Below are 144,179 nucleotides of genomic sequence, written 5' to 3'. Positions count from 1 at the left end.
ACTCTCTGTTTTCTGTCACTTAGCTAATTCCGTATCCATGCTGCCACTGTCTCTTTTATTCCATGGGCTTCAACTTTGCTGGAAGCCTATTATGTGGCTCTTTGTTGAACGCCTTTTAGAAATACATGTACGCCACGTCAACCGCATTGCCCTCATCAACACTCTGTTACCTCAACAAAAAACTCGATCAAGTTAGTTAAACATGATTTGCCTTTAACAAATCCGTGCTGGCTTTCCTTAATTAATCCACACTTGTCCAAGTAACTGTTAATTATGTCCCTGATTATTGTTTCTAAAAGCTTCCCCACTACCGAGGTTAAACTGACTGGCCTGTAGTTGCTGGGTTTATCTTTACACCTTTTTTTGAACAATGGTGTAACATTTGCAATTCTCCAGTCCTCTGGCACCACCCCCGTATCTAAGGAGGATTGGAATATTATGGCCAGTACCTCCATGATTTCCTCCTTAACCTCCCTCATCATCCTAGGATGCATCCCATCCGGCCCTGATGACTTATCAACTTTAAATACAGACAGCCTTTCTAGTACCTCCTGTTTATCAATTTTTATCCCATCCAGTATCTCCACTACCTCCTCTTTGGCAGCATCTTCTTCCTTGGTGAAGACAGATGCAAAGTATTCATTTAGTACCTCAGCCATTCCCTCTGCCTCCATGCGTAGGTTGCCTTTATGGTCCCTAATCAGTCCCACCCCTCCTCTTACTACCTGTTTATTATTTATATGCCTGTAGAAGACTTTGAATTCCCTTTATGTTAGTTGCCAGTCTATTCTCATAGGCCTAGAAATTCAGTATAGCCACGTTTGGAGCGCTACCACTGGGCGTTCGCTAAATTTAGCGCCCGGCGCAACTTAACGCCACCTTCGCCGATATTCAGTTGCATCGCCCCAAGAGGTTGCTGCTGCGCTAAAGCAGGCGATGCACAACTATCATAAGGCGCTAAGCCGGCATGCCGAGGTGCTAACACTGAGGGCGGGCGCAGCGCAGGTGCGGCGAGTTACTGATTGAAGGCAGACACGCTGGCGCCGGTCAGCTCTTAAAGGGGGAGGGTCGATTTGTTTGGGTGGCACGCCAGCACACTGCAGCCCTGAAGCAAGGCCTGACCATTGCTCGTTCTTCAGTTCTACGCCCAGGACCATGCAGAAGCCCGCTATTCTTCCAAATCCCATTGCACGCTCTTGCTGCTTGTCCAGGGTCATGGGGAAGGAGATGTACTGACGTCTCATTCTGAAAAGGGCATTGGTCACCTGGCGGATGCAGCAATGTACCGCGAACTGGGAGATGTTGGCAATGTTCCCAGTAGCGGATTGGAAGGAGCTGGTGGCATAGAAGTTGAGAACCACCGTCACCTTCACTGCCACCGACAGAGATGTCCTGCTCCTCAGCTGTGGCTGCAGATCTCTGCGAAGCAGGTGGCAGATCTCAGAGACAACCTCCCTTCTGAATCGCAGCCTCCGAACACACTGCTCCTCAGACATGTTCAGATTTGAGAACTGCTGGCGGTATACCCTGGGTGGGTAAGGCCTCCTGTGCCGACGCCTGTGGGCCCTTCTCCATCTGGCCATGACTGGCACTCTCTCACGGCGTCTCTGAGCCCTTTGAATGCAATGGAGAAGCCCAACGTTTCCACCCATTGCAGCCCCCATTATATGTGGCAACTCAAGGCTATGGCACTGAAAGTTAAAGACAAGTGCAAAGCTCTGGCCTGAAGCCAGAAGTACCTGTGCAAGGGCTGAGTCAAAGCAGAAAGCTCTCTCCCTTTGTCTCTCTCCAAATATCTGTCTCTCACACAGAAGGATTGGCACAAAATGGCTGCCACTTATAATGCAGGAGGAGTCCCCTTTAAATAGCGCCCCCCCCGCGACTGGAAACCGTTCCCCTCTACCAGTCGTTGGGGGCGCCATTGAAGTTCTGGTTCGGGGCGCACCAAGGGCGTTGCACCATGAAATGACGTCAGGATCTGCGCGCGCAGCTGAGCGGATGCTGCAGTTTAGCGCCGCCGCTAAATCTTGAGTGAAGTTCGCGAGAGGCGCAGATCGCGCCGCGCCCGGGCGCTAGCCGCTTAGCACCCCACTTCTCCTCCTCCTCCTAAGGCGCTAGCGGCTGGCACTAACAACTGAATTTCTAGGCCATACTCTTATTTCCTTTTTCACTTCCCATATTCAGCCTGATTCTCACCCTGACATCTGTCATACACCCCCTTTTTCTGCTTCATCTTACTCTCTATCTCTTTCATCATCCACGGAGCTCTGGCTTTAGTTGCCCTACCTTTCCCCCTTGTGGGAATGTACCTCGACTGTACCCAAACCATCTCCTCTTTAAAGGCAGCCCATTGTTCGATTACAGTTTTGCCTGCCAATCTTTGATTCCAATTTACCATGGTCAGATCCGTTCTCAACCCACTGAAATTTGCCTTCCTCCAATTAAGTATTTTTACTCTAGATTGCTCCCTGACCTTTTCAATAGCTAATCTAAACCTTATGATACTATGATCACTGTTCCCTAAATGTTCACCTACTGACACTTGCTCCATTTGACCAACCTCATTCCCCAGAACCAGATTCAGCAATGCCTCCTTCCTTGTTGGGCCGGAAACACACTGATCAAGAAAGTTCTCCTTAAACACACTTCAGAATTTCTTCCTCCTCTCTGCCCTTTACACTATTACATTCCCAGTCTATATTAGGATAATTGAAGTCCCTCATTATCACTACTCTATAGTTCTTGCACCTCTCTGTAATTTCCATGCAAATTTGCTCCTCTATATCTTTCCCACTAGTTGGTGGCCTATAGAATGCACCTAGTAATGTAATGGCATCGCTATTATTTCTTAACTCTAATCAAATAGGAGATGCAACACATGCCCTTTTACCTCCTCCCTTCCCACTGCCCAGGACCCCAAACACCCCTTCCAGGTGAAACAGCAATTTACTTGTACTTCTTGCAATTTAGCATACTGTATTCGCTGCTCACGATGCAGTCTCCTCTACATTGGGGAGACCAAACGCAGATTGGGTGACCGCTTTGCGGAACACCTCCGTTCAGTCCGTTAGGGTGACCCTGAGCTTCCAGTTGCCTGTCACTTTAATTCTCCGCTTCACTCCCACACTGATCTCTCTGACCTCAGCCTCTTACATTGTTCCAATGAAGCTCAATGTAAGCTCGAGGAACAACATCCCATCTTTCGATTAGGCACTTTACAGCCTTCTGGACTGAATATTGAGTTCAACAATTTCAGACTATAACCCCTGCTCCCATTTTTCATGCTGTATGATTTTGTCATCCCCATTTGCAACATTTTATCTTTCCTGTCTCTTACCTTAGCACAGACTATTCCTTCAATTCCTTCCTCCCCTCACACCACCCCCCACCACCTCTCCCGTCTCTGCACCTGCTTAATATCCGTTACATCTCCAGCTTTTTCCAGTTCTGATGAAGGGTCCCAGACCTGAAACGTTAACTCTGTTTCTCTCTCCACGGATGCTGTCTGGCCTGCTGAGTGTTTCCAAGAAAGACTGGAACATGTGGCCAGAGAGAGGAGGAGGGCCATCAGGGCTCTCGACAGGAGGCCTTACCCTCCAAGCATATTCCGAGAGCACTTCTCCTACCTCCAATTAAGTGAGGAGCTGTGTATTAGGAGACTTCGCTTCAGCAAGGAGGTAGTCACAGAACGCTGCCACCTCCTGCAACCAGACCTCCAGCCTCAGATCAGGGTGACCACAGCTCTCCCAGTGGCAGTCTAGGTAACCATCACCCTCAATTTCTTCGCCTGCAGATCATTCCAGTCTGCAACAGGAGACATAGCGAACATCTTGCAGTCACCTTCCATCGCTGCATCCGGGATGTCACAGGGATCTCTACAATAGGAGAAGGGACTACATTTCCTTCCCCATCACCAGAGAGAAGCAGGACGAGCGTGCATGTGGCTTTGCCAGGATAGTGGGATTCCACATGGTGCAGGGCACCATTGACTGCACCCACATGGCTTTACGAGCACCGCATAACAATCGTGAGATCTTCCGTAACCACAAAGGCTACCACTCACTTAATGTGCAGTTGGTGTGCGACCACAGACAGCTAATCCTCAATGTCAGTGCCCGTTATCCTGGCAGCAGCCACGGTGCCTCCATCCTGTGCCAGACCGGTGTTCCAGCACTCTGCCAGCCACCATGTCAAGCTCACGGCTGGCTGGTCGGAGACAAGGGCTATCCACTCTCCACCTGGTGCACGACTCCCCTCCGCAATCTCAACACTCGTGCCCAGCACTCATATAATGAGAGCCATACTGCCACCAGGAACATCATCGAGCAGACCATCGGGGTATTCAAGCAACAGTTCTGCTGCCTTGACTGCTTGGGAGGAGCCCTCCAGAACTCGGCTGAGCAGGTGTCTCATTTCGTGGTGGTCTACTGCATGCTCCACAATCTGGCCATCTTAGGAGGAGGAAGAGGGAGAGGAGGAGGAGAAGGAAGAGGAGGAGGAAGAGGAAGACGAGGAGGATGACAAGGTGGAGGAGGAACAGGCGCGAGGGAGGAAGCAGCCACTAAATCGGCCTTCCGGAAGGGCAGTCCGTGATCGTCTCATCAGACTGTGGTTCGAATGAATTAAACCCCAGATTCCAGTTGCTCACCACATCCCCATCATTCCATCCCTGTTGCAGGCCATATCACAGCGCAAAGCTGAAATGAGACACAACACAAAAGAATCCAAACTGAATTAATAAATTTATCAAAAATCAGTGAACACATATTTGCAACAACAATATTACCTATTCACCCTTGTGCAATCCCTTAGTGCCTCTCATTACTGTGCCTTTGCCTACTCTAATGCTCTCACAAAATGTTGGCCCAGTGGCTGCAGCAGGGCGGGTGGAAGGCTGCTGAGTGTCTGTGCGGGAGATTTCAGATGGCCTTGCAGGATGCCCTCGACCAGCTCTGGGCCTGGAAGTGCCGGCTGGGGGAGCAGGAATGCTGTCATCCTGAGAGAGAACAGCAGCTTTCTGCTCCATTGACCCACTGCCACTCCCCCGGGGTAGCACCTCAGCATCCCTAGCAATCTGTTGGAGCACAGATTCCTGGCCTGTTGTGACACCATGAAAGCCGTGGTTGACGGTGGTAGACCCAGCCATGATGGCAGCACTCAGAACCTGCGTGGCATCCAGTTGAGACTGCATTGCAGCACAAAGACATTTCGTCGCTTCCGCCTGTGCTGCAATGGAAGCTGCCAGATCGCCCATCACACATCAGGTCTGAACATAAGAACATAATAAATAGGAGCAGGAATCGGCCATTTGGCCCTTCAAGCCTGCTCTGCCATTCAATAAGATCATGGCTGATCTTCTACCTCATCTCCATTTTCCTGCATTATCCCCATATCCCTTGATTCACTTAATATTCAAAAATCTATCAATCTCTGTCTTGAATATACTCAACGACTGAGCCTCCACAGCCCTCTGAGGTAGAGAATTCCAAAGATTCACCGCCCTCTGAGTGAAGAAATTTCTCTTCATCTCAGTCCTAAATGGCTGACCCCTTATTCTGAGACTGTGACCCCTGGTTCTAGACTCCCCAGCCAGGGGAAACATTCTCCCTGCATCTACCCTGTCAAGCCCTGTAAGAATTTTGTATGTTTCAGTGAGATCACCTCTCATTCTTCTAAACTCAAGAGAATATAGGCCTAGTCTACTCAATCTCTCCTCATAGGACAATCCCCCCATCCCAGGAACCAGTCTGGTGAACCTTTGTTGCACTCCCTCAATCCATGCTAGTATATTACCCTCAATCCCATGAGCCCTAATGTTGTTTAATAACCTTTTGTGTGGCACCTTATTGAATGCCTTCTGAAAATCCAAATACACCACATCCATTGGTTCCCCTTACCTATTCTACTCGTTACAACATCAAAAAACTCTAACAGATTTGTCAAAGATGATTTCCCTTTCATAAATTCGTGTTGACTCTGCCCAATCCTATTATTATTTTCTAAGTGCCCTGTTACCACGCCCTTAATAATAGATTCTACCATTTTCCCTACTAATGATGTCAGGCTAACTGGTCTGTAGTTCCCTGTTTTCTCTCTCCCTCCTTTCTTAAATTTTGAAGTTACATTTGCTACCTTCCAATCCACGGGAACCGTTCTGGAATCTATGGAATTTTGGAAAATGACAAACCAATACATCCACTATCTCTATAGCCACCTCTTTCAAAACCCTAGGATGTAGACCATCAGGTCCAGGGGATTTATTGGCTTTCAATCCCATTAATTTCTCCAGTACTATTTTTTTTCTAATACTAGGATGTGATTGCTTTGGAGAGGGTGCAGAGAAGATTCACCAGGATGTTACCTGGGATGGAGCGCCTCAGCTATGAAGAAAGACTAAACAGGCTGGGGTTGTTTTCCTTGGAGCAAAGAAGGCTGAGGGGGGACCTGATTGAAGTGTACAAAATGATGAGGGGCATAGATAGGGTAGATAAAGAGGAACTTTTCCCCTTAGTAGGGGGGTCAATAACAAGGGGGCATAGATTCAGGGTAAGGGGCAGGAGATTTAGAGGGGATTTGAGGAGGAACCTTTTCACCCAGAGGGTGGTTGGAATCTGGAACTCACTGCCTGAAAGCGTGGTAGAGACAGGAACCCTCACAACATTCAAGAAGCATTTGGATGAGCACTTGAAATGCCATTGCATACAAGGCTATGGACCAAATGCTGGAAAATGGGATTAGACTGGACAGGGATGGATGGGCGGCGCAGACACGATGGGCCGAAGGGCCTCTTTCTGTGCTGTAAAACTCTATGACTCTATGACTCTATGACTAATTTCTTTCAGTTCCTCATTCTCACTCAACCCTTGGTTCTCCACTATTTCCAGGAAGTTTTTTGCGCCTTCTTCTGTGAAGACAGACACAGAGGCTGCAAATTTAATGGAGAAGGCGGGTTGGAGTCGGGTTGCCTGGTGGGCGGGTTCCAGTCCCGCTGCCATTTTCAGCTGCTCCCGATTTACGATTTTAGTTTAAGTGGCCTCTTTAGGCCCATCGTGCTGCCCGGCCCAATGAATGGGGCGGGTCAGTTGCTGTCCACTGATGACGTCATTGCTGCAGTTGTTTTTAAGGGGCCCATGTAGCCTCAGCTTCTCATTTCCTTTCTGATGCTGTGTGAATGGGCCCAGGTTACAATAACTGCTGCAAAAGCCAAGGCTGCTCCACGGTTCGATGAGGACTCCCTCCAAGCTCTTGTGGAGGGAGTAAGAGGGTGCAGGGAGATTCTGTTCCCTCCCGATGGCCGGAGGAAGCCTCCTCACCAAACAAAGGCAGCCTGGCTACACATTGCTGAGGAGGTAAGAGCTAGGTCCTTATGTTCATGCACCTGGGTCCAGTGCCAGGAACAGTTTAATGATCTTCTGCGCTCATCAAAAGTGAGTATCTCACACTTCTCTTCTCATCGCCAGCACTCTGCTTTGTCAGCCTCCTCCTCCACATCCCACCTTACCCTTACTTTCCTTGCAAGCTTACCTATCCATCTCTCTCTCTGTACTGAATCACTTCACCATCCTACAATGCACCCCTCACACTCGCTCTCACTGTTATGCAATGACAACAACCAAACGCACAGGGAGGCAGCTTCCTCTTGGCACCTCACTCCATCATGGTCTCCCTCTAAGTTTCTATGTTATGGATTCTTCACAGTCACTCCATCAATCTTGCTGAGACTCCATTGTGTCCCTCCTTGCAGGAAAAGATAGCCCACAATAAGAGGGAGAGAGCGTCGACAGGAGGAGGCGCACCAACCCATGCAACATTGACAAGTGCTGAGGAGGCTGCTCATGAGATCGTGGGAGGTGGCGAGGAGCTGGAAATGGGGGACGGAGAGACAGACGCAGCAGAGGAAGCTGGTGACAGAATAGATGTTCAACCCTCGCATTTAGATTTCATGATTGACTGCAATGGCATATGATGTTCATAGAGATTGACTTTTGATCATCTGCACAATAGGATGTGTCCGCTACCTAAAAATCACATCTCTAACTCATGCCTTTACTCTCCCACAGGACCATCGAGAGCCCCCCTCCCCACGGGGAAGAGTCGGACGACTCCTAAGAGGAACCTGCAGCCTCTGAAGGAGCAGTGTCACCAGGATTCAGCGCACCCAGCACCAGCGCAGAAACGCCCACCTCGGTGGGTCCTTCGCGATACAGAGTAGTGTTGTCACCTGGTGTATCACAGCTCACAAGTGAGCATCAGCAGATGGTAGAGGCAACGGCAGCAGTGGAGAGTCCTTATCGGAGGCCACAGGGCGCTCCTAGCTCTGCTCAGCTGCATGTAGATGCTGTGCCTCTGGGGCCATCCAGAAAGAGAGTGGTGCTGGAACTCCAGGAACAAGTGCAGGAGTCTCTGACAGGATTTGCATCCACGGTAAGTGCGAGTGAGCAGAGAATGGAGGAGTCCATCTCTAATGTGAGCACTGCCTTTGTGGAGGCAATGGCGTATGAATGTGCCGTCATGGAGAGGGTGGCAACCTCCATGGAGGAGATAAGTTGCCAGACTCAGGAGAAAATGGTGACTCTTCTAAATAGATGGTCTTCTATGGAGGATAGATGGGCATCTATTGGGGAGAGACACCAGAGGTACATGGACGTCCCCATTATGAGGATTGTCAGTACAGAGACAGGTCCTCATGGCCCCACTGATGTGCAGCAAGGTTCTCTTCAGCCATTTGCTTGCACTGAAGTGCAGGTGACCCATGAGAGGGATGTTGGTGGCCTCTCCAAGCGCTCATACAACCATGCTACTACGGAGCCCTCGGTCAGAGCCCCAGATTCCTCACCCAACTGAGATGGCCGTCTCAGCCCTTGCACAGCCGCAGGAGGAGCCGACTGTTGCGGAGCCCTCCCAGGCTCTCCAACCCAGAGGACACCCGCCAAAGGCGTCTAAGCAGGCGCAGCATCAAAGTGAGCAAGCTGCCTCTACCTCTGCTGAAGCCACAGGGGAAGCACGCGTAAGAGGAAGTTAACACACAAATAGTCACAAGGGTAGTCACTTGGGTGTTTTGTTATGTAGGAAACTATGGATTGTCATCCTTATAGTGATGTGATTAAACAAAAGTGATGGCAAAGAGTTGACGTTTTGGCCTATGTGTTCTGAGAAATGCAAGTTGCACAGTGAGGCTCAGGGTGACTTGCATTTGTAATGATGGTGGTGAGAGTGATAGGAAAGCACCGTTTATTGGAGAGATGATGTATGGCATGTTAAGAAGGTTAGCCATCTGCCAGCCACCTGTGGTTGAAGCGTAAGCTTACGCGAATCTGGCATGGATGAGTGCATCCCTTGCCTGACGGCTAGCAGTGTGGTCGCATGCTGCTGCATTGGCCACATCCGGCCCCCCAAGACATGCTTCCTCCTCCTCATCCTCCTCCTCTTCTTCCGAGGAGGATGTGTGCTGAGCCATTTGTTCCTCAGGCAGTGCTAAGCCACGCTGCTGTACGATGTTGTGCCGGGTACAGCAGACAACGATGATTCTGGACACCCTGGCTGGTGCATTCTGCAGGGCTCCACCAGATCTGTCCAGGCAGCGGAATCGCTTTTTGAGCAAGCCGATGGTTTGCTCTATGATGTTTTTGGTGGAAATGTGGCTCAGATTGTATTGCTCCTCAGCCTCATTTGATGGCTTCCTCATCTGTGTCATGAGCCACTTTTTCAGGGGATAGCCCTTGTCGCCAAATAGCCACCCAGAAAGTTGGATTGGCGGATGGACGAGCTGAGGCACAGTAGACTGCCGCAAGATGAAGGAGTCATGGCAACTGCCAGGGACTTGGCACAAACATGCATGATGATCTTCCTGTGGTTACACACCAGCTGGACGTTAAGGGAGGGGAATCCCTTGCGGTTGACAAATACAGCTGGGTTGTGATGGGGTGCCCTAATGGCCACATGTGTGCAGTCTACGATGCCCTGCACCATTGGCAAGCCTGCCATATTTGCAAAGACAACTGCACACGCGGTCACACTTGCTTCATCTGTGGAGGTGGATGTAATTGTGCGACTTTGCAAAGAGGGCATCGGTGACCTGCGTGATGCAGGCGTGTGCGGCCGACTGGGACATGCCGCTGATGTCTGCAGCTGATCCCTGGAAGGAGCCGGAAGCAAAGAACTTGAGTGTGGTGGTGACTTTGACAGCCACTGGCAAGGAGTGTCCACACGCTCCTCTGGGCTCCAGGTGTTGGTGCAGTATTGCGCAGATGTCAGCGACTATGTCTCGCGATAGTCTCAGCCTCCTTTGGCACTGCTGCTCACTGATGTTGAGGAAGCTCATCCTCAGCGTAAACCCTATGTTGGGGGTTTCTCCTGTGGCGAGGTGCAGGCCTGCGCTGACGTCCTCTGCCCTGTGCATCATCAGGTGGCTGAGGAGAAGGTTGGCGCGCCTGCTGTTGGTGCTGCTGCAGTGCCTGGTTGCACTGCTGCTGCAGCTGCTCTTCCTCCGAATCTGACAACCAGGATGAGAGGATATAAATGGTTCCCATACTGCTGGTATATATCTCAGTCGAGGAATAGAAGTTGTTTGCGCTCAGTCAAAGTGGCCAGAGGGTATTCCAAGGAGTTCACACAGCAGATGGATTTCAGCCTCAACATTCACAAGATTAGTAGAGCTGCAAAATGTGTCCCAAACCTCAAAGCACTAAGTTGTGTCATCTGAAAGTATGAGATATTGCAGGACTGCTTTTAAGCTGTTCGAGCAGCTGCCAACAATTCAGGCCCTCACTAAACCCGGCACAATGCAGCTGGCGTGGCAGGCAGCGCGCAGAAAAAGTTGCAAAATCCAAACAGGCAGTTAAAATAAGATTATCAAGGCAGTTAACAAGCTCTTAAGTGCCTCTCCCGCCGTTTGGTATCGGGTCAGTTCGGGTTCCGCTGACCTGACACTTGCCAAAGTAGTGTGAAGGCGGGATGGAGGTGGGTTCGCAGCCCATCGTCAATTTTTCCGATTTTTGCTACTGACCTGCCTCCAAACCCACCCTCTGAGCTCTATTAAATTTGTGGCCAAAGTATTTGTTTAATTTCTCTGCCATTTCCTTATTTCCCATTATAATTTCTCCTGTCTCAGCCTGTAAGGGACCCACATTTACTTTTGCTAATCTTTTCCTTTTTACAGCCCTATAGAAGCTTTAACAGTCTGTTTTTATGTCTCTCGCTAGTTTACTCTCATATTCTATTTTCCCTTTCTTAATCAATTTCTTGGCCCTCCTTTGCTGAATTCTAAAATCCTCCCAATCCTCAGGCATACTACTCCTTTTGGCAACATTATAAGCCTCTTCCTTTGATCTAATATTATCTTTAACTTCTCTTGTTAGCCACGGTTGGACCACTTTTCCTGTGGGGTTTTTGTGTCTTAAAGGAATGTAAATGATGTATTAATTCTTTAAATGCTAGCCATTGCTTGTCTACCATCATACCTTTTAATGTAGTTTCCCAATCTACCTTAGCCAACTCGCCCCTCATACCTACGTAGTTTGCTTTGTTTAGATTTAAGACCCTAGTTTCGGATTTAACTAAATCACTTTCAAACTCAATATAAAATTCTATCGTATTATGGTCACTCTTCCCTAAAGGCCCCTTTACTACAAGGTTATTAATTAACTATTTCAGGGGGAAAGGGTAGCTTGGGGGCCAGCTCCCCGAGAGCAAGTTCTGAGTCGCCACAGTCTCTCTGGAAGTCTAAAATCATTTGCAGACTGGAAATGAAGGGCTCCATGGCGTGCGCAGAGCCTTGTGCAATGCTGGAGGCAGACTCCTCCATGCTCCTTATCATTGCCGAGAGTCTCTCGGGCACCATTGCCATTGCACCTATGATCTCCATGTGCATGCCCATCACCCGTCTTCTAAATGCCTCCCCATCGAGGTCCTCATTTGGGTCCTATGCAGCAGAACTTGTGCGCGAACTCGCCTTGCGGGGAGCTGTCCCCCGAGCTACCCTTTCCCCCTGACCATGCTGTAGTCCACTCATCCCCTGTGCAGATCCCACTACTATATGAGCCTCTAAAGAATGTGTAGTGCCAGTATCTGATCTGGTACCTGCAGGTGAGACATGCAGTGACGCGGTGTGTTCTTCCTCCTCTTCTCCCGCCTCGCTCTCTACGGTCTCCTCAGGGACAGGCTGCTCAGGTGCTTGCTCATTATCTGAAAGCATAAAGGCACAAGAGTCGGGTTAAGGTGAGGGGAGGGGGGCAGGAAGGGAGAAATGCAAGCATACATAAGAACATAAGAAATAGGAGCAGGAGTAAGCCAATCGGCCCCTCGAGCCTGCTCCGCCATTCAATAAGATCATGGCTGATCTGATCCTAACCACCAATCTACTATCACAGAACCATCTCCTGAATCTAACAGAATTAGACACACGAAATAGGAGCAGGATCAGGTGATTTATCCGCCTTGAGTCCCATTATTTTACCAAGTACCACTTCCTTAGTGATTTTGATCGTGTTTAGCTCCTCCCCCCCCTTTAGCCCCCTGTTTGTCCAGTGTTGGGATATTCTTAGTGTCCTCTACTGTAAAGACTGATACAAAATATTCATTCAGTGTTTTTGCCATCTCCATATTTCCCACCATTAATTTCCCGGTCTCATCCTCTAAGGGACCAACACTTACTTTAGCCACCCTTTTTCTTTTTATATAACTATAAAAACTCTTACTATCTGTTTTTATATTTTTTGCTAATTTACTTTCATAATCTATCTTCCCTTTCTTAATCAATCTTTTTGTTATTTTTTGCTGTCTTTTAAAGTTTTCCCAATCCTCTATCCTCCCACTAGATTTGGCTACCTTATATGCCCTTGTTTTTAGTCGAATACTATCCTTAATTTCTTTACTTAGCCACGGATGGCTGTCTTTTCTTTTACACCCTTTTCTTCTCAGTAGAATATATATTTTTTGGAAGTTGTAAAATAACTCCTTAAATGTACACCACTGATCATGTATCGTCTTACCCTTTAATCTATTTTCCCGATCCACTCTACTCAATTCTGCTCTCATACCTTCATAGTCTCCTTTATTCAAGCTTAGCATGCTTGTTTGAGATCCAACCTTCTCACCCTCTAATTGAATATGGAATTCAACCATGTTATGGTCACTCATTCCAAGGGGATCCTTTACTAGGACATTTTTAATTAATCCTGTCTCGTTACACAGGACCAGATCTAAGGTTGCTTGCTCCCTGGTCGGTTCAGTTACATACTGCTCAAGAAACCCATCCCTAATACACTCAATTAACTCATCCTCAAGGCAGCCCTGCCCAATTTGATTTGTCCAATTAATATGATAGTTAAAATCCCCCATAATTATAGATGTTCCCTTATTACAAGCCTCAACTATTTCCTGATTGATACTCCGTCCAACAGAGTTGCCACTGTTCGGAGGCCTACAGACTACGCCCACTAGTGCTTTTTTCCCCTTATTATTCCTTATCTCCACCCAAACTGTTTCATTATCCTGATCTTTTGACCCAATATCATTTCTCTGTATTACAGTGATTCCTTCCTTTATTAACATAGCCACCCCACCTCCCCTTCCTTCCTGCCTGTCCTTCCTGATCGTTAAATAACCTGGTATGTTTAATTCCCAGGCATTGTCACCCTGCAGCCATGTTTCTGTAATGGCCACAAGATCATACCCATATGTAGTGATTAGCTGGAAAGTGCAAAACGGTTGTGGGGTGAGGGGGAAGTGGGATGTGGAAAGAAGGAGTAGGGATGAACATACCATTGTTGTCCCCAAGGGTGTCCACGGCACCCACCACCTAGTGCCCAATAATCTGTAGCACTCGATTTTCCAGCGCAGATAGTTGGTGTCAGCTTTTCCCCTGCTTGTGCACTGCTGCTCCCTCCTGTTGTGAGCCACCTTGGCCTGCAAGAGAAAGGAAAGTGTGTGTGAGTGTGGAGCAATGTGTTTGCATGATGTGCCTGCCATAGTTGAACAGCTGTCATTGTGTGCAAGGTGTCAGATGTGAGTGTGAGTGTGTTGCTAGATAGAGAATGTTAGTGGGTGAAGCTTGTGGTGCAGATGGTGGTATGTAGCATTTGTTTCAATGTAGCATTCACTCACCCTGACCACCTGAGTGAGGTCATTAAATATCTTCCTGCACTGTGATGGGGCCTGGGGACCACGGTGCTGCCCGAGGCGTGCAGCCCAAGACGTGCTGCGCTACCTCCCTCCACATGGTGTGGAAGACTTGCGGCGAGGGCCACCTGCCTCTTGCCGGGTAGAGCACCGCCTTCCGCCTCTCCACAGCGAACACCAACGCCTCCAATGCATGATCGCTGAATCTGCGGGCTCGCTCCCTGGGGCGTGGATCACAGAATCTGCGGGCTCGCTCCCTGGGGCGTGGATCACAGAATCTGCGGGCTCTCTCCCTGGGGCGTGGATCACAGAATCTGCGGGCTCTCTCCCTGGGGCGTGGATCACAGAATCTGCGGGCTCTCTCCCCGGGGCGTGGATCACAGAATCTGCGGGCTCTCTCCCTGGGGCGTGGATCACAGAATCTGCGGGCTCGCTCCCTGGGGCGTGGATCACAAAATCTGCGGGCTCGCTCCCCGGGGCGTGGATCACAGAATCTGCGGGCTCTCTCCCCGGGGCGTGGATCACAGAATCTGCGGGCTCTCTCCCCGGGGCGTGGATCACAGAATCTGCGGGCTCTCTCCCCGGGGCGTGGATCACAGAATCTGCGGGCTCTCTCCCCGGGGCGTGGATCACAGAATCTGCGGGCTCTCTCCCCGGGGCGTGGATCACAGAATCTGCGGGCTCTCTCCCCGGGGCGTGGATCACAGAATCTGCGGGCTCTCTCCCCGGGGCGTGGATCACAGAATCTGCGGGCTCTCTCCCTGGGGCGTGGATCACAGAATCTGCGGGCTCGCTCCCTGGGGCGTGGATCACAGAATCTGCGGGCTCGCTCCCTGGGGCGTGGATCACAGAATCTGCGGGCTCTCTCCCTGGGGCGTGGATCTGCCATGAATACAGCTGCTTCAGTCCTCCAGCTCCTTCTCCTTGACCTGCTGCTGCTGCTGCTTGCTGAGGCAGCTGCACAGCCAGCAATGCTGAGAATGAGGTTCTTTAAGAACTGGAAAAAGCCTGTGGCAATCATGACTTGTGATTAGACTGCACCTGATATTGGTCCACCCTTTGCGTGTAACGCCAATGAGCTTTGGCATAAAGACATGAATTAGCACTCCAATCATTTCTTTGAGCAATGAGCATGAATTTTGCATGCTGTCTAAAGCAATAGTGCCTGCTGCAAATTCTCCAGTTTTTCTAATGATACCACCTGTTCCTGGGCTATAATGAATTTCTAGCCCTAAGAGTCTTAAAATTCGGGCTTACCTTTATCTCCGGCGCTTCTCTCACTATCTTTGTTAAAGTCTTTATTCACACAATTATTTATAGTTATATTAATTAGTTTATCTAGTTAAGTTAGAGAGAACCTAAGAAGGCAAATGGTATGTTGGCCTTCATAGCGAGAGGGTTTGAGTACAGGAACAAGGATGTCTTGCTGCAGTTGTACAGGGCCTTGGTGAGACCACATCTTGAGTATTGTGTGCAGTATTGGTCGCCTTATCTGAGGAAGGATGTTCTTGCCATGGAGGGAGTTCAGCAAAGATTCACCAGACTGATACCTGGGATGGCAGGAATGACGTATGAGGAGAGATTGGGTCAATTGGTTTTAGGAGTTGCTGGAGTTTAGAAGAATGAGAGGGGATCTCATTGAAACTTATAAAATTCTGACGGGACTGGACAGACAAGATGCAGGAAGGATGTTCCTGATGGTCGGGGAGTCCAGAACCAGGGGTCACAGTCTAAGGATAAGGGGCAAGCCATTTAGGACAGAAATGAGGAGGAATTTCTTCACCCAGAGAGTGGTGAACCTATGGAATTCTCTACCACAGAAGGCAGTAGAGGCCAATTCATTAAATATATTCAAGAAGGAGTTGGATATATTTCTTAAGGCTAAAGGGATCAAGGGGTATGGGAAGAAAGCAGGGACCGGGTACTGAATTTGGATGATCAGCCATGATCGCATTGAATGGCGGAGCAGGCTCGAGGGGCCGAATGGCCTACTCCTGCTCCTATCTTCTTTGTTTCTACATTAACCTCCCAGAAATACGAGAAAACCAAGGGTGTGGTGAGAATGAGGAACTTAAAGAAATTACTATTAGTAAAAAAACAGTACTAGCAAACTTAATGGGACTAAAAGTCGATAAATCCCAAGGACCGGATGAACTACATCTTAGGGTTTTGAAAGAGGTGGCCATTGGGATAGTGTACGCATTGGTTGTCATCTTCCAAATTTCTATAGACTCTGGAACGGTTCCTGCAGATTGGAAGATAGCAAATGTAACCCTGCTATTTAACAAAGGAGGGTGGCTTTGTTGGTAAAAGTGCAGTGGTGAGAATTGGTATTGGCTCAGAAGATCAAGATGTAGAATCGGTTTGGATGGAGATAAAAAATAATAAGGGGAAAAAGTCTCTGGTGGGCGTAGTCTACAGGCCCCCGAACAGAAGTAATACTGTTGGACAGAGTATAATAATGGAGGCCTGTAAAAAAGGTACGGTAATAATCATGGGTGATTTTAATCTCCATATTGATTGGACAAATCAAATTGGCCATGGTAGCCTGGAGGAGGAGTTCATAGAGTGCATCCGGGATGTTTTCCTAAAACAGTATGTAATGGAACCAACCAGGGAGCAGGCTATGTTGGATCTGGTACTATGTAATGAGACAAAATTAATAAATGATCTCAAAGTAAAGGATCCTCTAGGAAAGAGTGATCATAGCATGGTTGAATTTCAAATCCAGTTGGAGGGTGAGAAAGTTGTATCTCAAACCAGTGTCCTGATCTTAAACAAAGGCAATTATAATGGCATAAGGGCAGAACTGGCTGAAGTGGACTGGAAAAACAAATTAAAGGGTAAGAAAGTTGAAATGCAATGGCGGACATTTAAGGAGATATTTCAAAACTCTCAACAAAAATATATTCCAGTGAGAAAGAAAGAGTTTAAGAGAAGGGAGCACCATCCGTGGCTAACTAAAGAAGTAAAGGATGGTATCAAATTGAAAACAAAGGCATACAATGTTGCCAAGATTGGTGGGGGACCAGAGGATTGGGAAATTTTTCAAAAACCAGCAAAAGGATGACAAATAATAATAAAGAGAGAGAAGATGAATTATGAGAGTAAGCTGGCAAGAAACATTAAAACAGATAGTAAGAGCTTCTACAGGTATATAAAAAGGAAGAGGGTAGCTAAAGCAAACGTTGGTCCCTTAGAGGATGAGACTGGGGAATTAATAATGGGGAACGGGGAAATGGCAGAGACTCTGAACAAATATTTTGCATCTGTCTTCACTGCAGAAGACACTAACAACATCCTATTAATGGATAATCAAGGGGCCACAGGGAGCGGGGAATTAAAGACAATCACTTTCACGAATGAAATAGTACTCGGTAAAATAATGGGACTAAAAGACAACAATCCCCTGGACCAGATGGCCTGCATCCCAGGGTCTTAAAAGAAGTGGCTGCAGAGATAGTGGAAACATTGGTTGCAATATACCAAAATTCCCTGGACTCTGGAGAGGTCCCAGCGGATTGGAAAACCGCTAATGTAACACCCCTATTTAAGAAAGGAGGGAGACAGAAAGCAGGAAACTATAGACCAGTTAGCCTAACATCTGTCATTGGGAAAATGCTGGAGTCCTTCATTAAGGAAGCAGTAGCAGGGCATTTAGAAAAACATACTGCAGTCAAACAGAGTCAGCATGGTTTTAGGAAAGGGAAATCATGTTTAACAAATTTGCTGGAGTTCTTTGAGGATGTAACAAGCAGGGTGGACAAAGGTGAGCCAGTGGATGTGGTGTATTTGGATTTCCAGAAGGCATTCGATAAGGTGCCACATAAAAGGTTACTGCATAATATAAGAGCTCACGGAGTTGGGGGTAATATATTAGCATGGATAGAGAATTGGCTAACTAACAGAAAGCAGAGAGTCGGGATAAATGGGTCATTTTCTGGTTGGCAAACAGTAACTAGTGGAGTGCCACAAGGATCGGTGCTGGGGCCCCAACTATTTACAATCTACATTAATGACTTGGATGAAGGGATCAAGTGTAATGTAGCCAAGTTTGCAGATGATACAAAGATGGGTGGGAAAGCAAGTTGTACAGAGGACTCAAAGAACCTGCAAAGGGATATAGACAGGCTAGGTGAGTGGGCAAACATTTGGCAGATGGAGTATAATGTGGGAAAGTGTGAGGTTATCCACTTTGGCAGGAAAAATAAAAAAGCAAGCTATTATTTAAATAGAGAGAGATTACAAAATGCTACAGTTCAGAGGGACCTGGGGGTCCCTGTGCATGAAACACAATAAGTTAGCATGCAGGTACAGCAAGTAATTAAAAAGGCAAATGGAATGTTGGCCTTTATTTCAAGGGGGTTGGAGTATAAAAGCAGGGAAGTCCTGCTACAACTGTACAGGGTATTGGTGAGACCACACCTTGAGTACTGCGTACAGTTTGGTCTCCTTATTTAAGGAAGGATATACAGGTACACTATCCCTTATCCGAAAGCCTTGGGACCAGCTGAGTTTCGGTTTTCGGAATTTTTCGGATTTCTGAAGGTATTATTATAAGACTGGGAAATTTGTATTTAATATAAATTTTAAAAGTTCAGGCTACCTCTTGCGACTGTTCCGTGTCTCATTCCCCTTCCTGCTTCTCTGGAAAGCCGGATATCGGCTGACTCCTACTAAGCTGGCCCGCAAATCATGTCGGGAGTCGGGTGCGGGGGGGGGGAGAAAAGAATATCGGACGGGCCGCGGTTCAGGTCGGGGGGGGTGTCGGAGGTCGGGGGGTCGGAGGTCGGGGGGGAGAAAAGAATATTGGACGGGCCGCAGTTCAGGGGGGGGGGAGTCGGGTCGGGTGGGGGGGGAGAAAAGAATATCGGACGGGCCGCGGTTCGGGTCGGGAGAAAAGAATTTCGGACGGGTCGGGGGTTGGGTCGGGTCGGGTCGGGTGGGGGGGAGAAAAGAATATCGGATGGGCCGCGGTTCGGTTCGGGTCGGGTCGGGGGGAGAAAAGAATATCGGACGGGCCACTACAGCTATCGGACGGGCCACTGTATTGTTGGGTTCACTCTCCCGGTACCTCCTTCACACTGCCCAGCTCGGCCTGCAATCTCCTACCCAGGAGGGAACTCTGTGACCCTCTGCCCTGCTCAGCGTAAGTCGTGCGCCACTCTGGTCATGTTGTGCGCACGACTTACGCTGAACGAAAAAACTTTCGGTTTTTAGAGGTTTTCAGTTTTCGGAAGTTCGGATAAAGGATACTCTACCTGTACTTGCATTGGAGGCAGTTCAGAGACGATTCACTAGGTTAATTCCAGAGATGAGGGGGTTGACTTATGAGGAAATATTGAGCATGCTGGGCCTATACTCATTGGAATTTAGAAGAATGAGAGGTGATCTTATCGAAACACATAAGATACTGACGGGGCTCGACAGGGTAAATGCAGAAAGGATGTTTCCCCTTGTGGGGAAATCTAGAACTCGGGGGCACAGTCTCAGAATAAAGGGTCGCCCTTTTAGAACAGAGATGAGGAGGAATTTCTTCTCTCAGAGGGTCGTAAATCTGTGGAATTCTCTGCCCCAGAGAGCTGTGGAGGCTGGGTCATTAAATACATTTAAAGTGGAGATAGACAGATTTTTGCAAGATAAGGGAGTGAAGGGTTATGGGGAGCGGGCGGGGAAGTGGCTTTGAGCCATAGATCAGCCATGATCTTATTGAATGGCAGTGCAGGCTCGAGGGGCCAGGTGGCCTATTCCTGCTCCTATTTCTCATGTTCTTATGTTCTTAAAACAGAGAACTACAGACCTGTTAGCCTCACATCAGAAGTTGGGAAAATGCTGGAATCTATTATAAAGGATGCAATAACTGGGCACTTAGAAACTAATAGAAGGTTGGGCAGAGTCAACATGGATTTATGAAAGGGAGTTCTTTGAGGATGTAACTAATGGAGTAGACAAAGGGGAACCGGTAGTTGTGGTGTATTTGGATTTTCAGAAGGCCTTCGATAAGGTCCCACACAAGAGGTTGGTGAACAAAATTAGGCCACATGGAATTGGGGGTAATATACTAGCATGGATTGAGAATTGGTTAACAGACAGAAAACAAAGAGTAGGGATAAACGGGTCTTTTTCAGGATGGCAGGCTGTGACTAGTGGGGTACCGCAAGGATCGGTGCTTGGGCCCCAGCTATTCACAATCTATATCAATGATTTGGATGAGGGGACTAAATGTAACATTTCCAAATTTGCTGATGATGCAAAACTAGGTGGCAGTGTCAGGTGTGAAGAGGATGTGAAGAGGCTTCAAGGGGATCTCGACAGGCTCAGTGAGTGGGCAAGAACATGGCAGATGGAATATAATGTGGATAAATGTGAAGTTATCCACTTTGGTAGAAAAAACAGAAAGGAAGAGTATTTCCTAAATGGTGAAAGATTGGGGGTTGCAGATGCTCAAAGGGACCTGGGTGTCTTTATACATGAGTCACTGAAAGTGAATGTGCAGGTGCAGCAAGCCATTAGGAAGGCAAATGTTATAATGGCCTTCATTACAAGAGGATTTGAGTACAGGAATAAAGAAGTCTTACTCCAATTATATAGGGCCTTGGTGAGACCACACCTGGAGTACTGTGTACAATTTTGGTCTCCTTACCTAAGGAAGCGTATACTTGCCATAGAGGGAGTGCAACGAAGGTTCACAAGATTGATGGCGGGACTGTCGTATGAGAAGAGATTGAGTAAACTAGGCCTGTATTCTCTTGAATTCAGAAGAATGAGAGGGGATCTCATTGAAGCATACAAAATTATTACAGGGCTTGATAGGGTGGATGCTGGGAGAATGTTTCCATTGGCTGGGGAGTCTAGAACCAGGGGCCACAGCCTCAGGATAAAGGGTAGGCCATTCAGGACTGAGATGAGAAGAAATTTCTTCACACAGAGGGTGGTGAATCTTTGGATTTCTCTACCCCAGAGGGCGGTGGAGGCTCAGTCATTGGGTATATTCAAAACAGAAGTCGATAGATTTCTGACTAGTAAAGGCATCAAGGGATATGGTGATAGCGCCGGTGAATGGAGTTGAGGCAGAAGATCAGCCATGATCTTATTGAATGGCGGAGCAGGCTCGAAGGGCCGAAGGGCCGAATGGTCTACTCCTGCTCCTATTCCTTATGTTCTTAATAAAACGCTAATACTCAACCACCAATCACCTACTTGCTGTCCTATGACATCACTCCTTGATTTTGCTGTTCTTTCGGAATTCGCCGGATTTGTATCTGCCTCCTCTGCTGCTGCTGCCGACTCCTCACAGCTCCGCGCTGTCCTCGGCCTCCCGTTGTGTTTATGCCTCTTCCATTGCTGCTGCCAACTCCTCGCAGGTCCAGGATAAAAAAGGATAACATCCCACCCAATCTAATTGCAAACACCCTGGTCCACTCCTCAATCACCCCCAACAGCCCTGCTCCTTCACCTGGCATCTTCCCATGCAAGAGCAGGAGATGCAACACCTGCCCTTTTACCTCCTCCCTTCCCACTGTCCAGGGCCCCAAACACCCCTTCCAGGTGAAACAGCGATTTACTTGTACTTCTTGCAATTTAATATACTGTATTCACTGCTCACGATGTGGTCTCCTCTACATTGGGGAGACTAAACGCAGATTGGGCGACCGCTTTGCGGAACACCTCCGTTCAGTCCGTACGGGTGACCCTGAGCTTCCGGTCGCCTGTCACTTTAATTCACCGCTTCATTCCCGCTCTGATCTCTCTGTCCTCGGGCTAGTGCATTGTTCCAATGAAGCTCAACGTAAGCTCGAGGAACAGCACCTCATCTTTCGATTGGGCACGTTACAGCCTGCCGGACTCAACATTGAGTTCAACAATTTCAGATAATTATCCCTGCCCCCATTTTTCATGCAGTATGATTTTTGCCATTCCCATTTGCAACATTTTATCTTTCCTGCCTCTTACAAAAGTACAGGATTTTCTTTCTATTTCTTCCTCCCCTCCTAAACCCCCCACCCCCTGTCTCTGCACCTGCTTAATATCTGTTACATCTCCAGCTTTTTCCAGTTCTGATGAAGGGTCCCAGACCTGAAACGTTAACTCTGTTTCTCTCTCCACGGATGCTGCCTGGCCTGCTGAGTGTTTCCAGCATTTTCTGTTGTTATTTCAGATTTCCAGCATCCGCAGTATTTTGCAATTATAATAGTGGTGAACAGTTGTTTTTCGGACTAGAGGAAGCTATACAGTGGTGTTCCCCAGGGGTCGGTACTAAAACCACTGCTTTTCTTGATATATATTAATGACTTGGTGTCCAGGGCACAGTTTCAAAATTTGCAGATGACACAAAACTTGGAGGTATAGTGAACAGTGAGGAGGATAGTGATAGACTTCAGGAAGACATAGACAGCCTGGTGAAATGGACGGACACACGGCAGAAATATGCAACCCGATACATTTTGGTAGGAAGAATGAGGAGAGGCAATATAAATTAAAGGATACAATTCTAAAGTGGGTGTATGAACAGAGAGACATGGGCCTAGAAATTCAGTTTGGGCCCGCCAGCTCGCTTGCGCCCAGAAGTTACCGCTGCGCGCGGAGCCACTTGCGCCCGCCGGAAATTCAGTTTCAGCGCCCCACGTCGAAGCCGGCCGCTATTCAAGGGTTTCGGCGCCCCCGCTTGGGGCGCTGAAACTGAATATCGGCGCGCTAGGTGCCGCAGCGCCACCCGCTGCGGTACTGCAGGCCTTCCTCCCTCTCTTAAGGGGGAGGTGCCTGCAACAGCGAGATCGTCGCTCGCTAGTGCCGGCAAATGAGCCCGGCACCACGGAGAAGTGTCGGGCTCCCGGAAAACAGCCGGCAATGCCGCGGGGGGGGGGGGGGGGGGGGGGTGTGGAGGAGGCGCGGGCAGGCGGCCGCCGAAAAAGCGGCCGGCCGCACATCCGCTTTAACTCGCCCCACTAACGCTACAGTACGGCCCCGTTTTCTGATCGCTGTTTGCGGCCGCTGCGGAAGAGGCGGCCGCAACTCAATATGGCGGTCGGGCCGGTAGCGGGGCGGTAGTGGGGCACTGCGCACACCGATGACGTCATCGGTGGCGGCGCAGCGCTACTGGCTAACGCCGCCATTACCGCAGCGCTGAATATCGGCGAAAGCTCAGCAAGTGGCGCAAAAGCCCTCTTTGGGCGAAAACTGGGCGCAAAGCCTACTGAATTTCTAGCCCATGGGGTTTTTGTGCACAAATCATTGAAGATGGCGGGGCAGGTTGAGAAAACGATTAAGAAAAATTCAGGATCCTGGGCTTCATAAATAGAGGCATAGAGTACAAAAGCAAGGAAGTTATGATGAACCTTTATAAAACACTGGTTTGGCCTCAGCTGGAGTATTGTGTCCAATTCTGGGCACCACACTTTAGGAAGGATGTGAAGGCCTTAGAGAGGGTGCAGAAAAGATTTATGAGAATGATTCTAGGAATGAGGGACTTCAGTTATGCGGATAGACTGGGGTTGTTCTCTTTGGAGCAGAGAAGATTGAGAGGAGATTTGATAGAGGTGTTCAAAATCAGGAGGGGTCTGGACAGAGTCGATAGAGGGAAACTGTTCCCATTGGCGGAGGGTCGAGAGCCAGAGGACACAGATTTAAGGTGATTGGCAAAAGAACCAAAGGTGACATGAGGAAAAACTTTTTTACGTGGGTATTAAGGGATATGGGGATAGTGCAGGAAGGTGGAGTTGAGATAGAAGATCAGCCATGATCTTGTTGAATGGCGGAGCAGGCTTGAAGGGCCAAATGGCCGACTCCAGCTCCTAATTCTTATGTTCTTATGTTATGAGTGGTTAGAATCTGGAATGCACTGTCTGAAAGGGTGGTGGAAGCAGATTCAATCATGGCTTTCAATAGGGAATTTCATAAGTACCTGAAGGAAAAATATTTGCAGGGCTATGGGGAAAGGGCGGGGGAGTGGGACTAGCTGAAGTGCTCTTGCAGAGAGCCGGCACAGGCTCAACGGGCCGAATGGCCGCCTTCTGTGCTGTAACCATTCTATGATTCTACGATAATCCCACTCTCTCGGTCACTCCTCGTATTCCACCCTTTCAAAGGAAGTATTTAAATCCCTTTTAAAATAAATTTTTGAGCAGCCCAGCACCCAATCCTCCATGGCTGGGTCCTATGCAAGGCTAAAGCTGCAGATCAGAATAGTCACACCCTGTTTGTCACTTTAAGAGACTCTTCCCTTACAGCAGGGCAGCAGCACAGAAAGGGAAGCATGCCACAAATACACTTACAGGCCACCCTCCAAAACCATTGCTTTGACTTCTCTTGTCCTTTAGATCTTTACTTACACATTGAACTTCTACTCGTCAGTCCTGGCCGCCTGTTGTACGTGGGGCCAGTTTAGATGTAACACCACTAAATAGTGGGAAGTTCTATATGACATCATCCCTTCCTTTGCAATGCATATAATGGGTAGAGATTGATCGATTGGCCAAGAGCCTAGAATCAGAAAAATAAATGGTGTCCTAACATTGGGACAGTAGAACACACCAAGATCATGGGTCTCGAAGCACGGTGGCATAGTGGTTAGCACTGTTGCCTCACAGCGCCAGGGACCCGGGTTCGAATCCGGCCTCGGGTGACTGTCTGTGTGGAGTTTGCACATTCTCCCCATGTTTGCGTGGGTTTCCTCCGGGTGCTCTGGTTTCCTCCCACAGTCCAAAGATGTGCGGGTTAGGTTGATTGGCCATGATAAATTGACCATTAGTGTTAGGGGGATTAAAATATATGTGGGGTTACGGGGATAGGGTGGGATATGTGTTGGTGCAGGGGTTACGGGGATCGGGTGGGATATGTGTCGGTGCAGGCTCGATGGGCCGAAATGGCCTCTATCTGCATTGTGGGGTTTCTGTGATTCTGTGAAGCCACTCAGGCCTATGTTTGGCAATGGGATAAAATGGTTGGGCTGAGAACCTGCACACTACACATGTGCTAAATAAAGCAACACCTTGCTCTGGAATGCACTGAAGCTTCGTGTTCCTGTAAAACAGGCAGCCCAATCAACCATGTTGCTTATTCATTGTTTAAGGGAAGTCTACAAGGTAGCTGCAGCAAGGAGCTGCATATGGGGCCAATCATTTCATCACAGCCTTACTGCAGCTCTCTTGTAGCTCTGGGTGTTAGCTCAGGGAATGCAGGGCCCATAGATCTCCCAGTGTACCCGCCGGGACCCCATCTACCCGCTGAGCCTAGAGAGGGTCAAAGGTGTCCACCCGCGGTAGTCATGATGGTCGCAAGCTGATGTATCTTTGACAACCTCATCCTGCAGAGAGCCGTTAACATAGTGAAGGTGGAAAGAGGAACAAGGGACAGAAACAGCCTCCAGTGATCGGTCACTTTAAGTCTGTGAATAAGCAATTGCTTGGTGTTGGCTCCTTGCCACATTTTATTGACCTCAGGGCAAACACATGGAGCCGGCCCGTATAGAGACGGAAGTGTGAGAACAATAGCTTCAGAAGTGAAGGTAAACAGTTGCCAGAGTTCTGTGAATCCTCCTCTCTGCTGCTCCACAAAGTTCTCAGTGCAACGCTGTTAAGATGCATCGTAAAATTAAGTGCAGTGTGAACACACTTACCACAGTAACTTTGGGAAAACCAATAAAATTCTTCAGCTTCTAAAATCTGGCGACAGGTGGGAGATTTTCCTGCTCCTGCTTTATTCCAGGGAGGGATTCCCCCTGCTCCACAAAGGGTCAGCTTCTCACAGGCAGTCTCTAGCTGATCTGTGCTGTTCGCCATCCTGGTCTTTCATTGAATTATCGAATGGTTACAGCACAGAAGGAGGCCATTCGGCCCATGCCGGCTCTCTGCAAAAGCACTTCAGCTAGTCCCACTACCCCACCCTTTCACCATAGCCCTGCAAAAAAATTTCCTTCAGGTATTTATCCAATTCCCTTTTGAAAGCAGTGATCGAGTCTGCCTCCACCATCCTTTCAGGCGGTGCATTCCAGATCCTAACCACTCGCTGCGTAAAAATGTTTTTCCTCATGTCGCCATTGGTTCTTCTGCTAATGGAACAATTTCCCTCTATCTACTCTGTCCAGACCCCTCATGACTTTGAACACTTCTATCAAATCTCCTCTCAACCTTCTCTGCTCTAAGGAGAACAACCCCAGTTTCTCTAGTATATCCACGTAACTGAAGTCCCTCATCCCTGGAACCATTCTCATAAATCTTTTCTGCACCCTCTCTAAGGCCTTCACATCCTTCTTAAAGTGTGGTGCCCAGAATTGGACACAATACTCCAGTTGTGGCCAAACCAGTGTTTCATAAAAGTTCAGCATAACTTCCACACTTTTGTACACTATGCCTCTATTTATGAAGCCCAGGATGTAGTGTCCGTGTGTAGATAAAGACACTGAAGACAGGAGTTGGTTCATAGGTATTTACTAAGCAAGTCTGGGGGGGGGGGGGGGGGGGGGTTTCTAAAGGATATACACAATACACAGGCTTATATAGCCCAAGTGGCAATTACCGGCATTACGCACACCTGGGGCTCTTAAAGGCACATACACCATAATTGCTCTTAAAGGCACATACACCACACAGGATCCTTTTTTTTAAAACTACTTTCTCAACCTGCCCTGCCACCTTCAATGATTTGTGCACATATACCCCCAGGTCTCTCTGTTCATGCACCCCCTTTAGGACTGTACCTATTAAATCCGTGAATCCTAAGGTATGGTGTTCTTCAATAAATAGACGGAGACTGCAGATCAACAATCAACAGGTGTTTACTAGATGAGGGTAGTCTAAAAACTAACAGTACAGATGCCTGCTCAGGGCTTATATACAGGTGTGGTCACTGCCGGTACTACAGTATACAGGAGCTGTAAAAGTAGTTCTCTCTTAAAAGGCACATACACTACAATTCCTCCCCTTTTAGATTAACAGTACCATAACATTCAAATAACAGTTAACACTTTTAACATGCACAGTAACTGAAATAGTCCATTTATAGATTCAGTCTTTGGGGCGGCTTCCTGATCCTTTCTGGATAGCACCTTTCCGGAGTGTCTTGTTCTTGGTGCGGAGGCGATTCTGGCCCCCTGTCGTCGGTTAGTTCATCAGTTTCCGATGCTACTGTTTCTGGGGTAGATGCTACCGGTATGTCGGGTTCATCACCAGGTACGCTAGACATGGGGTTGACTCGTTCCTGTGACGCTAGGATCTGGTCGACATGGCGTCTCACAATGTTCTCCCCGACATCCACTGTGTACATTAGTGGCCCCTGCCGTGTGCATATCATTCCGGGTTGCCATTTCTCTGTTCGGTAGTCGCGGGCCATGACTGGTTGTTCTACATTGAAGCTCCTTGTCGGCTTCTCATTGATGTGCTGGAATTGCTTATTCTCAACATTTCTTCGCACATTTGGTCTGAGCAAATCCAGACGAGATCTCAACCTTCGGTTAAAGAACATCATGGCAGGGTCTGGTTGGTAACTGCATGTGTCGCATTTCTGTAGGCTAACAGGAAATTGTCCACCTTATGCTGCAGTGGAATGTCGTCATCGCACATGGCCCTTACTGCCTTTTTAAAGGTTTGTACGAACCTCTCAGCCAATCCATTTGTGGCTGGATGATACGGGGCGGATGTGTAATGCCTTACCCCATTCCTTCTCATAAATTTCCGAAACTCTTCAGACACAAACTGTGGTCCGTTATCAGAGCAAATCTGCTCTGGCAAGCCGTTCCTGGCAAATATGGTCCGTAGGACTGCAATCGTTTTCTCCGTAGTGGTGGAGGACATTTTGATCACCTCAGGCCATTTCGAGTGCACATCCACTGCTATTAAGAACATTGAGTCCATGAATGGACCAGCAAAATCAATATGCACCCGTTGCCATGGAGAGGAGGGCCACTCCCATGGGTGTAGAGGAGCATGTGGTGGTGCATTTTGTACCTTCTGGCATCCTGAGCAGCTCTTTGTTAGGTCCTCAATTTGTTGATCGATTCCCGGCCACCACACAAAAGCCCTAGCAAGGCTTTTCATTTTCACCCCTCCCAGATGGCCTTCGTGAAGCTCAATGAGCACTCTCTCCCTTAACTTGGGTGGAATTACCACTCGGGATCCACACATCACTGTCCCCTGGCATACTGACAGCTGTTCTCTTCTGGATGAGAATGCTGGCAACAGTGAGTCGCCATGTGTTGGCCATCCCTTCACCGTCAAATCATATACCCGAGACAGTGTCGGATCATTTCGGGTCTCCTTCTCTATATCCGCGTTAGTTACTGGCAAGCGTTCAATTATCGACGAATAAAATATTTCAACAGGGTCCACTGCTGGTGCTTCCTCCGCAGTAGGCAGTGGCAGGCGTGATAGCCCATCAGCGTTTCCATGCTGTTTCGTGCCCTTATACTCTATTTCATATTGGTTCGCCCCTAGAAAAAGGGACCATCTTTGTAGCCGTTGCGCAGTCATCACCGGAATGCCCTTCTTTGGATTAAAGATGCAGACAAGTGGTTGGTGGTCAGTCAGCAAGGCTCGGCTGAGGTTAGTGACCGAGACGCAAAGGCTACTGGCCTCTCCAACCCGTCTGGTAATTTGTGCGACAGCACCGCTCCAATACCATAGGGTGATGCATCACACGCCAACCGAATTGGTAGTGCTGGGTTGAAATGGGCCAACACCTCTTTTGATGTGATCAATTCTTTGCACTTCTGGAAAGCTCATTTACATTCGTCATTCCACTTCCATGGTACCCCCGTCTGCAGTAGGGTGTTCAGTGGGTGTAATACTGTAGACAAATTTGGTAAGAACTTATGGTAGTAGTTCACCAGCCCGAGGAACGACCTCAGTTGTAACACATTTTCCGGTGCTGGAGCTTTGACTACTGCCTCAATCTTCTCAGGGGACTTATGTAACCCCTCTTCATCAATAATGTGGCCACAATACGAGATCTGCTTATGGAAAAACTCACATTTGTGGTGATTAGCTCGTAGCCCATATTCCTTCAATCTAGTGAGCACCTGCTCCAGGTTGGCGAGGTGATCACTGTCATTTTTGCCCGTGACCAGGATGTCATCCAAATAACACTGGGTCCCTGGAATCCCTTGCAGGACTTGATCCATTGCCCTTTGCCAAATAGCCGGAGCCGATGATACCCCGAACACCAGCCGGTTGTATTGGTAGAGACCTTTGTGAGTGTTGATCGTGAGGTATTGTTTCGAGGCTTCTTCTACCTCCATTTGCAGGTACGCCTGGGCCAGATCAATCTTAGTGAAGCGTTTTCCTCCAGATAGCGAGGCGAAAATATCTTCAATCCGCGGAAGCACAGATGCGAACCTTCTTTGGTTCCCCAGGCGTATTACTCAACGACCTCTTTATTACAGGAACAATGGGTGTAGCCCACTCGCTCCAATCCACTTTGGACAGTACTCCTGAACGTTCCAAACCTTCCAGCTCTGCTTCGACGGCTGGGCGGGTCGCATAAGGCACTGGTCTGGCCTTAAAAAACTTTGGGCTTGCATTTTCCTCTATTTTAATCGTCGCTGTTATGCCTTTTAGTGTTCCGAGTCCCTCCTGGAACACTTCTTGTGCGTCAGTTAGCATTTTTGACAGTCGTCCAGGTGTGACGTCGTCATCCTTTTTGGCCTCTACCGTCAGTGCCTGTATGGAATGCCAATCTAATTGTATCTTCCGGATCCATTCACGTCCTAGTAGTGGTGGTCCTCCATCTGGCAATACATATAGGTCCATTTTTGGTATTTCCTGGCCGTTGTATATCACGTTCACCCTTATTTTTCCTTTGGGGTAGACTTTTTGCCCCGTGTACGTCTTCAAGACAATCTCTGTAGCTCTCAAGGGTATATGTGAGAATAGCCGCTTGTAGTCCCTTCGGTTTATGACTGTTAGAGCTGATCCTGTGTCCAATTGCATTTTCACTTGGACTCCGTCTATCTTGAGCGTGACCCAGATAGTCTGGTGATCCTCCATTTTGATTACATTATGTAATTTCAGACAACCCAGCTCCTTGCTTCCGGAGTCTGTATCACTTTTCTGTTCGGCTGAACTACTCTCCGTCACCTTATGTACCTTTTTGTACTTCTCTTCTGGAGATTTCTTGCTGCTGGTTTTCTTCCCCGACCTGCAGACTCTTGCTATGTGTCCTGCTTTTCCATACTGTCTGCACACTTGGTCCTTGAACCAACAATCCTTCTGGTCGTGTGTTGTTCTGCCGCAGCGATAACACTTCCCTGCTCCATATGACATTTCATTGGTGCCATATTCTTGTGGTCTCCGTTGTATCTCTGTAGCACCCCGTGCAGCTGCTTCGTGTGATACTGCTATGCTGAAAGCCTTGTCCAGCGTAAGATCCTTTTCTGATAGAAGCCGTTTCTGGGTTCCTTCACTTTGAAGCCCACACACAAACTTGTCCCTTAACGTATCTGCTAGTCCCATTCCAAACTGGCAGTGTTTCGATAGCTTGCGCAGTTCCGTTAAATACTCAGCGTTACTTTCGTCTTTATGCTGGTTCCTTTTGTGAAACTTAAATCTTTCTGCTATCAGCAGCGGTGTGGGGTTTAAGTGGTCCTGTAGGATTTTCACTATGTTTTCGAAATCCTTATCCACTGGCTTCTCTGGGGTTATTAGGTTTTCGCAGTAAGCCATACATTTTTGCACCCATGGAATTCAACAAAACCAGTGCTTTCCTGGCATCTGGCACTTCATTCGCCTTGCAGTATACTTCTATACGTTCTACATATGTTGCCCAATCTTCGAATTCATTGTCGAACGCTGTGACACTGCCACTCTTCGGCATCCCTGGGTGTGGTTAGACTGGTTAAAATGGCGTCTCCCGCACTTCCCTTTCTTCCCGCGCTCGCCCTTCTTCTCCGCTGCGGCTTCAAAAATGGCATCTCCCGCGCTCTCCCTTCTTCTCCGCGGCTCAAATGGCGTCTCCCATGCTTCCTTTTTTCCCCCGCGGACGCTGCTCAGCCCTAGAGCCCTGGCTGCGCTCTGCGCATTTTCCTGTGCACCTCTCGTTGCCGCCGCTCGGTCCTGAACCCCAGCTGTGCTTTACCCTCTCTCTCTTTTTGTTTTCCGTCGACGCCGCTCAGTCTTCAACCCCCGGCTGCACCCTGTGCGCTTTACCCTCTCTCTTACCCCGTCGACGCTGCTCGGCCTTTTCTGTGCCGTCGGTCAGCTCCAGCCGCCGCTGTCCGGGAAGGGTCTGCGCTGTACCTGTTGCCAGCCTGTTGCTGGATCGTCGTGGCTGGAGAACCAAGCCCAGCTCTCAACAGCCTCCCCTGCGATGCTCACTCTCTGCCGGATGACTGGGCGGTTGCTCGTGGTCGACGCCTATGCTTCTGGCCTCGACTTTCTTCCACTGTCCTCCAGGAGCGAATCCTTGGGAGGAAATGCAGAGTTGCAGGTAGGTTCGAATCGACCTCGTCGCCACTATTAAATCCGTGAATCCTAAGGTATGGTGTTCTTCAATAAATAGACGGAGACTGCAGATCAACAATCAACAGGGGTTTACTGGATGAGGGTAGTCTAAAAACTAACAGTATAGATGCCTGCTCAGGGCTTATATACAGGTGTGGTCACTGCCGGTACTACAGTATACAGGAGCTGTAAAAGTAGTTCTCTCTTAAAGGTACATACACTACAGTACCCTTTAGTTTATATTGTTTCTCCTCGTTCTTCCGACCAAAATGTATCACTTTCTGGAGCCATTTCTACCCCTTGGTATTGGCGTAGCCACAAGACAACCCGCAGCTGCAACGGATGAAGCAGCCCTTTGCTTCGCATGGTGTAAGCAGTGACAGGATCAGACAAAGTCAACATGGATTTACAAAAGGAATTTTTTGAGGATGTAACTGTTAAAATAGATAAGGGAGAACCAGTGGATGTGGTGTATTTGGACTTTCAGAAGGCTTTCGATAAGGTCCCACATAAGAGATTAGCGTGCAAAATTAAGGCACATGGGATTGGGGGCAAGGTATTGACTTGGATAGAGAACTGGTTGGTGGACAGAAAGCAAAGAGTTGGAATAAACGGGTCGTTTTCCGAGTGGCAGGCAGTGACTAGTGGGGTACCGCAAGGATCGGTCCTAGGACCCCCAGCTGTTCACAATATATATTAATGATCTGGACGAGGGAATTGGATGTAATATCTCCAAATTTGCAGACGACACAAAGCTGGGTGAGAGGGTAAGCTGTGAGGAGGATGTCGTGAAACTCCAGTATGGTTTGGACAGGTTGGGTGATTGGGCAGAAACATGGCAAATGCACTATAATGTGGATAAATGTGAGGTTATCCACTTTGGTGGCAAAAACAGGAAGGCAGATTATTATTTGAATGGCAATAGATTGAGAGAAGGGGAAGTGCAAAGAGACCTGGGTGTTCTTGTGCACCAGTCGCTGAAAGTAAGCATGCAGGTGCAGCAGGCGGTTAAGGCGGCAAATGGTATGTTGGCCTTCGTAACAAGAGGGTTCGAGTACAGGAACAAGGATGTCTTGCTACAGTTGTACAGGGCTTTGGTGAGACCGCACCTTGAGTATTGTGTGCAGTTTTGGTCACCTTACCTGAGGAAGGACATTCTTGCCATGGAGGGAGTGCAGCGAAGATTCACCAGGCTGATACCTGGGATGGCAAGAATGACGTATGAGGAGAGATTGTGTTGATTGGGCTTATACTCACTGGAGTTTAGAAGATTGAGAGGGGATCCCATCGAAACCTATAAAATTCTGTCAGGTCTGGACAGACTAGATGCAGGAAGGATGTTTCTGATGGCCGGGGAGTCCAGAACCAGGGGTCATAGTCTAAGGATAAGGGTTAAGCCATTTAGAACTGAAATGAGGAGGAATTTCTTCACCCAGAGAGTGGTGAACCTATGGAATTCTCTGCCAGAGAGGGGGGTGGAGGCCAGTTCATTAAATATATTCAAGAAAGAGTTGGATATATTTCTTGAGGCTAAAGGGATCAAGGGATATGGGGAGAAGGCAGGGACAGGGTACTGAAATTGGATGATCAGCCAAATGGCCTACTCCTGCTCCTATCTTCTATGTTTCTATGTTAGGTGACAGAACAACACCATATGACTACCAACATCAGTGCTTCTGTTGCTGCAGGACAGGAGAGAGAATTGTTTAAATGTTGCCCAACCAACACATCACGAATGGAGATGCAGCGTGAGTGTGAGGCCTGCAGGTGAAGGTGGGCGTGAGTTGTAGTGTCCCTGGGCTGCATCATCAGCACCACTGGTGTTCAGTGAGAGATCACATTCTGGATGGCTCTCCCTACATTTACATTAATTCAATCATATAAATGACAACACAGGAGGCCATTCAGCCCATTGTGCCTCTGCCATTGTTAGCCCTTCAACTGGAGTCCTTTAATCTCATTTCTGGAGAGCTTGCACCAGCAAAGGCATGATGGGCCAAATGGCCTCCTTCTATGCAATGAGTTTGATCAATGCTCTCCAGTCCAATGGTTTTCCAACTTCTCTCTGTGGAAATCATTTCCCCAACTTACATTGACCCACTTAAATATAGGGCCATCACTACAGAAAACATTTTTATTGCTAGACAGTAACAGACATAACATACTAGTGTCTCGACAAATACAGAAAGACACAGAAATCAGATGACTTTTGGAACCCCAGTATTCCCTCCAGCATTCAGACCCAGTTTCAAAAGCTGGTCTCAAGTGCTTCCAGCTCAGGCACAGCACGATTTAAACCACATTTAGCCAATCTTTTCATCCCGTACAGTCATCCCTCACCTCAGTGCAACAGTCCGGCCACCGTGCAGCCCTGCCCCCTGCAGCAACAAGCAAGTCTCTATTTAGCTTTGTGTTTGCCTCAAGTTAGCCAAGACCCTATAACTGACAGCCACGGGAAACACTAGTGTTAAGCTCATGAGTCCAGGGCAGGTGTGTCACTGGATACTGATACACCTTCAGATATCGCGATAAAAAGATAGATCTGGACTTTTGTATTAATCTGCACCAAGCCTGTGGGACTGGCTGGAACACATCATCTCATTGAAACAAATCTGGTATTGTAATTGGGAAGATGTAAAACATGGACAGGAACTAGAAATGAAAACAGAAAATGTTGAAAATAAACAGGCAGTTAATCTTCAGGGTGCAGGCACTTCAACAGAATCAGCAATAAACACGTAAAAGGTTAACAAAAATCAATATCCTGCAGGTTCTGGGAATCTGAATGGTGCGAATTCTCAGATCAGTGTCTGGAGACAACGACAAGCTGAGAGTTGGGTCCTTTGTAAACCGATCTGTTCCCTCCACAGAGACCGACTAAGCCACTCAGTGCGTCCACTATTTTCTGTGTTGTACCAGAAATGTTCACCCTTTTTTTTTTTTGGATACAAAGTGGTCAAATGTCGACTGGGGTCAGTCAGTGCACCAGAACCGGAGCTGGGTGGGAGTGAAAGGTGGGCTGGAGTCAGTGTACAGGAACCGGAGTGAAAGGTGGGCTGGAGTCAGTGTACAGGAACCGGAGTGAAAGGTGGGCTGGAGTCAGTGTACAGGAACCGGAGTGAAAGGTGGACTGGAGTCAGTGTACAGGAACCGGAGTGAAAGGTGGGCTGGAGTCAGTGTACAGGAACCGGAGTGAAAGGTGGGCTGGAGTCAGGGTACAGGAACCAGAGCTGGGCAGGTGTGAAAGGTGGACTGAGGTTGGAATGCTTTGAATGATGACTCTGCCGATTTTAAAGGATATTAAAATGAACCTGCGATTTGTGTACATTCTGAAATAAGTCCCTTATCTTTGAACCTCCATTTCAGCATGTGACAAGAGACTAATACGCAAAATGGATATTCCTCTTATTGTCCTTGTTGAAAGTGTCCAGGAGCTCTCGTTGTGAAGCACTGAAGAGCCAGTGATGCATCCCTAATTCTGTGAGTGAGGGAAGTCTAGCCAGGCTGTCCAGAAGAACGGTAATCCATGGGCCGCACTCTCGGCAAGTCAAAGGTCGCAGGCCAATGTCTAACTCAGAGAGCTCCTTCAGGCCATTTATTTTCTGGAAAAATATTGCCCAAGATTGGTCATCAGTGATATTGTTGTACGTTAATTCCAGCTTCTCGAGGCTTGCTAAGACTCCAGCACATGAGAGAGACGCTGGAAAGAAAGCAGAGATTGTGATGAGTTCGGAAGCTAGTGAGAGTTACAAATGTATTATTCTTCCTGCACACCAACAGGTGATGGACAGGACAACATATCCCATTCCTCCCCTCCTTTAAGCAGATGCTATAGTCTCTGCAACATGAATGCAGCTTAGATCAGCAAATGAACAAAGCAAAGCAATGAGTCCCCGATTCCCCACTGTGTTACACCGATACTGGTCATGGCCCTTGTGGAATTAGTACTCCATTGCAGCTGATGGAAGCCTCCACTTCCGAGGCTGCAAAAAGGTTCTTTCGAGCCTCAAGGTGGGGAAATGCAAGTAGAGGTTTATCAGGTAGAATATCAGAAGTGCTATCCAATTAGTTCCACTCCCCTGCCCTTTCATAAGAAATAGAAGCAGGAGGTGGTCATTTGGCCCTTCGAGCCTGCTCCGCCATTCAATAAGATCATGGCTGATCTTCGACCTCAACTCCACTTTCCTGCACTATCCCCATATCCCTTTATTCCCTTAATATACAAAAATCTATCGATCTGTCTTGAATATACTCAACGACCGAGTCTTCACAGCCCTCTGGGGTAGAGAATTCCAAAGATTCACCACCCTCTGAGTGAAGAAATTTCTCATCTCAGTCATAAAGGGCGGATTCCTTATTCTGAGACTGTGACCCCTGGTTCTAGACTCCCCAGCCAGGGGAAACATCCTCCCTTCATCTACCCTGTCAAGCCCTGTAAGAATTTTGTATGTTTCAATGAGATCACCTCTCATTCTTCTAAATTCTAGAGAATATAGGTCTAGTCTACTCAACACCTCCTCATAGAACAATCACCCCATCCCAGGAATCAGTCTGGTGAACCTTCGTTGCACTCCCTCTATGGCAAGTATATCCTTCCTTAGGTAGGGAGACCAAAACTGTACACAATACTCCAGGTCTGGTCTCACCAGGGCCCTATATAATTGCAGTAAGACGTCTTTACTGTTATACTCAAATCCTCTTGTAATAAAGGTCAACATACCATTTGCTTTCCTAATTGCTTGCTGTACCTGCATGTTAACTTTCAGTGATTCGTGTACAAGGACACCCAGGTTCCTCTGAACACTAACATTTCCCAATCTACCACCATTTCAAAAATACTCTGCTTTTCTATTTTTCCTACCAAAGTGGATAGCTTCACATTTCTCCACATTATATTCCATTTGCCATGTTCTTGCCCACTCACTTAGCCTGTCTATATTCCCTTAAAGCCTCTTTGCATCCTCCTCACTACTTACATTCCCACCCAGCTTTGTATCATCAGCAAACTTGGATATATTACCTTTGGCCCCGGAGCAGCAGCAGTGCGGACCTGTGTGGGAAGCGGCGGCGGCATTTAAAGCGACCCCAAGGTGGCAGAGGAGCAGGTTGGTTTACCAATCTCCAATCTCAGCTCCGAGAGCGGGAGAGAGAAGTAAAAAGTAATCGAACTGTGATGTCACCAGAAAGCAGGTAAGTGATTGGTTGGCGAGTATTTCTCTCTCCTTTTTTACAAGCTTAATTTTTGTGTTTTATAGTTTCTAGGGTCTCTGTGGTGTAGTGGGGACAGTTGGTAAACGAGGGCCATTGAGTATATCATTTAATTGGTGGTATTGATTTGAATTAATTTAAATTGAATTAATTTAAGGGCAAGTCATGGCAGAACAGCCTGGCCACGTGGTATACACCTCCTGCACTATGTGGGAACTCAGGGACACTTTTAGTGTCCCTGACAACTATGTGTGCGGGAAATGTATCCAACTGCAGCTACTGGCAGACCACATTGTGGTGCTGGAGCTGCGATTGGATTCATACTGGAGCATTCGCGAGGCTGAGGACGTCGTGGATAGCATGTTTAACCAGTTGGTCACACCGCAGGTAAAGGTTACAAAGGCAGAAAGGCAATGGGTGACCGCCAGGCAGAGTAATAGGTGCAGGCAGGTAGTGCAGGAGTCACCTGGGGTCATCCCCCTCTCAAACAGATATACCGCTTTGAATACTGTTTGGGGGGGGGGGGGTGGCTTATCAGGAGAAGGCAGCAGCAGCCAACTTCCTGGCACCAGGGGTGGTTCTGCTGCACAGGACGGGAGGAAACAGAGGGGTAGAGCTATAGTAATAGAGGATTCTATTGTAAGGGGAATAGATAAGCGTTTCTGCGGCCGCAAACAAGACTCCAGGATGGTGTGTTGCCTCCCTGGTGCAAGGGTCAAGGATGTCTCAGAGCGGCTGCAGAACATTTTGGAAGGGGAGAGTGAACAGTCAGTTGTCGTGGTGCATATAGGTACCAACGATATAGGTAAAAACTCGGATGAGGTCCTAAAAGCTGAATATAGGGAGTTAGGAGGTAAATTAAAAAATAGGACCTCAAAGGTAGTAATCTCAGGATTGCTACCAGTGCCACGTGCTAGTCAGAGTAGAAATAGAAGGATATTTCAGCTGAATACGTGGCTAGAGGAATGGTAATTCCTGGGACATTGGAACCGGTTCTGGGGGAGGTGGGACCAGTTTAAACCGGATGGTTTGCACCTGGGCAGGGCCGGGACCGATGTCCTAGGGGGAGTGTTGCTAGTGCTCTGGGGGAGGGTTTACACTAAAATGGCAGGGGGTTGGGAACCTGAGCAGGGAGACAGAGGAAAGGGAAACAAGGATAAAAGCAAAAGATAGGAAGGAGAAAGTGGCAGTCAAAGAAATCAACGGTTTAAATCAAACATGGCCACAGTAAATAATAATTCAAAGAGGTCTAAGAGCGTTAAAAAAACAAGCCAGAAGGCCTCGTGTCTTAAGGCGAGGAGCATCCGTAATAAGGTGGATGAATTAGCTGCGCAAATAGAGGTAAATGAATATGATTTAATTGGGTTTACGGAAACATGGCTCCAGGGTGGCCAAGGCTGGGAACTTAACATCCAGGGGTATTCAATATTCAGGAAAGATAGGCAAAAAGGAAGGGGAGGTGGGGTAGCATTGCTGGTTAAAGAAGGGATTAACACAATTGTAAGGAAGGTTATTAGCTCTGATGATGTGGAATCTGTATGGGTAGAACTGAGAAATACCAAGGGGCAGAAAACATTAGTGGGAGTGGTATATAGACCTCCAAACAGTAATGCAGAGGTGGGGGATGGCATTAAAAGGGAAATTAGAGAAGCGTGCAATAAGGGCACAGCAGTCATCTTGGGTGACTTTAATCTACATATAGATTGGGCTAACCAAATTAGTAACAATACTGTGGAGGAGGAATTCCTGGAGTGTATACGGGATGGTTTCCTGGACCAATATGTCAAGGAACCAACCAGAGATCAGGCCATCTTAGACTGGGTGTTATGTAACGAGAAAGGATTAAATAGCAATCTTGTTGTACGAGGCCCCTTGGGTTGGAGCGATCATAATATGATAGAATTATTCATTAAGATGGAGAATGAAGTAGTTGACTCAAGAGACTAGGGTCCTGAATTTAAATAAAGGAAACTACGATGGTCTGAGGCGTGAGTTGGGTAGGATTGATTGGGGAATGTCACTCAAAGGGTTGACGGTGGATAGGCAATGGCAAACATTCAAAGACTGCATGGATGAACTGCAGCATTTGTTCATCCCAGTTTGGCATAAAAATAAAACAAAAAAGGTGACTCAACCGTGGCTAACAAGGGAAATTAGGGATAGCATAAGATCCAAGGAGAGGACATATAAATTGGCCAGAAAAAGCAGTAAACCTGAGAATTGGGAGCAGTTTAGGATTCAACAAAGGAGGACAAAGGGATTAACTAAGAAGGGGAAAATTGAATATGAGAGTAAGCTTGCAGGGAACATAAAAACTGACTGTAAAAGCTTTTATAGATATGTGAAGAGAAAAAGATTGGTGAAGTCAAGCGTAGGTCCCTTGCAGTCAGAATCAGGGGAATTTATAATGGGGAACAAAGAAATGGCTGACCAATTAAATACATATTTTGGTTCTGTCTTCAGAAAGGAGGACACAAATAACCTCCCAGAGATGTCAGGGATCATAGGATCTGATGAAAGGGAGGAACTGAAAGAAATCAGTATTTGTAGGGAAATGGTGTTAGGGAAATTGATGGGATTGAAGGTGGATAAATCCCCAGGGCCTGATAATCTACATCCTAGGGTACTTAAGGAAGTGGCCCTAGAAATAGTAGATGCATTGCTGATCATCTTCCAACATTTGATAGAATCTGGAACAGTACCCATGGATTGGAGGGTAGCTAATGTTACCCCACTATTCAAAAAAGGTGGTAGAGAGAAAATGGGGAATTACAGACCGGTAAGCCTGACATTGGGAGTGGGGAAAATGCTAGAGTCCATTGTAAAAGATGTAATAGCAGAGCACTTGGAAAACAGCGACAGGATTGGACAAAGTCAACATGGATTTACAAAAGGTAAATCGTGCTTGACTAATCTACTGGAATTTTTTGAGGATGCAACTGGTAAAATAGATAAGGGAGAACCTGTGGATGTGGTGTATTTGGACTTTCAGAAGGCTTTCGATAAGGTCCGCATAAGAGATTAGTGTGTAAAGTTAAGGCACGTGGGATTGGGGGCAAGGTATTGACTTGGATAGAGAACTGGTTGGCAGACAGAAAGCAAAGAGTTGGAATAAACGGGTCTTTTTCCGAATGGCAGGCAGTGACTAGTGGGGTACCGCAGGGATCGGTCCTTGGACCCCAGCTATTCACAATATATATTAATGATCTAGACAAGGGAACTAGATGTAATATCTCCAAATTTGCAGACGACACAAAGCTGGGTGGGCGTGTGTGCTATGAAGAGGATGCCAAGAAACTCCAGGATGATTTGGACAGGTTGGGTGATTGGGCAAAAGCATGCCAGATGCAATATAACATGGATAAATGTGAGGTTATCCACTTTGGTGGCAAAAACAGGAAGGCAGATTATCTGAATGGCAATAGATTGGGAGAAGGAGAAGTGCAATGAGACCTGGGTGTCCTTGTGCACCAGTCGCTGAAGGTAAGCATGCAGGTGCAGCAGGTGGTTAAGGCGGCGAATGGTATGTTGGTCTTCGTAGCGAGGGGGTTTGAGTACAAGAACATGAATGTCTTGCTGCAGTTGTACAGGGCCTTGGTGAGACCACATCTTGAGTATTGTGTGCAGTATTGGTCACCTTATCTGAGGAAGGATGTTCTTGCCATGGAAGGAGTGCAGCGAAGATTCACCAGGCTGATACCTGGGATGGCAGGAATGACGCATGAGGAGAGATTGGGAAGATTGGGCTTGTACTCGCTGGAGTTTAGAAGAATGAGAGGGGATCTCATTGAAACTTATAAAATTCTGACAGGATTGGACAGACTAGATGCAGGAAGGATGTTCCCGATGGTCGGGGAGTCCAGAACCAGGGGTCACAGTCGAAGGATAGGGGGTAGGCCATTTAGGACAGAAGTGAAGAGGAATTTCTTCACCCAGAGAGTGGTGAACCTGTGGAAGTCTCTACCACAGAAGGCAGCAGAAGCCAATTCATTAAATATATTCAAGAAGGAGTTGGATATATTTCTTAAGGCTAAAGGGATCCAGGGGTATGGGGAGAAAGCAGGGACCGGGTACTGAAATTGGATGATCAGCCATGATCGCATTTAATGGCGGAGCAGGCTCAAAAGGGACAAATGGCCTACTCCTGCTCCTATCTAATATGTTTCTATGTTTCATCCAAATTATTGATATAGATTGTGAGTAGCTGAGGCCCAAGCACTGATCCTTGCGGTAGCCCACTTGTTGTGCGAGGCCCCTTGAGTCGGAGCGATCATAATATGATCGAATACGTCATGAAGATGGAGAGTGAAGTAGTTGACTCAGAGACTAGGGTCCTGAATTTAAATAAAGGAAACTACGATGGTATGATTTGGGTAGGATTGATTGGGGAATGTAACTCAAAGGGTTGACGGTGGATAGGCAATGGCAAACATTCAAAGATCGCATGGATGAACTACAGAATTTGTTCATCCCAGTTTGGCATAAAAATAAAACAAAAAAGGTGACTCAACCATGGCTAACAAGGGAAATTAGGTATAGCATAAGATCCAAGGATTAGACATCTAAATTGGCCAGAAAAAGCAGTAAACTTGAGGATTGGGAGCAGTTTAGGATTCAACAAAGGAGGACAAAGGGATTAATTAAGAGGGGGAAAATAGAGTATGAGAGTAAGCTTGCAGGGAACATAAAAACGGACTATAAAAGCTTCTATAGATATGTGAAGAGAAAAAGATTGGTGAAGTCATGCGTAGGTCCCTTGCAGTCAGAATCAGGGGAATTTATAATGGGGAACAAAGAAATGGCAACCAATTAAATACATACTTTGGTTCTGGCTTCACAAAGGAGGACACAAATAACGTCCCACAGATGTCGGGAACATAGGGTCTAATGAAACATAGAAGAAAGGAGCAGGAGTAGGCCATTCGTCCCCTCGAGCCTGCTCCGCCATTCAATGCGATCATGGCTGATCATCCAAATTCAGTACCTGGTCCCTGCTTTCTCCCCATACCTCTTGATCCCTTTAGCCTTAAGAAATATATCCAACTCCTTCTTGAATATATTTAATGAATTGGCCTCTACTGCCTTCTGTGGTAGAGAATTCCACAGGTTCACCACTCTCTGGGTGAAGAAATTCCTCCTCATTTCTGTCCTAAATGGCCTACCCCTTATCCTTAGACTGTGACCCCTGGTTCTGGACACCCCGACCATCGGGAACATCCTTCCTGCAACTAGTCTGTCCAGTCCTGTCAGAATTTTATAAGTTTCAATGAGATCACCTCTCATTCTTCTAAACTCCAGCGAGTACAGGCCCAATCGACCCAATCTCTCCTCATACGTCATTCCTGCCATTCCAGGTATCAGCCTGGTGAATCTTCGCTGCACTCCTTCCATGGCAAGAACATCCTTCCTCAGATAAGGCGACCAAAACTGCACACAATACTCCAGATGTGGTCTCACCAAGGCCCTGTATAACTGCAGCAAGACATCCTTGTTCCTGTACTCAAACCCCCTCGCTACGAAGACCAACATACCATTTGCCTTCTTAACCGCCTGCTGCACCTGCATGCTTACCTTCAGCGACTGGTGCACAAGGACACCCAGGTCTCGATGCACTTCCCCTTCTTCCAATCTATTGCCATTCAGATAATAATCTGCCTTCCTGTTTTTGCCACCAAAGTGGATAACCTCACATTTATCCACGTTATTGCATCTGCTATGCTTTTGCCCAATCACCCAACCTGTCCAAATCATCCTGGAGTTTCTCGGCATCCTCCTCACAGCACACACGCCCACCCAGCTTTGTGTCGTCTGCAAATTTGGAGATATTACATCTAGTTCCCTTGTCTAGATCATTAATACATATTGTGAATAGCTGGGGTCCAAGGACCGATCCCTGCGGTACCCCACTAGTCACTGCCTGCCACTCGGAAAAAGAGCCGTTTATTCCAACTCGGCTTTCTATCTGCCAACCAGTTCTCTATGCAAGTCAATACCTTGCCCCCAATCCCATGTGCTTTAACTTTATATGCTAATCTCTTATGCGGGACCTTATCGAAAGCCTTCTGAAAGTCCAAATACACCACATCCACTGGTTCCCCCTTATCTATTTTACCAGTTACATCCTCAAAAAATTCCAGTAGATTAGTCAAGCATGATTTACCTTTTCTAAATCCATGTTGACTTTGTCCGATCCTGTCACTGTTTTCCAAGTGCTCTGCTATTACACCTTTTATAATGGACTCTAGCATTTTCCCCACTACCGATGTCTAGCTTACCGGTCTGTAATTCCCTGTTATCTCTCTACCACCTTTTTTGAACAGTGGGGTACATTAGCTACCTGCCAATCCATGGGTACTGTTGATTAGCCATGATCTCATTGAATGGCGGAGCAGGCTCGAGGGGCCGAATGGCCTACTCCTGCTCCTATCTTCTATGTTTCTATGTTTTATAGCCTGCCAACCTGAAAATGATCTGTTTATTCCTACTCTGTTTTCTGTCCATTAACCAATGCTCAATCCATACTAGTATATTACCCCCAATCCCATGTGTTAAATCCGTGGTTCAGTGGATAAAGAATTACATGGATGCTGTACATAAACAAACAACAGGTCTTTACTGGAGGAGGGTCATCTCTAGACTGGAGTACAGAGGCATGCGCACAGCTTATATACCGGTGTGGTTACTGCCGGTACTACAGTATACAGGAGCTGTAAAAAGTAGTTGTGACTTAAAGCACATACACTACAATTCCTCCCTTTTTAGATTAATACCCCCTTAATATTCAATTAACAAAAAGTTCATTTTCCGGAGGTTCTTGTTCTTGGTGCAGAGGTGATTCTGACCCCTTTTCATCGGGTAGTTCATCGGGTTCCACTGCTACTGGGTCTGCAGAAGATGCTATCGGTATGTCGGGTTCATCCCCAGGTACTCGAGACATGGGGTTGACTGTGATGCTAAGATCTGATTGACGTGGCGTCTCACAATGTTCTCCCCGACATCCACTGTGTACATTAATGGCCCCTGCCTTGTACATATCGTTCCAGGTTGCCACTTCTCTGTTCGATAGTCACGGGCCAAGACTGGTTGCCCTACATTGAAGCTCCTTGTCGGCTTCTCGTTGATGCGCTGGAATTGTTTGTCCTCAACATTTCTTCGCACATTTGGTCTGAGCAAATCCAGACGAGATCTCAACCTTCGGTTAAAGAACATCATGGCCGGGGTCTGGTTGGTAACTGCATGTGTCGCGTTTCGGTAGGCTAAGAAATTGTCCATCTTATGCTGTAGTGGAATTTCCTCGTCGCACATGGCCTTTATCGCCTTCTTAAAGGTTTGTACGAACCTCTCAGCAAATCCATTGGTGGCTGGATGATACGGGGCGGATGTGTAATGCCTTACCCCATTCCTTTTCATGAATTTTTTGGAACTCGTCGGACACAAACCGTGGTCCATTATCAGAGCAGATCTGCTCTGGCAAACATGGTCCGTAGGACTGCAATCGTTTTCTCTGTAGTGGTTGAAGACATCTTTATCACCTCAGGCCACTTTGAACGAGCATCCACTGCTATTAAGAACATTGAGTCCATGAATGGACCAGCTAAATCAATGTGCACCCATTGCCATGGAGAGGAGGGCCACTCCCATGGGTGTAGAGGGGCATGTGGTGGTGCATTTTGGACCTTCTGGCATCCTAAGCAGCTCTTAGTTAGGTCTTCGATTTGTTGATCGATTCCTGGTCACCACACATAAGCCCTAGCAAGGCTTTTCATTTTCACTCCCCCCAGATGACCTTCATGTAGCTCCTTTAGCACTCTCTCCCTTAACTTGGGTGGAATCACCACTCTGGATCCACACATCACTGTCCCCTGGCATACTGACAGCTGTTCTCTTCTGGATGAGAATGCTGGCAACAGTGAGTCGCCATGTGTTGGCCATCCCCTCACCGTCAATTCATATACCCGTGACAGCGTCGGATCATTGCGGGTCTCCTTCTCTATATCCGCGTTTGTTATTGGCAAGCGTTCAATTATCGACGAATAAAATATCTCGATAGGGTCCACTGCTGGTGCTTGCTCCACCGTAGGCAGTGGCAGGCGCGATAGCCCATCAGCGTTCCCATGCTGTTTCGTGCCTTTATATTCTATTTCATATTGATTCGCCCCTAGAAACAGGGACCATCTTTGTAACCGCTGTGCAGTCATTACTGGCACGCCCTTCTTAGGATTAAAGATGGAGACAAGTGGTTGGTGGTCAGTCAGCAAGGTGAACTTCTGCCAATGCAGATAATGGTTGAATTTTCTTACTCCCCATACTAGGCTGAGGGCCTCCCTGTCAATCTGGGCGTAGTTGCGCTCGGCTGAGGTTAGTGACCGAGACGCAAAGGCCACTGGCCTCTCCAACCTGTCTGGGAATTTGTGCGACAGGACCGCTCCAATGCCATAGGGTGATGCATCACATGCCAAACGAATTGGTAGTGCTTGGTTGAAATGGGCCAACACCTCTTTTGATGTGATCAATTCTTTACACTTCTGGAAAGCTCGTCTACGTTAGTCATCCCACTTCCATGGTACCCGTTTGCAGTAGGGTGTTCAGCGGGTGTAGTACCGTAGACAAATTTGGTAAGAACTTGTGGTAATAGTTTACCAGCCCGAGGAACGACCTCAGTTGTGACACATTTTCCGGTGCTGGAGCCTTGACGACTGCCTCAATCTTGTCAGGGGACTTATGTAACACCTCTTCATCGATGACGTGGCCGCAATATGAGATCTGTTTCTGGAAAAACTCGCACTTGTGGCGATTAGCTCGTAGCCCATATTCCTTTAATCTGGCGAGCACCTTCTCCAAGTTAGCGAGGTGATCACCGTCATTTTCACCCGTGACCAAGATGTCGTCCAAATAACACTGGGTCCCTGGAATCCCTTGCAGGACCTGATCCATCGCCCTTTGCCAGATAGCCGGAGCCGAGGCTACTCCAAACACCAGCCGGTTGTATTGATAGAGACCTTTATGGGTGTTGATTGTAAGGTAATGTTTCGAAGCTTCTTCTACCTCCATTTGCAAGTACGTCTGGGCTAGATCAATTTTGGTGAAGCATTTAACATAGAGATAGGAACAGGAGTAGGCCATTCGGCCCTTCGAGCCTGCTCCGCCATTCAATGAGATCATGGCTGATCCTCGTCTGAGATCATAGCTGATCTTACCAGTTCAGTACCCCGTCCCCGCCTTTTCTCCGTAACCCTTAATCCCCTTAGCCTTCAGAAATATATCCAATTCTCTCTTGAAAATATTTATTGAATTAGCCTTCACAGCCCTCTGTGGCAGGGAATTCCACAGGCTCACCACTCTGAGTGAAGAAATTCTTCCTCATCTCTGTTTTAAATGATTTGCCCGCTATTTTTAGACTGTGGCCCCTGGTTCTGTGCTCCCTGGCCATTGGAAACATTCTCTCTGAATTCAGCCTGTCCAGGCCTGCCATAATTTTATATGTTTCGATGAGATCCCCTCTCAATCTTCTAAACTCCAGTGAGTACAAGCCCAAACTATTTAATCTCTCTTCGTAGGTCATTCCCGCCATTCCAGGTATCAGCCTGGTGAATCGCCGTTGCACTCTTTCCATGGCAAGAACATCCTTCCGCAGATGGGGCGACCAAAACTGTACACAATACTCCAGATGCGGTCTCACCAGCACCTTGTACAGCTGTAGTAAGGTATCCCTATTCCTATACTCGAACCCCCTTGATATGAAGGCCAACATACCATTTGCCTTCTTAATCGCCTGTTGCACCTGCATGCTCTCCTTCAGTGACTGGTGCACAAGAACACCCAGGTCCCTCTGCACTTCCCCATCTCCCAATCTATTGCCATTTAGATAATCTACCCTCCTGTTTTTACCCCCAAAGTGGATAACCTCGCATTTATCCACAGATAGTGAGGCGAAAATATCCTCAATTCATGGAAGCGGATATTGCACCGTGTGAAGGACTGGGTTCACTGTCACCTTAAAATCCCCACAGATGCAGATCTTCTTTGGTTCCCCAGGCGTATTACTCAACGACCTCTTCATTACAGGGATGATGGGTGTAGCCCACTCGCTCCTGTCCACTTTGGACAGTACTCCTGAACATTCCAACCCTTCCAGCTCTGCTTCAACCGCTGGTCTGATCGCATAAGGCACTGGTCTGGCCTTCAGAAACTTTGGGCTTGCATTATCCTCTATTTTAATTGTTGCTGTTATTCCTTTTAATGTTCCTAGTCCCTCCTGGAACACTTCTTTTGCGTCAGTTAGCATTTTTGACAGTTGTCCAGGTGTGACGTCGTCATCCTTTTTGGCCTCCACCTTCAGTGCCTGTATGGAATGCCAATCTAAATGTATCTTCCGGATCCACTCACGTCCTAGCAGTGGTGGTCCTCCATTTGGCAATACATATATATCCATTTTAGGTATTTCCTGACCTTTATATGTCACTTTCACCCTTATTTTTCCTTTGGGGTAGACTTTTTGCCCCGTATACGTCTTCAAGACAATCTCTGTAGCTTTCAAGGGTATGTGTGAAAATAGCCGCTTGTAGTCTCTTTGATTTATGACTGTTAGAGCTGACCCTGTGTCCAATTCCATTTCCACTTGGACTCCGTCTATCTTGAGTGTAACCCAGATAGTCTGGTGATCCTCTATTTCGGTTACATTATGTAGTTTCAGACAACCCAGCTCCTTGCTTCCGGAGTCTGTGTCACTTTTCTGTTCGTCTGAACCACTGTCCATCACCTGGTGTACCTTTTTGTACTTCTCCTGTGGAGATTTCTTACTGTTGGTTTTCTTCCCAGACCTGCAGACTCTTGCTATGTGTCCTGCTTTCCCACACTGTCTGCACACTTGGTCCTTGAACCAACAATCTTTCTGGTCATGTGTTGTTCTGCCACAGCGATAGCACTTCCCTGTTCCATAGGTCATTTCGTTGGTGCCGTATTCTTGCGGTCTCCATTGTATCTCTGCAGCGCCCCTTGCGGCTGCTTCGTGTGATACTGCCATATTGAAAGCTTTGTCCAGCGTAAGGTCCTTTTCTGATAGAAGCCGTTTCTGGGTTCCTTCACTTTGTAGCCCACACACAAACTTGTCCCTTAACGTGTCTGCTAGTCCCGCTCCAAACTGGCAGTATTTCGATAGCTTGCGCAGTTCCGTTCGGTACTCAGCATTGCTTTCGTCTTTGTGTTGGTTCCTTTTATGGAACTTAAATCGTTCTGCTATCAGCAGCGGTGTGGGGCTTAAGTGGTCCTGTAGGATTTCTACTATGCTTCCAAAATCCTTGTTTACCGGCTTCTCTGGGGTTATTAGATTTCGCAGTAACCCATACGTTTTTGCACCCATGGAATTTAACAGAACCAGTGCTTTATTAGGATCTGGCACTTCATTCGCCCTGCAGTACACCTCAATACGTTCCACATATGTCGCCCAATCTTCGACTTCATTGTCGAACGTAGAGATACTGCCACTCTTCGGCATCCTTGGTTGTGCGTTAACTATCCCCAATGGCGCCTCCCGTGCTTCCCCTTCTTCTCTGCTGGCACAAAATGGCGTCTCCCGCGCTTTCCTTCATTCCCGCGCTCGCCCGTCTTCTCCGCTGCGGCTTCGCAAAATGGCGTCTCCCGCGCTCTTCCTTCTTCTCCGCGGCTCAATGGCGCCTCCCGCGCTCTCCCTGCTTCTCAATGGCGCCTCCCGCGCTCTCCCTGCTTCTCCGCGGCTCAATGGCGTCTCTCCTTGCTTCGCCCCGCGGACCCTGATCAGCCCGTGATCCCTGGCTGTGCTCTGCGCGTTCTTCTCTTGATATTTGTCGACGCCGCTCAGTCTAGAACCCGGCTGTTTCTTACCCTCTCTCCGGTTTGCAGTATTTTCCCTCGACGCCGCTCGGTGATCAATCCCCGGCTGCGCCCTGCTCCCTTCACCCTCTTCTTACCCCGTCGACGCTGCCCGGCTCTCTCTCTCTCTCTGCCGTCGGTCGGCTCCAACTGCCGCTGCTCGGGAAGGGTCTGCTCAGGACCTGTCGTCGGTCTCTTACTGCTCGTTGTGGCTGGGGAACCAAGCCCGGCTCTCCACAGCCTCCCCAGCGAAGTTGGATCTCTGCCTGATTGCTGGGCGGTTGCTCGCAGTCGACGCCCGTGTTCCTGGACTCGATTATTATTTTTTGTTTTTTTTTGTTTAATGTTGCAGGTAGATTCACATCAACACTCGTCGCCACTGTTAGATCCGTGGTTCAGTGGATAAAGAATTACACGGATGCTGTACATAAACAAACAACAGGTCTTTACTGGAGGAGGGTCATCTCTAGACTGGAGTACAGAGGCATGCGCACAGCTTATATACCGGTGTGGTTACTGCCGGTACTACAGTATACAGGAGCTGTAAAAAGTAGTTCTGACTTAAAGCACATACACTACACCATGAGCCCTAATTTTGTTTAATAACCTCTTGTGTGGCACCTTATCAAATGACTTCTGAAAATCCAAATACACCACATCCACTGGTTCCCCTTGATCTATTATGCTAGTTACAATCTCAAAAACCTCTTCACAGATTCGTTGAACACGATTTCCCTTTTATAAATCCGTGTTGACTCTACACAATCCTATTATTATTTTCTAAGCGCTTTGTAACCACGTCCTTAATAATAGATTCCAGCTTTTTCCCTACCACTGATGTCAGGCTAACTGGTCTGTAGTTCCTCGTTTTCTCTCTCCCTCCTTTCTTAAATAGTGGGGTTACATTTGCTACCTTCCAATCCACAGGAACCGTTCTAGAATCTGTGGAATTTGGGAAAATGACAACCAATGCATCCACTATCTCTATAGCCACCTCTTTCAAAACCCTAGGATGTAGACCATCAGGTCCAGGGGATTTACTGGCTTTCAGTCCCATTAATTTCTCCAGTACTATTTGTTTTTACTAAGACTAATTTCTTTCATTTCCTCATTCTCGCTAGACCCTTGGTTCCCCACTATTTCTGGGAAGTTTTTTGCATCTTCTTCTGTGAAGACAAACACAAAGTATTTGTTTAATTTCTCTGCCATTTCCTTATTCCCCATTATATTTTCTCCTGTCTCCACCTGTAAGGGACCCACATTTACTTGTCACTAAACTTTTCCTTTTTACATCCCTATAGAAGCTTTTACAGTCTGTTTTTATGACTCTTGCTAGTTTACTCTCATTCTATTTTCCCTTTCTTTATCCTCTTTTGCTGAATTCTAAAATCCTCCCAATCCTCAGGCTTACTACTCTTTTTGGCAACATTATAAGCCTCTTCCTTTAATCTAATACTATCTTTAACTTCTTGTTAACCACGATTGGACCCCTTTTCCTGTGGGTTTTTGTGCCTGAAAGGAATGTACATTTGTTGTAAATTATGTATTAATTTTTTAAATGCCGTTATTGCTTCTCTACCATCATACCTTTTAATGTAGTTTTCCAATCTACCTTAGCCCCTCATACCTACATAGTTTGCTTTGTTTAGATTCAAGACCCTAGTTTTGGATTTAACTAAATCACTTACAAACTCAATATAAAATTCCATCATATTATGGTCACTCTTCCCTGTGTTGCAAGGAACCAGACTTAGTAGGGATTACTGAGACATGGCTACAGAAAAATCAGGACTGGGAATTAAACATTGCAGTGTATAACATATTTAGAAAAGACAGAGGGGACAAGGGGAGGTGGAGCAGCTGTACTTATTAGGGATAACAATGGCAGTAGAAAAAAGTGACAGCTATCAGCAAGACAGAAATAGAATCCTTGTGGATAGAGATTAAAGATAATAAAGGATTAATCACACTAATAAGGATAGTCTATAGGTCACCTAATAGTGGAAGGGAGGTGGAGGAAGAAATATGCAAATAAATGAGAGAAATTAGTTAAAAAAAATAGAATAATCATCATGGGGGATTTCAACTACCCCAATATTGATTGGACAGAAGAAGTAGGTAAAGGGGATAAGGGAATGGAGTTCCTACAATGTGTACAAGACTCCTTTCTAACCCAATATGTAAAAAGCCCAATGAGGGAGGATTCGCTATTGGATCTAGTAATGGGGAATGATCCAGAGCAGATAAGAGAAGTAAAAGTAGGGGTATATCTAGGCAATAGTGACCATAATATAATACGCTTTAAAATAATATGAGAAGGACATAAGTATGACAAAGACCAGGGTAATAGATTGGAGAAAAGCTGATTTTGGAGGGGCTGAGAATAGAACTTGGGAAAATAAAATGGACAACAATATTGGCAAATAGTGATGTAGAATAGCAATGGGAAACATTTAAAATGGTGTCCAACAGAGTCCGGGAAAAATATATTCTGCTAAAAAAACAAGCTAAACACTAATGAGACACCATGGATGAATAAAGGCATAAGGGAGAAATTGAGGGTAAGGGCAGAGGCATACATTAAGTACACGGACAGCAGGGGAGAGCACAATAAGGGAAAATACAAAGAGATTAGGAGAGACATCAAATAGGAAGGCAAAGAGGAACTATGAAATTAAATATCAAGGAACATAAAACAAAATAGTAAAATATTTTACAAACACATCAATAAAAAAAGGAAGTTGGGATGGGAATAGGGCCACTAAGGGATGGTGAGGATAATACCATAGGCAGTGATAGAGAGAGATGGCAGAAATATTAAATAATTACTTTGCTTCAGTATTTACCAGGGAGATAGAACAGGTGGACATGACATTGGATCATGAGATTAGTAATGAAATAACTGCATTTAAAATAAAAAGGAGGATATATATTAAATAAACAAATCAAACTCAGAGGCAAAACCCCTGGTCCAGATGGATTACATCCGTGCATTTTAAAAGAATCTAGGGAAGAGATAGCAGAGGCATTACTACACATATTTAACAATTAATTAGAAAAAGGTGTAGTGCTAGAGGACTGGCAGATAGCTAACATAATACCTATATTTAAGAAGGAAGGGAGATAGAACATGTCCAGGGAACTATAGACCGGTCAGCTTACCATCGGTGGTCGCAAAAATAACAGAATCCCTAATAAAAGGAGAAAATAGAAGAACATCTAGAAGCCAAAAATATAATGAATAGTCAGCATGGATTTCAAAAGGGAAAATCTTGCTTGATCAAACTCATTGAATTTTTTGAAGAGATAACAGAGAGAGTAGACAAGGATAATGTAGATGTAATTTATCTAGATTTTCAAAAGGCCTTCGATAAGGTACCCCATAATAGACTAACGAATAAGGTCAGAGAATGCGGAGTCAGGGGGCAAGTAGCAGGATGGATAGCTAGCTGGCTTCAAGACAGAAAGCAGAGAGTGGGGTAAAGGGTAGCTATTCACAGTGGCAGAAAGTAGGTAGTGGTGTTCCACAAGGACCAGTGCTGGGACCACTGTTGTTCACAATTTACATTAATGATTTAGACTTTGGAATCAAAAACAGAATTTCTAAATTTGCAGAGGACACCAAATTGGAGGGGATAGTCGATACTGAGGAGGACTGCAACAAATTACAGGAGGACATTAATAAACTTATAGAATGGGCATATAATTGGCAAATGAAATTCAACACAGATAAATGTGAGGTATTACATTTTGGTAGGAAGAATAGGGAGATCACTTATTAGTTGGAGGGTGTGAGTCTGGGTGGGGTAAAGGAACAAAGGGATTTCAGAGTACAAATGCACAAATCACAAAGTTCCAACACAATTCACTAAAAGTTGCGACATAGGTTAACAAGGCCATAAAAAAAGCAAACCAGCCACTAGGGTTTATTTTTAGAGGGATAGAATTGAAAAATAGTGAAGTTATGCTAAACTTGTATTGAACCTTGGTTAGACCACACTTGGAGTACTGCGTACAATTCTGGTCGTCCTATTATAAAAAGGATATAGAGGCACTGGAGAGAGAGTGCAGAGAAGATTTACAAGGATGATACCAGAAATGCAAGGGTATACCTATCAGGAAAGGATGAACAGGCTGGGTCTCTTCGCTTGAAAAAGCTGAGGGGTGACCTAATAGAGATCTTTAAATTATGAAAGGTTTTGATAGAGTAGGTACAGAGTGTTCGAGTGTTTCCACTTGTGGGGAAGAGCAAAACTAGAGGCCATCAATATAAGATAGTCACCAAGAAATCAAATCGGGAATTCAGAAGAAACTTCTTTACCCAGAGAGTGGCGAGACTGTGGAACTCGCTACCACAGGGAGTGGTTGAGGCGAATAGTATAAATGCATTTAAGGGGAGGTTAGATAAGCATATGAGGGAGAAGGGAATAGAGGGTTATGCTGATAGAGAGTTAGATGAGGAAAGACAGGAGAAGGCTTGAGTGGAGCATAAACGCCGGCATAGAAACATAGAAGAAACATAGAAGATAGGAGCAGGAGTAGGACATTCGGCCCCTCGAGCCTGCTCCGCCATTCAATGAGATCATGGCTGATCATCCAAATTCAGTACCCTGTCCCTGCTTTCTCCTCATATCCCTTGATCCCCTTAGCCTTAAGGCATGGACTAGTTGGGCTGAATGGTCTGTTTTTGTGCTGTATATCCTATGCAAACCATCTACCTGCCTTATCTCTTCAATACCCTTACCCAACAAAATTCTATCTATCTCGGTCTGGAACATTTCAATTGATCCAGGGTGAGCAAAGACGTGATTACCGAGAGACGCCAAATCCTGGCCAGTCAGATTGCAGCTACACAGCTTCAGAACACGGAGATTGGTCTTATTTTGCAACATTCGGACGAATATCCCCAGATTTCCACCAAGGCATTTATTCCAGGACAGGTCCAAGGTCTCCAGCTCAGTCAGGTTCGGGATGGTGTCAGCTAGAAGATTTAAGACATTTAATTTGCATCTTCATAAAGTTGCCCAACAACTTAAAAGACAAATAGCAAAATACTGCAGATGCTGGAAATCTGAAATAACAACAGAAAACACTGGAAAAACTCAGCAGGCCAGGCAGCATCCATGGAGAAAGAAAGAGAGTTAACGTTTCAGGTCGAAGACCTTTCGTCAGAACTGGAAAAAAAGCAGGAAATGGAAAGCAAGTTTAGGGGCTGGGAAAAGGGGGTAGGGGATGAAAGAACAAAAGGGAAGGTCAGTGATAGGATAGAAAGCAGGAGAGATTAAGAGACATCAAGAGATATTCAAGGCGAGAGGAGATGGTAATGGGACAGGTTAAGGAATAAAGGATGGCTCTAGATGAAGTGTGAATTGCACAGGCAGAATGAAGAACAGCTGCCATGTGGGAGGGAAGAAAAAAGGCCAAACAAAAAATGTGAATTAAAAAAAATATTTATGTGATAGGAGCCGAGATTATGATCTGAAATTGTTGAACTCTATGTCGAGTCTAGAGGGCTGTAGAGTGCCTAATCGAAAGATGAGGTGCTGTTCCTCGAGATTACGCTGAGCTTCCATGGAACAATGCAAGAGGCCGAGGACGGTGAGGTCCGAGTGGGAATGGAGCAGTGAATTAAAGTGACAGGCCACCGGGAGCTCGAGGTCCCTCTTACGGACTGAACGGAGGTGTTCCGCAAAGCGGTCACCCAATCTGCATTTGGTCTCCCCAATGTAGAGGAGACCACATCGTGAGCAGCGAATACAGTATACTAAATTGCAAGAAGTACAAGTAAATTGCTGTTTCACCTGGAAGGGGTGTTTGGGGCCCTGGACAGTGGGAAGGGGGGAGGTATAAGGGCAGGTGTTACATCTCCTGCGCTTGCACGGGAAGGTGCCAGGCGAAGGGGAAGAGGTGCTGGGGGTGGTAGAGGAGTGGACTAGGGTGTTGCGGAGGGAGCGGTCCCTACGGCATGCTGAAAGGGGAGGTGAGGGGAAGATGCGTTTGGTGGTGGGATCACACTGGAGGTGGCGGAAATGGCGGAGGGTGATCCGTTGAATGTGGAGGCTGGTGGGGTGAAAGGTGAGGACAAGGGGAACTCTATCGTGGTTCCGGGAGGGAGGGGCAGGGGTGAGGGCAGAAGTGCGGGAGATAGAATGGACACAGTTGAGGGCCGTGTCAACCACAGTAGAGGGGAATCCTCGGTTGAGGAAAAAGGAAGGCATGTCGGAAGCACTGGTATGGAAGGTGGCATCGTCTGAGCAGATGCGACGGAGAAAGGAAGAGAGTCTATACAGGAGGCTGGGTGGGAGAAAGTGTAGTCCAGGTAGCTGTGGGTGTCAGTGGGCTTGTAGTGAATGTTCGTCAATAATCTATCCCCAGAGATGGAGGCGGAGAAGTCGAGGAAGGGAAGGGAAGAGTCGGAGATGGACCACGTGAAGAGGGAACGGTGGAAATTGGAAGCAAAGTGAAAGAAATTTTCTAGTTCAGGGTGAGAGCAGGAGACGGCACCGATACAGTCATCAATGTACCGGAAAAAGAGATGAGGGAGGGGACCCGAGTAGGACTGGAACAAAGTGTTCCACATATCCCACGAAAAAGGCATAGCTAGGACCCATGCGGGTACCCATAGCAACACCTTTGATTTGGAGGAAATGAGTGGAGTCAAAGGAGAAGTTGTTCAATGTGAGAACAAGTTCAGCCAGGCGGAGGAGGGTGGTGGTGGATGGGGACTGGTTGGGCTTATGTTCAAGGAAGAAGCGGAGTGCCCTCAGGCCATCTTGGTGGGGGATGGAGGTGTAGAGGGATTGTATGTCCATAGTGAAAAGAAGGTGGTTGGGGCCGGGAAACTGGAAACTGTTAAAGTGATGTTGGGCGTCGGAAGAGTTGCGGATGTAGGTGGGAAGAGACTGGACAAGGGGAGAATAAAAAGAGTCGAGATAGGAAGAGATAAGTTCCGTGGGGCAAGAACAGGCTAAAGCGATGGGTCTACCAGGGCAGTCCTGTTTGTGGATCTTGGGAAGGAGGTAGAAGCGGGCTGTGCAGGGTTGGGGAACTATGAGGTTGGCGGCTGTGGGGGACAAGATCTCCAGAGGAGATGAGGTCAGTGATAGTCTTGGAAATGGTGGCTTGATGTTCGGTAGTGGGGTCATGGTCCAGGTGGAGATAGGAGGTGGTGTCGGAGAGTTGGCGTTCAGCTTCCGCTAGGTAGAGGTCGGTTCGCCAAACAACAGCACCACCCTTGTCAGCAGGTTTAATGACAATGTCGGGGTTGGATCTGAGAGAATGGAGTGCTGCAAGTTCAGAGGCAGGTAGGTTGGAGTGAGTGAGGGGAGCAGAGAAATGGAGACGGCCAATGTTACGGCAGCAGTTTGCAATGAACTTAAAAGACAAGTTGAATTGAGCTACAGAAAATAGCTGAAAAACTCAACAATTTAAGAACTGAAGTTGAATCTTCAAAGTAAACTGGCCCATTTAGGAATGTGATTGAAGATTATAATTGTGTACTGACACAAATCAAATATTCCACAGAAGATATGGAACAAATTGCTGGGACTTTGGAAAACAACTTGATCAGTTTGAATTGTCGAGATGTGAGTGTAGATAGATTCTCTTATTGTTCTTGAAATGTGGGTGACATTAAAACATCATTTATTGTTCACCCCTTGAGCACCAAGGGCATTAGGAGGCAACGACATGGTGTCGGACTGCAGTTGCATGTAGGCCAGGCATGTTTCATACGGAAAATAACATACAGCAAAAGACCAGTGGCCCATTGAATCTGTCCCATGCAGTCAAGGTGCAATTGAACATGATTCACAATTATGTAATCACGTAAAATCGCAGAAAAATCTTAAGCCAATTCAGGAAAATATCTGGTAATTTGGGGGTAGATTTCTTTGTAGAACAGATCAGAAGTCATCCTTAGAAGGAGTTGGCTTGATGGGCTCAATGAACTTTCTGACTTTAAGCATTCTTATGAATCAATTTCACAGAATCTTGTATGAATCTAAATCTACAGAAACATAGAAGATAGGAGCAGGAGTAGGCCATTCGAGCCTGCTCCGCCATTCAATGAGATCATGGCTGATCATCCAAATTCAGTACCCTGTCCCTGCCTTCTCCCCATATCCCTTGATCCCTTTAGCCTCAAGAAATATATCCAACAAGACTTCCCTAAAGCTGGTGCATTACAACCGTAGTTATTGGAAACTCTCGAACGTACAGAGGACTCCGCCTTCACCAAGGCCATGTTTCATGATACCATTTGCATATTTGACATTTTTAGAAAACTGGGAAGTGCAGTGGATTGGATGCTATTCTTTGTGACACGGATTACAATCCAGCAAAGACCAATGGAATAAATGCTGTGGATTTCCCTGATGACATGAGTATTATATGACATTGTAATCTATAAAGACCACCTACTTCAACCTCTAACATCAAGGGATATGGAGATCGGGCAGCAAAGTGGAGTTGAGGTCGATGATCAGCCATGATCTTATTGAATGGCGGAGCAGGCTCGAGGGGCCGTATGGCCGACTCCTGCTCTTATGTTCTTATGTCTCTGCCCCTGCCTCAGTCCATCAGTCACTGAAACCCTCATCCATTCCATTGTTATCTCCCGACTTGACTATTCCAACGCTCTCTTGGCCGGCCTCCTACCCTCTGTAAACTTGAGCTCATCCAAAACTCTGCTGCCCGTGTTCGAACTCACACCAAGCCCTGTTCACCAATCACCCCTGTGCTCGCTGACCTACATTGGCTCTGGTTCGGGGATACCTCAAATTTAAAATTCTTATCCTTGTGTTTAAATGCTTCCATGGCTTTTCCCCCTCCCCATCGCTCTGCAACCTCTTCCAGTGTTACAACCACCCCCACCCCCCAACTCTCCATTGCTCAGATTCCTGTCTCATGCTGCCTATAATTGGCAGCTGTGCCTTCAGCCTTAATAGACCCCACACTCTGAAATTTCCTCCACATCTTCTGCTTTTCTACATTAAATGCACTCTATAAATCATTGCTTGGCCATGAGCTTGGCTAGGTTGCAACCCTGCTCCTGCTGCTCACTACACTTCCGTTAATTTTGCAACTCCTCAGATTGGCCACTATAACAGTTTTAATGAGAATAAGGAACGGAACCCTAAGGAGTGTTCTTCTAAAGTAGGGTCAGAGGTTGGGAACAAAAATAGATGAGAAAAAGTTATTTGGCCCATTAAGCTCATCACTCTAGAATTTCAGCCCAGTATCCAACTGCATCACAAACTCGTTTGGTAGTATCGACTCAGGCAGCACATAATATTCAGCTGCCTGATCGTTTTAATCTCACAGGTGTGCAGCCAGTGCTACCCACACTACTCATTGGCTGCATTGGATCTCTGACTTCAAGGCAGCCAGCACCTCTTAAAGGAGGTGCATTTTGGCTGCTGACTCCAGGGGATGACTTGCAAGCAGAGATATGAGCACTGAGAGGTTCCCTGATGCTGCACTAGAGACTCTGGTGCAGGAGGAGGAGAGACATCCACCGCACAACTGACCCCCACCCCCGTGAGGCAGTAAGCCCTTCAGGTAACACCTCCATCACAGTTGGAAGATGTCTTGCTCTCAGCCCTCCCCCACCCCATCTGACACCATGCCTCTCAACCACTCTGTCTCCTATTTTTTGTTAAACACCGCATAAATATTGGAAATGGCAGTGCAGGTTGTGCGTCGGGGTTTGTAGACAGCGAGACTGTCCCGGATTACCATATCTGCAGTAAATGTCCCTGCCTTGAGACACACTGACTCAGCCTTTGAGCGGGAGGGCGAGGAATTTTTGGACAGTTTCTCCAGATCTCACCTCAGAGGAAAACAGAGGAAGGGGAGAATGTAACTGTTAGTCAGCAGGGTAGGGGGAACCAAGGGGAGATAGAGAAGGAGGTCCTGCAGACACTGGTCCTTTTATATATATTCGTTCATGGGATGTGGGAGTCGCTGGCAAAGCCAGCAATTATTGCCCATTCCTAGTTGCCCTTGAGAAGGTGGTGGTGAGCTGCCTTCTTGAACCACTGCAGTCCGTATGGTGAAGGTACTCCCACAGTGCTGTTAGGGAGGGAGTTCCAGGATTTTGACCTAGCGACGAAGGAGGAACGGCAATATACTTCCAAGTCAGGGTGGTGTGAGACTTGGAGGGGAACTTGGAGGTGGTGGTGGTGTTCCCATGCGCCTGCTGCCCATGTCCTTCTTGGTGGTAGAGGTCGCTGGTTTGGGAGGTGCTGCCGAAGAAGCCTTGGCAAGTTGCTGCAGTGCATCTTGTAGATGGTACACACTGCAGCCACGGTACGCCGGTGGTGGGAGTGAGTGAATGCTTGAGGTGGCGGATGGGGTTCCAATCAAGCGGGCTGCTTTGTCTTGGATGGTATCAAGCTTCGAGTGTTGTTGGAATGGAGAGTATTCCATCACACTCCCGACTTGTGTCTTGTAGATGGTGGAAAGGCTTTGGGGAGTCAGGTGGTGAGACACTCGCCGCAGAATACCCAGCTTCTGACCTGCTCTTGTTGCCACAGTATTTATGTGACTGGTCCAGTTAAGTTTCTGGTCAATGGTGACCCCCAGGATATCAATGGTGGGGGACTTCGGTGATGGTAATGCCGTTGAATGTCAAGGGGAGGTAGTTAGACGCTCGCTTATTGGAGATAGTCATTGCCTGGCACTTGTGTGGCGCGAATGTTACCTGCCACTTATCAGCCCAAGCCTGAAGGTCATCCAGGTCTTGCTGCATGCGGGCATGGACTGCTTCATTATCTGAGGAGTTGCGAATGCCACTGAACACTGCAGTCATCAGTGAACATTCCCACTTCTGACATGATGGAAGGTCATTGATGAAGCAGCTGAAGATGGCTGGACCTAGGACACTGCCCTGAGAAACTCCTGCAGCGATGTCCTGGGGCTGAGGTGATTGACCTCTAACCACCACAACCATCTTCCTTTGTGTTAGGTATGACTCCAGCCAGTGGAGAGCTTTACCCCCAATTCCCATTGACTTCAGTTTTACTAGGGCTCCTTGATGCCACACTCGGTGTGAAATACTGCCTTGGTGTCAAGGGCAGTCACTCTCGCCTCACCTCTGGAATTCAGCTCTTTTGTCCAATTTGGACCAAAGCTGTTGAGGTCTGGAGCTGGGTGGTCCTGGCAGAACCCAAACCGGGCATCAATGAGCAGGTTATTGGTGAGTAAGTGCTGCTTGATAGTACTGTCGAAGACACCTTCCATCACTTTGCTGATGATTGAGAGTAGACTGATGGGGCGGTAATTGGCCGGATTGGATTTGTCCTGCTTTTTGTGGAAAGGACATACCTGTGCAGTTTTCCACATTGTCAGATAGATGCCAGTGCTGTAGCTGTACTGGAACAGCTTGGCTAAAGGCGCGGCTAGTTCTGGAGCACAAGTCTTCAGCATGATAGCCGGGATGTTGTCGGGGCCCGTAGCCTTTGCTGTTTCCAGTGCGCTCAGCCATTTCTTGATATCACATGAAGTGAATCGAATTGGCTGAAGACTGGCTTCGGTGGTGATGGGGACCTCAGGAGGAGGCCGATATGGATCATCCACTCGGCACTTCTGGCTGAAGATGGTTGCAAACGCTATTTGGATTTGACAGGTTGTCCACCGGTTTCCCGCTGCGCCTAGACAAGTCACCTGGTCCAGATGGCTTGCATCCCAGGTTGCTAAGGGAATTGGGGGAGGAGAAAGCTGAAGGGCTTGCCATAATTTTCCAAACTTCCTTGGATGCGAGAAGGTGCCCGAGGATTGGAAAGTGGCAAATGTGATAGCATTGTTCAAGGGTGTAAGGACAATCCTAGTACCAGGAAACCTTGTGATATCCGGCACCGACGTGTTGCCGATCTATCAAAACTGCCGGACATACAAAGTTAATGTTGAAGCATACAGAGGTTTTCATCGCCGTATCCGACAACAAACACTGTTCACAGAATCACAGAAACCCCACAGTGCAGATAGAGGCCATTTCGGCCCATCGAGCCTGCACCGACACATATCCCACCCGATCCCCGTAACCCCTACACCAACACATATCCCACCCTATCCCCGTAACCCCATGTATTTAATCCCCCTAACACCAAGGGTCAATTTATCATAGCCAATCAACCTAACCCGCACATCTTTGGACTGTGGGAGGAAACCGGAGCACCCAGAGGAAACCCACGCAAACACGGGGAGAATGTGCAAACTCCACACAGACAGTTGCCCGAGGCCGGATTCGAACCCGGGTCCCTGGCGCTGTGAGGCAACAGTGCTAACCACTATGCCACCGTGCTTAGCAACAGCTTCTAAAGAGTCGGCTGCAGCTGCAAGCGTCTCTAGCTGAAGCTGTTGCTATAGCTACAGATCTAAAAAAACTTATCGAAAATGGCTCCTGATTTTTGCCGTTAGATCGAGTATTTCGGACATACAACCTCCGGATAAACCAAAGTTTCCTGTAACTACAGGCCGGTCAGTTTAACATCAGTGGCGGGTAACGTTTTAGAAACAATAATCAAGGAAACAATTGACGGGTATTTGGAGAGGTTTAAGCTAATTAAAGAGAGCCAACACGGATTTGTAAAAGGCAGATCATGTTCGACTAATCTAATTGCATTTTTTGATGAAGTAACAGGGAGGACCAATGAAGGGAATGCAATGGATGTTGTCTACATGGATTTTCAGAAGGCGTTTGACAAAGTACCACATAGAAGGCTGGTTAACAAAATTGAGACTCATGGAATAGGTGGGTCAGTGGCAGCTTGGATAAGGAATTGGCTTAAGGACAGAAAACAGCGAGTTGTGGTAAATGGCTGTTTTTCCAGACTGGAGGATGGCAGACAGTGGTGTTCCCCAAGGGTCAGTGCTGGGGCCACTGCTTTATTTGAGATAGATATATGACCTGGATATTGGAATACAGTGTAGAATTTCTAAATTTGCAGATGACACCAAACTTGGGGGTGTGGCAAACAGTGAGGATGATACCAATCGACTGCAACAGGACAAAGAAAGGCTAGCAGAATGGGCAGACAAGTGGCAGATGGAATTTAATACAGAGAAGTGTGAGGTGATGCATTTTGGCAGAAGGAACAAGGAGAGGCAATAAACACTTAATGGCACAGTTTTAAAGAGTGTGCAGGGACAGGGGGACCTGGGAGTTAATGTGCATAGGTCCCTGAAGGTGGCGGGACATATTGAGAGAGAGTGGTTAGCAAAGCATTTGGGATCTTGGGCTTCATAAATAGAGGTATGGAGTACAAAAGTAGTGAAGTTATGCTGAACCTTTATAAAGCACTGGTTAGGCCACAACTGGAGTATTGCGTCCTGGTCACTACACTTTAGGAAGGATGTGAAGGCCCTTGAGAGGGTGCAGAGAAGATTTACCAGAATGGTTCCGAGGATGGTGGATCTTAGCTACAAGGACAGGTTGGAGAAGCTGGATTTGTTTTCATTAGAGCAAAGGAGGTTGAGGGGTGATTTGATAGAGGTGTACAAGATGATGACAGGTTTGGATAGGCTAGATGGGAAAAGGCTGTTCCCACTAGTTGATGGTACAAGGACTAGGGGTCACAGGTTTAAAGTTTTAGGCAAGAGATACGGAGGGGGGGGTGGGGATGCGAGGAAAAACTTTTTTACACAGCGAGTGGTGATGACCTAGAATTCGCTGCCGATGGAAGTGGTGGAAGTAGAGACACTCAATCTTTTCAAGGGGAGACTGGATAGGCACTTGAGGGAAATAAAGTTGCAGGGCTACAGGGATAGAGTGGGGGAATGGGACTGACTGGATTGCTCTACAGAGAACCGGTACGGGCTCGATGGGCTGAATGGCCTCTTTTGGTGTCGTTATGACTCTATGACTATGACTCCTTTATGAAGCTGAGGCGGGAGGTCAGTGGCCATTGAATCAGCTGATGAGTTGATCTAATTGAAACATATAAAGTTCTTAAGGGGCTTGACAGGGTTAATGCTGAGAAAATGTTCCCCCTGGCTGTGGAATCAAGAACATGGGGTCACAGTCTCAGAATAAGGGGTCGACCATTTAGGACTGACATGAGGAGAAATTTCTTCACTGAAAGGACTGTGAATCTTTAGAATCTCTACCCCAGAGAGCTGTGGATGCTCAGTCGTTGAGTATATTCAAGACAGAGGTCGATAATTTTTTGGGAATTAAGGGATAGTGCGGGAAGGTGGAATTAAGGTAGATCAGCCATGATCTTATTGAATGGCGGAGCAGGCTCAAAAGGACCAAATGGCCGACTCCAGCTCCTATTTCTTATGTTAGGAGTTGACAGCTTCAAATGTCAAGTCAAAGCTCCCAGCTGATTGAGAAATGTTCCCTTAACCACTAGCTTCTCTGAACTGAATTTCCACTACAGATTTAGGATGCTGCAAGTCTTTACAAAAGGTCTCCATGCAGTCTGACCGCATTACCTTTCCCACCATTGACAGATCGCTTCTGTCATCTCTACTTCACTTGCCATCCATTCCATCAGCATGGGTGCCCTTAAAACACACTCACCTTGGTCCTCAGAATCCCACCATGATCATCCCCAACACCAGCAGCATCAGGCACACCTGCAGCACCAACAACCACACCAACTTTCTTCGCAATCGACTGATGCTGCACAGGACACAGGGCATCAGCACCTGGCCACATTGCTGCCCGGGAGGCCAGGGATGGCCTCGCCATAGCCAGATTTACTTCACTTGACGCTGTACACCCTGACTGCCACATGATGTGCCAGGTTGGCACCACCCTACACCAAAACCATAAAGCACCCTGCAATGCCCAAGCCATTCCTTTCACACTGATCAGCATTGCGGGGGTTACCGTTATGTCTCACCATTCACTGCAACTCACTAAGCCACTTCCAAAAGTGCACAAAATCTGTCCAAGAAGGCAACATGTTGAAAATAAAGGTTTCAATGTTTGACACCACATTAACAGAAACTTTACATGAACATTGCATAAAACACCCAAGTGCCTACCCTTGTGTGTTGTTAGTTGGTATGATTGGACAAGGATGAGTGTGAGGGGTGGCTAGTGAGATGGGGATGTGATAATGTAGGTAGAGAGGGATGGGTGGAGGTGCAAGGTAAGTTGGTGTGAGTAAGGATATGCAGGAGTAGGGCAGGGAAGGCAGAGTGCTGGGGATGTGATGAGAGGCACAGCAGGATGAGATTGAGTGTGGCTTTGTAATGAGATAATTGAAACGTTTGCAGCACTGCAGCCTGGTCCTCCTGACCACATTGCTGCTTGTGCCTGCCTCTGCAATGTGCAACCAGGCTGTGTTGATCTCCTAGGGAGGTCTTTTCTGCCCATGGGAAGGGAAGAAGACCTCCGTGTGCTGTGACCCCCTGCCATAAGCATGTGGAGGGAGTCATGGGAGAGGCTGGGTGCAGCCGTGTACCTCTGCAGTGCTCGTCAGTGTTTGCAGCACCTCAATGCTGTAGAACACCGACAGCACAAATGTCGAAAGAAAGTTGGCCGTGGTCCCTTTAAGCAAACTGGTTGATGACGCATCATCAAATGATGTCACCAGACCTGCTTCCTCTAATTGGCCGGGAAACGTGCTGGGTGGGCTTAACAAGCCCAATCTCGGGAAATTCATTTCATAGGCTGGGATGGAGACAGCAGCAGGGTTGGGACCTGCCATCGCCCGCCACAGACCTGCCGAGGTTCATAAAATCCAGCCCAATGTTTCAGGTCAATGACCTTTCGTCAGTCTGCCGAAAGGTCATCAGCCTGAAACGTTAACTCTGTTTCTCTCTCCCCACAGATGCTGCCTGACCTGCGGAGTATTTCCAGCATTCCCTGTTTTTATTTCAATTTCCAACATCCGCTTTTGTATCAGTCTAGTGAACCTTCGTTGCACTCCCTCTAAGGCAAGTAAAGCTTTCCTCAGATATTGGCCCAGAAATTTGGGTCGGAGGCTTCCCACGGGTGCAAGCCCCTGACCTGCACTTACCTTGCACGCTGGCCGTTGAGCTGTGGGCCCCCGTGGAATTCCGATCCTGCTCCAACTGCCGGCGTGCAGTGCTTGCATATCCCAGGGGCGCAGTTAGTTTGAAGTGTCCCCTGGGATCACGTGGGCCATGGGGAGCCAATCGGAGCAGGGAATGCTCCATTCATAAGTTTGACAGGAAGTGCTGTCAAAACTTAGAAATACTATGGTCCCCAAAACATCACTAAATCTTCAAATAAATCCTTTTTTTTTTTTAAATCACATTTTTTAAATAAACTATAAATTGCATGAAATAACTATTTTAAACAATAATTTAAATTTTTGAAAAAAATAATTTTATTTTCTAACAGGGCTAAAAATAAACTTACCTTTCTTTAAAGTATTTAAAAATAATAAACCTGTGGAAAAAATGTTTTAATTTTAATTAATTCACCACTTACCTTGTAAAAAGCAGGCCTTACGACTGCTTTTTAAATGTGTAACTTCTGCAGACTTAGCTTACCGGAAAAACCTGTAAAAAAACCGTAAGTTTGATGTGCACGCGCAGCCTCTCCCGCGTTCGAACTCTGAACCCCTTCGTTCAGGGGAACGGAAGTGCCGGTTTCCCGCGCATGTGCAGTGCATGCAGGAAACCGGCACTTCCATTGGGCTTACGGGTGAGTACCCCATGCGTACTCACCCATGGAGACCCGAATTTCTGGGCCAAGGAGACCAAAACAGTACACAATACTCCAGGTGTGGTCTCACCAAGGCCCTGTATAATTGTAGTAACACTTCTTTACTCTTATACTCCAATCCTTTTGTAATAAAGGCTAACGTACCATTTGCTTTACTAATTGCTTGCTGTACCTGCATGTTAACTTTCAGTGATTCGTGAACATGGACACCCAGGTCCCTCTGAACACCAACATTTCCCAATCTCTCTCCATTTAAAAAATATTCTGCTTTTCTATTTTTCTTAGCAAAGTGGATAACTACACATTTCTCCACATTATACTGCATCTGCCATGTTTTTGCCCACTCACTTAACCTGTCTATATCCTTTTGCAGCCTCTTTGCATCTTCCTCACAACTTACTTTCCCACTTAGCTTTGTATCGTTAGCAAACTTGGATACATTACACTCGGTCCCCTCATCTAATCATTGATATAGATTGTGAATAGCTGAGGCCCAAGCACTGATCCTTGCGGTACCCCACTAGTTACAGCCTGCCAACCCGAAAATGACATTCATTCCTACTCTGTTTTCTGTCCATTAACTAATCCTGTCCATTAACCAATCCTCAATCCATGCTGATATATTACCCCATCCCATGAGCACTAATTTTGTGTAATATCCTAGTCATAGAATCATAGATATTTACAGCACAGGAGGCTATTATCGAATGTGTGGCACCTTATCGAATGCTTTCTGAAAATCTCAATACACTACATCTACTGGTTCCCCCCTTATCTACCCCTGCTCGTTACAATCTTGATAGGATAGATGTAGAGAAGATGTTTCCATTTGCGGGCGAGACCAGAACTAGAGGCCATCAATAAAAGACAGTCACTAATAAATCCAATAGGGAATTCAGGAGAAATACCTTTACCCAGAGAGTGGTGAGAATGTGGAACTCGTTGCCACATGGAGTAGTTGAGGCAAATAGCATAGATACATTAAAGAGGAAGCTAGGTAAGCACGAGGATGAAAGGAATAGAAGGATATGTTGATGGGGTGAGATGAATAGGGATGGGAGGTGTCTCGTGTGGGGCATAAACACCAGCATGGGCCTGTTGGGCCGAATGGCCTGTTTGTGTTGTAAATACTTTTTAAAGTGGGCAGCCATACCAGCCTTCTCCAACGCCTCTCCGAGCTTGCCCAGCTGGGTGGTACTGCCCTCGCATGGTCAACTCGTCTATCGAGTCATAGCCAGAGAATCACCAGCAATGGCTTCTCTTCCCATCCCCATGTGGCCCCTCCTCTTTCTTATCTACATACTGTCTCTCCACGACATTATCCGAAGACATTAAGTCTTCCACATGTACGCTGACGACATCCAGTTGTACCTCACCACCACCTCTCTTGACCCCTCCACTGCCTCCGATTTATCACGCTGCTTATTTGACATCCAGTATTGGATGAGTAGAAATTTCTTCCAATTAAATATTGGGAAGACCGAAGCCATTTAGACCCTGCCACAAACTCCATTCCCTAGACACAAATGCCATCCAGAGAGTTCCGAAGGTTGTGTTGCCTGCCCGATGCCAGGGTTAAAGACATCTCCTCACAGCTGGAGAAGAACTTGGAGTGGGAGGGGGAGGATCCAGTTGTCGTGGTCCATGTAGGAACCAACAACATGGGTAGAACTAGAAATGAGGTTCTGCGGAGGGAGTTTGAGGAGCTAGGATCCAAATTAAAAAGTAGAACCTCAAAAGGTAATAATCTCTGGATTGTTACCTGAGCCACGCGCAAATTGGCATAGGGAACAACAGATTAGAGGTTTAAATGCGTGGCTCAAAGAGTGGTGTGGGAGGAAGGGGTTTCAGTTCATGTGGCACCGGCACCAGTACTGGGGAAAGAGGGAGCTGCTCCGTTGGGACAGGCTCCACTTAAACCGGGCTGGGACCAGTGTCCTGGCGAACTGAATAACTAGGGCAGTAGACAGGGCTTTAAACTAATGAATTGGGGGTGAGCGGATTCAGGAAAGAGTAAATTTAAAAGTAGCAAGAGAAATGTCAAGGCTCTAGAGCAGAGTAGAGTTTTGGGTAAAAATAAGCAGAGTGGGTCAGGAAGGGACAGAGAGAGCAACAAAGGTAATAAGGCATCAGTGACTAAGGTGACATCAGGGAAAGAGAGAAATAAGTCAAATCTAAAAGGCACTATATCTGAATGTGCAAAGCATTTGCAAGAGAGATGAATTAATAGCGCAGATAGAAATTAATAGGTTTGATCCAATAGCCATAATGGAGACGTGGTTGCAAAGTGGCCAAGGTTGGGAACTAAATATTCAAGGATACATAACTTTTAGAAGGGATAGGCAAAATGGAAAAGGAGGAGGGGTAGGCCTGATAATAAAGGATGGGATAAAGACAGTAGAGAGAAAGGATCTTAGTTTCAAAAATCAAGAAGTAAAATCAGTTTGGGTGGAGCTAAGAAACAGCAAGGGGCAGAAAACATTGGTGGGAGTTATTTATAGGCCCCCCCCCCCCCCCAAACAGTAGTTGTAATGTAGGGCAGAGTATAAATCAAGAAATTAGAGGCGCACGTAACAAGGGCAATACAGTAATCCTGGGAGACTTTAATCTATATATAGACTGGGTAAACCCAATTTGCAGTAATAGTGTGGAGGACGAATTCATGGAATCTATGCAAGATAGTTTTCTAGATCAGTATGTTGAGGAACCAACTCAGGAACAGGATATTTTAGGTCTAATATTGTGCAACAAGAAAAGGTTAATTAAGAACCTTGTAGTAAAGGGGCCTTTAAGGAAGGGTGACCATAATATGATAGAATTTTATACTGAGTTTGAAAGTGACTTAGTTAAATCTGAAACTAGGGTCTTAAATCTAAACAAAGCAAATTACATAGGTACGAGGGGCCAGTTGGCTAAGGTAGATTGGGAAACTACATTAAAAGGTATGACAGTGGATGAGCAATGGCTAGCATTTAAAGAATTAATACATAATTTACAACAAATATACATTCCTTTAAGGCACAAAAACCCCACAGGAAAAGTGGTCCAGCCATGGCTAACAAGAGAAGTTAAAGATATTATTAGATCAAAGGAAGAGGCTTATCATGCTGCCAAAGAGAGTAGTAAGCCTGAGGATTGGGAGGATTTTAGAATTCAGCAAAGGAGGACCAAGAAATTGATAAAGAAATGGAAAATAGAATGAGAGTAAACTAGCAAGAGACATAAAAACAGACTGTAAAAGCTTCTATAGGTATGTAAAAAGGAAAAGATTAGCAAAAGTAAATGTGGATCCCTTACAGGCTGAGACAGGAGAAATTATAATGGGGAATAAGGAAATGGCAGAGAAATTATACAAATACTTTGTGTCTGTCTTCACGGAAGAAGATGCAAAACACTTCCCGGAAATAATGGACAACCAAGGGTCTAGCGAGAATGAGGAACTGAAAGATATCAGTATAAGTAAAAAAGTAGCACTGGAGAAATTATTGGGACTGAAATCTGATAAATCCCCTGGACCCGATGGCCTACATCCTAGGGTTTTGAAAGAGTTGGCTATAGAGATAGTGGATGCATTGGTTGTCATTTTCCAAAATTCCATAGATTCTAGAACGATTTCTGCAGATTGGAATGTAGCAAATGTAACCCCACTATTTAAGAAAGGAGGGAAGAGAGAAAATGGGGAGCTACAAACCAGTTAGCCTGACATCAGTAGTAGGGAAAATACTAGAATCTATTATTAAGGACGTGGTAACAGTGCACTTAGAAAATAATAATAGGATTGGGCAGAGTCAACATGGATTTATGAAAGGGAAATCATGTTTGACAAATCTGTTAGAGTTTTTGAGGTTGTAACTAACAGAATAGATAAGGGGGAACCAGTGGATGTGGTGTATTTGGATTTTCAGAAGGTATTCAATAAGGTGCCACATAAGAGGTTATTAAACAAAATTAGGTCTCATGGGATTAGGGGTAATATACTAGCATGGATTGAGGATTGGTTAACGGACAGAAAACAGAGAGTAGGAATAAACGGGGTTATTTTCGGGTTGGCAGGCTGTAACTAGTGGGGTACCGCAAGGATCAGTGCTTGGGCCTCAGCTATTCACAATCTATATCAATGATTTGGATGAGGGGACTAAATGTAATATATCCAAGTTTGCTGATGATACAAAGCTGGGTGGGAATGCAAGTTGTGAGGAGGGTGCAAGAAGGCTTCAAAGGGATATAGACAGGCTAAGTGAGTGGGCAAGAACATGACAAATAGAATATAACGTGGAGAAATGTGAAATTATCCACTTTGGTAGGAAAAATAGAAAAGCAGAGTATTTTTTAAAATGGAAAGATTGGGAAATGTTGGTGTTCAGATGGACCTGGGTGTCCTTGTCTCTGTATCATAATCACTGAAAGTTAACATGCAGGTACAGCAAGCAATTAGGAAAGCAAATGATATGTTGGCCTTTATTACAAGAGGATTTGAATATAGGAGTAGACATCTTACTGCAATTATATAGGACCCTGGTGAGACCACACCTGGAGTATTGTGTACTGTTTTGGTCTCCTTACCAAAGGAAGGATATACTTGCCATAGAGGGAGTGCAACAAAGGTTCACCAGACTGGTTCCTGGGATGGGGGGGGGGGGTTTGTCCCATGAGGACAGATTGAGTAGACTAGGCCTATAGCGGTTCAAAAAAGCGGCTCACCACCACCTTCTCAAGGGTAATTAGGGATGGGCAATAAATGCTGGCCTTGCCAGCAACGCCCACATCCCATAAATGAATTAAAATAAATATTCTCTAGAGTTTAGAAGACTGAGAGGTGATCTCATTGAAACATAGAAAATTCTTACAGGGCTGGAGAGGGTAGATGAAGGGAGGATGTTTCCCCTGGCTGGGGAGTCTAGAACCAGGGGTCACAGTCTCAGAATAAGGGGTCGGCCATTTAGGACTGATGAGGAGAATTGTCTTCACTCAGAGGATGGTGAATCTTTGGAATTCTCTACCCCAGAGGGCTGTGGAGGCTCAGTCGATGAGTATATTCAAGACAGATCGATAGATTTTTGAATATTAAGGGAATCAAGGGATATGGAGATAGTTCAGGAAAGTGGAGGTGAGGTAGAAGATCAGCCATGATCTTATTGAATGGCAGAGCAGGCTCGAAGGGCCAAATGGCCGACTCCTGCTCCTATTTCTTATGTTCTTATATTCGCTGCCTGGCAACTGTGAGGCTGAACCAGACCATTCACAAGCTTTATGTCCTTTTTGACCCTAAGCTGAGCTTCCGTCCCGTATATCCTCTCCATCGTGAAGACCGCCTATTTCCACCTCCATAACATTGCCCAACTCCGGCCCTACCTCAGCTCAACTGCTGCTGAAACCCTCATCCATGCTTTTGTCCTAGTAAAGGATCCCCTTGGAATGAGTGACCATAACATGGTTGAATTCCATATTCAGTTAGAGGGTGAGGAGGCTGTATCTCAAACAAGCGTGCTAAGCTTGAATAAAGGAGACTATGAAGGTATGAGAGCGGAATTGAGTAAAGTGGATTGGGAAAATAGGTTAAAGGATAAGACGATACATGATCAGTGGTGTACATTTAAGGAGTTATTTTACAAATTCCAAAAAAAGTATATTCCACTGAGAAAAAAAGGGTGTAAAAGAAAAGACAGCCATCCGTGGCTAAGTAAAGAAATTAAGGATAGTATTCGACTAAAAACAAGGGCATATAAGGTAGCCAAATCTAGTGGGAGGATAGAGGATTGGGGAAACTTTAAAAGACAGCAAAAAATAACAAAAAGATTGATTAAGAAAGGGAAGATAGATTATGAAAGTAAATTAGCAAAAAATATAAAGACAGATAGTAAGAGTTTTTATAGTTATATAAAAAGAAAAAGGGTGGCTAAAGTAAATGTTGGTCCCTTAGAGGATGAGACCGGGAAATTAATGGTGGGAAATATGGAGATGGCAAAAACACTGAATGAATATTTTGTATCAGTCTTTACAGTAGAGGACACCAAGAATATCCCAACACTTGACAAGCAGGGGGCTATAGGGGGGGGGGGGGGGAGGAGCTAAATACGATTAAAATCACTAAGGAAGTAGTACTTGGTAAAATAATGGGACTCAAGGCGGATAAATCACCTGGACCTGATGGCTTACATCCCAGGGTTTTGAGGGAAGTGGCGGTAGGGATTGTGGATGCATTGGTAATAATCTTCCAAAACTCCCTGGACTCAGCAAAGGTCCCGGCAGACTGGAAAACTGCTAATGTAACACCCTTATTTAAAAAGGGCAGTAGACAGAAGGCTGGAAACTATAGACCGGTTAGCCTAACATCTGTGGTAGGTAAAATTTTGGAGTCCATTATTAAGGAGACAGTAACAGGACATTTGGATAATCATAATTTAATAAGACAAAGTCAGCATGGTTTTATGAAGGGGAAGTCATGTTTGACAAATTTGCTGGAGTTCTTTGAGGAAGTAACATATAGGGTGGATAAAGGTGAACCAGTGGACGTAGTGTATTTAGACTTCCAAAAGGCATTTGACAAGGTGCCACACAAAAGATTATTGCTTAAGATAAAAAATCACGGGATTGGGGGTAATATTCTGGCATGGATAGAGGATTGGCTATCTAACAGAAGGCAGAGAGTTGGGATAAATGGTTCATATTCAGACTGGCAATCAGTAACCAGTGGTGTTCCGCAGGGGTCAGTGCTGGGTCCCCAACTCTTTACAATCTATATTAACGATTTGGAGGAGGGGACCGAGTGTAACACATCAAAGTTTGCAGATGATACTAAGATGGGAGGGAAAGTAGTGAGTGAGGAGGACATAAAAAACCTGCAAGGGGACATAGACAGGCTAAGTAAGTGGGCAGAGATTTGGCAGATGGAATACAATACTGGAAAGTGTGAGGTTATGCACTTTGGCAGGAAAAATCGTAGAGCAAGTTATTATCTTAATGGCAAGAAACTTGAAAGTACTGAAGTACAAAGGGATCTGGGGGTCCTGGTGCACGAAACTCAAAAGGTTAGTATGCAGGTGCAGCAAGTGATTAAGAAGGCCAATGGAATGTTGGCTTTCATTGCTAGGGGGATAGAATATAAAAATAGGGAGGTATTGCTTCAGTTGTACAAGGTATTGGTGAGACCGCACCTGGAATACTGCATACAGTTTTGGTGTCCATACTTAAGGACATACTTGCTCTCGAGTCAGTACAAAGAAGGTTCACTCGATTAATCCCGGGGATGAGGGGATGGACATATGAGGAGAGGTTGAGTAGATTGGGACTCTACTCATTGGAGTTCAGAAGAATGAGAGGCGATCTTATTGAAACATAAGATTATGAAGGGGTTGGATCGGGTGGATGCAGGGAGGATGTTCCAGATGATGGGTGAAACTAGAACTAGGGGGCATAGTCTTAGAATAAGGGGCTGCTCTTTCAAAACTGAGATGAGGAGGAACTACTTCACTCAGAGGGTGGTAGGTCCATGGAATATGCTGCCCCAAAAAGCTGTCGAAGCTACATCATTACATAAATTTAAAACAGAAATAGACAGTTTCCTAGTAGAAAAGGGAATTAAGGGTTACGGGGAGCGGGCAGGAATTTGGACATGAGTCTAGGTTCGGATAGGTCATGGCCCTGTGGGTAGCGGAGCGGGCCCAGGGGCCGTGTAGCCTGATCCTGCTCCTGTTTTCGTGTGTCTAATGCTGTTAGATTCAGGAGATAGTCCTGTCATAGTGGATTGGCGGTTAGGATCAGATCAGCCATGATCTTATTGAATGGCGGAGCAGGCTCGAGGGGCCAATTGGCCTACTCCTGTTCCTATTTCTTATGTTCTTATGTTATGTAGACTCGACTATTCCAACGCTCTCCTGACCAGCCTCCCATCTTCCACCCTCCATAAACGGCATCTCATCTAAAACATCGCAGTAGGATGGAGCTTCTCACTGTTGCCGATTCCTACCTTAACTCATCTGTTACCCATCATTAAGAAGTTATTTTACTGTATAATCTTTATGCAACACAAAAATATTAACCCCAAAGTCTGAAAAGAGGAACAGTTACCGCTTGAATCAAGAAAGCAATTTTCTCACCTAATTCCACAATGGATTCCTTGGTTAAGTTACAATTGTTGGCAATAAGATTTTTTAATCTTGGTAAAAAGCGGAGCCGAGCAATGAGATGCCTTACAGAATTTCCTATATTCTTATTCAGTGCTAAATTCAGCACTTGTAGACTGGACAGTAAGGGGATTATCTGGGCTGTAAGCATAAAAACAGCAATAAATTAATTTAAATAACACCTTCTTCGTCAGGACAAGAACGGAGACACAATCCCGAGCAAAAGTCTCCTGCCATCATCAAGCAGGTGGAAACCCAACGGATGCAGGCTCAACCCTAAATAACAGCTGACTTTACCCCCGAGTCACGCAATGTCCTTTCTATAATTTTGGGGGGTTCCGGGCAGTTTAATGGTGTCCTTGTTTAGGTAATTCGACTGAATCATAGAAAGTTACAGCACGGAAGGAGGCCATTTCGGCCCATCGTGTCCGTGCCGGCCAACAAAGAGCTATCCAGCCTAATCCCACTTCCCAGCTCTTGGTCCGTAGCCCTGCAGGTTAGAGCATCCCAAGTACTTTTTAAATGTGGTTAGGGTTCCTGCCTCTACCACCCTATCAGGCAGTGAGTTCCAGACCCCACAACCCTCTGGGTGAAGAAATTTCCCCTCAAATCCCCTCTAAACCTTCCACCAATTACTTTAAATCTGTGCCCCCTGGTTTTTGACCCCTCTGCTAAGGGAAATGGGTCCTTTCTATCCACTTTATCTAGGCCCCTCATAAATTTTATACACCTCAATAAGGACTCCCCCTCAGCCTCCTCTGTTCCAAGGAAAACAAACCCAGCCTATCCAGTCTTTCCTCATAGCTAAGATTCTCTACTCCTGGCAACATCCTTGTAAATCTCCTCTGTATCCTCTCTAGTGCAATCACATCTTCCCTGTAATGTGGTGACCAGAACTGCACGCAGTACTCTAGCTGCGGCCTAACTAGTGTTTTATACAGTTGAAGCATAACCCCCCTGCTCTTGTATTCTATGCCACAGCTAATAAAGGCAAGCATTCTGTATGCCTTCTTAACCACCTTATCTACCTGGCCTGCTACCTTCAGGGATCTGTGGACATGCACTCCAAGGTCCCTTTGTTCCTCTGCACTACTCAAAGTGTCCTACCATTTAATGTGTATTCCCTTTCCTTGTTAACCCTCCCCAAATGCATTCCCTCACACTTCTCCGGATTGAATTCCATTTGCCACTGTTCTGCCCACCGGTCCAATTTATTGATATCTTCCTGCAGTCTACAGCTTCCTTCTTCAGTATCAACTACACAGCCGATTTTAGTATCCTCTGCAAACTTCTTAATCATACCCCCTATATTCAAGTCTAGATCATTGATATATACCACAAAAAGCAAGGGACCTAGTACGGAGCCCTGCGGAACCCCACTGGAAACAGCCTTCCAGTCACAAAAACACCAATCAACCATTACCCTGTAGGTATTTGGGTTCACCTAAGTAGGTTGGACGAATTCCTACTAAATAATCAGGTTCGACTTCAGGAGAACAATCAAGAAGTTCTTTAATTCAAAAATAACCGAATTCCAACAGGTAGGTACAGGAAACAGATGAAATACAGCAGGTAAGAGAGATGGATGCAGGAGAGCCTTCCCCAGCGGGGACGCCACGAGGACCGAGTCCACAATCCCGTGGATAGCGTGATGACGTCATCACGCTCGGTCGCGTTTTCCCACGCTTAGGTGGTCACGTGACCTGCGTCGTGATGTCGACGCGTTTGCCCGCGCTTGTGCGGTCACGTGACCCACGTCGCTACGTCGGCGCGTTTACCCGGCACGGAGGCTGGCTGTTGCGGCTGAAGTCGCGAGAGTGGGAGGCCGAACCGGGCCGGCAGCCATCGCGGGCGGCCGAACTGGGCCGGCAGCCACCGCAGGAGCGGGAGGCCGAATTGTGCCGGCGACCGTCGCGGGAGTGGAAGGCCGCGCTGGGCTGGCTCGCATCTGGGTGAGTCACGTGATACGCGACGTGACGTCAGTGCATTCTTAAAGGGGCAACGGCCCGAACAGGTAAGTTATATACATACATAGTTAAGATATAGTGAATTATGTACATTATAAGTAAGGGACACCCGGTGGTACCGCCACAACCCTCTGCTTCCTGTCTCCGAGCCAGTTTTGAATCTAACTTGATACTTTGCCCTGGATCCCATGGGCTTTTAACTTCGTGACCAGTCTGCCATGTGGAACCTTATCAAAAGCCATGCTAAAGTCCATATACACTACATCAAATGCATTACCTTCATCTACCCTCCTTGTTGCCTCCTCAAAAAATTCAATCAAGTTTGTCAGACATGACCTTCCCTTAACAAATCCGTGCTGATTATCTTTGATTAATCCGTGTCTTTATAAATGAAGATTTATCCTGTCCTTCAAGAATTCTTTCCAATAATTTTCCCACCACCGAGGTTAGGCTGACTGGCCTGTAATTACTCGGTCTATCCTTTTCTCCCTTTTTAAAGAAGGGTACCACATTAGCAGTCCTCCAGCGTGACACCTGAAGCCAGTGAGGATTGGAAAATGATGGTCAGGGCCTCTGCTATTTCCTCTTTTGCTTTACTTAACAGCCTGGGATACATTTCATCCAGGCCTGGGGATTCATCCACTTTTAAAGCTGCTAAACCCCTCACAATACTTCCTCTCTCACTATGTTTATTTCATCTAATATTTCACACTCCTCCTCCCTGATAGCAATGTCTGCTTCACCCCTCTCCTTTGTGAAAACAGATGCAAAGTACTCATTAAGTCTCCCGCCTTCACTCACAGATTACCCTCATGATCTCTAATGGGCCCTTTCTTTAGTTATCATCTTACTCATAATATATTTATAAAACATCTTTGGGTTTTCCGTGATTTTACTTGCCAAGAATTTTTCATACTCTTTCTTTGCTTTCCTAATATCCTTTTTAATTGCACCCCTGCACTCCTCTAAAGATTCTGCAGTATTTAGCCCTCGATATGTCATACGCCTCCCTTTTTTTCTTTATCCTACCCTGTATGTCCCTAGACATCCAGGGGGGTCAAGATTTGTTTGTCCCACCTTTTTTCTTTCAGGGCACATATTTTGTCTGAACCCTTCAGATCTTCTCCTTGAATGCCTCCCACTGCTCTGACAGTAATTTACCCTCAAGTAGCCGTTTCCAGTCCACTATGGCCAAATCCCCTCTGAGCTTAGCAAAATTTGTTTTCCCCCCAATTTAAATTTTTTATTCCTGGTCTATCCTTGTTCTTTTCCATAACTACCTTAAATCTAACTGAATTATGGTCACTAGCACCAAAATGCTCCCCCACTGATACGCCATCTACCTGCCCAGCTTCATTCCCTAAAACTAAGTCCAGAACCGCCCCCTTCATTGTTGAGCGTGCTACATACTGGCTAAAAAAGTTCTCCTGGATGCATTTTAGGAATTCCGCACCCTCTATACCCATCACACTAATTTTATCCCAGTTAATATTGGGGTAGTTGAAATCCCCTACTATTACTGCCCCTCGCCAAATCTTCACTCGACTGGTCAGAATATTAACTTACTCCCTTCCAAACTGATCATTTACCTTGAAATGAAATACACATTGGAATATAAACCATTAGTGGGGCCAGACCGGACCGATAGAAAGAAAGACTTCCATTTATATAACGCCTTTCACGACCACCGGACGTCTCAAAGCGCTTTACAACCAATGAAGTACTTTTGAAGTGGAGTCACTGTTGTAATGTGAGAAACGTGGCAGCCAATTTGCACACAGCAAGGTCCCATAAACAGCAATGTGCTAATTGATGTAACAAAAGAGTCTCACACATCAAGGAACTTTAAAGTAAGCTTTAAGCAACTTATAATTAAACTATATACAAGAGCGGTCTTCACCATGCCTCTAGGTGAAGCCCTTTTACCATACTGAGCAGTTCAGTATTTATACTAGTCCAAACACAGGAAGTGACGTATGCACAGAGTTCACAGTTCACAGGAAGTGATGTGCACATAACTTCCCGGAAGTTATTATCACATTCTTCCCTCCTGCGAGATTAGAAGGCTGTGGTCTTCCTTTTATTCTGCAGCTGCCGAACGAGGAAGAGTCGCACCCGTTTGGGTTCCCGTCATAGAGGGTCGCTGGTCCGCTTACAATCTGTTGGCCATTGGTCAGAGTCTGTGGCCTGGATTACCCTGTGAAGGGTCGGGGAGATCATGGCTTCGTGTACGAGTCCCAATAGGTGCAGAGTCGGTCTGTCTCTGTTCAGAGGGAGGTGCAGAGCTGGTCTGTGGCGATCAGTACTTTGGTGCGCGGTACTGGGAGGGTCGCAACTTTGAGTACGGGGTTCTACCGGCACCAAGCTAGTTGGTGTCAGATCAGGATCCTGGAGAGGGATACCCGGTAGGTTCCAAGAGGCTCCTGGTAAAATACCATCACTCGATGTCCCACTAGGTCCTGGTGGGCAGGGAGCCAGATCCCGTAATGATACGGTAGATTCTCGGCCGTCAGGATATCGTATGTATGCATAGGTGGGGTTGGCATCGGTTAGTTCGACCTCGTCTACGAGAGGGTCATTTTTAGACGTCCGAACGTATCTTCGGAGTAGTACAGGTCCAGGAGTAGTTAGCCATGACGGGAGGGATGTCCCATAAGATGAGCGACGCTGGAATCCAAAGAACCGCTCATGAGGTGTAGTATTTGTGGCTGTAGAAAGAAGGGACCGTATAGAGTGCAATGCATCCGGAAGCACTGTTTCCCATTGCTGGTTTGGTAGGCCCCGAGATCTTAAAGCAAGATGTACGGAATTCCAGATGATACCGTTATACCTCTCTACCTGCCCATTTCCGATGGGATGATATGGCGTCGTTTTGCTTGTTGCAATTCCCCGTTCTGAGAGGTAGTCCTCGAGTTCCCTTGACATAAAGGATGGACCCCGATCCGAGTGAATGTAAGCCGCCATGCCACAGAGAGAAAACACCTGCTCAAGGCAGCAGATTACTGTGGACGCCAGCATATTGGAGCAGGGGAAGGCAAACGGAAAACGTGAATATTCATCAATCATGGTGAGCAAATATGTGTTCCGAGTTGAAGAGGGTACTGGGCCCTTAAAATCGATGCTAAGTCGTTGCATCGGTTGGGTTGCGTGTATGAGCGTACCATCTGAGGGGCGGAAGAACTGAGGTTTTAATTCTGCACAAAGCCGGCATTCTGAGCACATTTTCTTTACATCTCCAGTAGAAAAAGGGAGATTCCGTGATCATACGAAATGTAGCATGCGCGTAATGCCAGGATGACACAATCCATTATGGACATCTATGAGAGTAGAGGACGACATAGTGGAGCAGAATGCTCGTGTGAGGGTATCCGGGGCCACATTCTCCTTGCCAGGTCGATAGTGAATGGTGTAACCAAAAGAGGCCAGTTCCATCCTCCAAAGCTGTATTTTATTATTCTTAATTTTGGTTCTGTGGTAAACCACTGTTTGTATTCCTGTTTGTCCTGTTTGTATTCCACTGTGTACATGCCTGGACATGCCTCGGCTGACTCCTCCCACAGGTCCTAGTATAAAGGTGACTGCTCCCCAGCCCTTGTATCCTGGACCGGTCGACCACTCGAGGCAGACCTCCATTCTGTTGTTAATAAAAGCCTTTGGTTACTCTTCTAACTCTCAGTCTTTTATGAGTAATTGATAGCGCATCAATTTTATTAACAACATTTTTATAATGGAGAAGATCCTCACACCAGCATGCCTGGACTTAGATCATCGGGAGGCGGACTCATCCACCAAGTTTACTCACTGGCTTAAGTGTTTCGAAAAATTCCTGACCGCCTCCGAAGCAATCAAATCGGACGAGGACAAACTGGATGTCCTGACCTCCAAAGTGAACCACCGAGTGTACTCGGTCATCCAAGACGCGACCTCGTACGCGGACGCTATCAAGCTCCTCAAGGACCAGTACACGCGCCCAGTGAACGAAGTGTACGCCAGGCACCTCCTGGGGAGTCGTAAACAACAACCTGGGGAATCGACCGTGGAATACCTTCAGGCACTGTCTGTGCTTGGCCGGGCCTGTGGTTGTAAGGATGTAAAGGCCGCCGTGTACACAGAGGAACTTATCCGGGACGCTTTTGTAGCGGGCCACAGATCCAATTACACCCGACAGCGACTGTTGGAGCAGAGTAACCTCGACCTCAACAAGGCCTCTGAACTCGCACTATCGTTGGATGCAGCCTACCAGGGCATGGATGCCTACTCCTCTGCACCGTGGACGCCGCGGGGAATGACAGCCTGGGACACGGTAGGACCGCCTCATAGCGCCGTGCCACCCCAGCCACACCCCAACAACGGCCCAACTACCGCAGCAGTGTCCCAAGGCCAGACAGCAGTGCCCCAAGGCCAGAAATGCTACTTCTGTGGCCAGGCAAAACACCCCAGAGCGCGCTGCCCGGCGAAAAACGCGATCTGCTCGGGCTGCGGGAAGAAGGGACACTACGCTAGCGTCTGCAGGGCCAAAGCCACCCCGAACCCCAGCAGCGCCGCGTGTGGGCCATGCGGGCCGCCATCTTGCACCTCCCCGGCCATGTGCGAATCACCGGTACAGCAGCCATTTTGGACGCCTCCAGCCACATGGGGATCATGGACGCCGCCATCTTGGACGACAGCCGGGACGCAGCAGGCCCCCGACACCGCCTCATCTGATACCCGCAGCGACACACCGACCCCTACGCTGGCATCCGTTACACTGGACCAAGCGAGACCGCACCAACTGGCCAGTTCCACAATGGACATTAAGGTAAATGGTCACGATACAATCTGCCTTTTTGACTCTGGGAGCACGGAGAGCTTCATCCACCCTGACACGGTGCGGCATTGCTCTCTCCCAGTCCTGCCTGCGCAACAGCGGATTTCTATGGCCTCCGAGTCCCAGTCGGCGGACATCGGCGGCTACTGCGTGGTGACACTCGTAGTAGACGGGACCGTGTACGATCATTTTAAACTTCTGGTCCTGCCTGACCTCTGCGCTGCCGTCCTGCTGGGGTTAGATTTTCAGTGCCACCTTAAAAGTGTTACGATGGCGTACGGTGGACCCCTACCCCCACTCACAGTCCGCAGCCAGCAGCTTCCAAACTGCCCGCCGCGCACCAGGTGCAACCTCTCCACACTCAGAGTCACCCCCCCCCAACTGTTTGCTAACCTCACCCCCGACTGTAAGCCCATCGCCACAAAGAGCAGGCGATACAGTGCCGGGGACAGGGTTTTCATTAAAACCGAAGTGGAGCGGCTCCTGAAAGAAGGGATTATTGAGGGCAGCACCAGCCCCTGGCGAGCCCAGGTTGTGGTCGTTAAGACCGGCGAGAAGCAGCGCCTGGTCATCGACGACAGCCAGACAATAAATCGCTACACCCTGCTGGACGCCTACCCACTCCCCCGTATAGCTGATATGGTCAACCAGATCGCGCAGTACCGCGTCTTCTCGACCATTGACCTGAAATCAGCGTACCACCAGCTCCCCATCCGCCCTGAGGACCGCCAGTACACTGCCTTTGAGGCAAACGGCCGCCTCTATCACTTCCTTAGGGTTCCCTTTGGCGTCACCAACGGGGTCTCCGTCTTCCAAAGGGAGATGGACCGGATGGTAGATCAAAATGCGTTGCAGGCCACTTTCCCATATCTGGACAATGTGACCATCTGCGGCCGTGACTTGCAGGACCATGACGCAAACCTCGAAAAATTCCTCCGCACCGCCCAACTCCTAAACCTGACATATAACAAGGAGAAGTGCATATTCCGCACAAACCGCCTCGCCATCCTTGGCTGTGTTGTGGAACACGGAGTCATCGGCCCCGACCCCGACCGGATGCGTCCCCTTATGGAACTTCCACTGCCCCAAGGCCCTGAAGAGGTGCCTAGGGTTTTTCTCCTATTACGCCCAGTGGGTCCCCTACTATGCGGACAAGGCCCGTCCGCTGATCAAGTCCACCTCTTTCCCCTTGACGGCAGAGGCCCGCTTAGCCTTCCACCGTATCAAGGAGGACATTGCCAAAGCCACCATGCACGCAGTGGACGAATCCATCCCCTTCCAGGTGGAAAGCGACGCGTCCGACTTTGCCCTGGCCGCTACCCTCAATCAGGCGGGGAGACCCGTGGCCTTCTTTTCACGAACCCTCCAAGGCCCGGAGACCAGACACTCCGCTGTTGAGAAGGAGGCCCAGGCGATTGTGGAGGCTGTGCGTCATTGGAGGCACTACCTGGCCGGAAAACGATTTACCCTGCTCACTGACCAGCGTTCAGTTGCTTTTATGTTTAACAACAAGCAGAGGGGCAAAATCAAAAATGACAAGATCTTGAGGTGGAGAATCGAACTTTCCACCTACAACTACGAGATCTTGTACCGGCCCGGGAAGCTAAATGAACCCCCGGATGCGCTATCGCGTGGCACCTGCGCCAGTGCGCAGATCGATAGACTGCGGGCCCTCCACAATGACCTCTGCCACCCGGGGGTCACCAGGTTCTTCCACTTCATCAAGGCCCGCAACCTGCCTTACTCTATTGAGGAGGTCAGGACCATGACCAGGAACTGCCAAGTCTGCGCTGAGTGCAAACCGCACTTTTATAGACCAGACAGGGCCCACCTGATAAAAGCCACTCGCCCCTTCGAGCGCCTGAGCGTCGATTTTAAAGGGCCTCTCCCCTCCTCCGACCGCAATGTGTACTTCCTCAATATTATTGATGAGTACTCCCGTTTCCCGTTCGCCTTCCCCTGCCCGGACATGACCAGTGCCATGGTCATTAAATGTCTGAACAACCTCTTCACCCTGTTCGGCTTCCCCAGCTATATCCATAGCGACCGGGGCTCATCGTTTATGAGCGACGAACTCCGTCAGTACCTGCTAACTAGGGGTATTGCCACAAGCAGGACCACCAGTTACAACCCCCGGGGGAACGGACAGGTGGAAAGAGAAAATGCGACAGTTTGGAAGGCCGTCCTGCTAGCCTTAAAGTCTAGGGGCCTTCCAACCTCCCGCTGGCAGGATGTGCTCCCCGATGCGCTCCACTCTATTGCTCCACTGCTCTGCACTGCCACTAACGCCACCCCTCATGAGAAAATGTTTGTCTTCCCAAGGAAGTCCACATCGGGGACATCGCTACCGCCATGGCTGACGTCCCCAGGGCCGGTCCTACTGAGAAGACACGTGAGGACCCATAAAACGGACCCCCTGGTCGAGAGGGTCGACCTCCTCCACGCCAACCCCCAGTATGCTTACATCGCATACCCGGACGGGCGGGAGGACACAGTCTCCATAAGAGACCTTGCACCCTCGGGGGCCGCAGTAACCCACTACCCACTACCACCCCCCCCCACGATCCGATATCCAGCCCCAGCAGACGGCAGGCCTGGGCCCCGCGACCCGCTCGACATCTACGAGGACGACACGCCTGTGCCACAGCCTACGCTGGACTCGACGCCGGAAACTTCACTACCCCTGCCGTTGCCACGCAGATCACAGCGGCAGACAAGACCTCCGGAGAGACTCCAATACATTAACTTTTAATACACTTCACCCCGCCGGACTCAATTTTAAACAAGGGGTGAATGTGGTAAACCACTGTTTGTATTCCTGTTTGTCCTGTTTGTATTCCACTGTGTACATGCCTGGACATGCCTCGGCTGACTCCTCCCACAGGTCCTAGTATAAAGGTGACTGCTCCCCAGCCCTTGTATCCTGGACCGGTCGACCACTCGAGGCAGACCTCCATTCTGTTGTTAATAAAAGCCTTTGGTTACTCTTCTAACTCTCAGTCTTTTATGAGTAATTGATAGCGCATCAGGTTCGTTTTCGATTATCGAGCATGAAGGTGACTGATCACTGGTCCGTGATTAATGTAAAGTGCTGGCGAGCTAGGAAATGGTTCCACTTCCGTACCGCCTCTATGATGGCTGTGGCTTCCTTCTCAACCGGAGGATAATGTAGCTCGGCACCTTGCAAGGTCCTGGACATAAATGCTACAGGACGACCTTCCTGATTTAGAGTAGCCGAGATCGCCACCTCCGAGGCATCACATTTGACTATGAAAGGGAGATTCTCATCGATGGAGTGAAGAGCCGCTTTCTCCAACTGTTTTTTTGAGAAGGTTAAAGGCTGCAACAGCCGCCGTTTCCAATGGAAATGATCGAGCATGCAGCAAGGGTTGGATTTTGTCTGAAAAATGAGGAATCCATTTAGCGTAGTATGCAAACAGACCGAGAGCCCGACGTAAAGCCGCCGGATTCTTAGGTGACGGGAGCTCTTGGAGCGGGCGAAGTCTTTCTGGGTCTGGCTTAATGATACCATTGCCTACGCAGTAGCCAAGGATGTTGATGGTCGGTTGCGACTCAACAGATTTAGATTCATTCAAAGTTAAGTTACGGTGATGGAGGGCATCCCGAAATTTTTGGAGGTTGGCGTCGTGTTCCTGTTGATCGTGACCTGCAATAGTAATGTTATCAAGATAGGGAAAAGTGTCCCTTAAGTTTTCCTGCTTAACCAGGCCATCCATTGCCCGTTGGAAGACAGCCACTCCATTAGTAACCCCGAATGGGAGGCGACGAAATTGGTACAGCCGTCCATTAGCCTCAAAGGCTGTGTACTGCTTATCTGAGACCTTCAAGGGTACCTGATGATAGGCACTTTTTAAATCGTAAGTTGAGAACACTTTGTATTTGGCCAGTTTATTAACCATATCATCAATGCGTGGCAATGGGTAGGCGTCCAAGTCAGTATATTGATTGATGGTTTGCGAATAATCAATGCATAGTCGTTGTTTGTGAGGTTTTAGAGGGTTCTTGACGATGACGATTTGAGCCCGCCAGGGCGACGAACATGGTTCGATGATATCCTCTGCTAAAAGTCGAGAGATTTCAGCCTCAATAAAAGATTGGTCTTCCTGACTAAAGCGCCGCGATTTCGTTATTATTGGTTTGCATCGAGGAGGAATACTGGCAAATAATGAGGGTTCATCAAGTGAAGCTGCTGATAATGCACAAAACGGTAATTTAGACAGTATATTAGAAATAGTAAGTCCAGGTTTGGATCCGCCGAACTCAATGGTGAGTTTCTTATGCTGTTTTTGAAAATCCAGCCCTAAGATGAGATCACTACATAAGTCCTTGAGCACCGAAAGCCGGGTGGAGGGATACATGCGACCATTAAGTGTCATATCAATAATACAAAAGCCGGAGATTCTGGTATTAAGTGATGACTGAGCCATCGCAATTGCCTGGTCCGATGGGAAGATATGTAGTTTCAATTTCGCAACAATCTGTTCTCTAATGAAACTATCAGTACTTCCTGAGTCAATTAAGGCATCTAAGGTATGCCCATTAATTGAAACTTTTGTAGCTGCATGAAACAGGTTCTGTGGGCAAGCAGCTGTAATTGGTGTGGTTGCACAGAGAGTGGCTGAAACTCTAGGTGTGCTTCTTCGGGAGAGAGCTCGAGAGGAAGCTTGATAGGTCCTAGCCGGAGCATCTTGATAGGCCCTAATTGGGGCAGTTCGGTAGGCCTTAGCTGGATAGGCCCTCGTAGAGGCTCTTGATTGGCAAACTTTTGCAAAGTGTCCCTTTTTATCGCAATGACTGCAGATCGCATTGCGAGCAGGGCAGAATTTCCTAGGGTGAAAAGAATCTCCACAAAAGAAGCATTCCTTCCTAGATTGCCAAGAGGCTGCTAAAGTGGGGTCATACTCCTCTTCTTCATCAGAAGTATCATCAGGATTAGATTCCTCCATGATAGGGTTCACCTGAGGCCACTTGAATCGTCTGGTTGCAGTTACAGCAGCAGATCGAGATCTGGGCAGCTGATAGAGGTCTGCATTTTTCTTTGCCAAATCCAGAGAACAAGCCAGGTCAAAAGCCTTTTGTAGCTCAAGTGTTTTACTTTCTAGTAGACGCTGGCGTATAAATGGAGAGGCAATCCCGCAGATGAAGGCATCGCAAATCATTTCTTCGCGGTACAGCTCAGCCGAGGCTGCCTGAAAGTTACAATCTACGCTGAGCCTGCGAAGTTCTTGAAGGAATTCGTTAATCGATTCCCCTGGCCCTTGTTGGGCTGTGGCCAGTAGATGTCTAGCATAGACCTCATTTGCGGTCTTGGCATATAGTTTTTTAAGTGCCTGGATCACCTCATCGTAATTATCCCATTCATCAACATATTCAAACACTGTTGGGGTCACATAGTTGATAAGTATCCTCAGTTTAGTAGAAGCATTCGCTTTACATTCATCAAGAAAATTCTCAAAAGTACGGTACCAATGCTTCCATACCCTGCCAGCTGCTGGTGTGTTTGGGTCCAAGTCCAGACGAGTAGGTTTAAGGATGTTTTCCATGATGGGTGGTTCCCTGGATCCTTAACTCCGAGTTTGTCCGAAGGTCTAGTATTTGAGAGTGTAAATACTAAGTTGCTTAAATTGATGTAACAAAAGAGTCTCACACATCAAGGAACTTTAAAGTAAGCTTTAAGCAACTTATAATTAAACTATATACAAGAGCGGTCTTCACCATGCCTCTAGGTGAAGCCCTTTTACCATACTGAGCAGTTCAGTATTTATACTAGTCCAAATACAAGTGACGTATGCACAGGAAGTGATGTATGCACAGAGTTCACAGTTCACAGTAAGTGATGTGCACATGACTTCCCGGAAGTTATTATTATCACACTAATGACCAGATAATCTGTTTTTTTTAATGTTATGTTGGTTGAGGGATAAATATTGGCCAGGACACCGGGGATAACTCCCCTGCTCTTCTTTGAAATAGTGCCATGGGATCTTTTACATCCATCTGAGAGAGCAGACGGGGCCTCGGTTTAATGTCTCATCTGAAAGACGGCACATCTGACAGTGCAGCACTGCACTGGAGTGTCAACCTAGCTTTATGTGCTCAAGTCCCTGGAGTGGGACTTGAACCCACAACCTTCTGACTCAGAGGCGAGTGTGCTATCCACTAAGCCACAGCGGACACTGCGATAGGGAATCTTTCCTACCTGATGGCTACAAGAGACATACACAAAATTTTCATCTCAATCCAGTTTCTGTGAGCACAGGCAGTCACCCAGGGAGAATGGAAAAATGTCACACTAAATGTAGTCAGGGCAATCTTCCGAGATTGGAACAGATATGGGGAGTTTTCCTCTTTCTCTTACAGAGCAACCCTCCACCTGGGGACCCTCCACCCGAGAGATCTCACCCCACCCACGGGGCACCCAAATACTGACATGGATATAAGAAGTGACTTTCTTGATGAGCTCATAAATGATCAGACCTCCCAAAACATTCACTCTGAAGGACATAGTCTTGGAGATGTGTTGGGTCTCCCAAGGGTTAACAATAGTAACAGGATGGTTGATTGGAACTTTACTCACTCAGAGCAGAAACATCATCTTCAGTCAAGGAGCACCGATGGACATCCAACACTCGGAGCTGCGTGAAGTTCAACAAATGGGCCGCTGTCTCCTTGAAGCCACCTCCAATGTCATTGCAGGAGAAAACCATCTTCTTTACACCAGGTATATGTTCCAGTGAGTTACCTACAGATGTTGAAGCAAACCATATTTTCATTGATTGAGGACAACCTTGGGTCAGATTTGGAATTTGGGTCAGGAGGGACATTTTGTAAAAACCTTTTTAAAGGAAAGATCTATACACAAGTTTGTTTTGCAGGTGAAATCTGCCTGATACAGATTGAATGAACAGTGGTGGGGGAACGTATTGATAAGCAAGTCAGACACATTGGAATTGGGTGTTAATGAAGTGAAAGTATTTGGTTTGAGTTAAATAATATCAAGGGAAAAATAATGCTTGGTATTATAGGTCACAGGTCAAAGACTGAAAACTTTCCACTCAGTAAGGAGGGAAATATGTGCAGTTAGACCCATCTTTGTATTAGACCCATCTTTTGTTTCTTTACTTGTCCCATTAACACCCCGTTTTGCTTTGTACCAGCATCCCTTTTGTCATTTAATCTCTCCTGCCTTCCACCCTATCACAGACCTTCCCTTTTGTTCTTTCCTCCCTCCCCCCTTTCCCTGCACTTGCCTAAAACTGGTTACATCTCTAACTTTTTCCAGTTCTGATGAAAAGGTCATCGACCTGAAATGTTATCTGTTTCTCTCTCCACAGACGCTGCCTGACCTGCTGCGTATTTCCAGCATTTTCTGTTTTATTTCAGATTTCCAGCATCTTGCTTTTTAAAATTAAACAGGAGATGTTCTAGTGGGTACATTTAGAGAATCCTTGGTAATGGGCATGACCTCGGAGAATTGAAAACAGGGAATGTGATGCCAATCTGTAAAAAGAAGCAAAGACATAACCCAGAGAGCTACAGGGTCAGCCTGACATCCACTGCAGGGAACGAACAGCAGTACACCCGGAAGGAAAAAATGATGAATCACCAGGGGAAATAAAGATTCATAGAAGAGAGCCAGCATGACTACTCGAGAGGGAGGTCATGACTGACGAACTTGGAGTTCTTTGAGATAAAAATCCGTCACGGACAAAGGTGACTCATTGGATGTTGTTTATTTCATTCATTCATGTGACTTCTAAAATGTTATTGCATTTACTTTATAAAAGGTTGGGTCTCCTGTAGTTGAGTATTTTTGCTTGTGGTTTTGCACCAGCAGCTGTTGAGACAAGGTCCAGGAACCAGGAGGCTGCCCGTGAGCAGGTGGAGAGGGGAAACTGTATGCCCCCCATATTTCGAGAACCCCCCGATTTCGGAGACCGCAACCCCACCCCCCTGCCCAAATGCTGAAACCTGAGATTCTCAAGCCTCCCGATTCCCAACTCTTCAGCCTTCACGCGATCGTGACTCTCTGCGGGTCATGTCACCAAGCCGGAGGTTTCTCCAACAGCAGCCGGTGACATCATGAAGTGGGGGAGGGGGTTTTGGGTGGTGGGCACACTATGGTGGAAAGTTTATATATGGTTTGGGAAGGTAAATCTGGAAAAAATGGATTAAATTAAATTGAGAGTAGAACAATCTTCAAACAAGTAAAAAACAAATTTAGGAATTTGTTGATGAGGTAACAGAGAAGGTTGATCAAGGTGGTGCAGTAGATGTTGTACATATGCAATTTTGGTAGGTATTTATCAAAGTACTACACAGGAGGCTTATTAAGAAGATGGAAGCCCATGGAATTAAGGGGAAAGTGGCAGTATGGATACGGAATTGGCTCAGTGACAGGAAGCAGAGGGTGGTGGTGGATGGATGTTTTCAAACTGGGAGGTGGTTTGCAGTGGTGTTCCCCAAGGGTCAGTTTTGGGTCCATTACTCTTCAATTTTTATAACGACCTAGACTCGGGTGGAGGGAGCAGCATTTCAAAGTTTGCAGATAATACAAAACATGGCAACTTAGTAGATAGTGATGAGGATAGTTACAGGCTTCAGGCTGACAGACAGGATGGTGAAATGGCCAGAAGCACAGCCGATGGAGTTAAAAGTGGAGAAGTGTGAAGTGATGCACTTTGGGAGGACTAATACAGAAAGACTACTATAAATGGCACGATTTTGAAAAATGTAGATGAGCAGAGAGACCTTGGTGTCCATATACATAAATCCTTAAAGGTGGCAGGGCAAGTTGATAAGGTGGTTAAAAAAAATATGGGTTACTTGGGTTCATAAATAAAGGCACAGAATAAAAAAGCAAAGAGATCATGCTAGAACTTTATAAATCACTGGTTAGGTCTTAGCTGGAGTATTGTGGACAATGCTGGGTACCACACTTCAGAAAAGATGTAAAGGCCTTAGAAAGGGTAGAGAGGAGGTTTATAGAGTCACAGAGCCATAACAGCACAGAAGGAGGCGATTCAGCCCATCGAGTCTGTGCCAGCTCTCTAGAGCAATTCAGTCAGTCCCATTCCCCCGCTCTATCCCTGTAGCCCTGCAAGTTTATTTCCCTCAAGTGCCTATCCAGTCTCCTCTTGAAAACAGTTTACCAGGATGTTACCAGGGATGAGGGACTTCAGTTATGAGGAGAGGTTGGAAAAGTTAGGTCTGTTCTCCTTGGAACAGAGAAGGTTAAGAGGTGACCTAATAGAGACTTTCAAGGTGATGAAAGGTTTTGATAAAGTAGAGAGAGAAAAACTATTCTCTTTGGTGAGTGGGTCAATAACCAGAGGTCATAGATTTAAAATCATTGGCAAAAGATCTAGAGGGGAGATGAGAATTTTTTTCACTCAGATATCAGGATCTGGAATGCTCCACCTGAAAAGGTGGTGGAAGCCAATTCTATAAATCATTTTAAAAGGGAGTTCCACAGGTACTTGAGGATGAGGAACTTACAGGGTTATGGAGAAAAAGCGAGGGGGAGGGGGTGTTGGTGGGACTAAACATGACTGCTCTTTCATAGAGCTAGCAATGGCATGACGGGCTGAATGGTCTCCTTCTGTGCTGTAAGTTTCTACGATTCCATGATCTGCATATGCTGTACTGCACATCACACAACTTCAGCAGGAGGAAAAATAGAAAGGTGGGATGAGGAGGAGGAATAGGGGAGAGGAGAGAGAGGAAGAGGAGAAATAGGGAAGGGGTGATGAGGAGAGGTAAGAGGTGAAGACAACTAAGAAATACAAGAGGAAAAATTGATATTGCCTCATTACCACATTCGAGAATTTACCTAAAGCCTGGATGTTGCCCTGTGCCAATCCACACATACGCAACTTTAATACTTGCAGATGAGGTACATGCCTCAGCTCCTGAAATAAGATTTCCAAACCACTTCCCACACTTTTATTCATGGAGAGATCCAGAACTTCCAATCTTGTGGTTACAGACAAAGCCAGTCCTTTAGAACAGAAAGCAAACGAGTTAGTCCTCAAGGTGCAAATGACAGAATGTGCAATTCTGAGTTATCTGTTTCTGCTAATTTAATTAACCAGCAATGGTGGATGACAGTTGGAATGGAACGTTTCAAAAGAACAGTCTGCTGTCTCTGCACCGGATTAGGAGATCATGCAGAAGAATGAGAGCATATCTTCAGTACAGAAAGTCAGAGTCAGAGTTATACAGCACAGAAAGAGGCCCTTCGACCCATCATGTCCGCGCCGGCCATCAAGCCCCGTCTATTCTAATCCCATTTTCCAGCACTTGGTCCGTAGCCTTCAAGTGCTCATCTAAATGCTTCTTGAATGTTGTGAGGGTTCCTGCCTTTACCACCCTTTCAGGCAGTGAGTTCCAGATTCCAACCACCCTCTGGGTGAAAAAGTTCTTCCTCAAATCCCCTCTAAACCTCCTGCCCCTTATCTTGAAACTATGCCCCCTGGTTATTGACCCCTCTACTAAGGGGAAAAGTTCCTTTCTATCTACGCCCCTCATAATTTTGTACATCTCAATCAGGTCCCCCCTCAGCCTTCTCTGCTCTAAGGAAGGAATCACTATAATAGAGAAATGATATTGGGTCAAAGGAGCAGGATAGTGAAACAGTTTGGGTGGAGATAAGGAATAATAAGGGGAAAAAAACACTAGTGGGTGTAGTCTATAGGCCTCCGAACAGTTGCAACTCTGTTGGACGGAGTATTAATCAGGAAATAGTTGAGGCTTGTAATAAGGGAACAGCTATAATTATGGGGGATTTTAATTATCATATTAACTGGACAAATCAAATTGGGCAGAGCAGCCTTGAGGATGAGTTCATTGAGTGTATTAGGGATGGGTTTCTTGAGCAGTATGTAACTGAACCAACCAGGGGGCAAGCAACCTTAGATTTGGTCCTGTGTAATGAGACAGGATTAATTAAAAATGTCCTAGTAAAGGATCCCCTTGGAATGAGTGACCATAACATGGTTGAGTTCCATATTCAATTAGAGGGTGAGAAGGTTGAATCTCAAACAAGCGTGCTGAGCTTGAATAAAGGAGACTATGAAGGTATGAGAGCAGAATTAATTAGAGTGGACTGGAAAAATAGATTAAAGGGTAAGACGGTACATGATCAGTGGTGTACATTTAAGGAGTTATTTTACAACTTCCAAAAAATATATATTCCACTGAGGAAAAAAGGGTGTAAAAGAAAAGATAGCCATCCGTGGCTAAGTAAAGTAATTAAGGATCGTATCCGACTAAAAATAAGGGCATATAAAGTAGCCAAATCTAGTGGGAGGATGGAAGATTGGGAAGTCTTTAAAAGACAGCAAAAAATAACTGAAAGATTGATTAAGGGAAGATAGATTATGAAAGTAAATTAGCAAAAAATATAAAAACAGACAGCAAAAGTTTCTATAGTTATATAAAAAGAAAAAAGGTGGCTAAAGTAAATATTGGTCCCTTAGAGGATGAGACCGGGAAATTAATGGTGGGAAACATGGAGATGGCAAAAACACTGAACAATTATTTTGTATCAGTCTTTACAGTAGAGGACACTAAGAATATCCCAACGCTGGACAAACAGGGGGCTCGGGGGGGGGGGGGGGGGGGGGGGAGGAACTAAATACGATTAAAATCACGAAGGAAGTGGTACTTGGTAAAATAATGGGACTCAAGGCGGATAAATCCCCTGGACCTGATGGCTTGCATCCTAGGGTCTTGAGGGAAGTAGCGGTAGGGATTGTGGATGCATTGGTAATAATTTTCCAAAACTCACTGGACTCAGCAAAGGTCCCGGCAGATTGGAAAACTGCTAATGTAACACCCTTATTTAAAAAGGGTAGTAGGCAGAAGGCTGGAAACTATAGACCTGTTAGCCTAACATCTGTGGTTGGTAAAATGTTAGAGTCCATTATTAAGGAGACAGTAACGGGACATTTGGATAAACATAATTTAATAGGACAAACTCAGCATGGTTTCATGAAGGGGAAGTCATGTTTGACAAATTTGCTGGAGTTTTTTGAGGAAGTAACATATAGGGTGGATGAAGGGGAACCAGTGGACGTAGTGTATTTAGACTTCCAAAAGGCATTTGACAAGGTGCCACACAAAAGATTATTGCTCAAGATAAAAAGTCACGGGATTGGGGGTAATATTCTGGCGTGGGTGGAGGATTGGCTCTCTAACAGAAAGCAGAGAGTTGGGATAAATGGTTCGTTCTCAGATTGGCAACCAGTAACTAGTGGTGTTCCGCAGGGGTCAGTGCTAGGTCACCAACTCTTTACAATCTATATTAACGATTTGGAGGAGGGGACCGAGTGTAACATATCAAAGTTTGCAGATGATACAAAGATGGGACGGAAAATAGTGAGTGAGGAGGACATAAAAAACCTGCAAAGGGACATAGACAGGCTAAGTAAGTGGGCAGAGATTTGGCAGATGGAATACAATACTGGAAAGTGTGAGGTTATGCACTTTGGCAGGAAAAAATCATAGAGCAAGTTATTATCTTAATGGCAAGAAACTGGAAAGTACTGTAGTACAAAGGGATCTGGGGGTCCTGGTGCACGAAACTCAAAAAGTTAGTATGCAGGTGCAGCAAGTGATCAAGAAGGCCAATGGAATGTTGGCTTTTATTGCTAGGGGGATGGAATATAAAAACAGGGAGGTATTGCTGCAGTTGTACAAGGTATTGGTGAGACCGCACCTGGAATACTGCATACAGTTTTGGTGTCCATACTTAAGAAAAGACATACTTGCTCTCGAGTCAGTACAAAGAAGGTTCACTCGGTTAATCCCGGGGATGAGGGGGTGGTCATATGAGGAGAGGTTGAGTAGATTGGGACTCTACTCATTGGAGTTCAGAAGAATGAGAGGCGATCTTATTGAAACATAAGATTGTGAAGGGGCTTGATCGGGTGGATGCGGTGAGGATGTTCCCAATGATGGGTGAAACTAGAACTAGGGGGCATAATCTTAAAATAAGGGGCTGCTCTTTCAAAACTGAGATGAGGAGAAACTTCTTCACTCAGAGGGTGGTAGGTTTGTGGAATTTGCTGCCCCAGAAAGCTGTGGAAGCTACATCATTAAATAAATTTACAACAGAAATAGATAGTTTCGTAGAAGTAAAGGGAATTAAGGGTTACGGGGAGCGGGCAGGAAATTGGACATGAGTCTATGTTCGGAATGGTCATGGCCCTGTGGGTAGTGGAGTGGGCCCAGGGGCCGTGTAGCCTGGTTCTGCTCCTACTGTGTTCTAATTATGTGTTAGATTTCAGGAGATGGTTTTATTCCTGTTCCTGGCTGGGGTGGAGATCGCCTTTACAGAAGGTAAGTACTGCAGAAAATATAGGGACAGAGTGATCTCCTGGAAGAATTTCGATCGCCTAGATGGGTCGGAGAAGAATTTCCCAGATTTTTTTCTCCCAAATTGGCCATTGGTTCTTTATCTGGTTTTCCACCTCTCCCGGGAGATCACATGGGTTCGGGTGGATGCACAGTGATAGAAGATTTGAGGTTAGGATCAGATCAGCCATGATCTTATTGAATGGTGGAGCAGGCTCGAGGGGCCGATTGGCCTACTCCTGCTCCTATTTCTTATGTTATGAAAACAACCCCAGCCAGTCCAGTCTCTCTTCATAGCTGAAGCGCTCCAGCCCAGGTAACATCCTGGTGAATCTCCTCTGCACCCTCTCCAATGCAATCACATCCTTCCTATAGTGTGGCGACCAGAACTGCACACAGTATTCCAGCTGTGGCCTAACTAGCGTTTTGTACAGCTCAATCATAACCTCCCTGCTCTTATATTTTATGCCTCGGCTAATGAAGGCAAGTATCCCATATGCATTTTTAACCACCTTATCTACCTGTCCTGCTGCCTTCAGGGATCTATGTACAAGCACACCAAGGTCCCTCTGATCCTCTGTCCTTCCTAGGGTCCTACCATTCATTGTGTATTCCCTTGCCTTGTTAGTCCTCCCAAAATGTATCATCTCATACTTTTCAGTGTTAAATTCCATTTGCCACTGTTCTGCCCATCTGACCAACCCATCTATATCGTCCTGTAGCCCGAGGCTTCCCTCCTCGCTATTTACCACTCCACCAATTTTCGTGTCATCTGCGAACTTACTCATCATACCTCCTACATTCATATCTAAATCATTAATATACACTACAAACAGCAAAGGACCCAGCACCGATCCCTGCGGTACACCACTGGGCACAGGCTTCCAGACACAAACAACTTTCGACCATCACCCTCTGCCTCCTGCCACTAAGCCAATTTTGGATCCAACGTGCCAAATTGCCCTGGATCCCTTCTTGACCAGTCTCCCATGCGGGACTTTGTCAAAGGGCTTACTGACGTCCATGTAGACTACATCAACTGCACTACCCTCCTCCACACACCTAGTCACCCCCTCGAAAAATTAAATCAAATTGGTTAGACATGATCTCCCCCTGGCAAAGCTATGCTGACTATCCTTGATTAATCCTTGCCTCTCCAAGTGGAGACTAATTCTGTCCCTCAGAATTTTTTCCAATAATTTCCCTACCACTGATGTTAGGCTCACTGGCCTGTAATTCCCTGGTTTATCCCTACTACCCTTCTTGAATAATGTAACTATGTTAGCTGTCCTCCAGTCCTCTGGCACCTCCCCTGTGGCCAGAGAGGTTCTGAAAATGTGTGTCAGAGCCCCTGCAATCTCCTCCCTTGCCTCACACAGCAGCCTGGGATACATCTTGTCTGGGCCTGGGGATTTATCCACTTTTAAGCCCGCTAAAACCGCTAGTACCTCCTCCCTCTCAATACTAATTTGTTCAAGTATATCACAATCCCCCTGTCTGATTTCTATGCCTACACCGCCCTTCTCCATAGTGAACACAGATGCAAAATATTCATTTAAAACCTCACCTACATCTTCCGGCTCTACACACAGCTTGCCACTTTGGTCCGTAATGGGCCCTACTCTTTCCCTGGTTATCCTCTTGCCCTTTATCTCTATCTCTATATATAAAACGGTCTGTCTTTCCCTCTGTCTTTCCCTCTTTCCGTCTGTCTGTCTGGCTATACAATCAAAAGTTATAGAGCGTACCTACACATATCTTATATCAAAAGAAAGCTTATCATTAGGGGACTCTCATAGGTGTATTTACTTTTTGGTCACACAAAAATTGTTCGGGCAGTATACAAAAATCGTTCAAAAATCCTCAAAACTCTGCTCATTACCAGTTGACCAATCCTACCTCTCATTAGCGTTGAGTGACGTGCTGCTTGACCAATCCTACAGTTCAGTGACCTGATGGTTCACCAATCGGTGCGTCACGGGCAGGACCTAATCCTCCAGTCTCACTAAACTTCGCCGCCATTTTTTTCATCCCCACAGGGACACCAGCCAAACAAACCCCCACATTGTGACTCCGGGAGCGGCAGGTAAGTTTACACACAGCAAGCGGGTCATCGGCAGCGGCCAGCCGTCAACCGCGCGATAGCTCAGCTGGGGTCCGTCTCGGCCCCAGAGCCCGGCCAGGCTTGAAGCGCTAGGCCCCGCACCGCCGGTATCACAATGGCACCGGGCCTGACAGAGGGGACAGACAGGGGCAGGGAGACTGCGCACCCCAAAATTGCCCTGGCAACATCGGGCACCCCCTGCTAGTATACTTATAAAACACCTTGGGATTTTCCTTTTTTTTTTTGCCCACCAGTGTTTTTTCATGCCCCCTCTTTGCTCTCCTAATTTCTTTAAGTACCCCCTACACATTCTATACTCTAGGGCTTCCACTGTTTAGTCCTTTGTATCTGCCAAAAGCCTCCCTTTTTTTCCTAATCCATTCTTGTATATCCCTTGACATCCAGGGTTCCCTGGGCTTGTTGGTCCCACCCTTGACCTTTATGGGAACATGTTGGTGTTGTACTCTCTCTATTTCCTTTCTGAAAGACTTCCACTGCTCTGATGTGGATTTTCCTACTAGTAGCTGATCCCAGTCCACTTTGGCCAGATCCTGCCTTATCATATTAAAATCGGCCTTGCCCCAATTTAGAACCTTGATTTCTGGTCCATCTTTGTCCTTTTCCATGACTACCTTAAATCTCACCGAATTATGGTCACTGTTACCAAAATGCTCTCCTGTTGACACTTCTACCACTTGCCCGGCTACATTCCCTAGAACTAGATCCAGTACCGCCCCCTCTCTTGTAGGACTTTCTACATGCTGGCTCAAAAAGCTCTCCTGGATGCACTTTAAGAATTCCGCACCCTCTAAGCCTTTCACACTCTGACTATCCCAATTAATATTAGGAAAGTTGAAATCCCCTACTATTATTAACCTATTATTTCTACACTTCTGAGATTTGCCTACATATCTGTTCCTCTATCTCCCCCTGACTGTTTGGGGGCCTATAGTACACTCCCAGCAAAGTGCTTGCCCCCTTTTTGTTTTAAGTTCTACACATATGGCCTCATTAGAGGAACCTGCTAAGATATCATCCCTCCTTACAGCAATAATTGACTCCTTGATTAATATTGCAAAACCCCCTCTTTTACATCCCCCTCTGTCTCGCCTGAAGATTCTATACCCTTGAATATTGAGCTGCCAGTCCTGCCCCTCCCTCAACCACGTCTCTGTGATAGCAACAATATCATACTCCCATGTGGTCATCAACACCTTCAATTCATCTGCCTTACTCACAAGACTCCTTGCATTAAAATAAATGCCATCCAGCCTTGCCATACTCCCTTGTGCCATTACATATTTGCTCTGCCTTCCAGGCGGACTTATTTTTTCCTCTATATTTGGCTGTGCATCACCCCCTACTATAGCTCCACTCCGTATTCCCCCCTCCCCCTCCGACTTATACAGGTCCCACCTTCCCCAGAAGCAGATCCAGTGATCCAGGAAACTAAAGCCCTCCCTCCTGCACCAACTCTTTAGCCACGCATTCATCTGCTCTATCCTCCTATTCCTATACTCACTAGCACGTGGCACCGGGAGTAATCTATGTGCCCATCATTGTCCAAAGTAGAAGGAAAACCTTGAGATTATTTTCAGCAAGAACATTCCCCTTCCATTCGCACAGAATTTTAAAAACACATTAGCACAATTCTGATGGAGATTAATAATGCCAACAGCCAGTGATCATTAGAGCCAATCACCAATCCAGCGGCTAGTAATTGTAGAATCATAGAATGATACAGGAGACGGCCATTTGGTCCATTGTGCCTGTGCGGCTCTTGGGTAGAGCTATCGAATTAGTCCCACTCCCCTGCTCTTTCCCCATAGCCCTGCAAATTTTTCCCCTTCAAGTATTTACCTAATTCCCTTTTGAATGTTACTATTGAATCTGCTTCCATCACCCTCTCAGGCAGCACATTCCAGATCACAACAACTCTCTGCATACAATTTTCCTCATGTCTCTGGTTTTTTTCACTTTAAAGCTGTGTCCTCTGGTTACCGACCCTCCTGCCACTGGAAACAGTTTCTCCTTATTTACTCTATCAAAACCCTTCATGATTTTGAACACCTCTATCAAATCTCCTCTCAATCTTTTCTGCTCCAAGGAGAACAACCCCAGCTTCCCCAGTCTATCAACATAACTGAAGTCCCTCATTCCTGGAGTACAGATACACAGATCACTAAAAGTAGCGAGGCTACTTTTAATAAAATAAAGCACTAGGGTTCATTTTTAGGGAGATGGAATTGAAAAGCAGAGCAGTTATATTAAACTTGTATAGAACCTTGGTTAGACACTTGGAGTACTGTGAACAGTTCTGGTCTCCATATTATAAAAAAGATAGAGGCACTGGAGGAGGTGCAAAATAGATATACTGGAATGAAACCAGAACTGAGAGACTACAACAATTACAACTTGTAGCACCTTTAACATAGTGAAACATCCCAAGGTGCTTCAACAGGAGCGATTATCAAACAAAATTTGGCACCGAGCCACATAAGGATATATCAGAGCAGATGAGAGAACTTGAAGAAAAGACAGGTAGAGAGATTTAGGGAGGGAATTCCAGAGCTTAGAGCCTTGGTAGCTGAAGGCACGGCCATCAATGGTGAAGCGATTATAATCGGGGATGCTCAAGAGGCCAGAATTGGAGGAGCGCAGATATCTTGGAGGGTTGTAGGGCTGGAGGAGATTACAGAGATATGGAGGGGCGAGACCATGGAGGGATTTGAAAAAAAGGATGAGAATTTTAAAATCGTGGTGTTCCTTAACTGGGAGCCAATGTAGGTCAGCGAGCACAGGGGTGATGGGTGAACGGGACTTGGTGCACGTTTGGACACGGGCAGCAGAGTTTTGGATGACTTCAAGTTTATAGAGGGTAGAACATGAGAGGCCGGCCAGAAGTGCGATGGAATAGTCAAGTCTAGAGGTAAAGGCATGGATGAGGGTTTCAGCAGCAGATGAGCGGAGGCAGGGGCGGAGTCGGGTGATATTACGGAGGTGAAAATAGGTGGTCTTAGTGATGGCGCGGCTATGTGGTCAGAAGCTCATCACGGAGTCAAATATGACACCAATTTTGCGAACAGTCTGGTTCAGCCTCAGACAGTTGCCAGGGTGAGGGATGGAGTCGGTGGCTAGGGAATGTAATTTATGGCGGGACTAAAGACAGTGGCTTTGGTCTTCCTAATATTTAGTTGAAGGAAATTTCTGCTCATCCAGTACCGATGTCGGACAAGCAGTCTGACAATTTACATACATACAGTGGAGTCGTCGGGAGGTGGTGGTGAGGTAGAGCTGGGTGCCGTCAGCATACATGTGGAAACTGGCGCTGTGTTTTCAGATGGTGTCGCCAAGAGACAACATGTAGATGAGAAATAGGAGGGGGCCAAGGATAGATCCTTGGGCACACCAGAGGTAATGATGTGGGAGAAGCTGTTGCAGGTGATTCGCTGGTTACGACTGGATAAATAAGAATGGAACCAGGCGAGTGCAGTCCCACTCAGCTGGATGACGGTGGCGAGGCGTTAGAGGAGGATGGTGTGGTCAACTGTGTCAAAGGCTGCAGACAGGTTGAGAAGGAAGAGGAGGGATAGTTTACGTTTGTCACAGAGGATGTCATTTGTGACTTTGACAAGTGCTGATTCGGTACTGTGGCGGGGCGGAAACCTGATTCAATCATGGAGTTCCAGGAAAGATGGGCACGGATTTGGGAGACAACAGCACGTTCAAAGTCTTTGGAGAGTGTTGTTTCTGTGTATAATAAGACACAGACTGCAGGAGAAACGGTACAACAGGTGTTTACTGAATGAGGGTTACTCTAGAACTAACTGTACAGATCACTACTCAGGGTTTATATACAGGTGTGGTCACTGCCAGTACTACAGTATACATGAGCTGTAAAAAGTAGTTCCCCCCTTAAAAAGGTACATACATTACAATTCCTCCCCTTTTAGATTAACAGTACCATAACACTCATTTAACAATTAAATATCAAACTAATTACAATTAACACTTTTAACATGCAACATTAGCTGAAAATAGTCTATTTATAAATTCAGTCTTTGGGGAGGCTTCCTGATCCTTTCTGGATAGCGCCTTTCCAGAGTGTCTTGCTCTTGGTGCAGAGGCGATTCTGGCCCCCTGTCGTCGGTTGGTTCATCCGCTTCCGATGCTACTGTTTCTGGGGTAGATGCTACCTGTACGTCGGGTTCATCGCCAGGTACGTATGGGCGAGACATGGGGTTGACTCGTTCCTGTGACTCTAGGATCTGGTCAGCATGGCGTTTCACAATGTTCTCCCCAACATCCACTGTGTACATTAGTGGGCCCTGCCGTGTGCATATCGTTCCTGGTTGCCATTTCTCTGTTCGGTAGTCGCGGGCCAAGACTGGTTAAAGAACATCATGGCCGGGGCCTGGTTGGTGAGTGCATGTGTCGCATTTCTGTAGGCGAACAGGAAATTGTCCACCTTATGCTGCAGTGGAATGTCGTCATCGCACATGGCCTTTACTGCTTTTTTAAAGGTTTGTACGAACCTCTCAGCCAATCCATTCATGGCTGGATGATACAGGGCGGATGTGTAATGCCTTACCCCATTCCTTTTCATAAATCTTCGAAACTCTTCGGACACAAACCGTGGTCCGTTATCAGAGCAAATCTGCTCTGGCAAGCCGTTCCTGGCAAAAATGGTCCGTAGGACGGCAATAGTTTTCTCCGTGGTGGTGGTGGACATTTTGATCACCTCAGGCCATTTCGAGTGCGCATCCACGGCTATTAAAAACATTGAGTCCATGAATGAACCAGCAAAATCAATATGCACCCGTTGCCATGGAGATGAGGGCCACTCCCATGGGTGTAGAGGGGCATGTGGTGGTGCATTTTGGACCTTCTGGCATCCTGAGCAGCTCTTTGTCAGGTCCTCGATTTGCTGATCGATCCCCGGCCACCACACAAGCCCTAGCAAGGCTTTTCATTTTCACCCCTCCCAGATGACCTTCGTGAAGCTCATTGAGCACTCTCTCCCTTAACTTGGGTGGAATTACCACTCGGGATCCACACATCAAGGTCCCCTGGCATACTGACAACTGTTCTCTTCTGGATGAGAATGCTGGCAACAGTGAGTCGCCATGTGCTGGCCATCCCTTCACCGTCAAATCATATACCCGAGACAGTGTCGGGTCATTTCGGGTCTCCTTCTCTATACCAGCGTTAGTTACTGGCAAGCATTCAATTATAGTCGAATGAAATGTTTTGACAGGATCCACTGCTGGTGCTTCCGCCGCAGTAGGCAGTGGCAGGCGTGATAGCCCATCACCGTTTCCATGCTGTTTCGTGCCCTTATACTCGATTTCATATTGGTGCGCCCCTAGAAAAAGGGACCATCTTTGTAGCCGTTGCGCAGTCATCACCGGAACGCCCTTCTTTGGATTAAAGATGGAGACAAGTGGTTGGTGATCAGTCAGCAAGGTGAACTTCTGCCCGTGCAGATAGTGATTGAACTTTTTCACTCCCCACACTAGGCTGAGGGCCTCCCTGTAGTTACGCTTGGCTGAGGTTAGTGACCGAGACGCAAAGGCTACTGGCCTCTCCGAGCCGTCCGGGAATTTGTGCAACAGCACCGCTCCAATGCCATAGGGTGATGCATCACACGCCAACCGAATTGGTAGTGCTGGGTTGAAATGAGCCAACACCTCTTGATGTGATCAATGCTTTGCTCTTCTGGAAAGCTTGTTTACATTCGTCACTCCACTTCCATGGTACCCCCGTTTGTAGTGTGTTCAGTGGGTGTAGTACGGTAGACAAATTCGGCAAGAACTTATGGTAGTAGTTCACCAGCCCGAGGAACGACCTCAGTTGTGACACATTTTCCGGTGGACTACTGCCTCAATCGTCTCAGGGGACTTATGTAACCCCTCTATCAATAACGTGGCCACAATACAAGATCTGCTTCTGGAAAAACTCGCATTTGTGGCGATTAGCTCAGAGCCCATATTCCTTCAATCTAGTGAGCACCTGCTCCAGGTTGGTGAGGCGATCACTGTCATTTTCACCCGTGACCAGGATGTCGTCCAAATAACACTGGGTCCCTGGAATTCCTTGCAGGACTTGTTCCATTGCCCTTTGCCAAATAGCCAGACCTGATGCTACCCCGAACACCAGCCGGTTGTATTGGTAGAGACCTTTAATGTGTGTTGATCGTGAGGTACTGTTTCGAGGCTTCTTCTACCTCCATTTGCAGGTACGCCTGGGCCAGATCAATCTTAGTGAAGCGTTTCCCTCCAGATAGCAAGGCGAAAATATCTTCAATCCGCGGAAGCGGATATTGTACAGTGTGAAGGACTGGGTTCACGGTCACCTTAAAGTCCCCACAGATGCGAACCTTCTTTGGTTCCCCAGGCGTATTACTCAATGACCTCTTCATTACAGGAATGATGGGTGTAGCCCACTCGCTCCAGTCCACTTTGGACAGTACTCCAGAACATTCCAAACCTTCCAGCTCTGCTTCGACGGCTGGGCGGATCGCATAAGGTACTGGTCTGGCCTTAAAAAAAACTTTGGGCTTGCATTTTCCTCTATTTTGATCGTCGCTGTTATGCCTTTTAGTGTTCTGAGTCCCTGCTGGAACACTTCTTGTGCATCAGTTAGCATTTTTGACAGTCGTCCAGGTGTGACGTCGTCATCCTTTTTGGCATCTACAGTCAGTGCTTGTATGGAATGCCAATCGAGCTGTATCTTCCGGATCCATTCACGTCCTAGTAGTGGTGGTCCTCCATCTGGCAATACATATAGGTCCATTTTTGGTGTTTCCTTGCCGTTATATATAACATTCACCCTTATTTTTCCTTTGGGGTAGACTTTTTGCCCCGTGTACGTCTTCAAGACAATCTTTGTATCTCTCAAGGGTATATGTGAGGATAGCCGCTTGTAGTCCCTTCGGTTTATGACTGTTAGGGCTGATCCTGTGTCCAATTCCATTTTCACTTGGACTCCTGCTATCTTGAGCGTGACCCAGATAGTTTGGTGATCCTCCGTTTTGATCACATTATGTAATTTCAGACAACCCAGCTCCTTGCTTCCGGAGTCTGTATCACTTTTCTGTTCGTCTGAACTACTCTCCGTCACCTTATGTACCTTCTTGTACTTCTCCTGTGGAGGTTTCTTGCTGCTGGTTTTCTTTCCCGACCTGCAGACTCTTGCTATGTGTCCTACTTTTCCACATTGTCTACACACTTTGTCCTTGAACCAGCAATCATTATGGTCGTGTGTTGTTCTGCCGCAGCGATAGCACTTCACTGTTCCGTATGACATTTCATTTGTGCCATATTCTTGCGGTCTCCGTTGTATCTCTGCAGCGCCCTGTGCTGCTGCTTTGTGTGATACTGCAATGCTGAAAGCCTTGTCCAGCGTAAGATCCTTTTCTGATGGAACCCAGAAACGGCTTCTTTCACTTTGAAGCCCACACACAAACTTGTCCCTTGAAGTATCTGCTAGTCCCGTTCCAAACTGGCAGTGTTTCGATAGCTTGCGCAGTTCTGTTAAATACTCAGCATTACTTTCATCTTTATGCTGGTTCCTTTTGTGAAACTTAAATCTTTCTGCTATCAGCAGCGGTGTGGGGTTTAAGTGGTCCTGTAGGATTGACACTAGGTTTTCAAAATCCTTTTCTACTGGCTTCTCTGGGGTTACTAGGTTTTGTAGTAAGCCATACGTTTTTGCACCCATTGAATTCAACAATACCAGCGCTTTCTTGTCATCTGGCACTTCATTCGCCTTGCAGTATACTTCTATGCGTTCGACATGTGTCGTCCAATCTTCGACTTCATTGTCGAACGCTGTGATACTGCCACTCTTTGGCATTTTTTGTGTAGTTAGACTGGCTTAAAATGGCGTCTCCCATGCTTTCCTTTTTCCCCCGCTGCGGCTTAAAATGGCGTCTCCCATGCTTTCCTTTCTTCCCCGCTGCGGCTTAAAATGGCGTCTCCCGCGCTGCTGCCAACGCCGCTTTCGGCGGTCCTCATGGCAAATGGCGACGCCCTGTGGGTTTCGTGCGCTTCTCCTGCGCTGCTGCCAATGCCGCTCTCTGCGGTCCTTGTATCAATGGCAGCGCCTCGCATTTTCCTGCGCGCCTCTCTCCCCCGTTGATGCTGCTCGGCCCTTGAACACCGGCTGCGCTCTGCTCTCTCTCGCCTCTCTCCCCCGTTGACGCCGCTCGGTCCTGAACACCGGCTGCGCCCTGTGCGCTCTGCCCTCTCTCTCTCTCCCCCGTCGATGCTGCTCAGCCTTTTGCTGTGCCGCTTGGTCGGCTCTAGCCGCCGCTGTCCGGGAAGGGTCTGCGCAGTACCTGTTGCCAGCCCGTTTCGCTGGACCACCGTGACTGGAAAGCCAAGCCTGGCTCTCGACAGCCTCCCCTGCGATGCTCAAATCTCCGCTGGATGACTGGGCGGTTGCCCGTGGTCGATGCCCGTGCTTCTGGACTCTACCTCCTTCCACTGTTCTCCAGGAGCGAATCCCTGGGAGGTGATGCAGAGTTGCAGGTAGGTTCGAATTTGCTCGTCGCCAATGTTGTGTCTGTGTATAAGAAGACACAGACTGCAGGAGAAACGCTACAACAGGTGTTTACTGAATGAGGGTTACTCTAGAACTAACTATACAGATCACTACTCAGGGTTTATATACAGGTGTGGTCACTGCCGGTACTACAGTATTTAATAGGACAAAGTCAGCATGGTTTTATGAAGGGGAAGTCATGTTTGACAAATTTGCTGGAGTTCTTTGAGGAAGTAACATATAGGGTGGATAAAAGGGAACCAGTGGACATAGTGTATTTAGGCTTCCAAAAGGCATTTGACAAGGTGCCACACAAAAGATTATTGCTCAAGATAAAAAGTCACGGGATTGGGGGTAATATTCTGGCATGGATAGAGGATTGGCTATCTAACAGAAGGCAGAGAGTTGGGATAAATGGTTCATTCTCAGACTGGCAATCAGTAACTAGTGGTGTTCCGCAGGGGTCAGTGCTGGGTCCCCAACTCTTTACAATCTATATTAACGATTTGGAGGAGGGGACCGAGTGTAACACATCAAAGTTTGCAGATGATACTAAGATGGGAGGGAAAGTAGTGAGTGAGGAGGACATAAAAAACCTGCAAGGGGACATAGACAGGCTAAGTAAGTGGGCAGAGATTTGGCAGATGGAATACAATACTGGAAAGTGTGAGGTTATGCACTTTGGCAGGAAAAATCATAGAGCAAGTTATTATCTCAATGGCAAGAAACTGGAAAGTACTGAAGTACAAAGGGATCTGGGGGTCCTGGTGCACGAAACTCAAAAGGTTAGTATGCAGGTGCAGCAAGTGATTAAGAAGGCCAATGGAATGTTGGCTTTCATTGCTAGGGGGATAGAATATAAAAATAGGGAGGTATTGCTTCAGTTGTACAAGGTATTGGTGAGACCGCACCTGGAATACTGCATACAGTTTTGGTGTCCATACTTAAGAAAAGACATACTTGCTCTCGAGTCAGTACAAAGAAGGTTCACTCGGTTAATCCCGGGGATGAGGGGATGGACGTATGAGGAGAGGTTGAGTAGATTGGGACTCTACTCATTGGAGTTCAGAAGAATGAGAGGCGATCTTATTGAAACATACAAGATTGTGAAGGGGTTGGATCGGGTGGATGCGGGGACGATGTTCCCAATGATGGGTGAAACTAGAACTAGGGGGCATTGTCTTAGAATAAGGGGCTACTCTTTCAAAACTGAGAGGAGGAGGAACTACTTCACTCAGAGGGTGGTAGGTCCATGGAATATGCTGCCCCAAAAAGCTGTAGAAGCTACATCATTACATAAATTTAAAACAGAAATAGACAGTTTCCTAGAAGTAAAGGGAATTAAGGGTTACGGGGAGTGGGCAGGAATTTGGACATGAGTCTAGGTTCGGATCGGTCATGGCCCTGTGGGTAGCGGAGCGGGCCCAGGGGCCGTGTAGCCTGATCCTGCTCCTATTTCGTGTGTCTAATTCTGTTAGATTCAGGAGATGGTTCGGTGATAGTAGATTGGCGGTTAGGATCAGATCAGCCATGATCTTATTGAATGGTGGAGCAGACTCGAGGGGCCGATTGGCCTACTCCTGCTCCTATTTCTTATGTTCTTATGTTCTTAATGTAGTATACAGGAGCTGTAAAAAGTAGCTCTCCCCTTAAAGGTACATACATTACAGAGAGGAAAGGAGGTTGAAAATGGGGTGGTTTGCAAGGATGGAGGGGTCAAGGGTTGTTTTTTTTTTTTGTTGTTGAGGAGAGGCGTGATGACGGCAGAGTTGAAGGAGAAGGGGACAATACCTGAGGAGAGAGAACCGTTAACAATATCAGCTAACATGGGAGCCAGGAAGGGAAGTTGGGTGGTCAGCAGTTTTGTGGGAATAGGGTCGAGGAAGCAGGAGGTGGATCTCATGGACAAGATGAGCTTGGAGAGGTCATGAGGGGAGATAGGAGAGAGCAATTGTTTTATTGAGGACTAGGGCAAAGGTGGAGATGAAGGTGCAGTTGAGCAAATCGGTAGCCGCAGAAATGTCGTGGTGAATGGAGGGCAAATGGCTGGACAGTTGGGATTTTGAAAGTGCAGTTGTGAGAGAGTTGGGAAGAGTTTTTTTCCAGGGACGGATACAGAAGGAAGTAGGATTGGAAGGACAAGGAGGATGTGGGTGGTGAGCGATACATGGAACTGATCAGAGATGGCCTTATCTGTGATTGACACGATGGGAGTAACAAGGCCACGTGAGATGGCAAGGTCAAGGGGGTGACCGTGAATATGGGTGGCGGAGTTTATATGGAGGGAGAGATTAAGGGAGGATAGAGTGCAGTGAACTCAGAGGAGAGAGAGCATGATGAATTGAGATGGAGGTTGAAATCAACAAGGATGAGAAGTCGCTCGGTGCAGAGGCCGAAGGAGAGCAGTGAAGATATCTCGGTAATAAAATTTTTATGGTACTTGGATGGACAGTAGAGAACGAGGATTTTAAAGGAGGCAAGAGGGGTGGAATAAGGGGAGGAGAAAGTGCCGGAAGAGTAGGGCGACAGACCAAGGTGTGATTTGGTGATAAGATCCACACCACTACCGTGACGGTCTGGGCGGGGCAAATGGTGGCAGGTATAGGCAGGCGGGGTGGCTTTATTTAAGGGGAAGGTGTCATCACCCCTCAGCCAGGTTTCCGTCAGGGCCATGATGTTGATGCAATCATCCACAATAAGCTCATGGATGGCAAGGGTCTTGTTTCACAAGTGAACGGACATTCTGGAGGGAGGGGTGGTTATAGCTGATTATGAAAGGACTTGATAACTAGACATAGAGAAGATGTTTCCACTTGCGGGCGAGACCAGAACCAGGGGCCATCAATATAAGATAGGCACGAATAAATCCAATAGGGAATTCAGGAGAAACTTCTTTACCCAGAGAGTGGTTAGAATGTGGAACTTGCTACCACAGGGAGCGGTTGAGGTGAATAGTATAGATGCATTTAAAGGGAAGCTAGATAAGCACATGAGGGAGAAAGGAATAGAAGGAAATGCTGATGGGGTGAGAGGAGGCTCATGTGGACCATAAAAACCAGCATGGACATGCTGGGCATTATGGCCGGTTTTTGTGCTGTAAATACTAAGTAACTATGTAGCATTTTTCAAGTCCAGTGAGCTGACAGTAATTCACCTTAAAAAAAAAACACTTCATTTTTAAATTTCAATTATCTGCTTCTTTTAGAAGAACTTTAACAAAGTAAAACTTTAAATTTTCAAAATCCTAATTTTTGTTTGCTTTTACAGATAACACAACCTTGCTCAGACACTAGTTTACAAGACAAAAATTCTAAACAAAATAATTCCTTTAAGTTCGTATAAACAATTATTACCCAAAGCCATCCCATCTTCAGCAGTTAGGTTACAATCAATCAGCTTTAGAATCTTCAGCTTACAGTCCGGCTTGAGTTTCTGTGTAAAGAGAGACAGATTCCCACCTAAATCACTGTTCCAGGATAAATCAATCTCTTCAATGTTGGGCAGACGTTGGAAGCAATCACCTGCAATGCAATTCCACTATTAGCTTTCCAATTAACTTCCTGATGAATATTTGTACAAATATATGTTAGAAATAAATTATATTCTATATCTTAATTATGCTTCAGGAACTGTACCCCAGTAAGAGTCAGCACCTTCAGGCGCTATCAGGCAGAATTGGCATATAATTGGCAAATGAAGTTCAACACAGATTCTCTGACTATATAAGCTGTGTCTTTATGCATTTCTCCACTTCACCTGAAGAAGGAGCAGCGCTCCGAAAGCTTGTGATTTCAAATAAAGCTGTTGGACTATAACCTGGTGTTGTGTGACTTCCTACAGATAAATGTGAGGTATTACATTTTGGTAGGAGAGAGGGGTCACTTATCAGTTGGAAGTTGCGAGTCTAGGTGGGGTAGAGGAAGAGAGAGATCTGGGAGTACAAATACACAAATTACTAAAAGTTGCGACACAGGTTAGCAAGGCCAAAAAAAAAGCAAACCAAGCACTAGGGTTTATTTTTAGAGGGATAGAATTGAAAAGTAGGGAAGTTATGCTAAACCTGTATCGAACCTTGGTTAGACCACACTTGGAGTACTGTCTGCAATTTTGGTCGCCATATTATAAAAAGTATATAGAGGCACTGGAGAGGGTGCAGAGAAGATTTACAAGGATGATACCAGAAATGCGAAGGTATACATATCAGGAAAGGATGAACAGGCTGAGTCTCTTATCTCTTGAAAAAAGGCTGAGGGGTGACCTAATAGAGGTCTTTAAAATTATGAAAAATGTTGATAGAGTAGATAATGTTTCCACTTGTGGGGAAGAGCATAACTAGAGGCCATCAATATAAGATAGTCACCAAGAAATCCAATAGGGAATTCAGGGGAAACTTCTTTACCCAAAGAGTGGTGAGAATGTGGAACTCGCTACCACAGGGAGTGGTTGAAGCGAATAGTATAGATGCATTTAAGGGGAGGCTAGACAGGCATAGGAGGGAAAAGGGAAGAGGATTATACTGATAGATTTAGATGAGGAAAGACAGGAGGAGGCTCCTGTGGAGCATAATTGCCAGCATGGACTGGTTGAGCCGAATGACCTGTTCCTGTGCATTATATCCTATGTAATCCTATATATGTATCCCAGAGAGAGTCAGCACCTTCAGGAACTGTACCCCAGTGAGAGTCAGCACCCAGGGAACTGTACCCCAGTGAGAGTCAGTGCCCATGGAATTGTACCCCAGGGTGAGTCAGTGCCCATGGAAAAGAACCCTAGTGAGAGTCAGCACCTTCAGAAACTGTACCCCAGTGCAATTAATGTTTCCAGGAGAGGGAGAAATTTGAGGGAAAAAAGTCTATTGATTAGGTACAAGCACAAATCCAATTATCACAATGCAAATTTGCAGGTCACAGCAGGAAGCCAGTGACCCAAGTGCACTTACCCAGGGTAGAAACGTCCATCTCGGAGAGTCTACAGCTGCCCAGCCCAAGCACCCTCAGCTGGGGCATGTGTTGCAGTTGATTGGCCAGCAGTTTCAGAGTTCCACCAATTAATTCATTCCATGACAAGTCCAGTTCCTCCAGGGTTGGCAAGTTTGGCAACAAGGCGGCTGGGAATAGGAATCAATGGATGCGTTCAATTACTGCAAGACGTGGTTCAAAGTAAATATGTAGCGTTTGCAACTTACCAGAACTCATTCAACATTACAAACAGTTCATTACTGCCACACTGACAGAGCACAAATATTCTCAGTTGTGGAGAAACATCCTGAATAACACAATTACACCATCAAGATATTTAGCTCCACAGAATCGGTCATCATCTGGGCAATATTTGTACTAATTGAAATGAGGGATGAGAGAAAAATGCACAATTTTCCCTTTGTACCCAGTGAATCAATCACACTGAAAGCATCTACCAATTGGCACAAATGCATCCATTTTTTTAATATTCGTTCCTGGGATGTGGGTGTCACTGGCAAGGCCAGCATTTATTGCCAATCCCTAATTGCCCTCGAGAAGGTGGTGGTGAGCTGCCTTCTTGAACCGCTGCAGTCTCTGTGGTGAAGGTACTCCCACGGTGCTGTTAGGGAGGGAGTTCCAGGATTTTGACCCAGCAACAATGAAGGAACAGCGATTATATTTTCAAGTCAGGATGGTGTGTGACAGATTCAGATTCGATTTATTTGCCACATGTAACAAGTACAATGGAATGCTTGTTCCCCGTAGGGACGCGTCAGCTATACATACAGCGCCGCGTTCAGAGTCAATACAATGGCTTCCCGTGGCAGTGGGAGCACGATGTCCCTCAGCCACTCCGTCCTCCTCTTCACTGCGGCCTCCTCCTCACTGTTGCCGGCTCCATGTGCCAATTGCCATTTGCAGAAGAGTTTTTCAAACTTCTACCACCCTGTGTGTATAGAAGTGTTTCCGAATTTCACTCCTGAAAGGTCTGGCTCCAATTTGCAGACTATGCCCCCAGTCCTAGAATCCACAACCAGCGGAAAGTTTCTCTCTATATACCCTATCTGTTTCCCTAAATATTATTGAAAACTTTGATCAGACCACCTCTTAACCTTCTAAATTCTAGGGAATACAACCCTAATTTGTGTAATCTCTCCTTGTAACTTAACCCTCTAAGTCCAGGTATCATTCTGGTAAACTTACACTGCACTCCTTCCAAGGGCAATATATGACTCCAGGGTGGTATGTTGCCTCCCTGGTGCCAGGGTCAAGGATATCACTGAGTGGCTGCAGGGCACACTGTGGGCGGGGGGGGGGGGGGGGAAAAGGGTGAACAGCCAAGAGGTCATTGTCCATATCAGTACCAATGACATAGGCAGAAATATAGAAGATAGGAGCAGGAGTAGGCCATTCGGCCCCTCAAGCCTGTTCCGCCATTTAATGAGATCATGGCCCTTGCTCTTGTCAAACAGTTTCGAGATTCTTTCTCCCTGTGAGGGCGGGAGCGGGGACTGCAGGGAGGATGAGCAACCTGGCCATAGCACCGTGGAACAGGGGGCCATTCAAGTGGGGGGAGTAAAAAGAAATGTTGTAGTGGTAGGGGATAGTATCATTAGGGGGATGGATAGAGTTCTCTGCAGTCGAGGGCAGGAGTCCCGAAGGCTGTGTTGTCTGCCCGGTACCAGGGTTAAGGACATCTCTTCTGGGCTGGAAAGAAACTTGGAGCGGGAGGGGGAGGATCCAGTTGCCGTGGTCCATGTTGGTACAAACGATGTAGATAGGACAAGGAAGAAGGCTCTGTTAAAGGAGTATGAACAGCTAGGGGTCAAATTAAAAAACAGAACCTCAAGGGTAATAATCTCTGGATTATTACCTGAGCCACGAGCGAATTTGGCTAGGATAAATAAAATTAGAGAGTTAAATGCGTGGCTCCAAGACTGGTGTGGGAAAAATGGGTTTTGCTTCTTGGGACACTGGCACCAGTACTGGGACAAGAGGGAGCTGTTCCGTTGGGACGGACTTCACTTGGCCAGTGCTGGGACTAGAATCCTGGCGAATCATGTAACTAGGGCTGTAGAAAGGGCTTTAAACTAATTAGTTGGCGGGGGGGGGGAGGTTTCTGGAGAGCAAATAATAAAAATGACTACGGAGAAGGTCATAGACTTAGGTAGCAGTGGGGGAATTAAAAAAGAGCGTGTCAGGAAGGGACAGAAGGTATGGAGTAAAAGGTAAAGAAGTAAAAGGGGAAAAAGCAGGAACTAAGTGTCACAAAACATATTTGAAAGTTCTTTATCTGAATGCACGTAGCATTCATAACAAAATAGACGAGTTAACGGCACAAATAACTACATATGGGTATGATCTTGTGGCCATTACAGAAACATGGCTGCAGGATGACCATGGCTGGGAATTAAATATACCAGGTTATTTAGCAATCAGGAAGGACAGGCAGGAAGGAAGGAAGGGTGGCTATGTTAATAAAGGAAGGAATCACTGTAATACAGAGAAATTATATTGGGTCAAAGGATCAGGATAGTGAAACAGTTTGGGTGGAGATAAGGAATAATAAGGGGAAAAAAACTAGTGGGTGCAGTCTATAGGCCTCCGAACAGTTGCAACTCTGTTGGACGGAGTATTAATCAGGAAATAGTTGAGGCTTGTAATAAGGGAACAGCTATAATTATGGGGGATTTTAACTATCATATTAACTGGACAAATCAAATTAGGCAGGGCAGCCTTGAGGATGAGTTAATTTGAGTGCATTAGGGATGGATTCCTTGAGCAGTATGTAACTGAACCGACCAGGGGCAAGCAACCTTAGATTTGGTCCTGTGTAATGAGACAGGATTAATTAAAAATGTCCTAGTAAAGGATCCCCTTGGAATGAGTGACCATAACATGGTTGAATTCCATATTCAATTAGAGGGTGAGAAGGTTGGATCTCAAACAAGCGTGCTGAGCTTGAATAAAGGAGACTATGAAGGTATGAGAGTGGAATTGATTAGAGTGGACTGGGAAAATAGATTAAAGGGTAAGACGGTACATGACCAGTGGTGTACATTTAAGGAGTTATTTTACAACTTCCAAAAAATATATATTCCACTGAGGAAAAAAGGGTGTAAAAGAAAAGATAGCCATCCGTGGCTAAGTAAAGTAATTAAGGGTAGTATCCGACTAAAAACAAGGGCATATAAGGTAGCCAAATCTAGTGGGAGGATAGAAGATTGGGAAGTCTTTAAAAGACAGCAAAAAATAACTAAAAGATTGATTAAGAAAGGGAAGATAGATTATGAAAGTAAATTAGCAAAAAATATAAAAACAGATAGCAAAAATTCCTATAGTTATATAAAAAGAAAAAGGGTGGCTAAAGTATATGTTGGTCCCTTAGAGGATGAGACCGGGAAATTAATGGTGGGAAACATGGAGATGGCGGAAAACATGGAGATGGCAAAAACGCTGAACAATTATTTTGTGACAGTCTTTACGGTAGAGGACACTAAGAATATCCCAACACTGGACAAACAGGGGGCTATAGGGGGGGGGGGGGGGGGGAGGAGCTAAATACGATTAAAATCACTAAGGAAGTGGTACTTGGTAAAATAATGGGACTCAAGGCGGATAAATCCTCTGGACCTGATGGCTTGCATCCTAGGGTCTTGAGGGAAGTGGCGGTAGGGATTGTGGATGCATTGGTAATAATTTTCCCAAACTCCCTGGACTCAGCAAAGGTCCTGGCAGATTGGAAAACTGCTAATGTAACACCATTATTTAAAAAGGGTAGTAGGCAGAAGGCTGGAAACTATGGACCTGTTAGCCCAACATCTGTGGTTGGTAAAATTTTAAGAGTCCATTATTAAGGAGACCGTAACGGGACATTTGGATAAACATAATTTAATAGGACAAAGTCAGCATGGTTTGACAAATTTGCTCGAGTTCTTTGAGAAAGTAACATACAGGGTGGATAAAGGGGAACCAGTGGACGTAGTGTATTTAGACTTCCAAAAGGCATTTGACAAGGTGCCACACAAAAGATTATTGCTCAAGATAAAAAAAATCATGGGATTGGGGGTAATATTCTGGCATGGGTGGAGGATTGGCTATCTAACAGAAAGCAGAGAGTTGGGATAAATGGTTCATTCTCAGACTGGCGATCAGTAACTAGCGGTGTTCCACAGGGGTCAGTGCTGGGTCCCCAACGCTTTACAATCTACATTAATGATTTGGAGGAGGGGACTCAGTGTATCATCTGCAAACTTTGATATGTTACAAAGATGGGAAGTAGTGAGTAAGGAGGACATAAAAAACCTGCAAAGGGACATAGACAGGCTAAGTAAGTGGGCAGAGATTTGGCAGATGGAATACAATACTGGAAAGTGTGAGGTTATGCACTTTGGCAGGAAAAATCATAGAGCAAGTTATCTTAATGGCAAGAAACTGGAAAGTACTGTAGTACAAAGGGATCTGGGGGTCCTGGTGCACGAAACTCAAAAAGTTAGTATGCAGGTGCAGCAAGTGATCAAGAAGGCCAATGGAATGTTGGCTTTTATTGCTAGGGGGATAGAATATAAAAACAGGGAGGTATTGTTGCAGTTGTACAGGTATTGGTGAGACCGCACCTGGAATACTGCATACAGTTTTGGTGTCCATACTTAAGAAAAGACATACTTGCTCTCGAGTCAGTACAAAGAAGGTTCACTCGGTTAATCCCGGGTGGACATAGGAGGAGATTGGGACTCTACTCATTGGGGTTCAGAAGATTGAGAGGTGATCTTATTGAAACATATAAGATTGTGAAGGGGCTTGATCGGGTGGATGTGGTGAGGATGTTCCCAATGATGGGTGAAACTAGAACTAGGGGGCATAATCTTAGAATAAGGGGCTACTCTTTCAAAACTGAGATGAGGAGAAACTTCTTCACTCAGCGGGTAGTAGGTCTGTGGAATTTGCTGCCCCAGAAAGCTGTGGAAGCTACATCATTAATAAATTTAAAACAGAAATAGACAGTTTCTTAGAAGTAAAGGGAATTAGGGGTTAAGGGGAGCGGGCAGGAAATTGGACATGAGTCTATGTTCAGAACGGTCATGGCCCTGTGGGTAATGGAGCGGGCCCAGGGGCTGTGTAGCCTGGTTCTGCTCCTACTTCTTGTGTTCTAATTATGTGTTAGATTTCAGGAGATGGTTCTATTCCTGTTCCTGGCTGGGGTGGAGATCACCTTTACAGAAGGCAAGTACTGTAGAAAATATAGGGACAGTGATCTCCTGGACGAATTTCGATCACCGAGATGGGTCAGAGAGGAATTTCCCAGATTTTATTCTCCCAAATTGGCCATTGGGTTTTTTTATCTGGTTTTTCGCCTCTTCCAGGAGATCACATGGGTTCGGGAGGGATGTAGAGTGATAGTAGACTTGAGGTTAGGATCAGATCAGCCATGATCTTATTGAATGGTGGAGCAGGCTCGAGGGGCCGATTGGCCTACTCCTGCTCCTATTTCTTATGTTCATCCAAATTCAGTACCCTGTCCCTGCTTTCTCTCCATATCCCTTGATCCCTTTAGCCTTAATATATCTAACTCCTTCTTGAATATATTTAATGAATTGGCCTCAACTGCCTTCTGTGGTAGAGAATTCCACAGGTTCACCACTCTCTGGGTGAAAAAATTCCTCCTCATCTCAGTCCTAAATGGCTTACCCCTTATCCTTAGACTGTGACCCCTGGTTCTGGACTCCCCCGCCATCGGGGACATCCTTCCTGCATCGAGTCTGTCTAGTCCTGTTAGAATTTTATAAGTTTCAATGAGATCTCCCCTCATTCTTCTAAACTCTAGCGAATACAAGCCCAATTGACCCAATCTCTCTTTATACGTCATTCCTGCCATCCCAGGTATCAGTCTGGCGAATCTTCGCTGCACTCCCTCCATGGCAAGAACATCCTTCCTCAGATAAGGCGAACAAAACTGCACACAATACTCAAGGTGTGGTCTCACCAAGGCACTGTACAACTGCAGCAAGACATCCTTGCTCCTGTACTCGAATCTACTCGCTACGAAGGCCAACATACCATTTGCCTTCTTAACTGCCTGCTGCACGTGCATGCTTACCTTCAGCGACTGGTGCACAAGGACAACCCAGGTCTTGTTGCACTTCCCCTTCTCCCAATCTATTGCCATTCAGATAATAATCTGCCTTCCTGTTTTTGCCACCAAAGTGGGTAACCTCGCATTTATCCACATTATACTGCATCTGCCCAATCACCCAACCTGTCCAAATCATACTGGAGTTTCTCTGCATCCTCCTCACAGCACACACCCACCCAGCTTTGTGTCGTCTGCAAACTTGGAGATATTACATCTAGTTCCCTCATCTAGATCATTAATATATATTGTGAATAACTGGGGTCCTAGCACCGATCCCTGCGGTACCCCATTAGTCACCGCCTGCCACTAGTAAAAAAAAAACGTTTTTTCCAAATCTTTGCTTCCTGTCTGCCAACCAGTTCTTTATCCAAGTCAGTACCTTACCCCCAATCCCATGTGCTTTAACTTTGCACGCTAATCTCTTATGCGGGACCTTATCGAAAGCCTTCTGAAAGTCCAAATACACCACATCCACTGGTTCTCCCTTATCTATTCTACCAGTTACATCCTCAAAAAATTCCAGTAGATTAGTCAAGCATGATTTACCTTTTGTAAATCCATGTTGACTTTGTTCAATCCTGTCACTGTTTTCCAAGTGCTCTGCTATTACATCTTTTATAATGGACTCTAGCATTTTCCCCACTACTGATGTCAGACTTACCGGTCTATAATTCCCCGTTTTCTCTGTCAATTTCCCTAAAAATACTGATTTCATTCAGTTCCTCCCTCTCATTAGACCCTATGGTCTAGAAATTCAGTAGAGCCACGTTTGGGGCGCTACAGCCGGGCGGCTGCTAAAGTTTGCGCCCAGCGCAACTTCGCGCCAACTTCGCCGATATACAGTGGCATCGCCCCAAGAGGTTGCTGCTGTGCTAAAACAGGCAATGCACGACTATCATTAGGCACTAAGCCGGCGGCCCGGGGCGATACCCCCGAGGGCGGGCGCTGCGCATGTGCGGCGAGTTGCTGATTGACGGCAGACACTCTGGCGCCGGTGAGCTCTTAACGGGGGAGGGTGGATTTGTTTGCCTGCCATGCCCTGCACCCCTGAAGCAAGGCCTGACCACTGCTGCTTGATCTGTACAACGCCCAGGACTATGAAGAAGGCCAGGGAGAGAACGCTGCGCTTCAGCGACGGTGACCTGAGGGTGCTGGTTGGCGCAGTGGAGCGCAGGCGCCATGTTCTGTTCCCTGAAGGTGGCAGGAGGCCGCTGCCCAGCGCCTATCGGAAAGCCCGGAGGGAGGTGTCAAACAGGGTGACCTCCAACAGCGTGGTTGCCAGGACTCCTGTGCAATGCCGGAAAAAGTTCAACGACCTCACTCGGGTTGTCAGGGTGAGTACCCTTTCCAGTGTCCTCCTCATCCCTGCATGTGCACCTCAGTTTATGGGCAAAGGGACCACCAGCAGCTATGGGACTGTCATGAAAATCACTTGCACATTCAGCACTTTACACACTGTACAAGCTATTCGACCATGGGAGGCAGTACAGCCAAGATCAGGGCTTCACACTGTACTTAGAGGCCGTCCTTTCTCTTGCAGGCCAAGGTGGCGCACAACCGAAGGCAGCAGCGTGAGACCGGGGGAGGCCATCCTGACCTCAAAGAGCTCTCCGACCTGGACCAGCGTGTGGAGCGCATTATGTCAGGCCGGCTGATTGGCCCCATCGCCAGTGGAGATGCCGACCCTGTTCTGGGCCCCAATGGTAAGGGCATCACCTTTTTGACCTCTCTCTTTCCACTTGCGCCTCAGAACAGCATCCTTTGCCACTGTCGGACCAATGCATAGCAGCACTCATGCCTCCCTCGCTGCCGCCCTGTCCTCACTCTAAAGCAACTCTTGTGCCTCCCTGCTTTCAGATGCTGAATCGCCAGGTGAGGAGGCGGGCCCTCAACCTGGCACTGTGAGTGAATCGGAGGAAGAGGAAGAGGAAGCCGGACCATCAGTGCCACCCTCAGCTGAGGCAGCCCATGGCGATGATGGGGACACGTCTTCCCTGGAGGGGAGCCGGGGGGGAAGGGTCGGAGGAGAGTGAAGCTCCGGGGCCCAGCGGCCTGCAGCAACGCGGGAGGGGTGGGGAAGCTCCGCGGCCTTCTCCCCGGAGGGCGAGTGCAGCCTCCAGTCCTGCGACGGTGAGCGCAGAGGAGGTGCGGCTCCTAGAGGAAATGGCTGCCCAGGCTGAGCGCAGGCACACTGAGCTCATGGCTGCAGTGGCAAGGATGCCTGACTCCATAGAGTCACTATCAAGGAGTGTGCAGGAATTCAGGGCAGCACAGGCCAGGAGTCTGCAGGACTTCGCGGCAGCACAGGCGGCTTCTAGCCAAGTGCTCAGTCGTGCCGTCCATTCACTGGCTGGTGTCATGCGGACACAGACCAGGGCCACACGGGCCACCCTCGCTGGATCGGCCAGGCATCGCCAGGGCACTCGCCGCGCCGCAGCAGCCCAGCAGTCTGTGCTTCAGCAGATTGCTGCGCATGCTGCAGTGCTGGCCCGTGCGAGTGCCACTGTCTCAGGCGACCAGGGAGTACCTGTGATCTGTCAGGTTGGCAGCATTCCTGCAGCCGACACTGCCACTCCTCCATTGCAGCTGCCACCAGTTGCTGGACAGACTGCTGCCGCACAAGCAGAGTTGGAGTAGTCAGCAGCCGGCCCCTCCAGGGCCAGAGCTGGTCCAGGCCGACCCCCAAGGGCATCTGCCGTCTCGCCATCTGACCCTCAGCAGCCTTCCCCCAGCCTTGCTGCAGCCACTGGGGTCCCATTGAGGAGGAGCTGCAGGGCAGGCAGGGGCCAGTCACGGATGCGAAAGGCATCACCCTCGCAGGGCAAAAAGTAGGTGTGCCCAAATGGTTTGTTTCACTTGTAAAGGCCGAGACTGGTCGATTTGTGTTTTTTGAAAGGCCGAGACTGATCGATTTGTGTTTTTTGAAAGGCCGAGACTGGTCGATTTGTGTTTTTTGGGGGGGCTTCTCTCCATTAGTTTGTTATGTGGGAAGGGCAGAGGTATCAAAGTAATAAATGTTCTTAAATCGCACTGTCCATGCTTTCTTTTGGAAGTCCTGGTTGCCCTGCTCGGCTGAGGGCTTGTGGAGCGGCTACATTCATCTTGTGCCATTGGCACAAGCCATTCCGAGAGGGGGCCTAGAACCGACATGGAGTAAACCGCCGACGGGCGGCCCTTGCACTTTCTGCCTCCCTCCTGTGCTGGTCCTCCTCCTCCTCTGGTGGTCCTCCAATGTCTGGTGGCAGTGGCTGAGTCCTGCGGATAGCCAGGTTGTGCAGCATGCAGCACACGACCATGAAATGGGAGACTCGCTCAGGCGAGTACTGTAGGGCTCCTCCGGAACGATCCAGACAGCGGAACCGTTGCTTCAGGACGCCGATTGTTTGCTCAATGATGTTCCTGGTTGCTTGATGGCTGTCATTGTATCCCTCTTCAGCAGGGGTGCTGGGCGCACGGAGCGGGGTCATCAGCCAGGTACACAAAGGATAGCCTTTGTCCCCAAGAAGCCATCCTCGTGGGTGAGGCTGGGCCTGGAACATGTCTGCCACAGAAGTCTGGCGCAGGATGAAGGCATCGTGGCTGCTGCCTGGAAAGCGGGCATTGACAGCTAGGATGAGCTGCCTGTGGTCACACACCAACTACACGTTGAGCGAATGGTAGCCCTTCCAGTTGCGGTAATCCTCGGCATTCTCTAGAGGTGCCCGCAAAGCCACATGCGTGCAGTCAATGGCGCCCTGCACCATGGGGAAGCCCGCTAATGCTGCAAAGCCCATTGCACGCTGTTGCTGCTTGACAAGGGCCATGGAGAAGGAGATGAACTGATGTCTCCTTCTGAAAAGAGCATTGGTCACCTGGCAGATGCAGCAATGTACGGCAAACTGGGAGATGTTGGAAATGTCCCCAGTAGCGGATTGGAAGGAGCCGGTGGCATAGAAGTTGAGAGACACCGTCACCTTCACTGCCACCGACAGAGACGTCCTGCTCCCCAGATGTAGCTGCAGATCTCCGCGAAGCAGGTGGCAGATCTCAGTGACCACCGCCCTTCGGAATCACAGCCTCCGAACACACTGCTCGTCAGACATGTTCAGATATGAGAACTGCTGGCGGTATACCCTGGGTGGGTAAGGCCTCCTTTGCCGACGCCTGTTGCCCCCTCTCCGTCTGGCCATGACTGCCACTCTCTCACGGCGTCTCTGAGCCCTTTGAATGCAATGGAGAAGGCCAACGTTTGCACCCATTGCAGCCCCCATTATATGTTTCCAATCAATGATATGGCTCTGAAGTTAAAGACAAGTGCAAAGCTGTGGCCTGAAGCCACAAGTACCTGTGCAAGTGTTGAGCCAAACCAGAAAGCTCTCTACCTTTGTCTCTCTGCAAAGATCCGTCTCTCACAAAGAAGGAGTTTTGCAAAATGGCTGCCTTTTCTACTGCAGGAGGAGTGCCCTTTAATTTGCGCCCCCCGCGCCAACTGGGAACCGTTCCCCTCTACCAGTCGCTAGGGGCGCCAGGCGCACAATAGGCCGGCGCCACTGAATTTCCGGTTTGGGGCGCACAAAGGGCGTTGCACGATGAAATGACATCAGGATCTGCGCACGCAGCTGAGCGTGCGCAAAGGCTTTGCGCCGCCGCTAAATTTTTACTGAAGTTGGGGAGAGGTGCAGATCGCGCTGCGCCCGGCCACTAGCCGCCTAGCGCCCCACATCTCCTCCTCCTAAGGCGCTAGCGGCTGGCGCAAACAACTGAATTTCTAGGCCTATGTTCCCAGACATCTCTGGAAGGTTATTTGTGTCCTCCTTTGTGAAGACAGAACCAAAGCATGTATTTAATTGGTCTGCCATTTCTTTGTTCCCCATTATAAATTCCCCTGATTCTGACTGCAAGGGACCTATGCTTGACTTCACCAATCTTTTTCTCTTCACATATCTATAGAAGCTTTTACAGTCAGTTTTTATGTTCCCTGCAAGCTTACTCTCAATCTATTTTCCCCCTCTTAATTAATCCCTTTGTCCTCCTTTGCTGAATCCTAAACTGCTCCCAATCCTGAGGTTTGCTGCTTTTTTGGGCCAATTTGTATGTCCTCTCCTTGGATCTTATGCTATCTCTAATTTCCCTTGTTAGCCACGGTTGAGTCACCTTTTTTGTTTTATTTTTATGCCAAACAGGGATGAACAAATTCTGTAGTTCATCCATGCGATCTTTAAATCTTTGCCATTGCCTAGCCACTGTCAACCCTTTAAGTAACATTTCCCAATCCATCCTACCCAACTCGCTCCTCAGACCATCGTAGTTTCCTTTATTTAAATTGAAGACCCTAGTCTCCGAGTCAACTACTTCATTCTCCATCTTAATGAAGAATTCGATCATATTATGATCGCGCCGACCCAAGGGGCCTCGTACAACAAGATTGCTAATTAATCCTTTCTCGTTACATAATACCCAGTCTAAGATGGCCTGATCTCTGGTTGGTTCCTCGACATATTGGTCCAGGAAACCATCCCATAAACACTCCAGGAATTCCTCCTCCACAGTATTGTTACTAATTTGGTTGGCCCAATCTATATGCAGATTAAAGTCACCCATGATGACTGCTGTGCCTTTATTGCACGCTTCTTTAATTTCCCTTTTAATGCCATCCCCAACCTCCGCCTTACTGTTTGGAGGTCTGTAAACCACTCCCACTAACGTTTTTTTCCCCTTAGTATTTCTCAATTCTACCCATACAGATTCCACCTCATCAGAGCGAATATCCTTCATTACAATTGTGTTAATCCCTTCTTTAACCAGTAATGCTACCCCACCTCCCTTTCCTTTTTGCCTATCTTTCCTGAATATCGAATACCCCTGGATGTTGAGTTCCCAGGCCTGGCCTTCCTTGAGCCACGTTTCCGTAATCCCAACCAAATCGTATTTGTTTACTTCTATTTGCGCAGCCAATTCATCCACCTTATTGCAAATGCTCCTCGCATTAAGACACAGCCTTCAGGTTTGTTTTTTTAATGCTCTTAGACCTATTAGAATTATTATTTACTGTGGCCATGTTTGATTTAAACCGTTGATTTCTCTGACTGCCACTTTTGTTTTTCTCCTTCCTATCTTTTGCTTTTATCCTTGTTTCCCTTTCCTCTGTCTCCCTGCTCAGGTTCCCAACCCCCTGCCATTTTAGTTTAAACCCTCCCCCACAGCACTAGCAAACACTCCCCCTAGGACATCGGTTCCAGCCCTGCCCAGGTGCAAACCGTCTGGTTTGAACTGGTCCCACCTCCCCCAGAACCGGTTCCAATGTCCCAGGAACTTGAATCCCTCCCCCTGGCACCATTCCTCTAGCCACGTATTCATCTGAAGTATCCTTCTATTTCTACTCTGACTAGCATGTGACACTGGTAGCAATCCTGAGATTACTACCTTTGAGGTCCTGATTTTTAATTTATCTCCTAACTCCCTATATTCTGCTTTTAGGACCTCATCCCGCTTTTTACCTATATCGTTGGTGCCTATATGCACCGACAACTGGCTGTTCACCCTCCCCTTCCAAGATGTTCTGCAGCCGCTGAGACATCCTTGACCCTTGCACCAGGTAGGCAACACACCATCCTGGAGTCTCGTTTGCGGCCGCAGAAACGCCTATCTACTCCCCTTACAATTGAATCCCCTATTACTATAGCTCTACCCCTCTTTTTCCTCCTATTCTGTGCATCAGAGCCACCCCTGGTGCCAGGAAGTTGGCTGCTGCTGCCTTCCTCTGATAAGCCACCACCCCTGCCCCCCCAACAGTACTCAAAAAGTGGTGTATCTGTTGGAGAGGGGGATGGCCACAGGGGACCCCTGCACTACCTGCCTGCGCCTAGTACTCTGCCTGTTGGTCACCCGTTCCCTTTCTTCCTGTCCAACCTCTACCTGCGGTGTGTCCAACTCCGTAAATGTGCTATTCACGATGTCCTGAGCATCGTGAACGCGCCAGTATGCATCCAATCGCAGCTCCAGCACCGCAATGCAGTCTGTCAGTAGCTGCAGCTGGATACACTTCCTGCACACGTAGTTGTCAGGGACACAGGAAGTGTCCCTGAGTTCCCACATATCGCAGGAGGAGCAGATCACGGGGCCCAGCTGTCCTGCCATGACTTACCCTTTAATTGAATTTAAATTAAATCAATCAATCCCACTAATTACACTACAGTTAACTGGTTTACCAACAGTCCCTGCTACACTAGAGAGACCTTAGAAACTATAAACCAGAGTTAAAGTTTAAAAAGAGAGAAATACTCACCAACCAATCACTTACCTGCTTCCTGGGGACGTCACACTTTGATTACTTTTTACCTCTCTCCCCTGCTGTTGAATTAGTCGGGCTGCTCCCGACTCACTGCCGCCGATGCTCAGTGTTCCCACGCAGGCCCGCTGGGGGCGCTTCCAAATATCGCGGCCGGGGCTTCAGCGGGGCGCTGCGCACACCGATGACGTCATCGGTAGCAGCGCAGCGCTAACGGCTAGCGCCACCACTAGCGTCCTGCTGAATTTAGCGGGAGGCGTGGCCAGTGGCTTGCGACCCACTTAGCGCCCTCTTAAGGCACTAACGGGTGGCGCAGCCTACTGAATTTCTAGGTCTCTGTCTACTCTATCAAAACCTTTCATAATTTTAAAGACTTCTATTAGACCGCCCCCTCAGCCTTCTCTATTCAAGAGAAAAAAAAAGACCCACCTTGTTCATCCATTCTGGATAGGTATACCCTCGCATTTCTGGTACCATCCATGTAAATCTATTTTGCAGCCCCTCCAGTGCCTCTATATCCTTTTTATAATATAGCGACCAGAATTGCACGCAGTACTCCAAGTGTGGTCTAACCACAGTTTGATACAAGTTTAGCATAACTTCACTACTTTTCAATTCTATCCCTCGAAGTAAACCCCAGTGCTCGATTTTCTTTTTAAATGGCCTTATTAACCTGCGTCGCTACTTTGTGATTTGTGTATTTGAACTCCAAGATCCCTTCGTTCCTCTACCCCAGTTAGATTCTTATTTTCTAAGTAATATGTGATCTCCCTATTTTTCTCACCAAAATGTAACACCTCACATTTATCTGTGTTGAATTTCATTTGCCAATTATATGCCCATTTTGCAAGTTTATTAATGTCGTCTTGTAATTTGTTGCCGTCCTCCTCAGTATTGACTATCCCCCCAGCCCCGTCAAGCAAGCTGCTCCCTCTTGAAATCCATGCTGACTATTCAATATTATATTTTTGGTTTCTAGATGTTCTATTTTCTCCTTTACTAGGGATTTCATTATTGTTCTTACCACCGATGGTAAGCTGACTGGTCTATAGTTCCCTGGACATGTTCTCTCCCAACCCACTAAAGCTCGTCTGCCAGGAGGTCCAACTTTACCCTTAATATTAGGTATTACGTTCGCTGTCCGCTAGTCCTCTGGCACTACACCTTTTTCTAATGCATTATTGATTATGTGCAGTAATGCCTCTGCTATCTCTTTAGATTCTTTTAGAATGCGCAGATGTAATCCATCTGGACCAGGGGTTTTATCCACTGAGTTTGATTAGTTTATTTAATATTTATCTGCTTTTTATTTTAAATGCCGTTATTTCATTTCTAATCTCATCTTTTGATGCCATGTCCACCTGATCAGTCTCCCTGGTAAATGCTGAAGTAAAGTAATTATTTAATATTTCTACCATTTCACGATCGCTGCCTGTGATTTTATCCTGTCCAGCCCTTAGTGGCCCTATTCCTATCCCAACTTTCCCGAGCACTCCAGCCCCACGACTTGCAATATTTGATACTTACCCAACTGAACTGTATCATTAGCAGTGAGACGACTATTATTGAGATTCATGCACATATGGTGTGGCTTCTTCCCCAGCCTCTCCATGAACTCAACTACTTGACCCCAGCTGGCTGCACTCTGCTCAAGGTCAGTGTTCTTCAATTCATCTTAATGCAAGAAAAGACAAAATCATTGTAATGAAAGGGCCAAAGGATGGCAGACAGATTTCAATGTTGATAAATCCAAGCAGGGATTCCAACTTTGCCATTTAACACAGGCGTGAGTAAAGGTAAGAAACTGACAATTGGTTTAGAGATCTCGGTCATATATGTAGATAAGAAACACCAAGGGTCCAACACTGAACCCTACGGTGCTCCACTTATTCCAATTCTATGCCTCTCTTGGTTACTCAATTGCATATTGTTTAATCTAATTTCTTATGCAGTTGTAAAGGCTTTCAGCAAATCCAAATAACCTACATCAGAGACTGAGGCACTTCCACCACCTTTTGATTTATAACGTCCTCAAAGTCAAGAAATCTTCTCAAACAGAACTTTCCTCTCGCAAATCCATACTGACTATTGTTCATTAAATTATTACACAAGTACTCCTCCTACCTATTCCTTAGTATAGTTTCCATGACTTTACCCAGCATCAATGCAAGGATAAAACAAAATCAAAATACTGTGGATGCTGGAAATCTCTGATCTTAATGCAAGGCTGATTGTCCAGGGCTCCAATTTGTTAATTATAGGCACTGCACCTCTTTGCTTACAAACACAAAAATCTTTCATTAACATAGCCAGTGCCCCTCAGCCTTCACCCACAGTACACGTCTTTCAGGCCTAGGCAATTGGTTCTCTTCAGTTCTTTTAACTTAAAGACCTACTCCTCAAATTACAAAATAACTGCAGTTATGGTTACCTGATATCTTTGAAATATTCTCAGTATTTTCTGAATTCAGTAATGTTTTTTCCAGTTCCTTCTTTTCTGTGACACAAGCAGCTTTATTAGAATTCTCAGACAATTTGAAGAAGCGAGACATTGAAGATTGTGGCCATCTCTCTGCAAAAGATTTATTCCTCCAGATCTGGTTCACAATCAGATCAAAGGGAGATCTTGAGTGCTTTGTACTGCTTTCATCTTTGTGTTGGTTGGAACCTAAAAAGAATACAATGATCTTCCACAAGTCTTATATTAGCCAAGATAGTTTATTAGAGATTCACCTGGTTGTCAGAATGTGCTTGTTTTCTGGGCATTCCCTCAACACTGGGAGAAACAAGGACAGGGTCAGGATTGCTCATCAAGTCCCCTTCAGTGTAATATTACCAACTGTCAATGTTTACGCTCACCAGAGAATGGTGACTCAGCCGAGGGGGGGGGGGGGGGGGGGGGGGTTCGGCATTAGTCCCTATACCATAATACCCAAGCAAGAGGCAACTCTTTCTAGAGAGATGAGGAGAAAATTGGGGAAGCCTTAACAGTTTTAAAGATTTACTAGCTGATCTCAAGATGCTCTGCTGTCAGATAATATGAATCATAGTTATGATGTTCAGCTATTAACTTTTTCTGCCCCTTTAAGACCATTGCTTCCTGTATCATGTGCTCAAAATCAGGTCATCCTGATGCAAATTAGAAGCTAGTTAATAATTGTTGTTGGAAGCCTCAAGATTAGAAGCCACTTGGCTTGGGTATAGGTTATCTCAAGATCACACATAATCTCGAGGTAATTTTTATAAGATTGTACAAAACATCAAGAAATCACATTGAACAAAATGTGGCATATTCAGTATGCAGTGGTGTTCCCCAGGGGTCGGTGATGGGACCACTGCTCTTTTTGGTATATATTAATGACCTGGACTTGGGTACACAGGGCACAATTTCAAAGATTGTAGATGACACGAAACTCGGAAATGTAGTAAACAGTGAGGAGGATAGTAACAGACTTCAGGAGGAGGCAGACAGACTGGTGAAATGGGCAGACACATGGCAGATGGAATTTAATGCAGTGTGATCCTATGTAGGAAGAGCGAGGAGGCGCAATCTAAACTAATAAATGGTACAATTCTAAGGGGGGTTCAGGAACAGAAAGACTTGTGGGTGTATGTACACAAATCTTTGAAGATGGCAGGACAAGTTGAGAAGGCTGCTAAAAAGGCTTCTTGACTTTATTAATAGAGGCATAGAGTACAAAAGCCCAATGAAGTTATGCTAAACCTTTATAAAACACTGGTTAGGCTCCAGCTGGAGTATTGTGGCCAATTCTGGGCAACACACTTTAGGAATGATGTCAAGGTCTTGGAGAGGATGCAGAGGAGATTTATTAGAATGGTACCAGGGATGAGGGACTTCAGTTATGTGGAGAGACTGGAGAAACTGGAGTTGTTCTCCTTAGAGCAGAGAAGGTTATGGGGAGATTTGATAGAGGTGTTCAACATCATGAAGGATTTTGATAGAGTAGATAGGGAGAAACTATTTCCAGTGGCAGATGAGTAGGTAGCCAGAGGACACAGATTTAAGGTAATTGGCAAAAGAACCAGAGGTGACATGTGTAGTGTATGTACCTTTAAGAGCCCCCTGTGTACTGTAATGCTGGTAATGGCCACTCGGGCTATATAAGCCTGTATATTGTGTTGTATCAGTTAGTTCGCCTCCAGACTTTGTTCAGTAAACACCTGTGAAACCAACTCCTGCCTTCCGTGTCTCTATTAACACACGGATGCAACAGTGGCGACGAATTGGAAACGGACTTACCTGCAATTCGGCAGCACCTCAAGGACATCGATTCCTCAGGCGTCCAAAGTCGAAGAAAAGCAAGAAAGAAAAAAAAAAAACTGTGGTTTCACCAGCTAGCCGAGCTGGTGGCAGGTACTGCAATAATCCTTCCTGGGTGGCGGGCTGGGGCTCTATCGGCTGGCTCTGCAGCGGGGCCGAGCAGCGAAGGCGGAGGCAAACAGAAACAGGGGGGGGGGGGGGGGGGGGGAGCACTCGGGAGACGGCCGGCGCTGCAAAGCAGGTCGGCATTCGGACCAAGCAGAGGGGGGGAAAAGTCCCAGAGAGTCCGGCGGGAACGAGTCTCCACCTGTAAATAAAAAAACCGCGGAAAACAGCGTTGTCAACAGCAGCAGCGGCGGGAAAGCGCGGGAAGCGCCATTTTTTTTCTGCAAGGAAGAAAGGAAAGCGCGGGAAGCGCCATTTTTTTTCCAGGATGCCTAAGGCTGGCAATATTGATGCTTTCGATAACGATATAGAGGATTGGACCACGTATGTGGAAAGAGTGGAGGTATATTGCACAGCAAATGGAATAGAAAGTGATAAAAAGGCGTCAGTACTTCTAAATCTAATGGGCGCAAGGACACACGGGCTGTTACGAAACTTAATCACTCCAGCCAAACCAAAGGACAAGAATTTTAAGGAGATTGTTGATACCCTACAGGAGCACTTAAACCCAACACCGCTGCTGATAGCGGAACGATTCAAATTCTTCAAGAGGAATCAGCACAAGAATGAAAGTAACGCTGATTACCTCACCGAATTAAGAAAGCTATCAAAGCACTGCCAGATCCTCTTCGAGACAAATTCGTCTGCGGTCTAAGTGAAGGAACACAGAAAAGGCTGCTTTCTGAGAAAGATTTGACACTGGACAAGGCTTTCAGTATGGCTGTATCATACGAAGCAGCCGCAAGAGGAGCTGCAGAGATACAGCAAAAGCCACAGGACTTCGGCACCCATGAAATGACACAGGGTTTCGAGAGATGTTATCGCTGCGGCAGATCCACCCATGACCAGAGGGACTGCTGGTTCAAGGACAAAGCATGCAGGCAATGCGGAAAGATTGGACACATTACACGGGTATGCCGATCTGGACAAAAAAAAATCCACGGACAGGAAAAAAATCAATAAGGAAAAGTACAGAAAGGTACAAATGACAGACAGTAGCTCCGAAGACCAGAAGAGCGATAGCGACTCCGGAAACAAGAGACTAAGCTGTCTCAAATTACATAATGTAATTGCCAAAGAAGATTACCAGACCATTTGGGTTACCCTCACGATAGCAGGGTCCCCAGTTAAAATGGAGCTAGATACAGGATCAGCTCTGACCGTCATAAATCGACGGGATTACGAGCGGCTATTTCCGCATATACCTTTAAAAGACACATCCATTATCTTGAAAACATATACGGGGCAGAAAGTATACCCCAAAAGGAAAAATAAGGGTGCCTGTTGTATACAACGGCAAGGAAATACAGAAGTTGTATTTATACGTTCTACAAGATGGTGGTCCACCGCTGTTGGGACGTGAATGGATCAGGAAGATACGTTTAGACTGGCACTCCATTCAGGCACTGACGGTGACCAGTAAGAAAAAAAATGATGAGGACGTCATACCTGAACGATTAAAAGACATCTTGGCCAACGCCAAGGAAGTGTTTCAAGAGAAACTAGGAACCTTGAAAGGCATCACCGCCTCAATAAAAGTGGAAGATGCGGCAATTCCCAAGTTTTTAAGGCAAGGCCAGTGCCATACGCAATTCGTCCAGCAGTCGAGGCAGAGCTGGAGAATTTGGAAAAGGCAGGCGTATTATCCAAGATAGATTGGAGCGAGTGGGCAACACCCATCATCCCGGTCATGAAGAAAACGTTGAATAATGATAAATCTGAAGAACAGAGAAAAATTCGCATCTGTGGAGACTTCAAGGTGACTGTAAACCCAGTCCTTCACACGGTACAGTATCCTCTTCCGAGGATAGAAGATATTTTCGCCTCACTATCCGGAGGGAAACGTTTCACCAAAATTGACTTGGCACAGGCATATCTACAGATGGAGGTTGAAGAGGCCTCTAAAAAGTATCTCACGATAAATACACACAAAGGCCTGTACCAGTACAATCGACTGGTTTTCGGAGTAGCATCAGCTCCAGCTATCTGGCAAAGAGCTATGGAGCAAGTCCTCCAAGGGATTCCGGGGACTCAATGCTACCTAGACGACATCCTTGTAACAGGAGAAAACGACAACGAGCACCTTGCCAATTTGGAGCAGGTGCTCACTAGGCTGAGAGAACGGGGCCTACGAGCAAATCGCCCCAAGTGCGAATTTTTCCAGAAACAAATATATTGTGGCCACATAATTAACAAGGAAGGGTTGCATAAGTCACCTGAAAAAATTGAAGCGGTCATAAAAGCCCCAGCACCTGAAAATGTCTCACAATTAAGGTCGTTCCTGGGATTGATAAATTACTATCATAAATTTTTACCGAACTTATCAACTCTTCTGCACCCTCTTAATGAACTGCTACAGACAGGAGTAATTTGGAAATGGAGCGAAGACTGTAAACGTGCCTTCCATAAATGCAAAGACTTAATCACGTGCAAGAAAGTTTTGGCTCATTACAACCCATCACTGCCAATCAGACTGGCGTGCGATGCATCCCCTTATGGCGTAGGAGCGGTATTATCGCATAGATTCCCTGATGGCTCGGAGCGGCCGATAGCTTTTGCGTCACGCTCATTGAACTCAGCTGAGCGTAACTATGCCCAGATCGACAGGGAAGCACTCAGCCTGGTATGGGGAGTGAAGAAATTCAACCATTACCTACACGGACAAAAATTTACCTTGTTGACTGACCATCAACCCCTCGTCTCCATATTCAACCCTAAAAAGGGTGTTCCCATTATGACAGCGCAAAGGCTACAGAGGTGGTCCCTTTTTCTAGGGGCACACCAATATGACATAGAATACAAAGGATCAAAACAGCATGGGAATGCTGATGGTTTATCGCACCTACCGTTGCCAACAGTAGAAGAGGCACCTACAGTAGACCCAGTGGAGATGTTCCACTCTACCATAGTGGAATGTCTACCAGTAACAAATTCTGCCATTGAAAAGGAAACGAGAAATGACCAGACTCTCTCACGAGTCTACGATTTAACAGTGAAGGGATGGCCAGCACATGGCGAACCACTGTTGCCAGCATTCTCGCAACGAAGAGAACAGCTGTCAGTGTGCCGAGGAACCTTGATGTGTGAATCCAGAGTGGTGATTCCACCCAAACTCCAGGATAATGTGCTAAAGGAGCTTCATGAGGGGCATCTGGGTGGAGTGAAAATGAAGAACCTAGCCAGAGCGTTTGTATGGTGGCCAGGTATCGATGGAGACATCGAAGAAATGACCAAGAGCTGCCTAGGATACCAGAAGGTCCAAAACGCTCCACCACAAGCCCCTCTACATCCATGGGAGTGGCCCTCATCTCCATGGCAAAGGGTACACATCGACTTTGCTGGTCCATTTATGGACTCAATGTTCTTAATCGCGGTTGATGCACACTCCAAGTGGCCGGAGGTAATAAAGATGTCCTCCACCACCACGGAAAAAACCATCACAGTATTAAAGACCATATTTGCCAGGAATGGGCTGCCTGAACAGATCTGTTCTGATAATGGACCGCAATTTGTGTCCGAAGAATTCAGGAAGTTCTTAAAAAACAATGGGGTTAAGCAGTACACGTCCGCCCCATACCATCCCGCCACCAATGGATTGGCTGAAAGGTTTGTCCAGACCTTCAAGAAGGCCATAAAGGCCATGGGTAATTAAGACATAAAACTTCAGCATAAGGTAGATAACTTCTTGTTTGCATACAGGAATGCAACACATATGGTTACAAACCAAACTCCCGCCATGATGTTCTTCAATAGAAGCCTAAGATGCCAGCTGGATTTGATCAAGCCAAACATCAGAAGGGACGTGGAGAACCAGCAATTTCAAGGCATGAATGAAAGGCCAACTAGAACCTTCCAGATAGGTCAACAAGTTTTGGCCCGGGACTACCGTACCGAGAAATGGCAGCCTGGAACTATTTGCACACGACTAGGACCGCTGATGTATACCGTGGACATTGGAGAAAGCATAATAAGGCACCATGCTGACCAGATCATAGAGTCATCCGAAAAGGGACAACCTACACCACAACTCTATACGCCTAATGATGAAGTAGAGATACCCATAGTATCTACCTCCGATCCGGTGATACTGGAACCAGATGAACCTGACACTGGCATTCAAGCCGAATCAGCCTTGCCAAAAGAACCTACTGCACCACCAGAAACTACTACACCACCGAGGCGTTATCCGGACCGAGTCAGGAAGCCTCCAGAGAGACTGACTTATAATTGATTAACTACAGCAATGTGTAGATTATTGTTCTTGTAACATGTAATTAATGATTACTTAAAATATTATGTACTGGTTGGCTAAAAAGGGGAGGAATTGTAGTGTATGTGCCTTTAAGAGCTCCCTGTGTACTGTAATGCCGGTAATGGCCACTCGGGCTATATAAGCCTGTATATTGTGTTGTATCAGTTAGTTCACCTCCAGACTTTGTTCAGTAAACACCTGTGAAACCAACTCCTGCCTTCCGTGTCTCTATTAACACACGGATACAACAACATGAGGAAAAAATATTTGTGCAGTGAGTTATGATGATCTGGACTGCACTGCCTGAAAGGGTGGTGGAAGCAGATTTAATAATAACTTTTGAAGAGGAATTGGATAAATACTTGAAGGGTAAAAATTTGCAGGGCTATTGGGAAAGAGCAGGGGAGTGGGACTAATCGGAGAGCTCTTTCAAAGAGCCAGCACAGGCACGATGAGCCGAACGGCCTCCTTTTGTTCTGCATCATTCTATGATTTTATGATTCAAGAATTTTACATTTCGTTTATTGGCTGTTGAATCACTAGCCCTGATATAATGTTAGTAATTTCCATGAACAGTTCGATCTTTAGAGAGCAGCTCCATTGAATTATGATTTTATAGAATCATCGAATGATATAACACAGGAGGCCATTCAGCCCATCATGCCTGTGCCAGCTCTTCGAAAGAGCGCTCCAATTAGTCCCATTCCAGTTAAGAAATAATAATCATACAATACCTGTGTTCTCCATCTCTGGTATAAATGCACAGATCCTGGGCCACACTATTTCTCCTTGTCCACACCCTTAAACCAGAAAAATATTAATTTATTTCAGCAACACAAGAATTTTATAGAAAAGGGCCATTAGCTATTTTATAACAACAGTTTGCATTTTCTATAAAAACTCGAGAATAATCAACAATCCAAAGGCTCTGCACGAATGTAGCAGGTATGGAGCCTCTGATGGAGGGTTAATGATGCTTGGTTGGAAAGATGTGTTTTCAGAAAGATTTTATTCAGTGGAGAGACAGAAGGGTTGTGGGGAAATCCAAAGAGCAGGCGGGCTGATTGAAGAGTGTTGCAGAGATCGGATGGGACAAGGTTGTACAGGGATTTGTAGATAAGAACCAATCATTTAAATTCAATCCATTGGGGACAGGAAAGATGTTGCCTAATCTTTATCCATTTAATAGCAGATTTGTGAAAGCTAGAGACAGTAATATGTCTGACAATTAACTTCATTTATTATTGTTTCACAGCATTCACCATAAAACTACATACAGAGCAGTACACACAGCCCTACATCTACAAACTCACATGTAGAGAACTCCCAGTGATGCTTATCCAGGTGTCCTTGAAGGGAGCTAAACTTCCTAACTGAATTTTGCTTTCTATTCCTCTTTTATACCATTTTAAAAACAATCATTACCTCTCTGCCTCTGTTGATACAGCTGCTATTAGCTGTTACTCTTTGGTGTCTTATTGCTTCTAAACTTAATTGCAAAAGAAACATGTTCTCTTATCTATACTGGCAAGCGGAATTCCTTCTTCACATTCCCCCTGCTGTGATAAACATCTGTCTGGTACAACTGCATGTCTCGCTAAAGTGTGTTTTAACAACAACTTGTATTTATATAGCGCCTTTAATGTAGTAAAATGTCCCAAGGTGCTGCACAGGAGTATTTTAAGACAAAAAATTTGACACCGATCCACATAAGGATAAATTAGGGCAGGTGACCAAAAGCTTGGTCAAAGAGGTAGGTTTTAAGGAGCTTCTTAAGGAGGAAAGAGAGGTAGCGAGGCAGACAGTTTTAGGCAGGGAATTCCAGAGCTTAGGGTCTAGGCAACAGAAGGCACAGCCACCAAAGGTTGAACGATTATAATCAGGGATCCTCAAGAGGGCAGAATTAGAGGAGCACAGATATCTTGGGGGGTTGTGGGGCTGAAGTAGATTACAGAAATAGGAAGGGGCGAGGCCATGGAGGGATTTGAAAACAAGGATGAGAATTTTGAAATCGAGGCGCTGCTTAACCGGGAGCCAATGTAAGTCAGCAAGCACAGGGGTGATGGGTGAACGGGACTTGGTGCGAGTTACGACCCAACAACTCCAGCTCAGCATTATATAATTTTATATCCTATCCTTACAAGGGGGATGAGTTTCAAAAAGCAAGGCTGAGATAGCTAAAGATCCAAAGGTGGAGTGAAGAGGAGTTGCACACAAGGCCAGAGTCAGAAGGACCAGAGGATGCGAGAAGGAATGAAAAGGTGGAGGAAAATGGTGCAAGGGTCAAGGATGTCTCGGAGCGGGTGCAGAGCATTCTGAAGGGGGAGGGGGATCAGCCAGTTGTCGTGGTACATGTAGGTACCAACGATGTAGGTAAAAAGAGGGAGGAGGTCCTACAAGCTGAATTTAGGGAGTTAGGAGCTAAATTGAAAAGTAGGACCTCAAAAGGTAGTAATCTCTGGATTGCTACCAGTGCCACGAGCTAATAAGTTTAGAGAGAGTAAGATAGATAAGCTAAATACGTGGCTTGAGCAGTGGTGCAAGGGAGAGGGATTTAAATTCGAGGCATTGGAACCAGTTCTTGGGGAGGAGTGACCTGTACCAAGGGGACGGTCTACACCTGAACTGTGAGGGAGCCGATGTCCTCGGGGTAATATTTTCTAGGGCGGTTCGGGAGGATTTAAACTAATTTGGCAGGGGGATGGGAACCTAGGTAGTGGAAAAGAGGGAAGTCATATGAAGTCAGAAATAGATGGTAGAATGGTGAGAAGCAATAAGCAAAGGAGAGAAACACAAAGGGCCAAACTAATTCATAATGAGAGTGTGAAAAAAGCAAGCCTGAAGGCTTTGTATCTTAATGCTAGAAGCATTAGGAACAAGGTGGATGAATTAGTTGTGGAAATAGAGGTAAACAAGTATGATTTGATTGGGATTACAGAAACGTGGCTGCAGGGTGGGCAAGGCTGGGAACTTAACATCCAGGGATATACAATATTTAGGAAGGATCGGCAAAAAGGTAGGGGAGGTGGGGTAGCATTGCTGGTAAAGGAGGGGATTAATGCAATGGAAAGGAAGGATATTAACTCGGATGAAACGGAATCTGTATGGGTAGAAATGAGAAATAGCAAGGGGAGGAAAACGTTAGTGGGTGTGATATATAGGCCTCCAAATAGTAATATGGAGGTGAGGGAAGGCATAAAAAGGGAAATTAGAGAAGCGTGCGATAAGAGCACAGCTGTCATCATGGGTGACTTTAATTTACATATTGATTGGACTACCCAAATTAGTAAAAATTCTGAGGAGGAGGAATTCCTGGAATGTTTTCGGGACGGTTATCTGGACCAATATGTCGAGGAGCCGACTCGAGATCAGGCCATTTTAGACTGGGTATTGTGCAATGAGAAGGGACTTATCAGCAATCTTCTTGTACGAGGCCCCTTGGGTCAGAGCGATCATAATATGATCGAGCTCTCAGTCGAGATGGAGAGTGAGGAAATTGAATCAGAGACTAAGGTCCAGAACTTAAATAAAGGGAATTACGAGGGTATGAGACGGGAATTGGGTAAGACTGATTGGGTGGTGTTTCTGGGGGGATTGACAGTGGATAGACAATGGCAAGCATTCAAAGATAGAATGGAAGAATTCCAGAACATGTTTATACCGGTTTGGCATAAAAATAAACCTAAAAAGGTGACTCAACCGTGGATAACGAGGGAAATTAGGGACAGCATAAAATCAAAAAAAAGGGCATATCAACTGGCAAAAAAAAGCACCAGACCGGAAGATTGGGGGCAGTACAGGATACAGCAAAAGAGGACAAAGGGATTAATCAGGAAGGGGAAAATAGAATACGAAAGTAAACTTGCAGCAAACATAAAGACAGACTGCAAAAGCTTTTATCGGTATATCAGGAGGAAAAGACTGGTAAAATCCCAAGTCGGTCCCTTGCAGTCCGATTCGGGAGAATATATAATGGAGAATAAGGAAATGGCAGACCAATTAAACTCATACTTTGGTTCTGTATTCACAAAGGAGGACACAAATAACCTCCCAGGAATATCGACAAACATAGGGACTAATGAGAGGGAGGAGCTGACAGAAATTAGTATCTCTTGGGATATGGTGTTGGGTAAGTTGACGGGACTGAAGGCCGACAAATCCCCAGGGCCTGATAAACTACATCCTAGGATACTTAAGGAGGTGGCCCTGGAGATAGCAGATGCTCTAAGGATCATCTTCCGGAACTCCATTGACTCGGGAACAGTACCCGTGGATTGGAGGGTAGCTAATGTTACCCCAATATTTAAAAAGGGGGGTAGAGAGAAAGCAGGGAATTATAGACCAGTAAGCCTTACATCGGTTGTGGGCAAAATGCTAGAGTCCATTATTAAGGATAAAATAGCGGAGCACTTGACAAATGGGGAAAGGATCGGACAGAGTCAACATGGATTTACAAAGGGTAAATCGTGTTTGACTAATCTGCTGGAATTTTTTGAGGAAGTAACTGGTAAAATAGATGGGGGAGAGCCAGTGGATGTGGTGTACCTTGACTTCCAGAAAGCCTTCGATAAGGTTCCACACAAAAGATTATCATGCAAAATTAAGGCTCATGGGATTGGGGGCAAAGTATTAACGTGGATAGAGAACTGGCTGGCGGATAGAAAACAGAGAGTTGGAATAAACGGCTCGTTTTCGGAGTGGCAGGCAGTGACCAGCGGGGTGCCGCAAGGATCTGTCCTGGGACCCCAGCTGTTCACAATATATATAAATGATCTGGATCAGGGAATTGGATGCAATATTTCCAAATTCGCTGACGACACTAAACTAGGAGGAGGGGTGGGCTCTGATGAGGATGTCAGGAGGCTACAGTGCGATTTGGACAGGTTGGGGGAATGGGCGGATACGTGGCAGATGCACTATAATGTGGATAAATGCGAGGTTATCCACTTTGGGGGTAAAAACAGGAGGGTGGATTATTATCTAAATGGCAATAGATTGGGAGATGGGGAAGTGCAGAGGGACCTGGGTGTTCTTGTGCACCAGTCACTGAAGGAGAGCATGCAGGTGCAACAGGCGATTAAGAAGGCAAATGGTATGTTGGCCTTCATATCAAGGGGGTTCGAGTATAGGAATAGGGATACCTTACTACAGCTGTACAAGGTGCTGGTGAGACCGCATCTGGAGTATTGTGTACAGTTTTGGTCGCCCCATCTGCGGAAGGATGTTCTTGCCATGGAAAGAGTGCAGCGGCGATTCACCAGGCTGATACCTGGAATGTCGGGAATGACCTACGAGGAGAGATTGAATAATTTGGGCTTGTACTCACTGGAGTTTAGAAGATTGAGAGGGGATCTCATCGAAACATATAAAATTATGGCAGGCCTGGACAGGCTGAATTCAGAGAGAATGTTTCCAATGGCAGGGGAGCACAGAACCAGGGGCCACAGTCTAAAAATAGCGGGCAAATCATTTAAAACAGAGATGAGGAAGAATTTCTTCACTCAAAGAGTGGTGAGCCTGTGGAATTCCCTGCCACAGAGGGCTGTGAAGGCTAATTCAATAAATATTTTCAAGAGAGAATTGGATATATTTCTGAAGGCTAAGGAGATTAAGGGTTACGGAGAAAAGGCGGGGACGGGGTACTGAACTGGTAAGATCAGCTATGATCTCAGACGAAGATCAGCCATGATCTCATTGAATGGCGGAGCAGGCTCGAAGGGCTGAATGGCCTACTCCTGTTCCTATCTCTATGTTTCTATGTTTCTATGAAAATGCAGAGCTTGAGTGGACAATGCATTGGAGGGATCTGTTGACGAGAATTTACAATTCAAACCACTGGGGGGCGGGGGCGGGGGAAAGGAAGCCAGTGTAGGATGGCGATGATGGGTCAGTGGAGGTTAGTCTGGGATAAGATGCAAGTAGAATCATAGAATGATACAGCACAGAAGGAAGCTATTTGGCCGATCAGGCCTGTGCTGGCTCTTAAGAGCTATCCAGTTAGTCCCACTCCCCCTGCTCTTTCCCTACAGCGCTGCAATTTTTTCCCCTTCAAGAATTTACCAATTCCCTTTTGAAGCTCCTCCCTCTTGTAAGGATAGGTGGCTATAGAGATAGTGGGTGCATCGGTTGTCATTTTCCAAAATTCCATAGATTCTAGAACGGTTCCCGTGGATTGGAAGGCAGCAAATGTAACCCCACTATTTAAGAAGGGAGGGAGAGAGAAAACAGGGAACTACAGACCAGTTAGCCCGACATCAGTAGTAGAGAAAATGCTAGAATCTATTATTAAGGACATGGTAACAGGGCACTTAGAAAATAATAATAGGATTGGGCAGAGTCAACACGGATTTATGAAAGGGAAATCATGTTTGACAAATCTGTTGGAGTTTTTTGAGGTTGTAACTAGCAGAATAGATAAGGGGGAAACCAGTGGATGTGGTGTATTTGGATTTTCAGAAAGCATTCGATAAGGTGCCACACAAGAGGTTATTAAACAAGATTAGGGGTAATATATTAGCATGGATTGAGGATTGGTTAACGGACAGAAAACAGAGAGTAGGAATAAACGGGTCATTTTCGGGTTGGCAGGCTGTAACTAGTGGGGTACCGCAAGGATCAGTGCTTGGGCCTCAGCTGTTCACAATCTACATCCAATGATTTGGATGAGGAGACCAAATGTAATGTAAAATAAAAACAGAAAATGCTGGAGATACTCAGCAGGTCAGGTAGCATCTGTGAAGAGAGAAACAGAGTTAACGTTTCAGGTTGATAACCTTTCGTCAGAACTGTAATATATCCAGGTTTGCTGATGATACAAAGCTGGGTGTGAATGTAAGTTGTGAGGAGGCTGCAAGGAGGCTTCAAAGGGATATAGACAGGCTCGGTGAGTGGGCAAGAACATGGCAAATGGAATATAATGTGGAGAAATGTGTAGTTATCCACTTTGGTAAGAAAAATAGAAAAGCAGAGTATTTTTTAAATGGTGAGAGATTGGGAAATGTTGGTGTTCAGAGGGACCTGGGTGTCCTTGTACACAAATCACTGAAAGTTAACATGCAGGTACAGCAAGCAATTAGGAAAGCAAATGGTATGTTGGCCTTTATTACAAGAGGATTTCAGTATATAAGAGTAAAGACGTCTTACTGCAATTATATCGGGCCCTGGTGAGACCACACCTGGAGTACTGTGTACAGTTTGGGTCTCCTTACCCAAGGAAGGATATACTTGCCATAGAGGGAGTGCAACGAAGGTTCACTAGACTGATTCCTGGAATGGGGGGATTGTCCTATGAGTAAACTAGGCCTATATTCTCTAGAGTTTAGAAGGAGAGGTGATCTCATTGAAACATACAAAATTCTTACAGGGCTCGACAGGGTAGATGCAGGGAGTCTAGAACCAGCGGTCACAGTCTCAGAATAAGGGGTCGGCCATTTAGGACTGAGATGTGGGGAAATTTCTTCACTCACAGGGTGGTGAATCTTTGGAATTCTCTACTCCAGAGGGCTGTGGATGTTCAGTCGTTGAGTATATTCAAGACAAAGATCGATAGATTTTGGAATATTAAGGGAATCAGGGGATATGGGGATAGTGCAGTTGAGGTAGAAGGTCTGCCATGATCTTATTGAATGGCGGAGCAGGCTCGAAGGACCAAATGGCCGACTCCTGCTCTTACTTCTTATGTTATGAAAGTTATTATTGAATCTGCTTCCACTGCCCTTTCAGGCAGTGCATTCCAAATCCCAACAACTCGTTGTGTAAATATCTTTCTCATGTTGCCTCTGGTTCTTTTGCTAATCACCTTAAATCTGTGTCCTCTGGTTACTGACCTGTCTGCCACTGGAAACAGTTTATCTTTATCTAAACCCTTCATGATGTTAAATATCGCTATCAAAATCACCCCTTAATCTTCTCTGATCTAAGCTTCTGTAGTCTCTCCACGTAACTGCAGGGGTGGATTTTGCCAGCACTCAGGGCGGGTTTGGAGGCAGGTCAAAGGGTAAAATCATGTTGATTGACGGTGGGTTGCGATCCCGCCGTTAACCCACCTCCAAACAATTTTCCCAAGTGTCGGGTCCCCGATTTGCGCATGGACCCGACATCTAATGGCGGGAAGTGGATTAAAGCCAATTACCTGCCTATTAACAGGTAGTTGACAGGCTATTTTTTAATTTTGCCATTTCTGCCTTGTGTTTCCTGAAGTCTGGACACCACTCCAGGTAAGTGTGGCGTATTGCAAGTCTGCTGTAATGTTTCTGGATTGATGACAGCTGCAGAAGTGGCATGAAGGATCCAATGGTGAGTCTCAGAGGTAAGAAAATGTTGGGAAATTCATTTTTAATGCATTTACACATTTCTTTAGGTAACAAGTTTTGAAATCCATGTCCAGTGCCACCTCATTGGGAGAACCTCTCTCACCAGTGACAGATCACTTCTGTCACCTCACCTGCAGCTGCCATCTATTCTAGCCTATGGAGGGAGTCATTGGAGAGCATGGGTGCAAGAGCTCACCTTTGTACAGTGATTGTCAGTGTTTTCAGCATATCAATGCTGTCAAACACTGAGAAATCAGTTATCGAAAAAAAATTGTGCGTGGTCCCTTTAAGAAAAATTACATCATCTGACCAGCTTCCTCTTAATTGGCTGGCGAGCCTGCAGGGCAGACTTAACAAGACCAATCAATGTAAAATCATGTCTGGGGGGCGGGACTGGAAGCTGGAAACCACCTGACTCGCACCCAACCCGCCTCCATTGAAAAAGTCGCGGCTGAAGTCTTTCATCCCTGGTACCATTCTATGTCAATATTCAGGGTTGGACTGAAGAGGTGGATGAAGAGAAAGAGGATGAAGGGATATAGAAACAGGATGGGTAAATGTGATTGGAACTATTTGCTCAGGTGGATGGTAAAGGCTGACATGGACTGGTTGAGCTGAAGGGCCTGTTTCCATATTGTAACTTCTATGTATTTCTATAACAGTGCTGTTTGACATCCTCCACTCCTGTGAATCACTCAAGCATCTCCTCTTCCTGTATGAACTCAAACAGTGTCAGCAGGATATTGGAGTGTGAAGAACATCACAGCCAATCCTGTCTCATCGGCATCCATACAGGCCCACTTTCCAAGAGGCACAGGATAGTGAGCAGAAAAAACTCCTTGGGTTTCCCTCCACCCCCAGCGCATGTTCCAGGGGCACAGAGGCCAATTGCAGTACTTGGTGGCCCGGCTGCCTGGTCAGTGTCACGTGACTCTGGGCAGCCCACAAATTTATCCAGGGGGCCTCGGACACTCTGCACATTGACAGAATTATCTTAAGTATTCTCACTTTGTCAATAGACAACAAACATTTTTATACCACATGTGCCTGGGATCATCCATCAATCCATGGAATGCTAAGACCAGGACATAATGGGCCAGAATTTATTGTAAAAGTAACAGTGAGTCTCACAGTTGTGCAAATCGGACAGTAACTTCTGGTGAGCACAGATGCGCCGTTAAAAGCAGAAATCTGGAAGTTACTCTCCACGATGCGCCGCTCCTCTGTAAACTGCACAAAAACAGCATCTCACCATCTCCCTCCCCAGTCAATTGTATTGAACACCGTCACGTTCCTGTAACTGCACTGTAGATACGGACTAAACCCATGAAAGAAAGTTAGGGCTTGTCCATTTCAGTCGAAGTACCCTTTATAATGACATGATAAGTCTTAATTTCTGTCAAACAACCTCTCTGGCCTTCACAAAGATGGCGGCGATCGCGAGCCGCTTGTTGAGCGCGACGGGTGGTGCCTAGCTTGGGCGTGGCTGGGCAACAGAGGCCCAGGCTTACAGGCCTGGAAAAACAGTGAAAGGTAGGAAAATTCTAGATGTTAGAGAAAAGATTTACAAATTAATTAACTTTTTTAAAAAACAATGTGTGTTTTAAAAGCAACTTTTTTTTTTGCTGGAAATGTAGATTTGAAGAAACACGCAGAAAGTGGGAAAAAGAAATGAAAAGTTTGGAATCAAGATGGCGGCGACTCACCTTGGTTCAGAATGATAAGGCCCGCCCACAGGTCATTGAACTGTAGGATTGATCATCACATCACTCAACTGTAGGATGGCCCGCCTGCACACACAATGAACCCACCCCCACTCGATGCAAATAAGCAGATAATGAGGAATTTTGAACGTTTTTTGGATACCGTCGGCACAATTTTTGTCCGAGCAAAAAGTAAATATGCCTACAAGAGTCCCCTAATGATGAGCTTTCTTTTGATATAACATGTGTAGGTACGCTCTATAACTTTTGATTGTATAGCCGGCCAGAGAGACAGACATTTTTTTTATATATATATAGAAGCTATATAATAAATAAATATAGATATATGTATTTTTCTTTCTGTCTCCAATCTTTCTTTCCCTTTCTGTACCTGATATGACACTGAATTCATTACTCTAACTGACACTTCCGGTTAGAGACTCTGCTCATGAACGATTCTTCAATTTGATTGGTTAAGGAGACACTTGCTCAGGTCCCAGGTGTCCTGTAGAGGGCGCTGCGCTCTTTGGCTTTTTAACTTGCAGCAACTTCCAGTGCAAAAGGTCATAGAAATTAAATGGCCAAGTGCTACAGTAAATTCTGGCGCTCAAGGGCTAAACTTCTGCTAACAAACCGATGCGCGGTCACCCCCGCTCCATCTAGACTCCGACCGAAGCACACTGGGATCCAATGAGTGTCAATTGCTGATTGCCCCTATTTAGAATTAATGCCCCTTCATTGATACCTTCAGTAACAAGAAAAGCCCTTTTTATCTCAGGTTAAACATCTGCTTTCCACCGAAATCAGACCATCTCTTTTTATTTTCCACTTAAGAAATTCCGCCGGACCGACGCGGAGATTGATTTCGCCGGAAGATTATCGGTCGCCAGGCTGAGTCATTATCGACACCAACCTTCCCTCCAGGAAAAAACATCATTCCGATTTAATTCGATAATTAGAACTTCTCCAAAAGTTCTTTAGATGAAATTTCATGCAAGAAAATTTTTTCCTAATCTACATAAATAACTTCTGTTTTAATCTAAAGGTGACCTGGAGGGCAATTCTGTGCCTTTCACGAAATATTGACCAAGGAAGTTTGGGTCAACATTGCACGAAACTTAAAGTCAAAACCAGAAGTCAGTTCCTGGTCAATTAAATTATAAAACCGAACGCTATCTATCTTACCCGGCCTCGCCTCCAATCCTGTGCGGCGCAGTCAGGCTTCAAGGAGCTGCTTCAACTGAGGATACCTGCAAACAACAACCTGCGTTAATGACTCGAAGGGAAATGATTCCAGACAGCAGGAAGTGCGAGCGGTGCCCTTTCAGCTGCCGAGAGCCCGGGACACCGGCTGCAAAGTTCAGGCTGAATTTTGCCTGCGCTCAGCGGGCGGGTTCGGAGGCGGGTCCGCTGTCAAAATCTAAAAGATTGACAGCGGGGAGGTATCCCGCTCTGAACCCTCCTCCTTGTGAGTTTCCCTCTGCCTGCGTTCGGCAGACACGGCACTAAGGGCGGGTCATTCAATTGTGCTGGTTCAGAGGGTGTTTAAACCAATTTTCTCAACATTTTAGCAGGCACAACTTCGCCGCACCCCAAAAAAGTTAGCGCCCCAACACCGTAAATTCAGTGATAACGCCCCAAGCAGGTGGCGCTACCAGTGAATATCGCGACGCTACGCGCAACAGCGCCATGTGCGCCAGCACCTAGCGGCGCGGTATTGCAGGCCTCCCTCCCCTGATTAAAGGGGAGGGGCCTAGCTGGACCACCGGGGAGCGGGGTGCCGGGAAAGCAGCCCGGCACTCGAGGACCAATCCCGGCCGGCACCCCACATAAAACAGGGGGAAGGGGGCGGGTGCTGGCAGGCAGCCAGAAAAAAACGGCCGCTTGACACCTGCCCCTTTAAATACCGCCACCATGGCTGCAGAATCGCCACCCTCACCCTGTCGGACATATCGTCCAGTGATAGGTCAGTGGGCACAGCCCAAGTTTGCGTTTGGTCTCCCCAATGTAGAGGAGACCGTATCGTGAGCAGCGAATACAGTATATTAAATTGCAGGAAGTACAAGTAAATTGCTGTTTCACCTGGAAGGAGTGTTTGGGACCCTGGACAGTGGGAAGGGTGGAGGTAAAAGGGCATGTGTTGCATCTCCTGCGCTTGCATAGGAAGGTGCCGGGCGAAGGGGAAGGGGTGTTGGGGGTGATAGAGGAGTGGACCAGGGTGTCGCGGAGGGAGTGGTCCCTTCGGAATGTTGAAAGGGGAGGTGAGGGGAAGATGTGTTTTTGGTGGTGGGATCACGCTGGAGGTGGCGGAAATGGCGGAGGATGATCCGTTGAATGTGGAGGCAGTAGGGGTGAAAGGTGAGGACAAGGGGAACTCTATCGTGGTTCCGGGAGGGAGGGGAAGGGGTGAGAGCAGAAGTGCGGGAAATGGAACGGACACGGTCAAGGGCCGTGTCAACCACAGTAGAGGGGAATCCTCGGTTGAGGAAAAAGGAAGACATGTCGGAAGCACTGGTATGGAAAGTGCCATCGTCAAAACAGACACGACGGAGATGGAGAAACTGGGAGAATGGAATAGAGTCCTTACAGGAAGCGGGGTGGGAGGAAGTGTAGTCCAGGTAGCTGTGGGAGTCAGTGGGCTTGTAGTGAATGTTTGTCAATAGCCTATCCCCAGAGATGGAGACAGAGAAGTCGAGGAAGGGAAGGGAAGATTCAGAGATGGACCATGTGAAGGTGAGGGAAGGGTGGAAATTGGAAGCAAAGTGAATGAAATTTTCTAGTTCAGGGCGAGAGCAGTAAACAGCACCGATACAGTCATCAATGTACTGGAAAAAGAGGTGAGAGAGGGGACCTGAGTAGGACTGGAACAAAGAATGTTCTACATATCCCACGAAAAGGCGGGCATAGCTGGGACCCATGCGGG

General features: G+C 46.7%; 1 protein-coding gene across 7 annotated transcripts; it reads right to left on the bottom strand.

Annotated features, from left to right (window-relative positions):
• Positions 1-33,667: 33,667 nt before the first annotated feature.
• Positions 33,668-142,915, bottom strand: LOC147115359 (leucine-rich repeat-containing protein 31-like). Of its 7 annotated transcripts, XM_085989608.1 has the most exons (11): positions 142,442-142,900; positions 131,976-132,041; positions 124,974-125,210; positions 124,070-124,216; positions 109,121-109,288; positions 107,535-107,702; positions 90,004-90,171; positions 86,749-86,913; positions 73,350-73,517; positions 53,416-53,583; positions 33,668-35,247 (listed from the first exon to the last, which is right to left on the bottom strand). In XM_085989608.1, the coding sequence occupies exons 2-11, from the start codon at positions 131,986-131,988 to the stop codon at positions 34,928-34,930; spliced, it is 1,722 nt and encodes a 573-aa protein (XP_085845734.1). In that variant the 5' UTR covers positions 131,989-132,041; positions 142,442-142,900; the 3' UTR covers positions 33,668-34,927. The 7 variants fall into 7 exon arrangements, with proteins under 7 accessions (XP_085845734.1, XP_085845735.1, XP_085845739.1 ...); XM_085989609.1 differs by lacking the exon at positions 124,070-124,216 and having other exon boundaries at positions 142,442-142,915; XM_085989613.1 differs by lacking the exon at positions 124,974-125,210 and having other exon boundaries at positions 142,442-142,906.
• Between the last annotated feature and the right edge of the window lie 1,264 nt (positions 142,916-144,179).

Source organism: Somniosus microcephalus, chromosome 6, assembly GCF_052327205.1.
Source record: "Somniosus microcephalus isolate GS21.2 chromosome 6, FLI_Smic_1.0, whole genome shotgun sequence".
Classification (NCBI taxonomy): Eukaryota; Metazoa; Chordata; class Chondrichthyes; order Squaliformes; family Somniosidae; genus Somniosus; species Somniosus microcephalus.
The sequence above is the reverse complement of the archived record's forward strand: the minus strand, read 5'-3'. Positions and strand labels throughout refer to the sequence as shown.

What these genes read in the sequence shown, in the direction of transcription:
- LOC147115359 (XM_085989608.1), bottom strand. An exon ending in TGAAGATGGGATGGCTTTGG is followed by an intron (nt 90,172 to 107,534) that starts GTAATAATTGTT and finishes TCTGTTCTAAAG; the next exon opens with GACTGGCTTTGTCTGTAACC. An exon ending in GGAATCCATTGTGGAATTAG is followed by an intron (nt 53,584 to 73,349) that starts GTGAGAAAATTG and finishes TAAATCTTCTAG; the next exon opens with CTGACACCATCCCGAACCTG.